Below are 118,755 nucleotides of genomic sequence, written 5' to 3'. Positions count from 1 at the left end.
ATGTTTCACTCTGTATCCATGGAAATCCTCCTATTTTCTGGTTTGCTTGTAAACACTGCAGTGATCGCTTGATTACCCGATTTCCTGCTCAGCCGATTGCTTACCTGATTGTCTGCCTAGCTGGTCACCTGACTGTGGTCCTCATTTATGCCAGGTTTACGTGACTGATCACCTGGCTGCTAAACCAGCTGTTCACTTGGTGGTTTACCTATTTGCCTCGCTGTTTTATTTGGTTTAACCTCGTCGAGATGGGTCTCTCGGTTGCAGCAGAAATGCACCTAGATTGTAAACAAACTGCTTTAGTCAAACTGACGCTCCTGCATGCTTCAGCTAAAAGGCAGCGTTAAAGGGGAGGCTGTCGTCTTTGGAATCAGCGGCGCCGTGACTCGGTGATGCGCCGTGTTCTGGCTCTGTGAAGAATCGCAACATCGTTCCAGCGTTATTGTGGGGGTTCATGCTCTGGGTTGAAAAACGATGGATGTTTCGGCTTGCGGGGGTATAAGTGTGCTGACCCACATAACCAGTCCAGCCACCCGTGCTGTGAGGTTTGCACGTTCACAGAAGGGATTAACTGGGACCTTGTGCACATTACTGGATGTCCCGCTTTCTACTCTGCCCGTCTCCTTTCTCAGCATCGGCATACGCTTCCTCCAGGAACTCCAACTTCCTCCCGGAATTCCAACTTCCTCCGAGTGCTGCATCTCCGAGTCGGTCGTTTGTGAGTGTCATGTGTTGGGTTTCTGTGCCCTCTTGTGGCTTTTGGGGGTTTGGGGGAGGAGGGGGTAGAGGCAGCTGTCATGTAAGACACCAAGGTTTGACAGCATATCAGACTCAAGTCATATCCCATAAGTAGAATCTCGCCACACTGTCCATCTCTGAGCATGAGTACAGATATGGATGGACAGGTCCCTTGGGAGTTGATATCTCTTCCCCATGTTCCCGGGATTTTACCACCTGAGTATCTGTGATAATTATGTCGAAAAAATATGTTTTTAGATATTATTATAACTGCCGCAAACTTCTGTCAGACTGAGAGCACAGTGGCTGGAACAGAGTAAGGTTATGCTCTCGTCTGAAGATCCCAAAATGCAGGTGGGGGTGCCCTTGAAATGGAGGACAGCGTGAACCGTTTCCACTCCATTTGCAGTAGAGCTAATCAGCGGCCAGCGAGCCATGCAGAGGAGGATAACACCGACGGCTGCAGTAACGAAGCTCGGCGTGTCTGCATGCAAACTGCACTTGCCCTCTCAGACCAGCAGTGGGACACAAAAGTGGAGGTATTATTAGCCACAGAAGAAGCAGCCGTTTAAGCGATGAGCAATGTGGGCTCAGGGAGAGGAAACACAATAGCAGGAGTGGCGAGGTAGTACATCAAAAGGCTAATGGCTTTGCCCTCTGTGATTGGCTGAAAATGGACCAATAAATGGACTTCACAATATTCACATATCCCTCGCTGTGCGATACCCAAGGTCAAATGGATGTGTCTCCAACTGAAGGTGCAATGAGGACAAGTTGAAACGTGACTATTTGTGCCGTCAAACAGAAGCAGACCCATTTCCTGGCAAGTTCTGCCTTTATTGGGTAGCGTGCCAACTGCAGTGACTATGCCAATCAGCTAGTTACGAGCTAACTGTTAAATGGTGGAATGGGGGGAGGAGGGTGGTTAATTACAGCCGTGTAATAGTTACACAAAATGAACAGTTAGAGAGCAGCCTGTCACATCTTCACCTCAACATCACTATTGTAAAACTCAGCTATACGTTAATAACTAGCTATTATCTGAAGCGGTAGCTGGGAAAACGTAGACAAAAGCTCCCCCAGTAGGACAAGAGAGGTACTGCAGGGTCTCCTGATGGGAACAGGCCTGGCGTTTGTGCTTTCTTGTCAGGTGGAGGAAGGTGGGGGGCGCTTGCGGATGGAGCCGGGAGAGTGCGGAGGGCAGTGCGTCCATGCCACATCCTCGGCACAGCCACAGGCATCCACACGGGAGTGACGCTTCTCGCGCTCAGGCTTTGCGGACGAAGGTGTGAGGTCGCCCCCGCATTCCAGCTGGAAGCCACTTCTGACGGGCAGACTGACCCTGCTGCCCAGGAATCTCCCGATCTCATCGAGATGCGAAGCGGATACCGAGCCCTGACCTCCCCGTCCCGTTTAGTCTGACACTTTCCCAGAGATCTGAGGGATGTTGTGCGGGCTGGCAGGGCTGCGTGCCATGCGGGGGGCTCAGGGCCGTCCTCGTACAGAACCCCCCCATGCTCTGCTTCTCAGTCCCTGGTGGTCCGGTTCATTCTGCTGTTCTTTCAGAGGGACTCCTGTTACGGTCAGGAAGGTTTCATGCACACTTTTATTTGCCCGCACGGCTACACATCCCAAAATATGTCTGTGTTCTTTTTAATGAAGAAATTTGTTCTGAGAGACACACCTGCGACTGTTGCTCTTGTACACCTGTGTGCACATATTTGTTTCTTCCCCAAAGATATAAATATTGATTTAAAAAGCCAAAAGAACCTCATTTACCATAAAACAGGTGTGCCAAGGTTGAGTCCTTGCTGACCAGGGAGTGTGATTTTTTTTTTCCACATTTTTTTTGTACTGTAACTTAATATTTTGCCTCAATTGAGCTGCTCAATGAATCGCACATATCGGACAGGTAAACTATATTAGTTGAGAACATGCTGAAATGTGTTACTGTAATTGCCAGTACATCTGTCCCTTTTCCCAGTACGGCTTATGCTGGGTGACGGGGAGCTTCTGAGGAGGCAGGAGACAGGGGTGTAACCCGGACAGGATGCCAGTCCACTGCAGATTAATTTTTTCTCCATCCATCCATTTTCCAAACCGCTTATCCTACTGGGTCGCGGGGGGTCCGGAGCCTATCCCGGAAGCAATGGGCACGAAGCAGGGAACAACCCAGGATGGGGGGTCAGCCCATCGCAGGGCACACTCACACACACACACACACACACCTATGGGCAATTTAGTAACTCCAATTAGCCTTAGCCTGTTTTTGGACTGTGGGGGAAAACCGGAGTACCCGGAGGAAACCCCATGATGACATGGGGAGAACATGCAAACTCCACACACATGTGACCCAGGTGGAGACTTGAACCCGGGTCCCAGAGGTGTGAGGCAACAGTGCTAACCACTGCACCACCATGCCGCCCCCCTTAATTTTTCTCATGATCCAAATATATCTTGTGGTAATATATATATACAAATGATGACATGAACAATACAACAGGGCTCTTCAAACCTGGACCTCGATTCCAAATCCAGGCCATGTTTTCTGTTCTCCCATGTAGTTGTTTACTAATTACTGATTCTGATTGGTCAGAGGCTTCACACCCTCTCAGGAAGGCTGGAAGACCAGCAGAGCTCAGACATCGAGGACCGTGATTTGAATAATAGGGGGTCTATAGAAACAGTCAGTGTTCAGTTGTTTTAGTCATACATAGAACTTTTACAAAGGAAATAAAAAAAATGGCAAAGAATGACAAAGCATTTATTATAAGATGTCTGGCAGGGGTTGGGACTCTCCTGCACCTCGTCATCTTCCTGTCCAATGGTGGCAGATGAATGAAGACCCACAGAGGAGATGTTTTTAATAAACCTACACAGCTGCATGGAAAATCACTGAAAGTGAGAGTGTTTTTGGTTAAATGGGACTCGCACAGTTTCTTCAGTAAATGGTTGCGTCCAGAAAAAGGTTCTATTTGGTAGCATCCAGCAGGGAGAAATTCCTGCAGACCTTGTAGTCTGAACGCCTGTTATATATTAAATCCATTCTAGCCCCACTGCAGGCTTCTTTTATTACGAGTTCCGCTGAATTAACAGCCAGTAGTTCGTTACTTTGGACTCGTTCCCACTTCTCTGCGTGTCAGATCCTGTAAGTGGTCTCCAGCGCGACAGAAAGGACGTGTGTTTGCTCGGAAATTCTGTGAGGGCTATATCAGAAAACGCCTGCGTCTGCGATCCCGGCAAGCCGTGCTAATCCCGCTAGCATCATGAAGACGTACAGGCCTATTCTGTGCATTCAGACATGATCCATTTGTGCCGGAACATGTTAGCGCTTTACGACGGCCCACGGAAGGCGGCAGCTAAGAGCCGACATGGTGAATTAAATTGTCAGGCTAGAGGGTCATTACTTAGATCCTATATGACCCGTTTGTCTGAAAGCTAATTTAAGGAGAACATATTTATGGTAGCTGGTAGAGCCGCACACTGTCTCGCCTATCATTACAGAGAAAAGCTCTGCAGAGTAACAAATTAAGAGGCAGTTTTTAATTAGAGGTTGCACTTCAGTCTGTCCCTGTGAAGTGTAGGTAATCACAGGATGTCATTGAGCTCATCCAGCCTGCCTTGAGTGACAGAACAGAGAGGCATCCCGGATCATAAAGCAACGCACGGTAAAAATAAAAAGAAATCACAGCATGCTATTTCGGAGGGCAGCAGGTGGTTGTTCCAAGTCCCAAGAGGAGGCAGCTGTTGGACCCTTGAACCGGAACTGAACTGGTTGTGAGTCACTCTGGCTAAATATGTCAGCTTGGCGATGAAACGATACCGGCTTGCATTTTCAGCCATTTTTGTGTGTATGGTCCATTTTTTATGATTATATAGAGGGAGGTGTGACAGGGCATTTCTTATATCCTTTGTAAAAACTGGAAGATTGGGAGAGACTAAGAAAACGCTCAGACTTCAAAATCAAAGTCTCATATAGAAATCACTGTGGTATTGATACCTGTGGATATGCGGGTGCTTGTTGGCCCATGGGACTCAGGCTTCAGGCTGTGTTCCATATTCCTGTCCAAGATGAGCTAACACTGGAAGGCTGGGTCGAACCCGTGCTCGGGACAGTACAGCCCCGTTCTCGCCAGCATCACCTCGCAGACGGTTGGCAGTTGGTTGTCACGGTAACGGTTTTCAAATGATAAACGGGAGCATTCGCGTGAGAACATGCCTACTCCTTTATCTGCCGACTATGAGTAATCCGTGTCCATTGTGTATGAATGTAGGCTGAGTCCGGCCTGTTAAAACCTGAGAGGCTCGTTGTCTCATTATTAAAGTCACTCTGGAAGCCGCCTGTCACCTTATCCAGACTTGCTGTGTTCCCAGGATTGTTCACACTATGGATTCTTTGCAGTTTGCTGAGTGTGTGTGTGTGTGTGTGTGTGTGAGGAGGGGGGTGGGGGTCCCAGAGGACGAGCAGCGAGGGCAGGGGAAGTAAATATATTTGCTCTGGCAGCATTTAGTTCCTTAAAGAGTCAGCAGATGAGATGCCCCCAGTTTCTCCATTAGCAGCTGCGTGGCGTGCTACTCCCCAGGAGGGGGCGACGGCACCGGGCGAGAGCTCTGATTAAAACAGAGATCAAGAACACAGGGTCAAGGCTGCATTATTTAGATGGGGGGGGGGGGGGGGGTTAAATTACAGCCTCTTTTTTGGCCTCCGATCTGAAGGGTTGTAAAGGGTTATATTGTATATTATATTATATTTGGAAGATGCAAAAAATTCAAATTATCCAATGTCTGCGTCAATTAATCTGATTGACCACGTTTTCATATATATTCATGTTAAGTCATGTTACTCTTTTTCATATTTATATTGGTTTACAACCTTTTATATTTATAATATGAGTGAAAATTCAGCACTGTTCGATGAATACCTTCAGCGTGACATTTGTACCAGCAGCCAGACATCGTACCTAAACATGGAAATGTTTTCCCGGTCAGGGATCATGTAACAGAACAAGCGTCCTGCTGTCTGGGCTGGATGGTGCACAGGAGCTTGGAAATCTGAACGACTAGAAGGGAACAAAATGCTGCGCAGTGGCTGGTTTACGTACCAATTTAAAACTTAGTGCCCGAGAAACCTTTTTATTTCTTAATTTTGCTAGCAAAGCATCACGCACAGACCATAACGGTGCAGCCCGACTGTTAATAATACATTTAACATTCTGCGCGCTGAGCCCAAGCACGGCCCTCGCTGCTCTGCCTTTCATCTGCAGTGTGCAGTGTGCCGCTGATGCAGAATCACTGGAAGCCCAGCTGGGAAGATTGAAGCCCAAACCTTCAGCATGAAGCTGGTGAAGAATAATGTAACAGTGCGGCACCAGGGTGTGTGGAGATACAAGCCAGCCCCAGACGCCATTTTCATCTGCCTGCAGAGGGCGTCATTTTGGTGCCACAGCGGCATGTCCGTCGACCTGGTGACCTGCTGTGAAGATCTCCGATCTGCCACCACTGGACAAGAAGATGACGAGGTACAGGAGAGTGACACAGCTCCCGGCCGCTGCCATCTGTGACCAAGATTAAAGAAAAGCCCCGCGAATGCAAAATTTAAGGTGGAGCACCTTTAGGCAAAGCAAATTAGTTTTGATATGTTTCACTTTTGAAAAAATCACACATATATCTTCACAAATAATACATATAATGTCATATAATGTCATCACATTAAATCTTCCCGGTGTAAACAGCTGAAGTTTGATTATTGAGGGGAACCATTTTCGCAAACAGGCCAAACTGATATGTATTACATACCAAAACAGATGCCCCCCCCCCCTCATGCCTATTTTTACATTTTGTTTTGCTTTACAACAAAAATGTCTTACAATAGATGGATTTAATCAGGGGTACCACAAAGGGTACGGGGGGGGGGGGGGGGGGGGGTTCTAAAAATGCTGAATTATCATTGGATTAGTCTGGGTTGGGGCTCAAAATGATATGTTTTCATGGGGCCAAAAATCTATAGCAGCACTTCTGGACTTAATATACAATTTACATACATACTGAATTTTATGCTGTTCTTCCTAGTAAATTAGACTATATTAGACTTCATAAAAGGTCTCTATTTTTATGTATGATGAGCGAAAATGTTTCGTGTTTTACTCCCATTACGGTTCTGCACGTACTGCTCGGACTGGGCCTCAATAGCACCAGTAGGTGCTGTGCCCTCATCTATGCGTGACGCCCTCTCATCTTATTCCTCAGTTATTTTGCTATTTGGTCCCTCGTGCTCGTGGCTCCTGGGACGCTCTGAGCTCGCCTGCTTTTCACTCATCTTTTATAATTCCATTACATTGACTTTTCCATCTATAACTGAAATGAAGCTGTATGTCTATATCTATACTATGGTAATTTATGTAGACTTATTGAATAAACACACTGAGGTGCACATTATCTTGACACCTCGTCACTGAGTCGACGGTCAATTTAATTATAGATCGTCATATTTTTAATCGCTTATTTTTACATCAGTAGAGCACAATGCACATACACAGCAGAATTCAAGTTCTGCTCGAAGCGTGAAATGCTTCTTAACGGCTTTAATAAAGTTCTGCCCATCTGTCCTCTGGATGCTGGTGTCAAAACATAAACCCACTCAACACCCTGCATGCAGGGACCTACCAGCATCTCCTGCTGTGATCCCGCGATCTTGTAGAGATGCCTTGTATTATTATTATTAGGGTTCCAAGCACCAAGCAATGCTGGATCCCTTTGTTGATGATGATGATGATGATGATGATGATGATAGCCGTGCTCTCCTTTATTCGGTTTGCATCCTAAGGCTTCCCTCTGAGTAACCACCTCACGTCGACTTTCCTCTCTAACCTTAACCGCAACCCTGACTCCGCAACACTGAAGTGGAGAGAAGGCTTGTCTTTGAGCTGAGCCTTCTGACTCGATCTAGCCGTTCATTTTCCATCCCTCTGCCTTGCCACACCGACACATGCAGCTCTCTTCACCCTCCCATTGGCTGCAGCCCCGGGACTGGCTCTCCGTGACCTTCATAGCTGCACCGCAGCACGGCCTTAAGGGGAGATATTCAGCCTCATGAGCACAACAGGTTGGAAATGATACAGGTAGTGCCAGTAATCACTGTGCCATTTATTAAAGCCTCAAAATCCACTCCTCAGCAAGGGCCAGGCCGGTGGGCCAGAAGCTATTAGTGTTTCTGGACCTGTGGCTGCCTGATAACTTCCAGTAAAGCTGCTGAGAAGAGGATGGCCGTACCCCGACAGCACAACGCATTTCACCGCCTCTGATGAGCTCGGTGCCCCACAGACAGGGCCTGTGATTTATTCTCCGGGAAGCAGGCGGGTGGCCATAAATGAGCTGTTTTAGGGCCCGGAATAGCGGCATAGGTGCACGCACACACACACGCACACACACACGCACACACACACACGCACACACACAGGCACACAGTCATAATGGGCTCCATCACACTCGGCCGCCAAAGAGATTTCTGTTGCCGGCTGTGTCATGTCATCGTGGAGAAGGCTGGACAAGACTGTCACAAGGTGCTCCGTGACTTTCCATCTGACCCCACCAGCACCCACGCTGGCCAGCACCATGAGCGAAAGGCGTTAAGGGCAGAAGGACCCTGTAGGTGACATGTTCAAGTCCCACATGAATTCCCGCCGTAGAGCCCCAAGCAACACACGTAATTTGAACATCTCCTGTAAAATACCCAGCTGTACACAGTCGGCCTTCGTTTATCGCGGTTAATAAGTCCCAGACTCTACCGCGATAGAGTGAAGCCGCGGAAGTGGAAGCCGCGAAGTGGCGTGGGACGATTGTACATCTCTTTTATCATAGAGGGAGACGATGGCATTTCGTCTTACACCCTCCTAACTTGCCAGCATTTCTGCTTTATGAAATAAGTGCGTTTAACATGTCTGAGAGGACAATAATTCCCATTTCAGAATTTATTAGGCAATTTTAAAATTAAATTCTGCTATTAGGGATGCAAATAAAGACCCCGTCTTCCATATGTGGGGTTACTAATCTGTGTAATTGTTGGATATGAGCTTTCAGCTTGTTTAATAAGACCTGAGTGGGTTTGAGAAGGGGCAACGTGTTTAGTCGTGAGGTACGACAGAGTACCATGCTGCTGAATTAGCCTGATAGCGGTGATGACATCAGCAGGATGCTGGCCAGGCCTCAGTTAATACAGGGCTGTTTGGTGACATTCAGCGTTTCCCAGTCACTGCTAACAACTGAATTAGCAGATGTTTTTACAAAATCCGGATGTCGCCTCGGATTTGAGCACACAGCACCTTTTTCCTGACAAATCGATTCCCCGGCCACCGTTTCTGCCCAGCGAGTATGGAATACTTTTATCCGTGATGCATATTTTATGTGTATAATATTGGGCTTTTCTCAAATATTTATCAGGTGAAATAAACTGTTCATGTGTGGTGAAATTTCAGGGACAGTAGCCTAGGTACTACTCACAAATCAGCACCGTTTATGGAAATGAGAGTGAAAAATGCACATAATCAATGTGGCTGTCTAGCCCCTGCTCACATGTTCCATCCATCTATCCATCCATCCACTTTCCACCGCTCATCTGGGTCTGTAGCTATTTTTCTCTTTTCTCTTTCCCTTGAAATACACATCAAATCCGCCCAGCCAGTAACCCTACAGCTGAAAAGTGTTTAGCGATCATGTAGAGCGGCAGATTCTTATCCTTGTAAAGAGGTCAGCTGTTAGCTGGTCTGTGCTGGCGATATGGCCTTTGCTGATGGTTTCGTTTACTTTGTGATGTCATTACAGGTGAGTGAGAACAGCATCACTGTTGTAGAAGTGAAGCCTATAAAGCACTGATATATAAGCCGTTTGTAGGAAGCTGGTCCCGGAAGGCACATTGATCAGGGGGACTCTGCAGGCACCCGGGGGAGGGGGTGTACCACGTCAGCTTATGCGGTCAATTCCCATGGGAGAGGGAATTATTTCTCCATACTGGAGCACTCTTATACTGGAATCCAGCATGTCCAGCACAGACACAATTCAATATATAATTTACATTTGAAACTCAGTATTGACCTAAATGCAGAAAGCCGTATTGTCCAGGCATTTTAAAAAGTGACGGATAATCTGAAATTACAATTAGCGACGGAGGACTCCAGTTAGCGAACGCACTAGGCTGCCATTGGCCAGATTGGCTACGGAAGTGCATTTCACTTTGCAAAATGAACGCAAACACTCCCACATAAAGACCCCGATATGCTGTCCGCACGGAGCCTGAAGAAATGTGCTCTTTTTCTCCAGGCTGTTATCTACTCTGTATGATTGAATTGATTATGAAGCATGTCGTTAAAGAGGATGGATGGATGGATGGATGGATGGAAGACAAGACCACATACTCGGGTCCTTGCTCATATGGAGCTAAAGAACAAGGTGAGTATTGATTGGTCCTTCTAGTTTAAGGCTATTTCTGTTCTTCAAGGCACTGTACTGAGGATTCAGAAACACAATAGTGCTCTATGTGAAACTTGACTGATTATATACCTGCATTTTGTCACCTTTGTCAAGTGCCCCGATAAAAACCTCTTTAAGGGAGACCCTGTGCTGGGTGTAGGACATCATGCAGTGAGTTGGTGGCACAACAAAGGAATGAAGTACCGGCGTCCACTAAGACCAGGTGAAAATGGGCACAGTGCTAGCAGAGCCTTCTTCATAATCAGCTCCCCATGACAGCATCAGAGGGTTACAATGAATCTGCACGTGGTTTTGCTCTTTTTTCTTCCTTGATTCGGTCAAACCAAACGAACAAGCCGTACATTGATGTCCCCATTTTGAATTATTCTGCTACGGTTTAAAGGATATCTTGGTACGGAATGAGTCACGGATCATTCTGAAAATGATGGAACGAGAAGAGAGTCTCGTGGCTGTCCGATCAATACCAGCTTTAAAAAAAAAATCCCTTTTTTATGTGGATAAACAAAACCCGAGCGTCAATACTGCGAATCTGGATATGCCTTTATTTCAGATTGATCTCCAATAACCCAGCATCTGTGCATATGTGTGTTGATGTTTTACTCAGGAAACACAGGTAATTTTATAAGTGTATGTCGGGACTGCTTTAAATGCACATACCAACAAAGCTGTGAGGAAGATTATGGGCCATATGATTTATAGGCTATACGACTGTAACCTGAAACAGGGAGCGACACTGACGGAATGAAATCCCTGAAATAACCCAGCAGATTTCCTACAAATTTCCAGCAGTCTGGCTGGACTCTGAACACCCATAGCAAGCATCCAGCTGGTCTTTGGGGGAACGTTTTAACCTTGGTGCTTGGCACGCCTCCAGAATGCTATTGTAAAAGCTGTCACACATTCCCCCGCACCCCACCCCCGGCACAGTGATCTAATCAAAGTGAAAAATTAAGAAATTCTAACCTTGTTCCTGTTCATGCTGAGCATCAGCTGGGGCTCATGTTGACATTATTACAGCTTTTCAGCCAATCATGGGGGTCAGAGGCAGCATACAGATTCATAAGTAATGATCCCATATTGCTGTCATTAATTTACTTCAAGAGGGCTTGTGCAATGCACACTCTGAGGGGTTGGGGTTAGAGTTTTGCTAGGTTAGGCAAAGGGATGTCGAGGAGAAGGCAATCTGGATGTCATACCCTTATAAGGATATGACATCTAACAAAGAACTGCTTGATGTTTACAGATGTACAGGAGGTCAAAGCTCGTATGAATGGTGGCTTTCAAGCTCCTCAATCTCAGACATTTACCACCATGACTAAGTGCTTCAGTTTAAGGCCACAGCCGCCTCTGTATTGATCGAATATTGTTTTATGTGTTTTCTATTCTAAAAATGTGTTGGTGAAACAGAGCGTTTCTGTTGTATATAGGGGCAGGCGTGCGCATTCTTATTTGGCTGTGAACGGAGCCACACAGGTGCCTGCCATATTTTCCACTCTGCTTGTATCTTCTCTTTCCGTGCCGGTCGTCATTGATGCTGTGAATCAATCTGTGAGTGAGAGCACTGTTGCCCTGTATCTTCCTCGGGATAATGGGGCACCTTCAATACCGATGGGTAACACAGCCGACCGGTACAGCCCGTCCGGCACAGAAAGAAGTTTGTGTATCACCCTGCCCATCCAAATTCAGGCACCAACAGAGCCAGAGAGGAGTCTGATCAATTACTTGTAGAATGGAAAATGAAAAGCACTTCAATTGCAACACACCTGCAGCATTGGGTGTTCAAATCACGCCGCTGTGGGTGTGTGGTTTGCATGTTCTCCTCATATCTTGTCCAGCTATTCTGGTTTCCACCAGCAGTCCAGTCTAATTGGCATCTTTACACCACTTGTAGTATGTAAGTGCAAGCATTTATATGTCTTGTGATGAGCTGGCATCCAATCATGGGTGTCCCCCGCCTTCTGCCCTATGCTGTCTCTGATAGGCTTAGGCCCTCTGCAATTCTGTGCATTATAAGCAGCTAAAAGAGGGATGGATGGATGGATGGAAGACATCCATTGCTAATTTTGTCATTATTTATCTCTTGATAAATTCACCTTCTTTCGGCCATTTGTATAACTTCTGTTTAAGTGAAATAATGGCAAACGTTATCCAGTGCAGCCTATAGCCCGATCGACTCCGCAGTAGAGGGGCATGGTGGTTTAACAGGCCGAGGAACTGAAGGAAGGTGAGAACTGCATGGGTACGGAGCCTCCCCTGTCACTGGAGGGAAGGCAAATTAAAAAGACAAAACAAATTAAGAAACCTCAGAGGAGACGTCGTAGAGTACATTCATTATTCTCCATATAAAATTCAGACACTTTTCATGAGAAATCCATGGCACTCTGAAAAATAATGAACTGAAACATTAGACTAAAATATAAAGAATAGACAAAATGTATCCAAAACTACACAGACTCTAGAGAAAGATTAATGGCAGATAAATCACCTGCGAACACTTTTCAGCAACATAAATTATTGCAATTATAAGAAAAGTGGTAATACACCACAGTACCATTACTGCTGGAATCTGGTTCTTTTGAAATTAACTTTGGGTGTTATTTTATTTGTGATGAATTTGCCTCCCGTTCACTGTGATTTTCCATTTGCAAGGTCATGTTTACATTTTGGGCAACCCGAGGAGCCTTCCGGCACATTTTGACACAGGCTACACATAAAATGATTTAATTATTTACGACTTACAATGAACACAGCATGTTGTATTTGCTAATACAGCCAGACGGCTGTCAACAGATCCATTCTGCACCTTAGTTACCACAAAAGTAGTAGGGCGACTTCATTCCGGCATAGACCTGTTGAAGGTGACTGATATCTGACCATTCTTAAAGGTCTCTCCAAAAACTCAGATGCTCTTCAGATGCTGTCATTATCTTCAGGAAGGTCTGCGCGCCACTCATGTCCGACAACAGCTTTGTGTCATTCGTGGGATGAGAAAACAAACCTTCCTGGGCAGAGATTCTGTTATTTGTGAGGCATTTGAGAGCAGGATGGATTTGTCGGTCGCTCCCGGCACCCAGAGACAGCTTCAATTCCATTAGATCAGTGTTTCCCAGTCCGGTCCACTGGGACCCCACAGTCAGTCCACTATTTTGATCCCTCCCAGCTCCCTGCCAGACAGTCCACACTTTTGTTCCCTTCAACAGGAGCAAAAACGTGGACTATCTGTGGGTCCCCGAGGACTGGATTGAGAAACACGGTGTCAGAGGACAGTCTCAGTCCTCCCTGCCGGTCCATAATCAGAGACTCATTGCATATCCACTTCGTGTTTAAACCTGGGGATTCAACTGCTCACGCTTATTATTATCTTAATGTTACATGAGCTGAAACTTCTCTCCAGTGTGACTTGTGCTTTGTCTCCATCTGTCTTTTAACTCTTTATCTGGTGCAGCGTTACGGGCAGCAGAGGGTTGAGGATGGGGCCGTCCTGGGTGGGACAGCGGTCTGTCTCAGGACACTCATGCACGCAACGGACTATTTAGAATCATCAGCTCACCTGGCTGCATGTCTCTGGGCTGTAGGAGGAAGTGGAAGGTACTTGTAGCGCCACAGAGTTTGGGGGCCGTCAGGTCCGCATCACGTGAGGTTTCAGTGATAAGCACTGTGCAAACCCTACAATGTATTTAAGCACGTTTATAGAGCGGGATGTTTTAGGGCTTTAGAAAGGCCAAGGTAACTCAGACCTGTTCCCTAAAGCACAGATGCTTCTAGAGCGGCTCACTTTCTCTGTTCCTCATGCTCTTTGTGTGCGTCACCTGTAGCTGGATAGCTGTGGCTGTTTGAGCACACTGCGAGCTCCCTCGGGGGACCAGGGAAGCCACCAGCACCGGACTGGCAGGGGAGCCTGGACAGTGAGGCTGGCTCCTGGCCCTCGGGTAAGTGGCACGGGCTCCCACTGTGTGGGGACTTCTGGGGCTAAATGTCACACTGGACCCCACTTCTGGCCAAGCGATAGCTACAGGACTGTGGGACGGCATGACTTTTGGGCCATCACGTTAAGTGGGGAGCATTTCACACGCTGGCAAGTCAAGGAGGGCCGCAGAATCTGCCACGGAACAGCGCCCCCTAATCCTACTTCATGCTGCTGACAGTCAGACCACGGTTTCTGCTGGAAAAGGGGCTCGGTGAGATGATTTCTGTCTGGCCACATGCCAAAGTCTCCATGCAGAAGATAAAACAATGTCACAAGTTCACTGTGACTGACGTGGTCACATGGGGTAAACTGGGTGCGGTGTCTCATACTTCACATCGCCCCCCCCAACAAATCAGTTCAATCCCAATCACACCAGCTGACAGTTTTCTACGGAATCCATATTGTCATACAATTCTTGAAACCCTGGCCTGAATTGCTTGGAGCATCTTTGGGGAAACTTCGCATAACAGCTTCATATCACGCTGTGCTTCCAGGGAACCCGAGAGACCAAACAATCAAAAGGCTTCCTTTGGGCTTGTTTTGAGTGTAAAAAATCTACATAGTCTAATATCACTTCCATATTTTATATTTATGCATGCCCAATTTGTCATATGCTGCATAAATAACATTCAAATATATATTTTGATTTAAATACTGCATAAATGTATGAGCTGTTAGCCTTTGAAAAATTATATTTAGCAAAGATAAGCATGTTTAGAACATTAAAAGGATTTATCTGCATCGTCATTACCATTAATTACTTAAATAATCAACATTATATCTACATGATTCATCAAGGACATTTTAACATATTTCAGACTTTTGTTCATGAAGAAGAAATGTTGGGATTGGATAATCTTTTTCGTCTCCATGGCAATTGATCACTAACCCTGAGCTCTCAGATTCTTCAATTACTGCAGCCCAGCTGGTCCTAATGGGACAAATTCCCTCTCTTGGGTTTTAATGTGGGTCATCCATACTGGGTTGGGTTGCGTTGGGGTGTTTGTGTAGAGTCTGCTGTGGCTGCATTTGTGTTGGCGGCCGCGACTGAATTCGTGGCTGCATTTCCGGCTTTGACTGCGTCTGCGTCTGCGTCGTGTGGCTATTCGGGGCTCCGTCACAGTGATTTTGGTCACGGCTCAGCTCGTCCCCTCTATCGGCCTCATGTGCTTGTTTTGTACGTTCGGTTTTTTAGTGATAAGCTCCTTTATTGTCTAAAGCTGGGCTTTGGCTCAACACTCTAAGCTGTGTGCTTCAGCTCTTTATTGAGTCAGCTGCCAGGGGCTCGCCAGGACTATCAGTCCTGGGGGGCTGTCCTGTGAGCGAGCAAGCAAGGCACAGGCTAAGGGTTTCTGCCGCTGAGATTTGCACATCCTGCCCACTTAGCCTTCCGTCTGCACTCTTCCGGATCCTGGCCATCGCAGTATTTCCGCCACCGCCGGTCTCTCAGTGCCGCAGACACCCTGCTCCGACCCCCGCCCTAACAGACGGAGGAGTGTGTCACTTTCCCTCCCTCCCCCTGGCTGCTTTCTGAGTCAGAGTCACCGTGCCGTAGTCCGTGAGTCAGAGCTAAGCACGTGGAAGTCGCAGAGTAAATGGTGTTTCCGTTTTTTGCCTGGAAGCTCGTCAAGGCCATTGAGGAAGCAGATGTCACATCCTGAATGAAAATGAGGTTCTCCAAATTGGAACGTTAATTACTCTAAGGGGAAATGAGCCCTACTTGTTACCTACAGTATCAGATGTAACATTTTACATGAAGAGATCTTCGACAATGAAGGGGAAGAGGTGTCTTTCCTGGAAGTTAATATCCTGATTAGATGTGAATCAGCTGTGGCACTTTTTAGCTGTGGTAGTTTTAACGCAGAGGACTCTGCAAGGGTGTCGGGAAAATAGCTTCACTGGTTACAAAAAAGTCACCTGGCCAGATTCCTACCTGGTCTTCTTCATCTGGCGGGTAATTTAACAAACTCCCCTCTGGCCACAGAGACAGTGCATGCGGCAGATAAGCAGGTGATGGGAGATGCGATCTGTGTTGAGGTGCACGTCCCGCTCCTTCTTGGAGTGATGTGTTATCCCCGAACCAAAACGCTGCACAGGTCTGAGTCCCAAGGCTCCGAGAGTCATCTGTCTGCGTGCCGGAGTGTCCTGGGGGAGAAACCACATTAGGAGGCAGAGCTTCAGGGAGACGGGCTCAACACAGCTTGAGTAGACCTCGGGACGACCTCGGGACGACCTCGGGACCTCTGTTCTGGCTCAGATGACCGACCCCAATGTTCGATGACAAGCTGCATGCATAGGCTGAGGCGTAATTCTTCAGCTTCCTGCCGAGATGGTTAACAGAGCAACTGAGAGCAGAGGAGTCCAGTTGGGGTCCTGGCTTTCTTCATGACGCACGAAAGGATGAGGATGCAAAATCAAAATAAGCTCCGATTTAATGCTCCACTGATCTCAAGAAATTATTCAGTTTGCCCTCTTCTTACAATAAACATGTATTTTTCTGATGCTGATGATTATCAAAGAATTTTGGTATGTAATATCCAGGGCAGGGGGGGCTTGGTGGTGCAGTGGTTAGCACTGGGGGCGGCATGGTGGTGCAGTGGTTAGCACTGGGGGCGGCATGGTGGTGCAGTGGTTAGCACTGTTGCCTCACACCTCTGAGACCCGGATTCGGGTCTCCGCCTGGGTCACATGTGTGTGGAGTTTGCATGTTCTCCCCATGTCGTCGTGGGGTTTCCACCGGGTACTCCGGTTTCCCCCCCCCACAGTCCAAAAACATGCTGAGGCTAGTTGGAGTTACTAAATTGCCCATAGGTATGCATGTGTGAGTGAATGGTGTGTGAGTGTGCCCTGCGATGTGCTGGCCCCCCATCCTGGGTTGTTCCCTGCCTCGTGCCCATTGCTTCCGGGATAGGCTCCAGACCCCCCGCAACCCAGTAGGATAAGCGGTTTGGAAAATGGATGGATATCCAGGGCATCCTCTAAGCTGACCTCGACCCTGCTTTGGATAAATGCTTATGGAATATGGTTGGACAGGCTAATCTCTCCAGGCTTTGGTTATTAACTGCCAGCTGACCTGCATAATTACAAACCAAAATTCCCAGAATCATTTGCTCAAGACTGCGATTTGCGTGATTAAGATTCATTCACGTTTTCCGTGTTAACAGCAGGATCCTGAGTTACCCATTTATCTCTGGTTTAACCCCAGAACCTGAAAGACACTGTGTCCCTGTCTGGGGGTCTTAAAAGCAATGGGCTGTGAGGGAAATACCTCTTTGTGACATATTCATCAGTGCCATTTAGTATGTTTATTTACAGGTCATTTGGGGCCGGATCTGTAGAAGGAAGGAAGGAATGGGATGAAAAAGAGGAGTCCAGAGGTTGCGGTGTGATGTGCCACGTACATCACGGCCTAGCCATCATTATTAATAGCTAACATTGTTTCTTCATGAATGTCTTTCTTTAGCCATTTGAGTCTGTTATTAAGAGGTCTGGGGGCTCGCCAGTGCAGAAATTGCATAGAACGTGATTCAGTGTGAGCCAGCTGATAAAATTGGATGGATTTTTCCATCCGTCCATCCATCCATCCATCCATCCATCCATCCATCCATCTGCAAGCTGCTTTTCCTGGTCATCCATGTTCATGGGGGGTATGGGCTGGAGGCCATGAGAACCATGGAGACCATGAGAACTTCACACACACAGAGCAGAGGTTCAAACCCTTAATTACTGAGGGGTGGGACAGCAAGCGTGACTCGCTAGGTCACCATGTCACGCTGTTGGCCGGCTAACCAATCACCCATCCTTAATCACCCTTAATCACCCATCTTTTCAGGGGGATACATGAATTCATTAGGCATGTATCAGAAATTTTTAACAAGAGTAAATATCAGGCGAGGTATTACCAGTCCGGAACAGGAAATTTGTAGATTCATATTTATTTAAGATTCCCCAGATGTGATTTTCCTGCCCTGCGTCATGATTGATTACATTGGCATTAATATTCAGTTATTGCCCTAGTTTCAGGGTTTATTACTATGATATCCTCTTTACATTGAAAGATAAAATACTTGGGAAATGTATTACCATGTAATTGTGAGTAATTTGTTTTATGACTGGCCACGCACTTTACAAGTCCTTGTAAAGAGGATTCATTAAAGGCCAGGTATCCATCCTTTCTTCACTAAGTATAACAGGGTAACAATGATGTGTAACATGTAGATATATGGTACCTGTGCAAAAGTATTAGACAAAAATTTTAAAGCTATTTATTCAGGTAGTAAGTGTATATTTTCATTAAAAGCACACAAAATTTAACGCTACAATTCATGCAAATGATAATTAATCTGATTTCTCCTGTTCTCCAAAACATTATTGACTGTGACCATCTTTCTGACTGGCTAGAAAAGTGTAGCTTTAGATCCCAAACCTCTTCTCACTGGTACAGCAGCCATTCCATGTTTACATTTCACTACCAGCTGACTTAATTAATTAACTGAAATATTAAAATCATTTCATGGGGTATTGATTAGCCACATATGGTATGCTAGTGGTCAAGTCAAGAAATAAATGGGTATATTGGATGGTTATTACAAAATTCTGAGAGGCTATCAGAGATTTTGAAATGACTAAGCTGACACCCTTCAGTAGGCGACAGTTTTACACCAACATGAAGATCATTTAAACATCATTTTCTTTGACTGCCTAAGACTTTTAAACAGTACGGCAAGTCAGTGACAGATTGAGCATAAATATGCATCATATTTTGGTGGTTTTCTGCTCAATGTACGTACACTTATCTCAGCCCAAGTGATCACATTTGGTTCATGTGTTTGTTTTGCTACCCTGCATATTAATTATGCACATATTAATTAATCGTATATTCATTCTTTTATGGTAGTTAGTTGCGCATAAGTCACATACAGGCTAAACATTTTAATCAAACTTTATTCATTGTACCGCAAGTTTCTGAGAAAGTGCTTTGCTGAAATTTGATGGTTTAAAAGCCCCAAATGCCAATATCTGGAAAATTGAAAAATGAGTCCCTGAACCCTTGAAATTAGCTGATCCTGGTATGGCGTATATAGAATTTACGAATGAGAGATTTAGCTGTACAAAGTTTATATACTGTAAAAGGTCCCGATGATGAGGAACACCACTTGGGACCAGGCATCATTTAAGGGGGGTTCTGACCATTCATCATGAAGAAGAGTCCAGCTAATCTGCTGTCTGCAAATCATCCTGTGGACACAAACTTCACTTACTAATCTCATGTAGTCATGTACAGGTCCCTCCAGTTCTGACACTGTCCATCAAAATGATTAAATGAAGCACTACCTCACCCTACAGGCCAATTTTAGCATGATAACTATTGGCTACGTTTAACCAAACATCCATCCATCCGTTATCTGTACCCATTTGTGCTAAGGAGGAACGTGAAGGTGCAGAGTCTATGGCCACATGGCAGGGAATAACCACGGACAAGGTGTCAGCCTATCACAGGGAACATCTCACCATTCATACCTATGGACAATTTGGCAACTTCAGTTCATCTCAGCATGTTTTTTGGACTGTGGGGGGGGGAAACCCCAGGACAACAGCAACATGAAAACTCCACATACCGACTCGGGGCAAAGACTCCAACACTGGGTCCCAGAATCGTTAGGCAACAGTGCTAACCACTGTGCCACCACTTGAGCTGAGCAATGGAAAGAAAATAATTTCAAAATGCATGTTTAACCTTCTCAAACAAGTACTGCCTGATTAAAAATATAGATTGGTAAGGTTTTTTTTTGCATGGGGTATATGGTTATTGCTTGTATTGTACGAAAATGTTATTAAACAATTATACATCAACCTGCAATTATGCTGAAAGGTTTAATCCATTTGTTTCACACCATTATGGGACCAGTCAACCACAGGAAGGAAATCTGATCCACTTGTGTTTCATCTCCAGCTACAGGAGACCGTGAAGAAGATCAATTCTCAGCAGAATTAGGGCACACCCACTAATTAGGGTTTAATAGGGTCTTAAAACTCTAAAGAGCATGAGGATCGAGGCTCAGTGATGAGTCTCAAAGTTTCCCTCAGGGGTCTGAATCAAGGTCTGAGCCGGTGGCCTCATTCACCCTCTAATTTTATCATCTTTGTCAACTTGATGATTCCTGTTTCCTGATGTCACCTTCAAATACGTTCTTGGTTCGTCTTATATAGATTGTTAAGGTCTTCTCTCAATTGTCTGTAGCTACTGCATGTTCTGAAGCGTTACCTGTGGAACCTGTAATTCCACACGCCTAGAACAGTGTTTCTCAAGGTGATCCTCGGGGACCTCCAGACGGTCCATGCTTTTGCTCCCTCCCAACTCCCTGCCAGACAGTGAAGTGTCTGGAGATCCCCGAGGACCGGTTTGAGAAACATTGAGCTGGAGTAAAAGTTTTGGTGATTCTACGTGTCGCGGAAGGCTGAGTAGATTTCAGCAGGGTCTCCGGCGTTTTGGTCTGACCTCATCAGGCAGTGGCCATGCTGAGAACATAGTTATGGTGTGCCCTCTACTGCTACTGCTCAGCGTCCTCCACCTCTCATTGTGAGCCAGAATGGCTCCTAAACCGTCCTTTCCGTTGGATTTGAAGCTTTAGTAGGCTGCTCTTGAATAACTGAGTCGCGGTGACATCTCCGCGTACAGAAAGTCTACTGGTTGGGCAGGGGGAGTTTCTTGCTAAACTGCAGTTAGTCTTAAGCTGCCCTATGTGCTGAGATACGCAGAGTAGAGTTATGATTAGCGAAGGAGAAGCCAGTAAGACACACAAGCCTACAAGCCAGATGGGGTTAGTGTCATCTGGAGACGGTTCTACTGGGACCTCAAACTCAGAGAAAAGTTTGAAAACTGAGCATCAAGCCTGACTCTGCATGCTCTTTAAACAGAATCCCGCTGAGGGCTAATTAGTGGGTGTGCCCTGGTTTTGGGGGAGCTGGGAGCTTTTCTTCTCATGCTCATCTAGTGGATCTGGTGTCCTCATGGTAGCCAGACAGACCTGCAGCGCACCCATATGTTAACTTGTTTTATAATAGGTTAATCACCTGGTTTATCACCTGGTTGGGGACTGATTCCCGTCTAGGGTCTTTGTGTGGAGTTTAAAAACCATCCAAACGTATTTAAGTGAAATACATTTCTATGTTGCCCTAAATTGTGGCTTGTGGGAGTTTTACTTACACAAAAATGCTGTTAGGGCAGAGCGAAAAATGATATACAATCAGACTGTAGAGATGGCAGGTCCAAGCAACTAGAGGGAGCAGGACAAAGACATCTCATTGGTTGGTCCCACCTCCTCTAGTTGCTTGGACCCAGCTCCTTTACAATCTGATTGGTTATCTCTCTGAACCAATCATTCTTCTTTGTGCCCTGAAAACATTTTTGTGTAAGTAAAACTCCCATGAATGCAGTCAGTCACAGGACAGATGAATGGCGACTGGAGCAGTGATTGTGCTCCGATCTCAAGTAATCTGGCATGTAAAAAAAAAAAAGAAACTCAAGGCACGTTTCAGTGATTCCCTGACATTCAGAGAAAACAGAACCTTGGTATTGCAGCAAACTGGAGCCTGAGCATCCCAGCTCACATTCCGGGGACCAGGTTCTTCTGCAAAGCTAGTTTCTTGGGGTTTTTTTCCCACTCGGCATTCTGCAGTCTTTTATACAGACTAATGGATTTGTGAAATTATCTAAGCTCTGGGTTTAATGAAATTAAACCACAATTTCAAGCAATTTTCTCATCATATGGAGTTTTTACACATTACACGTTTGTGGTAAAGCATCTGCTCTAAGATTTGTTTATTTTTTGCCGATTCACACATTTTATCTAGAACTATGTGTATTAAAAGGACATTAAGCATAAAAGACAGATGTAATTGTCAGTATTTCCGGTTGTAACTGCCAATAATTCTGTATCCTTTGTACATACTGTAGGCTGCTGCACTTTGCTTTCATCTGACAAAACAAACCTCATCAGAAAGTCGAGGCACCTTGGGGAAGGTTTATGTCCCCAGTAAGTGACATCACTAGGAGCCTTGAGGGCGTCCGGAAAGATGCACAATGTCTCTACAGGTGAGGAATCGAGTGGCGTGTGCTGAATGCTGATGAGATTCAAAAGGCTCTTTGAATGATAAAGGTGCAATTGGAACCCAACCACCAAACTGGTGCTAAAACACGCCTCAGGCCCTTAGCATCGTGGTTAGTCTGCGGTGTAGTGTGAACAAAACGTGGGTAAACTGGATGTGCCTGTGAACACATGATAAACTACTAACTTAACATCTTTGCAGGACTGTACTACCACTGAAACCGCATCATCACCATCATCATCCTATTATTATTATTAGTAGTATTGTTGTTATTATTATTATTGTTGTAAAAATAGATAGGTTCAGGCCCAGCAAGCACAAATGAAAGTACATTTGCCCAGAATCAGATAGGCTGCCTATTACTGTTATGGTTATTAGCCAGCTAACTTTATTACAAAGAGCATCAATCTGCAGGCTACTGTACTCAATGATAACTAATGTCGCACTATATGGACAAAAGTATTGGGACACCTGGCTATTACACCTACGGGAATTTTTATGACATCCCACTCTAAATCCATAGGCATCAATACAGAGTTGGTCCCTCCATTTCAGCTATAACAGCTTCTGGGAAGGCTTTCCACAAGATTTTGGAGTGTGTCTGTTGGAATTTTTGTCCACTCATCCAGAAGAGCATTTGTGAGGTCAGGCACTGATGATGGACCTGAAGGCCTGACTCACAATCTCACTTCTAGTTCATCCCAAAAGTGTTCAGCGGGATTAAGGTCAGGGCTCTTTGCAGGCTATTCAAATTCTTCCATATTGAACCCACTCAACCAAGTCCTTATGGACCGTGCTTTGTGCCCTGAGACACAGTCATGCTGACACAGAGCAGGTCTTTTCCCAAACTGTTCAAAAGAAGTTGGAATTATAGAACTGCTAAAAAATGTCTTGGTATGTTGAAACATTAGAAGTTTCCTTCACTGGAACTAAGAGGCCTGCCCACACAACCCCCTGAAAAACAATCCAGTACCATCTTCACTCCTTCACTAAACTTTACACAATGCAGTCAGGCAGATAACGTTCTCCTGGCATCTTCCAAACTCAGACTCGTCCATCAGACTGCGAGACGGAGAAGCGCGATTCGTCACTCCACAGAACGTGTTTCCACTGCTCCAGAGTCCAGTGTCCACTTGCTTTACACCACCCCATCCTTGGCCTTGCATTTGGCGATGTGAGGCTTGCATGCCACTGCTCGGCCCTGGAAGCCCAATCCAACACACAGTTTTCATGTTGGGCTTAATGCCAGAGGAAGTTTGGGACTCAGTTATTGAGTCAACAGACCGTTGGCAACTTTTACACACTATGCACCTCAGCACTCGGCAACCCCGCTCTGTTACTTTACATGTTCTGCCACTTCATGGCCAGGTTTCTGCTGTTACTAAACACCTTGCAGTCATACCACTTACAGTTCATTGTAGAATATCTAGCAGGGAAGAAATTTCACAAACTGACTTATTGTAAAGGTGGCATCCAATGACAGCACCATGCTTGAATTCGATGAGCTCTTCAAAATGACCCATTCTATCACAAACGTTTGTAAACCTGAATTCATGGCTTGGTGCTTGATTTTATACACTTGTGGCAATGGGTCTGAATGAAATACCTAAATTCGGTGATTAAGAGTGGTGTCCCAATACTATAGGCTTACACTATAGTGTAAGCTTATTAACTGACGAATAAAGTACCACTCCTCCGGTTTACCATTCTTTTTTTGGGATGGTTTGCGATTCTCGTGAAGTGCTATCTGGTGCCCGTTGCTCCACACGCACCCTGTCGGGCCTGTGATTGATCTGCTCACTCGTAAGCACCGGCTGCATTATCGAGGAGTGAAGCAGGAGATGGGAGAATTCTTAAAGTACATGATGACAAGTAAATAATCATAAAAAGTACTGAATGGGTAAGACTGCAAGGAGCACTTAGCATGCAGCATGCTGACCTTGGTACTGCCCCTGCTGCTGGAGGAACCTGCAAACCCAATTGGTGCCAAGCTCAAACCAACAGTCCTTGGGCATCAGGACAGCATGCTCTCTATATAAATGTTTTAACATAGATTACCTCTAAGTGAGGTAGCAGCCTATTTTACATGTCTGAAATGTTGATATTTTAAGATATAAGTTATATAAAACTTCTTATACAATGATTTCAAGTTGAACTATTATTTAAAACCCCCATACATTTTTAATTTAGCAATTTTATTGTCCTAAAACATTTAAAGCAAAGGGTCAGTTTAATTGCTTTGGCTCGTGGCTGAGAACTAGCAGACAATCCCCCGCACACCCCCCAGCCCCCGCACGCCTGTCAGACAGAATTCACAACTTCACTTTGCAAGGACAGGCGTTTCACACTCTTTATTTGTTTGTACACTGGCAATCTTCTCCTGATAGGAAGGGTTTAGGAGCATAAAGATAAAATATTCTAAGCGTAATTAAATAACCAAATATTGAGCAGGCAATTAAATATTTAAAAACATTGCTTAGCTTTAACACAAAAAAGAGAAACAATTGGAATTCTTTTCATTATTTAGTGCAGAAAAAGTAAGAAAAATACTTTTCTCATTTAGTGCAGGAAATGACCAGAACAATTAGACTGGCTGTTCGTCAGACGTCCCTAAAGTGGCAGACTGATTTCTTTTCCTAACGAGCTTTTAGTTGATGATGGTACCTCACCTGATGTGACTGGAATTCTGGGGGGGGGGGCAGTTCCTTGTGCCTGGATCGACCCCCCCCTTATATGCAGCAAGCGGAATTTGTGCACATCCTGTTTAAATTTCTCCTTCATCCTTCTTCCTGTAAATGAGGGGCTTTAATTGCCAGGTTGAGCACAGACGTGTTGTGTTATGGATCTGCGTAACAGCTAAGGGACCACGGCTGTCTGCCATCTCTCTACTTGACATGTTGCTCATGTCAAGTTGTCAGGCATTTATTTATTTGCTTATGTATTTATTTTTATATTTAATCAGCATGTCGTCTGCCCCTATAGGACAATGATCACTGAAGCTTTGACGAGTCAGGGGGTCGGTCTGTCAGCTTGTGAATTTCTTTTTTTTTTGTAAACTGAAGCCGTACACAGTGCCCTCCTGATGTGTCTGTTTCTTGAGTTCTTCTTTAATAGTTTTTCACGTACTTGCCATGTCACGGGGATTGTGGCTGGATTAAACTAAATGACATGCAAATGTCTCTTTCCATGCGAGTATTGTGGAGACCGAGATCCTCCAGCGCAGAGGCACCGTGTCTCAGGATGTGCTGCCCAGCTGCCTTCATGGCCTGCTCTCTCTTTCCTGAAGAATATCATCCTATGACTGCCAGTGCTACAAAAAGGCCACAGAGTGCCCTAATGTTGATCCTTTTTAGAAATGGCCGCTGTGCCCGCCTCCCTTTGGCCTTCATCAGTGAACGATCTCTGATGCTTGTGGATGGTAGCTAATCTTGCCAAAAGCAGGTCTCCTGTGCCTCTCAGGAGAAGACGGCCAATCAGCTGTCTGTGTTCGTCCCATAACCGAGCTAAAGAGCCAATCCATGAGGACCATACAGGTCGCATATAACTGAACCAGAATTCCCAGTCTGACCATTCTAGTTACTGGTGAAGAGAACTCAAGTCAATTTTACTGTAAACTACAAAAGCTGATTCTGGTAACTGTCAATTATAATGCACTATAGATACATTAGTGCATTATAATGGTCAGTGTAAGAATCATTAAAGCATTACAGCATCTTCTATTAACAATAATAAGGGATTATAGTGCTGATTATAAGACTCCATAAGCTCCAGTAAAGCTCTCATCTATAATGCACTATAAATACCTTCATAATGCATTATAATCGTCAGTGTAAGAATTATTAAAGCATTACAGCATCTTCTATTGACAATCATAAGGGTATTATAGTGTTGATTATAATACTTCATAAGTTCCAATGAAGCTCTCATTTATAATGCACTTTAGCAACCTTTATAATGCATTATAATGGTCAGTATACACATTAAGGATGTTTTGTACTGCATTACATATGAGAGCTTCATAAGGCAGTTATAATGCATAATAAACATGACTGTAATGTTATATGCCTTTTTCATAAATTTATAGCCATGTTTATAATGCTTTGTGTGCTGTGAATGTGTTCATATTCTTACAGACATGGCATTCACAGTGCCACCCTGATCCTTATATACTGTGCTAATGATATGCTGTTGCATGATATGCATGATATGCATTATCAGTGAGCAACATGGAATATTGTAATGTCAGATGTGCTTCTTAGAGTAACATTTTTGCGATATATGGCAAACACAGTGACATGCAAAGAATATAGCTGATCACTGTGTAACCAAATATGACCATAATATTCAACAGGGTAGAAAGTGACTAAATTTTACTGCCATATTGCATCTATCCATCTACTTTGCTAATGGCTTCAGTTACGGTCACTGTGCTGTACCATAGTGCACTGAATATTAGCCAAATAATTCACAGAAAAGCCTAAATTGGTGCATGCCTGGATCTTAATGATGCTGTGTTATCAGGAAACATTTCAAAGGTATGTTCAGTTTTTTAAGGCAGAAATATCTATCATTATGATCTATCTGATGAGGCAGCCTTCCTGGGGATTAGACACGCTTAAAAAAGACCTATTAAAGTGTAAACGCAGCCACGGGGGCCCATGGATATTGAACTTTTCATCCTTTCTTCCTTGCAACACCATGGGCAGCCTCAATCTGCTATGCTGTCTTGCGTTTACTATTTAATTTACTACAGTTTGAATAAAAAATTAATTAGCTGCTGAGTTTCATGCTTTTAGGAGGTGAACAGCTTCAGTGAGTGTGCAGAGAAAACACAACACGTTTGTGGAGCTCACTGGACTGACATTAGATTGCTATGAGGGTGACAGCACCCCCTGGAGTATCTGCTGAAGGTCTGTTGCTCCCTGAGATGGACCCTCAACTCATTAGTTCAGCTGACTGATCCTCTGTCCTGACAAACTGCTGAAAAGTCTACATTGCTGGCTGGTTTGAAATCTGGCGCCTTACCTTAAATCTCTGTGAGATTTATACACATACACATATGTACAGGGAGAAGTGAGGGACTCTAAAATATACCGGATGTGAAGAAAAAATTGTATAACTTCAATGAAGTACATGTGTGACAAATGGTAGCCTCTGCCTGACAGCGATTTTCTGACTGTATGGGGAATTAGAAGCTCTGTACATCAACAGCAGATGTGTGATCGAGGCCAGATCTAGACATAAGCAGACTAAGGAGTCGCCAAGCATTACATGCCAAAAACGACGGAGGCTGGAACAGGCGTAAGGGCAAACAATTAGGGGTTTAATAGGGCAACTGAACAGGGCTAACAACAGTGGAATGCAGAGGAGCACACAATGGGGTGATGTCAATGACAAGACTGGAGAACACAGGACTGGGAGGCACTCTTATGCATGACTAATGAGGGAGCAAATGAGAGACGGCTGGAGTGAGTCACATGAGGCTGAAAGGAGAGATAAGACAAATGGTTAACAGGTGTGGTTCCTTAGAGAGAGACACCTAGGGCCTGATCAGCACACGGGGGACTAAACGAAATCAAGAAATTATACACACAATATTCACAGCTCTGCGATGGGCTGGCCCCCTATCCAGGGTTGTTCCCTGCCTCGTTCCCATTGCTTCCGGGATAGGCTCCGGACCCCCCGCAACCCAGTAGGATAAGCGGTTTGGAAAATGGATGGATGGACGGATGGATATTTAAAGCTCTAGAGCAGTGGAGATGTGTTCTCTGGAGTGACGAATCGCACTTCCTCTGTCTGCCTATCTGATGGATGAGTCTGCGTTTGGCGGTTGCCAGGACAGTGGTACTTCCCTGACTGCAATGTGCCAGGTGTAAAGTTTGGTGGAGGGGGCATTATGGTGTGGGGTTGTTTTGCAGAGTTTGGGCTTGGCCTCTTAGTTCCAGTGAAAGGAACTCTTAATGCTTCAGCATTTGTAGCCATTTTGGACAATTTCATGCTCCCAACTTTGTGGGAACAGTTTGGGGATGGCCCCTTCCTGTTCCACCATGACTGCGCATCAGAGCACAAAGCAAGGTCCATAAGGACATGGATGAGCTAGTCTGGTGTGGAGGAACTTAACTGGCCTCAACCCAACAGATCACCTTTGGGATGAATTAGAGCGGAGACTGTGAGCCAAGACTTCTCATGCAACATCAGTGCCTGACCTCACAAATGCTCTCCTGAAAGAATGGTAAAATATTCCCATAAACACACCTTGTGCCTTAACAGCTGTTATATCTGCAAAGGGTGAGCCCATTCCATATTAAAGCCTATGTATTAAGAATGGGACGTCATTTAAGTTCATGTGTGTGTAAAGGCAAGTGTCCAGATACTTTTGGCAACATAGTGCATGTGTGTGTGTGAGTATTTTAAAAAAATGTTTCAAAATTGCATTATGCAGTTTCATGTTATTTACCAAAAAAAAAACTGTTTTTCGGTGTCAGGTTCACAAGGAATAATCCCATAATTATATGTGGGTTGAATACCTGGAACCCCAAATTACCTGAATTGTGCAGGAAGTGAAATGTTCACCAGTTGTTTTGATGGGGGGCCTCCCAAGTAAAGCTTTGTCTTGGGCCCCTGCAAAGGTAGATCCGGTTCTACAAGCAATACTCTCTCTATAAGTGTCTCTGTCTTCATGTGCCAGACTGTCACTGATAATACATACATCTCACTGATTGATAAATATCAGTAAAGCAATGAATGTGAATACAATGTACAATGAAAAGCTTTGTTCTGTGGATCAAATGCCATTTTTTTTTTGTAAAAAAATATGTAAAGCACTGTAAGACGTTTGAAATGAAAAAAAAAACACACACACACACAATCGGGATAACGCATCCTTCACGAGGAGGTAGAAGATTGCCTTCTGTAAATCTTTATGAACCCACAGTGTAAATCTGCTTTTTATGACTTTTTATGAGTTGAGATGATCATCCGCTGATCACAGGATTATGTAGGCTTGCATATCCGTTATCAATTAAGAAGAAACTGAAATATGGCGGTATGTTTAATAGGCCTCATGGGGGGGTTTGAGAAGCTCTTTACTCACTGAGGGAATTCACCTGTGAGGTATGGGTCTAATTAAAAGATGGGAAGGGTTTCCTCATCCGTGCTTCTGCTCGGGGAGCAGAACGGGGCCCTTTTATTCCACATAAAAAACAGCCATTACTGATGGTGGGTTTGTTTGGTAACACTTTATTTAAGGCGCTGTTTTCATAAATATATTCGTAACAAATAATGAAACATTCAAAAAGCATTGGCTATCAATATTTATGGAAAAGCATACGACATTATAACCAAGTATATGCCTTATGAAGATGTCATTGATAATGCACAATAGATACCTGTACAATGAATGAATTACTATGTTTAGGGTTGATCAAAAAATTAAGGATTCTTTGGGCTACATAATAAAGATATCTATATTGGTTTATAGATGGGACCTTGATAGAGCATTTAAATTACATAAAAGTCATTGCTGTAATGTGTTATGCCTTTTTATACATATTTACAACTATGTTTGTTATGTTTATGAATGCACTGTCCGAACCCTAATTTAGGGGCTTCAGGTCAAAAAACAGGCTGTTGGGAAGTAAGAAATATGGTACTAAAGCATGTTGAACTATGGATTCCTATCCTACGGGGGAGCAGAACTGTCATAAAAACACATTTTGATGCCTGAAAATGCCATACTTTTTCTAACCCTAACACTAGGCACAGTTTGCTAACCCTAACCCTAATTTGGGGCCTTAGGGTGTTACAACAGGCCACTACAAAGTAGGAAATATGCTACTAATGGATGGTAGTCTGTGGTTTCCAATCCTACGGGGGAGCAGAACTGTCATAAAAACACATTTTGATGCCTGAAAGTGCCATACTTGTTCTAACCCTAACCCTAGGCACAGTTTGCTAAAGCTAACCCTAATCTGGAGCCTTAGTGTGTTGGAACAGGCCGTTACAAATTAGGAAATATACTACTAAAGCATGCTAAACTATGGTTTCCTATCCTACTGAGGAGCAGAACTGTCATAAAACACATGTTGATGCCTGAAAATGCCATACTTTTTCTAACCCTAATCGTAGCCTCAATTTACTAACACTAATTTGTGGCCTTAGGATGAAACAGCTGACTGTTACAAAGTAGGATTTATGCTTCTGAAATAATACATTTTGAATGTGTCTATAAATGACTAAAGACATGGCTTTAAGTAAAGTGTTTCCATTTGTTTAAATGTAAAGTCATGAAGAATAATACAGGAGGTCCTAACTGCTTCATTTCTCATTAATTCATGGTGCTACAGATTTATGGGAAGATCTCAAGCCTGCATTGTAGTCCAGGGACAAGTCCGCTTCTCAGCCCAAACCAGGGTAGGTGCTTCTGTGTTGTATGTTAAATGCGCGTTGGTCCCATGGTGCGGTACTGTAGGGAGATGAGTTCCTTCATTCACATTAATAACGTAGCATCACAGATCACGTCTGCAGACCTCATTTCGCTGCCTAAATCCCCAGGATTATTCTTTTCCCTCTTTATCCATGTGCTGCCACCTATTTACAGGTAGAGTTCTCGTTCTCTTCTTCCCTCTGCCGTCCTGACCGAGTCGTGGACCCAGTTATGTCTCCGCTGTGATCTCTTGGTATTCTGCCATTCTGACCCCTACAGGCAATAAGGAGCAGCACATGACTTTGAGTCTTAATCTCTTCCTTCCTGCCTTCATCTTGCTTTTGATCTTGAACAGTCATTTATCCCAACTGTCATCGCCACATGTAAATAAGAGTGGTCAAAACCTCTCAAGCCTGGGAAACCTGTCACACGGCTTTATACGGAGGCTGTCACCTCGACTGAAAGAACTACAGCCTATTATGTTTCATTTTATTTAACTCAAACTAAAATGCCCAATTGAATCCTTGATAGCGAGTATGTTTGTGATGTGCTATTTTCCTAACTTGCATGTTGCTTTTGACAAGATCATCTGCTAAATAAATGTCAAATATCTTTACTCAGAAAACTCTCTAGCTGTAAGTTTGTCATGAAGACACATTCAAACTCCTGTATTCCCTGTTTTTGTGAATTTATGAATTCTATAAGTGATCATTTCGATGATTTTGGGAGATCATATGAGTTGCATCTGACATTATGTTTCTTGTGTTTCTGTAAGACGAGAATTGTGGCTGGCATTATTTAATTTGTTAAAACCTCATCATTACATATGAAAGCTGGTTAGAGGCTTGGTTATATTTATAGAAATGGAGGAATGATGATGAATTATGGCCTTTGGCTGCCAGCACTGATGCAGCTTATTGCCTAGAGTAACAGCACCACATAATGATCCCACGGGTGGGTGTGGTTTAGAGCTTGTCCTGTAAATGTCTGACACTGATGATGTCATGACACACATTTTGTGCACTGAGTAGCTGCTTTATTTACATTTACTCTTAACTCGTAAAAATTAGGAAATTGAATAAATCAGTTGGTAGGAGCCATTTTAAAAGGAAATAATTAAAAAAGTAATAATGCAAAGTAATCTGCAAGCAATAATAGCACAGGGATACCACAAGGTTACAGGAATATCACAAAGCACTAAAATAGTACACACATGCTATTATAGTAATATGTCACAATATACCACACAAAACTCACAGAACACACAGAAAAATACTACACACTTCCACTAGTAATATGTCCCAATATACCACACAAAACTCACAGAACACACAGAAAAATACTACACACATGCTGTGTAGTAATATGTCCCAATATACCACACAAACCTCACAGTGCACACAGAAAAATACTACACACATGCTGTAGTAATATGTCCCAATATACCACACAAACCTCACAGTGCACACAGAAAAATACTACAGGAATATCTACAGTAACACAAGAAGAAATAAGAACACAAACCTTGTGTGGTATTCTGTCACAGGACTTGGAATGCTATCACATTTTTGTAAGGGAATACATATCTTGACATGGGTGAAACCTATATCCGCAAGTAGATGTTCAAAATGGAAAACATCTTGTTAATTGAGACTGTGAGTTTGTTACGGCTGGTGCTGGAGAGTCCAAACACTCTCCTGTGTCACTTAAATTAGTAGTTTGGAAACATTTTGATTTCTCGCTGAATTATACCAGCACCGCAGAGAGAGTGTTTGATAAGACCAAGAATGTCTCTCGCCTCTTTTTATACCGAACTTGCATATGACGCTACGTCCGACATGCTAACTCATTTGAGACTGGCGTGTGTATAACCAGGGCGAGGCAGAAACAGCCTCTGTGAGTTCATCTCCCTGTGACACATAAGGAAGGAAAAAAAAAAAGATTCATTTGGGTGTCTATCGCTACAGATAAGTGACATACCCAGTTGTAGATTTGAATGGGCTTTTGTTCATTACGATGGTTATGATGCCACATTATAAAATTTTTAAAATTTATTTTACGTATTTATTTTTTGTGTGCGATTGAGCACCTTTTAGACTCATTGACAGAAGCATTACCTTCTGTTTGGTTCATAACTGTTTCTAATTTTGTTTGTAGTTTTAATAATAATAGAATTAAAAACAAATTCTGTTTTCCCTACTGTACCGAAATTGAACTGAACCATGAACCCAAAACCAAAGTGTTTCCCAAGCCATGACTTTTGTGAACCATTGCACCTCTACATTCTTTCTACCACATAAAGTTTTAATTACAGGTGTGGCTTGATATTTTTTAAATAAAGCATTAAATAAAGCATTCTATAAACCCAGTGTTTTGCCCCAGCTAATTGATTAGTTGATAGCCTGATCATGTGATTAATCAATTATAAAACGAATCACTTTCTGCAGCCGCAATGAACACCCTGGCAGATTAAGGGGGCCCAGCACGTGACGAGCATTCACCTACATAAAATAATATGCTAAATTCGGGTCCCAGTGGTGAAGTGCATGATCCTGTAAGATACTCTAGTCCAGAGGTGGAAAGTTCTGGTCCGGAAAATCAAATCCAAACCAAGGTTTTGTTTCAACCATCCAGATGAGTACTCTGTGACTCAATTGATTGGCTGAAACAAGACCTTGGTCTGGATTTTTACTTTCTGAACCTGAACTTTTTACCTCTGCTCTACTCTCTGCCCGATTTTACACATCATTTTATGCACTCAGGCTGTTGTCAAATGCCGGGCCCCCGTAATCTGCCAACATATCTATGACGCTCCTACACACCTGCCCAGTGTACGTAGCTGGGGTAGAAACCGGCATCTTGTATTGCTTCAGAAAGTGGCAACCCCAGTTGGGGGGGGGGGGGGGGGGGTCCAAGGTGACACTTTGCCAGGGGGCCTAGAATTTGTAGCTGTGTGAATGACAGAGTGTCTCTGGAAACACGCTGTGTACATAATGCCGATTAAAACAAGGGCTCGATACAACGACCATCCATCCCATCACATTAACGTCAGTTACAACAGGTGTTGACTATCCCACTTGCAGGGCAAGTGAATGAAGATTCAATAATACAGGCCAGTGCGTAAGAAAAAGGAACTTTGTAAATGGCATGACCCCGCCAGGCATGAAGGGAATCTTCAACGCTGAAGAGAGGCGAGGAGTGACATTAGAAAGCTGAACTTTCTTTCTATGCCTTCCAGACGAGTCTTAATTAGGACTTCATGCCCACTGACAGTTGACGATTGATGGCAGTAACTGACCAACCACGTTCCTCTCATTCAGTGCCTATATTGCTTCTATCGTTTACTGTAATTAACCTTCACGTGAGTCACGTATTGGTTGTGTTCCTCAATTATGGAACTTATATGTAATTTATGCATGGATGAGGCTAGGAGGGAGATACATTTACTTAATTATTGTAAATATAATTATCTAGATATAAGATAGCACAGGTTTATACTTGCAAAGCAGTGAATTAGTGATTAATTCAACTGCAGTTTCCTGTTGCCAAGCTCTCTTAGTATGAGCACAGTCCAAACAATCAGAACTGTACGCCAGTTACAGCAGAGTCCATCACGCTGAAATCACCACGGTCTGGAAGGCCAACCTTTACCCGTGATGACAGGAGGCTGCTTTTGTTGGGAGGTGGATCTGTGAATTCACAGCATATATGCTGTGTACCTGCCCCCTCACCTGCATGTCACACTGATCTGGGTCTGTCAGTGAAGTTTAGCATCGTGGTCAGACAGGAAGCTCTCCTAAGCTTCAACATTGTGCCCGCCCTGTAGAAAACAGCTCACGCATGACCAGCTGGGTGAAAATACATATATAGCGGGGCAGCCATCTTTGAAAGACAGCCGTGCGTGACAGCGCCATTATATTCCGTTAAATACAGCCGAGGAAATGGTTCGTCCCATGGGTGCGAATTGACAGGAGACCTGGGGAATTAACAACATCCCTGAGCAGGATTTGGTCTTGGAACCCCCCCGCCTCATAACGGTATACATCGATCTGTTCATTCTATTTAATGTCTCATAGCTGTGCACTTAACCCTCGCTGTACCAGGTTTTCAGTGTTTAGCTATTTGCCCTGTGTCTGTTTCATGTCGTGACACTTCTGAGAGTCCCTCTGTTCCTCTGAATACATGATTATGGATGAGGTGACAAAAAGCTACCTTGATTTTATGTTGTTAAATTGTTTACAGGTATGGTTTTTAAATCCCTTCTTTGGGAGATGAGAAAACACCAACTCTCCTACCAAAACTATTCATCTCTTTTTCCGTTTCCTTTTAGCCACAGTTCATTTTGAATAAGCCCTCCTTCCTCTACAGCGACGCCCTCAGCTTCACTAGATCCGCATTTACACCTGCGATGCATTTCCTCAGTTCACCTCCAACAAGCTAATCGAACCCATTCGAAATCCCATCAAGTAGCGCAGGGACCTTCTACAGAGCGGCGCTACGAGGAAGATTCGACAAATTGGGCTTCTTGCAAACTGGAAGCCCATTTATGGACTTTGCACTTTTATTTAAAAAATGTTTCAAAATTGCATTATGCAGTTTCATGTTATTTACAATGCCGCCTCCCCCCCCCCCCCCCCCCCCAAAAAAAAAAAAACCTTTTTCTTGGTGTCAGGTTCACAAAAAGTAATCCCATAATTATATGCGGATTGAGGTACCTGGTAGTAAAAAGGAGTCAGATTATGGGGAAAGATGAACATGATGGAAAATTGAGAAATTATTATAAATAAATACTGTACTTCTTTCGGTGAGTCGGGCACCTACTGTCATTTTCAGCTCCTGAAGCATACAGGCCTAATTTAATTTCATGTTTCACTGGCTGTATGGGGTGGCAAATGAAATGGACCCCTTCACCTGTTCTCCGTCTCCCTTTCTGCATTTCGCTCGTTTTCTGGTCCCAGCACCTACGCACCAAGCCCACTTTAGTGATAAAGACGGTATTACGCACCACCGCCAGAGCGAAGAAGGGGAATGAGTTGGGCACCAGAAATGAAATGAGATGGGAAAGGAAGAGTCTGAGGAGAAATCGGGAACTGCAGGCTAGCGTGTGTCACCGAATTCCGTCGGAATCACTGCACGCCGCTCCACACATTTTTCTTGTTGCGCGATGGAGACTGTTATCAGCCAAAGGAGTCCCAGTTGAGGATGAAAGTCAAGAGCCTATTGCAAGTTTTCAGGAAATTAGTTTAATTAGTTGAAAAACACCCTTGTGTCCTACTGGTGATCTGGTACAATAATAAAACGGCCACTTGAGGTTCTGTTTAAAATGTAGAGAGATGTACAGTGTGTAGTGTATGCACCGCCTAAATGAATGTGAAGCCAGAGCTTTGAATCAAGTATAAGATATAGAAGGACATCTTCTTCAGTCTGAGCTGTAAGTCAGACCTCTGCTTTGAGTCGTTTCCTTTTTGAATAGCTACGTCTTAGCTACGTAGCTAGGTGTTTGAGTATCTAGATGGTTGAGTAGCTAGGGTTTTTAGTAGCTAAGTGCTAGAGCTAAGAGCTGGGTGTTATGTGTGCCGTACAAGCATCTCGTACTGGAAGGAAGCGGAGTTTTGACGGAGATTTAAAGCTTGGAAAACTTCACACAGGTAGAACTTGGCACGTTGTTAGCAAAGTAGCCAGTCATTTATTGTTCTGGGACAGACGGGGAATGGGACCCTCCTGACCTTCTCTGACACAGAAGTGAGTCATAGCTGAGTCACTCTGGCCTGTGCATTGTGAGGGATGAGCCGTACTCTGACCCCAGCTGGCCCGCTTAGCAGGTGAACTGTGGAAGAGTAAGGGGATCTGTCTGGGAGCAGCGGGAGAGGGTCTCTAGACAGTGACATTTAGCAGGAGGGGGTGATTTCATGCGTGGACATCCACAGTCTGGGCTTCAATAACTTTCGCGAAATGCCCTGGCAGCGCCCAGCCCCGGACCCTCATCACGGTGTGCCCCTGTTTTTATCACGAGACACGCCGCAGCAGGGAATCCTTCCTTTCCGCCTCCGCCTTTAATTCCAGCTGTCTCTGCGAAACGAGTCCTTGTTTTCTTTTCGTTTTAATTAAAAACAGTGAGAGGAGGGAATGAAACTGTGGCTAAGCGTCAAATCCTATCTAGTTTGCGGTTATTAGTAGGTTTTTTTTTTTCTTTTAAGAAGCCCGCTAGCATTGCTATCTGTGTATGAGTCTGAGGCGACATGCAGCTGTTGCCAAGAATCACTGTAATTAAGGGGCTACTGAATCGCCCATGAAACGTCGCCGCCGCGGGTTTGCCGATGGCTCTGAGCGTGTCGCAGCCCGTGGGCCTCGCTGTCACCCGGCTCCGAACCTGCCAGAATTCAGCCAGGGGCCCAGTCTTTCTCACGGCCCCCACGTCGATGTTAATAAGCGCAATTAACCCCTTTAGATGTGAGTATTTATGTGCTATTTATTTATGTATGATTTCTCATTTCGAGGTCATGGCTAGAGGGACATACTGTACGTGTGGGAAATGGCGCTATTCATTTAAAAGGCTGTGTGGGTTTGAACCAGCTGACCTACTATACAGGAAGGGGCCATGAGACAATCAGGAAGCTGTTTAAGGGTGTTTTCTGTCTGAATTATTACTGCGGGTTGAACATCCTCTGCATAGAAACACCAAGAAGGAGGGAGGCGGTTATGCATGCGTCACCCCTACATTGTACCCGGTAAGATGCTCTGCCTGTTGCGGCAGAAGCGACGGTTTCTGTTGCTTAGCTACCTGCATGCAGCACTTGTCCATCCTCCCTGGGAAATGCGAGTGGTCAGAGGGTCTTTCGGCTATGCCAGGATAAAAGGCTCCACGCGTCCCTAGCTCTGTGTTTTCTCCGTGTTTACTCCTTTATTTGCTACCACTCCCTGCATGTTGGGTTTTACAACACACTGCTGAGAAGCTTATCATACGTGTTAATGCATGCACCTCTCGCCGCGACCTGATGGTGTCCAGTGTGTTTCAGACTCCCTCTAAGGGCACCAATTAAATCACGTAATGGCAAAATGGACCGACTGCAATAGCGCTAGCATTAGCGGTGTTATTACTGATTAGGTGTGATCGCCTCATCTCTGGCTGACAAGCCGTTTTGTGCATTTTAGTGTACGCTGTATGCTGAATTCACTTTTGCAGCATGTATGCGGGGTGCAATCACACCAAAAGCCTGTGGCTTTAAACCGTAATTGAATTATTTATCGATGTCATGTAGTTGTAATTCAGAGCGGCTTCTCCTGCTGTCTACGGCGGTCCAGCAGATTTAGTTGTCGCTGATGTTTGTTGATGCACCTGGCTTTTCTCTACACGCCATCCCATAGTTGGACGCTGCCTTGTGTCAGCTCACTGTGTTTCCTGCACGGTGACGGGAAAGATGCCCATCACACCTCCATGCAGAGGCCCCAGCTGCGTTGTTTCACACAGATGGTTGCTTTTTCCGGAAACTTTTGGTTGAAGCTCCTGCTAATGGGTCCAAGAGCAGAACCCTTGCCGGAATGTGATCCTTCACGGTCCGGAATCTGGGTCCGGTCATCCTTACGATTCTTAGCACATCATCTGCACATCTGCCAAGTGACTGATCATATGTACAGTGCTCAGCATAAATGAGTACACCCCACTACATTTGTCAGAAAACCTTTAGTTTCCTTTCAGAATCAACATTTTCTATGAGATACTATATTACAAAATACTCTCACAAATGTGGGCCATTGATTGCAAACAAGATTTGTTGATTTGCACACACAAAAAAGTGATTTTCCTAACAAATTCACTCAAGCCCATGTTGCAAAAATGAGTACACCCCAATTATAGTCTTAGGAGAAAAGCCACACTTAAGACTACAAAATTCTAATTAACAGGCATTCAACCACAGGTGAGTCTAATGATTCATTTAAGAGGTGTCCAGCAGACAGGTGACTATAAAAGGGCATTACTTAACAAAGAAAAGCCCTTCCCATTTCATGCTGTCAGCAATGGCTCCACATGGAAGAGAAATGTCACAAAATCTGAGAAAGGCAATCATTTCTTTACACAAAAAAGGTGAGGGCTACAAGAAGATCAGCAAAGCTTTACCTATCAGTCAAAATACTGTAGCAAAAGTGATCCAAAAATTCAAGAAAGATGGAAGTGCAACGATCTTACAGCGACGTCCAGGCCGTCCACGGAAGTTAACATCTCGAGAGGAGCGTCTGCTGATGAGAAGGGTTGAAGAAAATCTCCATGCAAGTTCACTGCAGTTAGCTAAAGTAGTAGAAAGCCAAACTGGAGTGACTGTTTCCCATGACACCATACGGCGCACACTGCAGAGGAATGGCATGCATGGGTATCGTCCGCGAAGGAAGCCTCTCCTAAAGCCCATGCACAAAAAAGCACGCCTAGAATTTGCTAGGGCCCATGCGGAAAAAGATGAAGACTACTGGGACTCTATACTCTGGAGTGATGAGACAAAAATCCCTGTTTTTGGAACTACTTGTTTCAAAACTGTATGGCGTCGTAAAGGTGAGGATTTCAAAGAAAAATGCATGGTGCCTACAGTGAAGCATGGTGGTGGCAGTGTCCTTATGTGGGGCTGCATGAGTGCTGCTGGTGTTGGGGAGCTGCATTTCATTGATGGTATCATGAACTCAACAATGTACTGCTCTATACTGAAGGAGAAGATGCTGCCATCTCTCCATGCACTTGGTCGTCGTGCACTTTTCCAACACGACAATGATCCAAAACACACATCTAAAGCTACTGTTGCATTTCTGAAGAACAGGGTGAAGGTGATTGAATGGCCAAGTATGTCTCCTGATCTGAACCCAATCGAACACCTGTGGGGAATTCTGAAGCGACAAGTTGAGCATCACTCTCCATCCAGCATCCAGGCTCTGAAACAGGTTATTCTTGAAGGATGGAAAAAGAGAGATGTTGCAATATGTCGCCAACTTGTTCATTCCATGCCTAGAAGACTTGGTGCTGTCCTTAAAAATCACGGCGGTCATACAAAATACTAGATGTAGTACTTTTTGTTGCGGGGTGTATTCATTTTTGCTTCAACCAATTTGAGTAAAACTGAAGATTTTGTGATCTAAGTTATATTATTAACCTTAATTTCATGTTATGGAGTTAAACAAGTGTTCAATAAAACTCAGCCTTGTGAAAATTTTGGAAGTTATTCTTTTGTTCATTGAGCTACTGATTACATTCGTACTTTTCAAAGGGGGTGTACTCATTTATGCTGAGCACTGTATATGGTCAGGCGAATATGCCCCGGATCTTCAGAGTGTATACACATCAGTTGTAATCATTATGGTTCGGACTCACCTGCCTGAATATCACTGGCACCCAGATTTAAGGAGATGCAGGCAGATCTGGCCCAGAATCAGTTGCTATGAGGTTAACCACCCAGAGCACTTTAATCTTGTGATAATGCATCACAACGGCAATATAACCTTGGATACTGAACCTCCAGAATGTAAAAATCCAGACCAAGATTATATGTAAAATTTGAATATAGTATATATAAAACTGGGGCCCCAGGCGTGATGTGCATGATCCTTTAGCATTCCATCCAGGGATGGAAAGTTCTGGTCCAGAAAATACAAATCCAAACCAAGGTTTTGCAAAGTTCAACCAACCAGTTGAGTACTGGTTGGTCAGCTGGTTGGTCTGGATTTTTACTTTCTGGGCTGGGACTTTTTGTTGTTGATTGGCTGGGGTGGGGGGGGGTGTTTAAGGCTGTAGAAGCAGGGACTGGGTCTGAGTGAATATCAGAACTGTGACGGAATATTATGAAGGAATCACTGACTTCTTTGTTAGCTTGAACGGCATCTGTTCAGTATTGCATGGGTGGTAAACTTGGGGGTCTGCCGTGGCCCCCTCCTACCTTCCTGTGCAGCTGTTTCTCGCTTTACCAAAAAATAAATAAATAAAAGATTCTCTCTTGATAACATTCATGTTTAAAAGATATTAATGGCATGTTTCCTGGTTTGTGCCGTGAAGGGAATTATCCTTAGAAAATTGGTGCTTCAAGCCTTACACGTCAGGGTCTATTCTAAAAGTCATACAACACCTTTTAATATATACAGCGATTATACAGTCACAGGAAGGAGTTTTCTTTTTCTTTTAGCTTCTCCAGATACCAGCCCCCCCCCCCCCCCCCCCCCCCAGCGATGCCCCCTCCGCTCTGTTTTTAAGCTTCCTGTGAGGCCCAGCAAAAGCATCAATATAAAAATGTTCATATAATGGCCTGTGCAAACAGGTCTTATCTTTCGCGTGGAAATTAATGTTGCTTCCTGACTAATCAGATAACGCTGGGCTCCGTATATCATCCGGAAGCTGCTCCTTTTTCCCCTTGTCTGCTCTTATCTGCGATGACTTTGGCCACCTGCTGGAGTAGTGAGGGGGTAGTACATCACTGCCTTTAAAATCCTATTCATAAAATGCATTTTAGATCCTCTCCAGCTTCGCTAACATCCTGTTGCTAATGACTGTGCGGCAGAAAGGGAGATGGGTCACATGGGTCATGTTGCTAAATGTGAGAGCCAATAAGGAAGCGCCCACTGCTCAATAAGTTGACCTGCAGATCTACTGCATAGCAGTTGGATCTGCACGTCAGATGAATCATTATTTGTCTTTAGTTTGCCTACGTCACACAACTAACAGATGTTGTACACTAGAATGATTTGGATTATATACTCACATCAAGAATACAACTGATGGATTCATTGTGCTGCAGGTTTGACGGTTTAAGTGAGGCTTTTCAAATACAGGGGAAGTACAACATGATCGATGGGTTTATAACTGGTCTTGTGATTATTTTTCTTGGGAAGTATTTGAATATCCACGCTACAAAAATTCATCAAGATAACTGAATAAGCCTTAGACCATAAATTTAAATGTATTTTAGATGATGTAAATCTGGGTATGAGTATAGCTGTTAAATGACAAAGGCACAAATAGCTTTGGCCAGTCATCTAAGCTAACCCACCATTAAGTCTTTGATCAGAGGATGGTGCTTTTGAAAATCCTCCAGTAAATAAAATTGTTGAAGCTGTAAATATTACAAAAACTGTCCCCTGGTCTGTGGAACAGTTTATGATATAAACATGGATTGAGATCTTTTGTCCCGGGATGGGAAAATCTAATAAAATTATTTGACTACAATTGTTCCAGTACATAGTGTCCCGCAACATGGTGCCCTGAGCTACATGGGATAGGGTCCAGGTCTCACAACGACCCTGATCGGCATAGGAAGTTTAATGATGGATGGATGGATGGATGGATGGATGAGTGGACAGATGGACCTTCCTTTTTCACAAAGGTGAAAAACTAAATCATCATCATTTGCAGTCTACGGACACAGTGAATCAGTTATGTAGATATTTTCATTTCTGCTCACGAATGGACCATCGCCTAATGAGGCCAGTCATATGCTACACACATCAAAAGAGGTCACACTTGCAAAACTCTGTGTTAAATGTTAATTGTTGGTTCAAGGCCTTTTGAGGCCACGTGCTTGTGCACGAGATGTGAAAAGGTATGTACTAATTTGGCAACATCAGGATCTTGTTACAGATCAGTCAGCTTCTGCCGACAATGGGCAGCTGGGTGATAATGGGGTGAACTGCTTTTGTGGGGAGCAAGGGAATAATTAGGGTTAAACTCGGAAAATTCAATTGAAGTAGAAGCTCCCTGGAATGTTACTGTACTTGCAGCTGCAGTATGTAATTAGACAACCTTTCTGTAAAGGAAATTGGTTCCAAGAGGTCTGAAAATGGTGACTCCTCACTAAGCCACCAAAGGCCAATCCCACGGTGAAATAAAAAGATAGACTGGTCGTTTGGAAGAGAGATGCTTCTCCGGGCTGAGAAAGTCAATCTCGGGGAAGCTAAAACCAAGACATGAAGCTCTTTCTGTGTGCGAGTCGACAGGCTTAGCAGTCTTCCATCAACAGATGCTTAAACATGGAAGAAACAAAAAAAAAATAAGGAAAAAAAAGTAAAATTACAATAAAAATTGCTACTGTATAGTTTTGATGACCCGTGGGTTCGGATCGTTAAGCGAATTTTTAAAGGGAGCTAACCGAGAATATAACATGCAACGCACACCTGTGAATGTATTTCTGTGTCCATGTGGTACATATACTGTTCATATACAGGTAAATGTTAACATGAGGATCTCCCACTGAACCAGTAATCATGAGCTGCATCTGAATTCCGGAGCTGCATCCTTCAAAGGACATGGTCCATGAAGGTGTAGCCTTTGTAGGCTGCGTTCTTCCAAGGTCGAACAGAAAGCGTTGTCAAATGGGGCAGCCTGGCCTATGGAAAATTTCCTATTTACGTCACCAGCTGCTTCCATCCGTACCCTTAAATCATGAGGTGCTACTCGTATTGTCTAGCCAGGGCACACTCACTTTACCTCTGCCCTATGAATCCTGGGATATGTTGGGCTGCAAAGTTTCCATTGGATGGATATTTCGTGACTTGGAAAAAAGAGGATGCATTTCTACTGTAGATCGCATTTGAAAGAGCCTTCGAAATGGGACAGCCCTGTTGCACTGCTGTGATGCATTTGGTCTTCGGATGCAGCCTTAGAAGGGTCCAGCCCCTGAATTCGGACACAGCCATTGGAGGACATGCATAAATCATGTGATTCCTTCATTTTTACCATTTCACATGTCTTGGCATGCAAATACCCCCAGAGGCGCTGCCACATGGTTTAGCTCAATGTTGTTAAAAAATACACAACAAAAAAAGATAAATAAATATTTTATTGGGCAATTCGATCACTGACTTCGTTCAACAGTTTCACACAATGTAGGTAGGTCTTCTAAATTTTTGTGGCTATACCTGTATGTGCAGTTCGCCGGACACATTTCAGAGTAAACAGCCTCTCTGTTGCAGTCAGACAGTCTTTAAATGAAATGAAATTATACCTGTTTCATAGTCTTTCTCCCCTCACCACTTATATATAAGGACAAAAGTGCACATAGGCAGGTAAAAGTGTTACAGCACTCCTCATACAAATATCCCTACATATACCCCATACATTTTATACCTATTTATTTTGAAGGCTTTCTGAGAAGCTCAATAAATTGTTTTACCCTTTTTTAAAAATTATATGTATAACATTTTCGATAAACTGAACCAACTTAAGTGTTAAATGTTTCTTCACTTATGGTTGTTTAACAGTGTAACGGGCGCTTTCCAAGAATCATAAGAAGTATAATAGAAATGTGTTTTAAATAAAAGTGACAGGCCACACCCCAAGTCCCATCTGTGCACAATTCGCAGAGGGAGTGGGAGGTGAACACAGCGATTAGCGATGTTAGCGTGGCCCGCTAACTGAAGAGCTGGCCTGAGATATCCGTGGCTTGCCGTGAACCTCGCTTCTGGCTCAGAGTGTCCAGGGAGGCCCGGTGCATGAAGCAGGGGATGAGGCGTGATTTTCTCTCCGGCCGCTGCAGCTCCTCATCCTCATCGGAGCCCGGCCCGTTGCCGTCCACCTCAGCATCCAGCGTGCCCACCATGTGCTCCTTGCAGCTTGCGTTCAGGTACTCTATCTCCTCCAAGCATGGCGGCTCGTCATCCACAAAGGAGCTGGGAGGAGAGGTTGCACCGCGTCAGGGGCCTCACGCGTATCTGAGGGATCTAGCTGCCCAAGCATGTTTATCGCCCGACAAGCTAGCACAGTGCAGAATGGTCCAGCTCACTCCTCACTTCCTGTGCCCTCCATTACTAACCCACCACACCTCCTGCAAACCTGTCCTCACCTTCCCTCTCTGTGTCACTCGGGGAGGACAGATGATATCATGACTTGGTGTTCTTTCATCAAACTCACATCTTTTGCTTTGTGTTTTTTTTTTTTTTTGGACTTGGATTACAGCAACAGTTAGGGCAGGAACTAGGGTGAGTGTCAGAGCTAGGATTGGGATTAGGGTTGCTGTGAGAGTTAGGGTTGCTGTTGGTGTTAGGGTTGCTGTGAGTGTTGCTATGAGTGTTAGGGTTGTTGTGAGTGTTAGTGTTGCTATTAGTGTAAGGGTTTCTGTGAGTGTTAGTGCGGTTATTAGTGTTACGGTTTCTGTCAGTGTTAGTGTTGCTGTTAGTATTATGGTTGCTGTGAGTGTTAGTGTTGCTATTAGTGTTAGAGTTTTTGTGAGTGTTGTAGGGTTGCTGTTAGTGTTACAGTTGCTGTGAGTGTTAGTGTTGCTGTTAGTATTATGGTTGCTGTGAGTGTTGCTATGAGTGTTAGGGTTGCTGTTAGTGTTAGTGTTGCTGTGAGTGTTAAGATTAGTGCTAGGGATGCAGTACGTAATGTTGCTGGGAATCAACCCACTGGTTATACAGAGGGTCGGATAATGGTAGGATGAAGTGTACATATCTATAGTTCTGGTCACTAGTTTTTTTTCGCTTGAGAAATGATGATCGCACTGAGAAAATCTTTTGTTACCCATCGCAATTGCTAGCAGTAGTCATTGATCGCGTGAAAGCACAAGACCAAGCATAATGATTTATATATGAAATCTGGCAGAAATGAAGAGGCCAGCTTAAAAGGTGTGTCGCACCGAACAGTGTGCCCAAGCCGGGCTTGATTCAGGCCCACTCACAGCACCGACACCTCTGTCAGCTGGGTCTTTGAATCGCTTCCCTGAGGGACACCATCTTCTTGCACAAAGGCATCTTTTAAGTTGTTTGTGTAACTGCATTTGTAATGTCTATAAAACTGGGTGGTAAGAGGGTTCAGTGGAGAAACTTTATTTTAAAATAATACTTTATATAAGTTTTACATTTTACCCAAATCATATAATTAATTTAAAATACGTAAGATATTTCTGCATCATCCAACATGTGTGTCATTAGTCATACTGTATACGTCCTACATTCATGTAAAAACAATATTTTTGCAAACATATAAGTTCTACATTGACGTACAATACATATTAATTGATGTTTTGACAGTATTATTTTTTTATGCATAATTCTTTGAATAAACTAAATTGAATCATGGACAGTGGTTCTACACAAGCTGAATAAATATTTGAAAAGGAAACATCCTTATTCAGTTTGTGCTCTGAGAACATAACATGAATTTTCTCATGTCTAACTAAACCAACTGAATGTACTGAGATCATATGTCTTTCATCAGAATAATTTGAAAGCATTCTCTCTTTTTTTTACTAGGAAACAACAAGTGATTACCATGTGGTTTCCTACTAATATGGTAAAATGTAAAGTTCAAGTAAACGTTTTATATTTTTCCTATAGACTTTTCTACTTGAGGAACGTATTGGGGAGCGATTGGAACATATGAAAAATGCTATGAAATTGCGTTAACCTGTATTTCCCCTTATACACGGGCCCTGAATAATCACAAAAACAAGTTTTGTTTGTAACCTTAACCATAGCTTCAGTCGGCTAACCCTAATTTGGGGACATATGGTTACACAATAGGCTATTGGAAAATATTAAATATGCTATTAAAATGAGTCCAGTTCAGTTGTCCTTCTTTTCATCTGTACGGCGAGTCGCGTGTGAACACAGCCCACGGCTCTTCTTGTATGACTCACAGAGTCATTACGCCACACGGCAGCATGCCCCAGACACGGCCAGACATGCTGACGCGAGATGTCACCCCGGGAAATTATTTCACAGGCTCTCATTTTAGGGCCGGCTACTCGGCCCCCAAGGCGCCTTTCACCACGGTGACCAAAGCCTGACGGGATGGCTATTGACCTGGCCCTGATGAGCCGATTCTGTGCCGGTAGGTGGCTCCGGAGGGGAGCAGTGATGAGTAAGAAAAGGTGGGGGCTGGGCCTGACTTCCTAATAAGGGTGACAGGTGTGTGGTTAGACAGTGTTTCCTTCTGAAGGATCTCTCAGCAGACTGGGTATTGCCATGTTATTCATAGCACTTTTATATGTATGGGGGAGCAACACTCAAGCAGGGAAGTACTAATTGCTCATAGCATTTTTAAGTGCCGACCTAAACGAAAAATAAAGCCTGACACAATCCTGAAGAATCCTTTTCACGTTCTAAGACCCGAAAGTATGGTGCCATTTTCGCATGGAGCGGAAGGTCAGACCATGCTGTCGTAGCAGGGAAAAGGTAGTTTTACTGCACGCTCACGTGTGTCCGGTGTCCTAAGCTTTTATTTTAGTTTAGATGCCTTTAAAATCTCAAGGAGCTAGAAAACTCAGGCCACACATGAGCATGCAGTAAATGGATGGTTTTTTTTCCCCATCCATTATTTCTCAAGCTAGAAGCACTAATTTCATATAATTTCGCTTAACACTCACAAAGCAGCCCTATTACAGGCACAAAGGTATATTACAGAAGTAGAGATGAAATGAGCCAAAATTAAAAATAAGACAGAAGACATAATAAGACAGAAATTCTCAGTGGAGCACACGCCAAACTCTCCCGAGGCACGTCCTGGCTCTGAGTGCAAGAGTTTGAAGGCTGCTGTGAAAAGGAGAGCAGTCCGATCTTCATTTGAATCTGCGGAGAGCAGAGCTCACCTCAAACCACATACTGATTCCTAAGTAAAAAGCATTTTCTCTGTTTTTTTTCCTTTTTTCTACTGGAAAAAGACAGCTGGCGAGAGATTAAAAGCTCTGCCTATTCTGAAGCAATGAAACACTATCCAGTCACACAGGGGCCATATTGATCAACCTGAGACAATGTCTGCCACTGTCCATTATCTGCGTATTGAACGCCACAGCTTAGCACATTACCGCTCCCCAATGACAAATCTTTTATCTCCAATGCAAGTGATCCATAGGATGGCAGAGACACAAAGAGCTGCAGGAGGAGTGAGGATTACCATACGGCATGATGCTTACAGTGCTGTGGGAGAGGGCTCCACCACTGCAAATAAGAACAAGCTTACAGTGTTGTGGGAGAGGGCTCCATCACTGCAAATAAGAACAAGCTTACAGTGCTGTGGGAGAGGGCTCCACCACTGCAAATAAGAACAATCTTACAGTGCTGTGGGAGAGGGCTCCACCACTGCAAATAAGAACAAGCTTACAGTGCTGTGGGAGAGGGCTCCACCACTGCAAATAAGAACAAGCTTACAGTGCTGTGGGAGAGGGCTCCACCACTGCAAATAAGAACAATTATGAATGTAGATAACCAATCACATGGACATGGGGCCTTCCCTGCGTGACCTCTGCTATGTGAAGTGATATGAGTGTTCTTCTCTTCTCACTGAACAAATGAGAGAAATCACAGGTATAACTTTGGAAATCAGGCTCTACCCCTGCAAATTCCTCTTTGGGGAATGAGCTTGTTAGTTGAGGAAGTCGTCATGCTCCCTCTGCCTCCCGCTAAAACCCTCCAGCACATCATCGCCGTGCTGAACGCCGCCCCCATTAAACCTCCTTAGTTCTTGGCTCCCATGTTTCCGCAGAAAGGACGATATTCGAGCTGAAGATGGTTCAGTGTCTGGGGCTTTGAAGCAGAGCAGGCCAGAAGCAGACAGACCTCCGGCTTGGTGAGGCTCTGCTTCCACAGAGGCCGGTCCACTGTACTTGCAGGCCGGCGCCGGTCCGACACACAGACACATCTGAGAGGCTGTCTCCCTCGGCGGACACCAAACAGCGGCACCAGCTTTAAACGAGGCCGTTCGCTGGCTCTGTGGAGCCTCTCACAGCCAAGATGGGACCTTGAGACTCAAGTAAACCTCAGTGTGGTTCCCATAGGAGTGACACATTTGACAGACAGATCCAAAGTATTTGTGTCCAGAACTGAAATACAGGAGAGTCAGCATAAATTTTACATAGCTGTGCAATTAACTGACAGATAAAAGGTGATCTAGGGGTTTCTCTGGCTACTGGATGAGTATTTGGAAGATGGATGGTTCTAGTGTAGCATAGGTGGGTGGATGGATGGATTAAATTTGATTGATACATTATAGATGCCAAGTTTTTATGTTTACACTTTAAAGCTTAATATCGTTATTCATCAAATTATCTGCATGCATATTTTCTTGTACCATGAGGTTACTATAGTAAAATGTGAGTATAATGTCAGCTGTCATGTACAGGAATTTGAACGGCACATAAATGGATATTTAACGTACAGTCGGCTTTGGCAGGAAGGTCCGCGATTTCTCGATGCTGACGGGGGATAATCCTGCTACGGCTACAGAGCTGAGATACTGCAGGATTATCATGTTGGCCCCTGCAGTGCAGCTTATTTGAATAGATAATACTGAGTCTGCTAACAAGAGCATGATATGCAGGGAGCATCAGAGACCTTCGTTAGCACCTCCTGGCCCACAAAGAATTTGTTATAAATTCATACAAGCTCCACAGGCCTGACTGACAATGCATGTCACACATCTAAAAATGTACAAAAACATTTCAGATGATATTATAATTAGGGCAGCAGGGTGGCTCAGTGGGTAACACTGTGGCCTAATGTCTCTGGGGGTGCGGGTTTGATTCCTGCCCTGGATATGTGTGCGTGTGTGCGTGCGTGTGCGTGTGTGTGTGTGTGTGTGTGTGTGTGTGTGTGTGCGTGCGTGTGCGCGCGCACGCATGGGCGGTCATGTGTATAGTACATTGTGGGAATCAAAAAGTCTTCTATTCTTCGGTTATGTATGGTTACGGTTGGGGCTGGGTAGGGGTTACCCATAGTTGGGATTAGGGTTTTTCTCAAAGAAATGAATGGAGAGCCCCCACGAAGATATAGATACCGAGTCTATGGGTCTGTGTCTGTTCATTTCCAAACGTTAGAATTCTGATGCACACCTGCTACACAGTAGCAACTATCACAGTAGCACTTTGAAAAATTCTGTGTCCTATTTATGGAATTCAATTATCTACATTTCATTTACAATTAAGTACCTTTCATACTCACTGTAATTACTGTAACTTGAAACTTTATAAAAATCCAGTCAGAATGTTTCACTATTGTTTTCTGTGTGATGGGACACAGGTACCGGAGCAGGCCACGGTGAGCTCTCTGTTTAGTACGAGTTTTTATCCCTGTGGAACTTTACCAAGACAAGCTGAGTGGTGACAGATGAAATCTGTCTTGAATACACCGTTTAATGTGTTATTTTCCCACTCAGACAAATGCTTTTCTTTTTTGGTTTGTCATTATAATTGATACAAGCTGTTCCTATATCTATCTGGGCGATGCAGTGAAAGATCGATTCTTCTCTGGGGTAAGGAAAGTGTGGAATTAGTAAGATCTGTGACCAGCAGCCTAAAAGCTGAAAGGTAGTGATCAAAAATGTCCCAAAAAATGTAATTGCTGTGCAAGTGGACCTGCTGGTCTCTAGAACATTTCAAAAGTGATTATTTAACAGCCAGTAGAAAGACAAGAGATTAGACCTAGCAAACACAAAGGTGAACACACTTGTTTATGGTGATGCAGGCTTCCTGCCTGTGTGTGTAGTGATCATCCATGTCCGGTGTTTGCAAGAGGCTACATGCTGGCAGGAACACACCAGCACCTCAACGTGATCAGAAGCTCAAAGTTAAAGGAATATTTTGGATGGGATGGGATTTACCTGCTGACAGAGGCTAACAGCCCTCACGAGTACAGGCTAACAGCAAGCAGGTACAGGCTTACAGTGGGTAAGTAGAGGCTCACAGGACTCAAGATACAGGATGACAGCTGGGGCAGGTATACACTCATAGCCCTCACAGGTACTGACTCACAGCCCTCACAGGTACAGGCTGATAGCAGGCAGTTACAGGCTCACAGCCCTCACAGGTACAGACTGATAGCAGGCAGTTACAGGCTCACAGCCCTCACAGGTACAGGCTGATAGTAGCCAGTTACAGGCTCACAGCTCTCACAGGTACAGGCTGATAACAGGCAGGTACAGGCTCACAGCCCTCACAGATGCAGGCTGGTAACAGGCAGGTACAGGCTCACAGCCCTCACAGGTACAGGCTGATAGCAGGCAGTTACAGGCTCACAGCCCTCACAGGTACAGACTGATAGCAGGCAGTTACAGGCTCACAGCCCTCACAGGTACAGGCTGATAGTAGCCAGTTACAGGCTCACAGCCCTCACAGATGCAGGCTGATAACAGGCAGGTACAGGCTCACAGCCCTCACAGGTACAGGCTGATAGCAGGCAGGTACAGGCTCACAGCCCTCACAGGTACAGGCTGATAGCAGGTAGGCATGGGTTCACAGGCCCCCAACTATTCAGCACTATGGCTGTGTCCAAGTTAAATGGAATTTGAACTTGAAGTTCAGCAAGTCCGCAAGACAGGACTGTGGAGTTAATAATGAATTTAACAGAAGTTCACTCTGAAGCCTGACGTTCACTTAAACCCACTGAAAGTTTGAAAGGTCCTTTTGCATTTTCTTCTGAAACAACACTTAGGTAGTAAGTGATGCTTTACCTCATTTTGCCCAATGAACCATAATGTCCCTGAACAACACACTATCCTCCCCAGATCCGGGTCAGGATTAGCATTTTACGTATAATCCAAGAAACCATCCCAGGAGGACTGTAAACATTATGGCTATTATGGCCACAGATGAGCACCTTCCATGGCCAAGCAGCACACATACATAGGGTGAGCAGATAATCTTTGTCAGGGAGGACGCGTTGAGCTAGGACAGGATTTGTGAGCCATGTATTCAACTAACAGGACCCGGATTTCACTTTAGCACCAATCAGCACACAGCAGTTATGGCAGTGCGCTGATTGGTCTCCTATAACAGAGCTACAATATTTAGCCAAGGGCACGAGCCTTTCATTTGTAAAGTAGTTTGTAAAACTTGAAGCAGCTCAAAGTGTCCTCCCTGGCGTGGATTATCTGGTCACCCTACAGAGACACGCAGCGAATGTTACCCATTCACAGACACAGGTGAGGCTGAGTGGCTTACTTGTGTGACTGGTGGTCCTGGGGGCCGTTGTACAGGTCGTACAACAGCGAGGGCTGGCTGATGAGCTTCCTGCTGTGTAACATCGAGTTCCTCCTCAGAGGCAGCAGGCTTTGGCAGAACTTCAGGCCCATCTCCTCCAGCTCCCCGGTGCCAGTCTGAAGGCCCTGGTGTAGGAAAGAGCAATGCCATTAGCTGCCCTGTGGGGGGGTTAGTGAACTAAATGACGAGAAATATTTAGTTTGCTGATGTGGGCTACTTAGAGAACCAGGTCTCTGCACGCGCAGTCGAGATTAAGTGGCTTGTTTATAGGTGCAATAACATTTCCCCGGAAACTGAAGGCTGATGCAGCTTCTGAGTCAAATAGGCTCCCAAAGGCTCATAGTTAAAGGGGGGCCCATTGTGGAGGCTTTGACAGGAAGAGGGGGCATTTTTCGGCTAAACAGCTGATTTACGCTTTGTCACTTTGTTATGGCTACAGAGCTGAGATACTGAGTCCCCCCCCCCATCCCCCCCCCCAGACATCCCCAGCTCCCTGGGCAGAGGCAGTGCCTGCAGAGAGGCAGGTGGTCTGGGTTGCATTCAAAATGATGCCCCGCTCGCAAGGTATCTCCCACCCCCATCCCAATGGATCCGGCCAATCGGTCGGCGACGCTGGGGTAGAACGTGCAGCCAGAGTACATCGTGTTCAATGGATTTCATTTTGGCCGTCTGGAGAGAAACCGGAGTGGAGTTCAAGAGTGGAATGAACACAGGAACTGCTGCTTATTTCGGGGAGAGCAGGCTGGGTGGGGCATCTCAAGAGTCACACTGGTGGGGGGGAGAGGGGGGCTCATCCACCTAATTAATCAGGAGACAGAATTTATCCCTTTTCATAATATGAACGCAAAGCTGAGCATGGACTACCCCAAGCTTCCTTTCCGCCAGACAGGTCATATGTTGAAACAGACAGATGTCAGAATAGGATAAGCACACTGACACTGAGGTGTGAGAGTGACAGTGGGATGTGTGTGTGAGGCTGGGATCGTCACGCTGTCTTACAGTACAGTACTTTCCTGGGGCAACTGTTGTATGATGCGCAGTGCGCACTAGGTAGCATAACACTGCCGCGGAAATGTTTTTTTTTTTTTACATACATTTATTTAAATTTATGCAAAAGCTTCGGCCATTTGTTTGAGTCACATAAGCTGTAAGTTGGGGGACTGTCTGCATGTGCTGTTTATTTGTCTTACCTGTTTGATTCATGAAAATCACGTTACGAAAATAATACATCTGTCTCTAATGACTAATGCCCGTACGAATCCAGGTATCGCGCAGCACTGCAACCCGGTGCTGGTGCTGGAGCAGGGAAGTCAGCTTTAGAAGCTGTGGGTATGTTATGGAGGGCGGCGAGCCGGGCGGCGGAGGGTCAGGCTGGCCAGGGCAGCGCCGGGAAAGCTGGGAGTAATGATGGGCGCGGTTCAGGCGGGGGCGCTGCTCTCATCTTCTCGCGGGCACGATCATCCCCCCCTGTGGCCACTCACTGCATTCTCCTCGCTCCGTTATTGGCAGGGAAAATAAGGTGCTCAGATGCAATTTTAGGGGTGAGACCGGATTATGAAATGACAGTAGGACACAATGGCTGAAGCCTGGGCGTCCTTAATGAGTGTCAGAGAAAAGCAGGCACCCCGGACATCGGGATAATGAGGGAAAATGGACCATTCAGGACTTACAAAGCGCCTGGGCTTGGACTCACAAGGTTTACTGATAACGCAGTGCTCACGCGCTCTTCCTTAGCTACTCATTAGCTACGAACAACTTCATTCACTGCCCCACTGTTTGAATTAAAGGGACCTTCGATTAGGGAGCATTTAATTAATTGCCTGACAAAGGTTCACGCGGCGAATGGGTCACGTGTCAATCCCAGTGACCCCTGCACACAATACAAGCATGTTTTTCGCTCACTGACGGACAAACGAGGAGAGCAGAGAGCTCTCGACACAGCAGACTGCAGAGCTAATAAAATGGTCACATTCTCCGCTTCCCTGTCCAAAGCCACTCCGCTTCCTGATTACTATAAGGACTGGGCACATACCAGAGGGAATTTAAGTACCTTGTAGAGGCTCAGGCCGGACACTAAGAACACTGTGCTCTGGGTCTCGGTGTCCCGCATCACCCCCGCTGAAAAAGGGGGGTCTACCGGACGCATCTTTAAAAAGAAATAACACGGCACCCCCTGAGGGCTGGCACCACCTCCTGGCACACCAGCTGCCCCCTTCCAGACCCCACCCTGCCACAGTCCATGCTGGCCCTGGCTGGCCGGGGCTTCTCGGGGGGCTGGGAGGAATGCAGCCAAGTCAAATCAGGCTCAGGCGAGAAGCCCGGGCTCGCAGGGAGAGTACAGGGGAGTGTGATTCGGAAGGCTGAGCGATTACGCACAGCTCGCTTTCAAAAGCTCACTTCCTTAAGGTCAGTCGGGATTTACTTTCCTCCTATCTAATCCTTTCGGGGGTGGGGGGGCAGCAAACAATACCACATTTTCTCTGAAATTACGGCTGGGCAATTAATTTTCAAAATAATTTTCAGTTTCCAATGGCTTCCAATGATTAACAAAACAAAAATAATCTAGAAAAAGTGATTATTATGTCACATTTCATTTCGCAATGATGCTCCCGTTTTGTCTTGTGTTATAAATCCAGCCCCCCCCTTTCCAGCCACATCTTATTTGTTTCTCAGTTGAATTATATTTAGAGTTTCAAGAAGAAGAACAGTTCAATAGATGCATCATATTTCTAAAGTCAATGATTAATTGTGTTTAATAATTCTGAACTCAAAATTGGCCAAAATAATCATAATTGTGTGTGCATAATGGAGTAGCCCTCGCTGAAATAAACTGAAACTGAAAATTAAAACAATGAAAGTAAAACACGCTTTGTGTCGAACCTTAATGGAGCCATATTAATTAAACCATTCTACCTCCCCTGGACAGGAGCGTGTGTGTCACCCTGCCCTGCCTGGACTGCTCTTACATTTCCCCTGCCAGTGTCTGCGCCTGGAGTCCTCAAGCCTTAATCTGCACCAAAAAGACACCCCACAGCCCCTAAGAAGGCTGCTCCAGCGGCACTCTGAGCTCCCGCTGTAGACGACTCCCCCTGTGCCTTGTTAACAGGTCTGTACACCTGGTGAGAGTGAGATTTTAAGAGCCTGCTACACAGCTCTTTACCACTGCCACATTTCATAGTAGGCAGGGCACTAGACAATCACTGTTAAAATGTCAAACAGGAAGACATTGCTGCAAGGCTGCCTGGTTTATTATTATAAATAATATGCATCGTTTGAGAGGCGGCATCGTGTGAGAGGCGGCACAGTGGTTGGCACTGCTGCCTCACACTTCTGGGACCAGGGTTGAGGATCTGCCAGAGTTCCAAGCCTGTGGAGTTTTCATGTTCTCTCCGTGTCGTCGTGGGGTTTCTTTTGGGAACACCGGTTTCCCCCCGCAGTCCAAAAACATGCTGAGGTTAATTGGAGTTATCAAATTGCCTGTAGGTGTGCATGTGTGAGTGAATGGTGTGCGAATGTACCCTGCAATGGGTTGCCACTCCATCCTGGGTTGCTCCCTGCCTTGGGCCCATAGGCTCCGAATCCCCCATGACCGATGAATAGGAGGAGTAATTACAGGAAATGGATGGATGTATCGTGTGAGGGTGTAAGTGAACCTGCTGAAGGACAGACAGCCTGTCTACCTGATGCTCTGTATGGCTTGGAATGGACTCTAGGCCTCCTGTGACCGACTAGGACCAGCAGTTGGAAGATGCATGGATGGATGGATGTAACAAAACTGATTAACATGCAACTAAACTCACTCGCTTGTTATATTGTTACATTAATCTTAAGAATCTTAAAAAGCCATGTTTTCACTGAGATGTTACTTGACCTAATGTTGGCCTAAATAAACTTCGTCATGAACACATGCCCATCTACTGACATTGTGGAATGTTCCCTTACTTTATGTGGCTATACTGATGCCCTGGGGATGGGCGGCCTTTGTGACTTGCTGGCCATGCTGCTGAATTAGCATCAGCTGCCTCAAGTAAGCAAACTTAGAGTTTATCTTTTTCAAGTGATGTGCATGCAGGGATCACTGCTGGACCGGCTGATGACAGCCACCAGAGCTGAAATGCTCTGTCAGTAGGCTTCTCCAGTGAGGATATGCCCCGCCCCCAGGCTGTCTAGTTCCCATGTGGCTGCATATGATTGGCTATGTGTGTAACTGATAAAAGTGCCAGCATTCTGACCAACTGTGGGGCAATTATTTTTATACCGCATGTCTTTGCAGAAGTTATTTTCTATTTGCTATCTGCTTTACTTGGAAATTTGAGGCTGAAAATTAATTTTAGACCCAAAGAGATGCTGTTCTGGTGAAACAGAGACTTGAAATTGGCCTGAGTGTAAGATCACGTGGGAGACCGTGTTACACTACGCTGCACTTCCTGGTATAGATTCTGGATCAGCATGACGCCAGATGGATAAGCAGTTACTGCAGATTGATTGATGGATGGATGGATGGATGGATGGATGGATGGATGGATGGATGGATGATGGATGGATGCATGCATGGATGGATGGACAGACATATTGTCTTGGAGTGCTTTTCCCTGTTCCCTCTATTAAGCTGAACTTTGACAGCCACCAGATTTTTCCTAGTAAAATATTTGATACTTTCCGAACATTTTTGTCCTGTTTATTCTCAAGATATATGGACGAACATGTAACTTAAACATGCAGAATGGGAAACCCATTATACCCTTGCTTTTAGTCAGGCTGTCTATTCTAAATAGTTCCATTACAAAGTTCAGTGAATGTATGCATGTAAATATATTCCATATCCCCAAATATGTTCCTGCCTACTAAGCCGAACAAAGGCTTTTCATGCTAACGGGAACTCCTCCTCCGAAGGAACGCCCCCACCCCCCACCATCATAATTCAGTGGCTGTCAAAGGAGTTAATTAAGTGCAATGCCTGTGCTGAATTATACAGCAGATTTCATGTCTGTAGAAGGAAGCTAATCGGCAGGATTAGCCGCGGAGACAGATGGACCTTGTCGCACCTTGTAGATGCCCTGGTCACAGCCATTGTAGGTACTCTCCATGGTGTAACTCCTGAGTACGCCCATCTCTCGCCACACCACCACACGTGCCGTGGACTCCCGTGATCGCTCCACCAGGTAGTTGCAGCTGTTTAAGGAGAAAGCAGGAGCAATACGGTCCAGGGTCTTCGAGATTGTCTGTGGAAGACAGAGAGGGCCTTCATCTCCAAGACGCTTAATAACGGTCATGGTTCATTGTCAGGACCTCTGTCCATTTCAACCTTTTATGACGTGTAACTCACTGGGGCTTTGCAGTTAAGGGCAGTGACCTAGGAAACACATCATTATTATTTCTAAATTAATTCTAGTTAATGTGTGTGACAAATCGTTTAGGTAGCAGAAATGGGAGATGAAGTGCCTCATTGAAATGGTCACTCTTGGAAGAGCAGAGATCTTGTTTTCACATTAAATGTGGAACATCTTGAGAGAGGAGCGAATGGAAAGATTGAGGGGCATACCCGGTACCCGGGGTCCTCCTTCAGGGTGGCAGTGTCAACGGCAGAGCCAGACTGCCACAGGGTTTCCTTCACGCTGCACCCGTAGAGGAAAACGTTCTTCTTCCTCGAGTGGCCGTGGTAATCACAGAAAACCTTTTGGATCAGCACGAGCCCACAGTTAGCTCTCCCTTTTGTGACAGCACAATGCTTCAATTTGTCAGGGAGTGGGGGGGCGACAGAAGATGTAACACGGAGCATGCTCCGTGATCCTCCCGTAATCCGGGAGGGTTCATGCAAAGTGTGGAGAACGCGTCAAATCCCGCCTTATTCCAGGAAGACCGATGGCTTTCTGAAGGCAGACATTTGCTCTGTCATTCCAAAGCCCTTAAAAGCATGTCCCAGGGGCTACATTTTGAGCTTCTCTGACTTACCAGAACCAGCTTCCAGCTCAAATACTTAATCTTACAGTCCGGAAATAAATGATTACTGAAGCCGAGGAGCCTTGGAGGAACCACCTCAAACTGCACAGAGGAATAACTGCTGCCTCTGAATGGCAGATTTACAATTTACTGCAATTAAGTCCATGAATTATTTTCAATGAATTACAATTATTATGCAATTATACTTCTAGTTCAGTGATTACACGAGCCTGTGAGCTTAACGGTGTGGGTCTTTTACCTAATTAACAGCACTAATAAATTATGGTTGAACTATTTAATGTACCTGGGAAATTAATTCAATAAATTATTACAACTTGGAGTAAAAACATGTTCGCTAATCTTGTCTTAAAATTGTCAGGCCGTGGGAAAATAAAAGGAGGACATCAACTAAAGATGTACAGCTCTACTTAATTAATGTAACAACCCAAATTCTGATTAATATGGAAGGGTAAGATGCGTTAAATGCACCCAGGGCATGTGAGCAAGGAGCAGTTGTGCATGCATCTGTTCACGAAAGTTGTTATCTATCCCAAAGTAAAGTACCATCCCGTGCTGCACTCATAAGTCCTGCAGATACCTGAGAAAATCCAGCAACCGATGAGGATTTTTGTTTCATTACCCCACGATATTCTTTCATTGCTCACAGCTGAAGTGTTTAATGGGCTTCCGTGTCCACAATCGGGGCAGAATTATTTCTCTGTACGAAGGGTTTTTCTTCCCCAGGTGTCTCACACTGAACACTGAACCATAGTTAACCCTGAACACTGAAGAGTTACACTGAACCATAGTTAACCCTCATAAAGTTTGGGGAACATGAGACACTCTGTGCCTTTAAGCTGCTCTAAATACATGCATATATGTTTACATCCATTTTATGAGCTGAGCCTCCAGTTTGATAAACTAATAGGATCACTGGATGTCTAATACATAAATGAAAAAGCACATTACAAATGCCTGGCATTGCTGCCAATATTTACTTCTACATGTTTGGACAACAATGATTAATCTTATGTCATGGTTCTTTGTGTGGCAAATGTAAAACCCACGTAATGAATTCTCCAGAGGAGTGTAAGCAGATGAAAACACAATTTTTGGTTTTTGTTTTGAATTGCCAAAGTCATTAGGAAATCTGCCACTGTGACCCCATTGACCCGGCCTATGCCTGAAAGCAGTAAAAACCGGACAGCTCGTCCAGAGCCTTCTCCATTTATTCCTGTACGGAGGATGGAATATTGAACAGGGACTGACGCCTTTAAGGAAAGGAGCTGCTGGGCATTGATGGAGCAGAAACAAAGTGTCCTTTTAAAATGGGCTTTTAAATGGGCTCGATGTGGCTTGGGGGGGGGGGGGGGGGGGGGCTCACCAGTGGGGTCCTGCCGATGCTGTTGAGATAGTACAGGAGTCCCTTTGCATGGAAGATGGTGGGACTCAGGCTGGGTTCAGGCTTCATCCACTGCCTGTTGAGGTCCTGGCCATTCAGGGAACAGCGGTGCCTGCCAAGAGGGACCACGGTGTCTCACAGAGCACAGGTGCTGGCCATCACTTCAATTGGGCCCTGGGCATGCAACAATTCTGCTTAGAAGCCAAAACGGGGTATGTCTTTTAATTTAAGCAGAGTATATCAACCAACATTGTAATTTAGGTAAGTGACCTTTAGAAATAAGGTCCAGTCCATGCTAACTTGATCCATATTTCTCCTTAAAATAATAAAAAGCTGCTTTTTTCTTAATTGACTAAACATTTTTATATTACAGGTGGCAATATTTTAGTATGTAATTAGCTGGAAATTGAAAGCCAGCTAGAGGTTTCCTATGAAAGGCGATTGCGGAGGTAGTCAGATTCTGGCCCAAAAATCCTGTTACAGTTAAACACATTTATGAATCGGTTGATTAAATGGCCGATTAACAAAGAAATCCCACCCACCTCCCTTCCACACGGTATCCAACGCAGGCAGTGTTCTGGCCAAATCAAACATTCCCACACAACCCACAGCATTCACACAGAAACTCTTTTGAGACTTTCGTTATTATTACAGAAAGACGCTGGAAGCCAGGAAGTGCTATTAGAGCGTATTACAGGATGGAACATGAGTCAGGGAACGGATAAACGCAGCTTCAGACAAACATCTACGGGGAGAAAAATGTCTTCACACAAAAGACACGCTTACGGCTCAAAGCGAGCCTCCTTCTGATTCACTGCCAGTCTGACGGGTATTTCAGACAGAAGTACAACCTGGCATTGTCCTCCCTAATTTCCCATTGAGGTTCTAAAGGTTTAATTTCAGAAGAATCAGCTGGCTCTCACAGTCATTCCCATGTCACTTCAGCACCGGAATATTCCCCAAAGCCCCCCCCCCCCCCCCCCCCCCCCCCCGTTTATTCTCTCGCTTTATCTTCTTTTTAAGCCAGTTGAATGGCAGTGATGTGCTTTTCCCCACTTAAGCAAAGCAGGTGGCAGAGTGTAGAGTGGCGTTCTTGCTGACTCGCCAGCGTCAGGTCCTGCGTTTGCTTATCTGCGGCGCAGCCAAGTCACTGTTTTGGTTTCGGTTTCTGTTTTGGTGATGGAGCCTCAACGTAAAGTGAAGTTTGGACCGGCTACCATGGAAACTGCCCGGCAGCCCTAAACGACATGAAGTATCCCTGCCAGCAGCAATGGCTCTCTGTGGACTTCTCACTGATTCAGGCCAGGCCAAGACGACCGAATGCATTCCCTGCAGTATCCAGTATCCAGTGTATCCAGTGCAGGGTCACAATGAGCGGCTGGCCTATCCCACAGCAGCTCCTTCCTGGATAGAATGCCAACCCAGGACACAAGTACACATTTTTCATCAAAAGCAACGTATGCAGGGTCAGCCAATCCCTGGAGCAGTGAGCGTTAAGGGCCTCGCACAAGGGCCCAACGCTGAAGTAACTCAGCTAACCGTGGGACCTAAACTGGCAATCTTACAATTACACGCACAGCATCCTAACCTGCTCAGCCATACACCACCCTCATTTAGACACATCACTCCACCTAAAGTGCATGCGTTTGGATAGCGGGTGGAGGAAAGCCGCACAAACCGAACAGAAAGACAGAGAGAGAGCCAAGGCAAGAGCAGAACCCACAAGCCCAGAGGAGTGAGATCACAGCCATATATATAAATATAACTTTAATAGAGACTCAGACTTCAGAATCTGTTTTTCCCTGCTTCTCTCTCTTATGTAATTTTGATGTATTGCTTATACTTCTGTGTTAAATATTTAACGTTTGAAAAGCTTTGCTGAAAATGACAGCAGCCCCTGGAAAGACATTTTATTTTGAGAGTGTTGTTCAGCACGGTAATAATTTATGGATGCGTCTGATACGTCTTTTTATAGCCAGGCCCGTCTCTCTGTCTCTCACCGTCTGACCCATTAAGGATGTCCTGCGTTACCGTAGAGCAGGTACGTCACACCAAGAGCAGACAATGGATTCACAAGTCCTACCAACACAGATTGCAAAATGAATGATGAACTGCAGACAGGCAGTTAAAAGTTCATTAGTTTTTCTTTCTGGAGTTTTCATAATCATAATTTAAAATATTCCCAAACCAATAAACTTAATGTCTGCCATTTCCAATAAAAAAATTCAATATCTGACAAGTTTTTAGATCTTTATGTGAAAGATGCACGCGGCTAATTCATCAATTTCCCTGCAAGGCTTTCAGCAGGGACCCGGGGGCATGACAAAAAGTTCCAGATCTGCAGGATACACAAAGCAGCCTCAGCATTGAATGTGGGAGGTGATTTCCGATGTTATGATGCTGGCTAGACTCAGCCTGGCTCCTGCAGGACAGTGTCAGGCAGAGGGACAAAGTCTCTAACCGGCCACACCTGCTGATGAAGTGCGATGGAACGGGCAGCCGTGGGAATAAATAGAAAAATCATTTACAATAACAGCAGGCAGTCGTCTGGAGGAGAACATGTCCTGCGATTGACTTGTCAATTGGAGAAGCGATTTCCTGTTTTGGGAAATTATGTAATCTAAAGCCCAAGAACCTGATTTTGCTAAATGTATTCAGTCAGTGCTGTGAGTTGAAACGACTTCGGCATTCAGGCCCCGGCGACACCAGACCACAGTGACACTGCGTCAGAAGCAGCAATGGTGACACCAGACCACAGTGACACTGGATCAGAAGCTGCAATGGTGACACCAGACCACAGTGACACTGGATCAGAAGCTGCAATGGTGACACCAGACCACAGTGACACTGCATCAGAAGCAGCAATGGTGACACCAGACCACAGTGACACTGGATCAGAAGCTGCAATGGTGACACCAGACCACAGTGACACTGGATCAGAAGCTGCAATGGTGACACCAGACCACAGTGACACTGCATCAGAAGCAGCAATGGTGACGCCAGACCATAGTGACACTGGATAAGAAGCAGCAATGGTGACACCAGACCACAGTGACACTGCGTTAGAAGCAGCAATGGTGACACCAGACCACAGTGACACTGCGTCAGAAGCAGCAATGGTGACACCAGACCACAGTGACACTGCATCAGAAGCAGCAATGGTGACACCAGACCACAGTGACACTGGATCAGAAGCTGCAATGGTGACACCAGACCACAGTGACACTGGATCAGAAGCTGCAATGGTGACACCAGACCACAGTGACACTGCATCAGAAGCAGCAATGGTGACACCAGACCACAGTGACACTGGATCAGAAGCTGCAATGGTGACACCAGACCACAGTGACACTGGATCAGAAGCTGCAATGGTGACACCAGACCACAGTGACACTGCATCAGAAGCAGCAATGGTGACGCCAGACCATAGTGACACTGGATAAGAAGCAGCAATGGTGACACCAGACCACAGTGACACTGCGTTAGAAGCAGCAATGGTGACACCAGACCACAGTGACACTGCGTCAGAAGCAGCAATGGTGACACCAGACCACAGTGACACTGCGTCAGAAGCAGCAATGGTGACGCCAGACCATAGTGACACTGGATCAGAAGCTGCAATGGTGACACCAGACCACAGTGACACTGCATCAGAAGCAGCAATGGTGACACCAGACCACAGTGACACTGGATCAGAAGCAGCAATGGTGACACCAGACCACAGTGACACCACGGTTTCCCTCTGCATTTTCATGAAGTCTTGCCGTACCTCAAATCCCAAATGAAAGTTTTCTGCTTTAATAAAAAGTGCAAAACATTTTTAAATCTAATTATTTTGATTCTGCTTCAGACGTTTGCCAATAAGACTTCAGTATACTGTAAATGAATATTCCTCACTGATGGTAACTGCCTGCCTCCTTGCTGCACAGGAAGGATCCGGCCCAGTTCTGTGAGCTGTCTTTCACCTGTTTAACACCAATCCTGAGAGCTCCACTGAGGCCTGGCCCAGAGCGACACACTTCTCTCCACTCTGGGTGCCAGCTCTACATCTGTGGGCCTGTGGCATCTTATCTTCAGCTCTTCCTGTCAATCTGACCATCCCAGAATGTCACAGCCGTGTTTTTATCCAGTCTGGGGGCACAATGCACAAAATGTGTGTAATTACAGACAGCGGACGCACAGCAGGCCCTCTGAGCGTGCACGTAATTACAGATGGGGCTTCGCTCCCACTGACAGACACGGTAAGCACAGAAGAATGGCTTTCTTTGAAAATATACTCAACGATATTGAACAGGTCTACATGAAAAATGTACAGTATATATCTGCTGTAGGATCATTTTGAATTCACTGCAGCCGTCGCATTTTATTTAAATTACTTCACAGGTTTCTGTGCTGTGCTTATGATGCGTCCTTTGTTTTGCTGTGTTTTGCAGAAACATGACTTTAACCAGCAGCTAATGTCCCCTCACCCAAAACTAACGTGATATCCAAGTGAACACAATATGGAACAAAAAGCACGGCAATCTACGCTGGCAGTTTACCGGCCAAAAGAGTCCCACGTTTATGCCTTTGATTACAATTGTGCCATAAAATCAAAGGTGATCCCGGTGGAATAGCTTTTAGCAAATGGCCGCACTGGGATGACGGGTCACTGCACATAATCAGCGATCAGATGCCGGGAGAGCTTACAGCCCCTGATGTCCCTCTAATAAACCTCATCGCCACACGGAATGAAAATACGGAAACTCACCAAAATGGAACAATTCAAAGCGCCGTTTAACTGTTAACAAATTAGAAAGTTTTGCTGTATGACTTCTAAATAATAATAATAAAAAAAACACAAAATAAACCACATCTGAATAACAGGAATACATCTCATGTCAGCTAATAAAAGTACCTAGTATTCTAGGTGATGCCATATGAGCATTACACAGTATATATGAACTGACTCATGTTTTACAACTGTTGTTTTTTGCATTATGCTTAAAATCTTCATAGAAAACATCATTGCTATGCAATGGGCTTTAGAGTTCTGCTGTCCCTAAGATTTTCTGTAAAGATTTCCTTTGAGATGAGCGTGAGATTTTGTGCTTGTTTAAGCACTTCAGGTCCTACCCAGTTCCTCAGACCTAATATTCTGCTGAGTTTCCTTTTCAATGCAAAACCCTGTGACCAATCGACAGGGCTTGTGGCTTTACTCAGAAAGGAAGTCTGTACAGCTCTGCACCTGACACACCTAGATACCACTCCATTCATTCAGTACGTATAGAAAGCAGTACGTATGCACAGCGCACAATGGTGTGATTCATGTACATATTATACGCCAGCTGTTTTATCACTGTAATGTTTAATAGTAGCATTGTAGTACTGTGTGTTTTAGTACAGCCTGTGAGTAATAGGTGTGGAGCTTAGGGTAAAGGCTCCAGGACCCCTGTCTCCATCCCGGTCGGCAAGCTCCGTCCTGCCTGGGCTCAGGAGGACACGGGGAGCTTAAGGTGTGTCCGATGGCCTCTAACGCAGAGCACACTCCACCAGGACTATCGTGAAAAAAAGACCACTTCATGCAACACCATTAGCAGCTCCGCATCTCAACTGCTCCTGATTCATTGGTGTAATGGATCTTATAAACATAAAAATTATGAGCAACAAACACAGTAAAACAAGAACATGCTAGATATATACATATTGAGATGACATAAAATATGTGTGCACACATATATATCGGATGTATATATACTGCATGTGTGAATACATACACACACACACGCATAGATATATATCTGCCTGAAATCCCTTTGCCACAGTCCATATGAAAAATGCATAACGTGTTTCACAATTCCTACGACCATGAGGCATTGCCATATGCATGGCTGCTTTAAGAGCTGTGCACCCATACTAGAAGGTAGTGGAATTTAAATTAGAATAACCTGGGATGCGCTGCTACGGCGACTCGGGCTACATCGCTGCCTCACAAGGTTGTGGGTTTGAATCACGCTCGCTGTTGTTGGGGCGAAGAGGTGCTCCCATTGACAGACTGGATATCCACAGTATACAGGACTAGCCCTGCCTAACACCATCCTGAAATATGGGCTGTACAATACTGTAAAATACTGTACAATCAGAGACTATAGCGTAATGGATCGGAAAGCATGCCTGCCCTCATTGCTACAACTGAGCGATCTCGCCAATATCACCATGCAGCATTACATAATTCAGTGCCAGTACAGCCCATATATTTGTTTGGCCAAAGAAAGACTCGAAACACAACTCAGTTAATGTATGTCCCAGGTTCAGAGAACTGATATTAAATGTAGCGAGATTCAGCATTCAGGGCCACTGTCGTATATTGATGAACTGAATGTAAGTAAGGCCCTCCCCTCTGGCATCTTCCAGGAGTGCTGTTAGGTAATTATGCTATGTCAAAGGAACTCAGAGGTGCTTTATTTCAAACCTGCTAACATGCGTTGTTTTTCATAACAATATTTAGTGAGAAATAGTCACACTGCGTTCTCAGAAACAACATTATTCATCATTTGCACCCGGAATCTGAAAGCGCCAGTATTGATTCCTGACTCGCCTTCCGGTTTTTAAAGTTGCATGAAAAAGCCTGTTCATCCAAAGGCAATCAACAGAAGCACTAAAGCAGAACCAAAAGGAGCATTTTTTGTTTCGTTTTTTAAAATATCACACCTGCTCAGCAGAATAAAATGCGCATTTGGATATTGCTCAGACTGGCCGGAGCTGTGAGAATGGAGGGACGCATGGAAGATAAAAAAGTCATTTAAACCCTGTCCAGATGTCAGGCGTTACACAGTAAAAAGCAAAAGTACGCTTTGTGACCAAATGCTTCCACCATCGCTGTTTGCATTTTAATTGAATATGCGACACCTATCTAACCAAGCCAGTTTACCCAAACATGCAGACACAGATGAACTGATTTGTGTCGAAATGTTGTTTATTCCCATTCCATTAAATACCTTAAAGTGTTTACTGTTGCAAAACTCCAACTGTGTAATTCTGGCACAGTCCCCTTTGCTTTGCCACATATCTTTTCCCATATATATTTTCAATTTTTAAAAGCCTCTGACTGATAGAGCCGTAAGCCAGCATCGACTGAGCTTGCAGTAGATCCTCCCGGAACAACTGTAATCTCAAACCACCAGCTTCCAGCACAGACGTCTGCTGACAATTTATTTCTGATTTTGAAATAAGAAATGTTGCTCTTCCTGACTACAAACGTGTTGGTTTGAATATGCAATTTCCTGCAAGTCAGAAAGAAGTTATGGCTTATTACATCAAACTGATATTTATGCAGCATGCATGTTTCGCTTGGAGGGAATATAGACCCAGAAAGACAACTGAAGGCTGCCTCAACCTGAGGGGGCAATTCTCAACAAGTCTGCTACCCCTTGAAGAATATCTTGCATGGAATTCAAAGGCTTTGCCAATGTTGGGTGCCCTAGGCAGGTTTACAGGGCAGGATAGCTGGTGCAGGTGTCAGTAAGCATCAGCGAACCGGTGCTGGATGGGCACACTGGGGCCAACTGCATTGTAACACGGAGTACAGCTAAACCGAAAAACGAACTGTCCTTCATATGAACACAAAAGAAAGTGCACAGTCATCCTGACTGTTTTTGGCTTCTTGTGTAGATGTTATCATCGTACACATCCCTCACTGTTTCACGCCATGGTGAGAATTGCTTGTGTTGCCGCCTTGCGTCAGGGCTGAAGGGAGATGAATCGTTTACTCTTGGGCAACCTTTGACCCCATACAGCAGGGAACCATCCACTCCAAGGCTCTCATGCTCACAAGACACAACACCACCAGTCCTCCCCATTAGTCGTGGTATCCTCCTCTCCTCCTGACCTCTGACACCATCTTCTCTGCTGCTCTCATCCTCACAGCCATTACTTGAGAGACATAATTGCATAATTAGTTGTAATTTTCCATTTCTGGGTCGTTTTGTCTGGCTGTATAAAAACCTGAATGAATTAACATTGCTGACCTATGATGCCTTGGATGTTCAGCCCTGCCGGTGACCTTGGACCATTACTGACCCTCATCCTTTTAACAACATTTCTGGATTGAGTTAGACAGCTCCCTCAAACTTAGAAAATGGAAATGGCCCCTTTGTGTGGCCATGCCATGCTGCCTGCACTCCATTCCCAGATTCCTGACCTCCTACACACATCTTGACAGTCCAAAGGAACTTAATGAAAACTGCTCAACAGGTGCACCGCGGATCAGTTGGGGACAGTACGGTGGCGTCTACCTGCTAATGGTGTGTCTTCCTTGGGCACTGAGACATGCTTGACAGTCATAGGTTTCAAAGGGGTGGCAGAGAAAGGATAACAGACTGCTCTCGTGTGAGACTGCCAGGGATTAATAGATACATTCTTATTGTTCTTACTTTTAAAAATAAATTTAAATTAGTACAAATCCAGAGCTTTTGATGCGTTTCCAATACTGGTGTAAAAATTAAAACAGCACATGAAATGGATTCACATGGACTCCAAACAAGGTTAAGCATTTGAATTAACGTCACTCCAGTAACCGGCAAAGCAGAGAAGCAAAGCTGTATTTCCATATATCCTCTTGTTTCATAAATTCATTGGCAATGTGCACAACGGCCTGTGTCTTTTTTTTTTTACCTCCATGACAGTAGTGCTGCCGGGCCAAACACAGAGACGAACTACGCGCAACAGAACAAGAGCGTGACAGATGCCATGGGAGCAGACTGGCCGATCCATAGAGCTGGCAGACAGAACTCGTTCACAGTGGGATTACCTCCTCTTATCTGCCCAGGCTCACTTATCCCTAATTTATTTCTCTTGTTTGCATGTTCATGAATGATTACATTTGTGTGGTTAGTAGCACTGTGAGACACTAATTAAATCACTATGTATATTGATTCTAATGTCATGGACCATCATTTTGAAACCTACCCACAGTTCTCAGTAGGTGGAGTGCTTTGGCGCGAGGTTTTACACCATCGCCTGCATATTTAGTGAGGCGTGTGCTTATTTCCCTCTATTGTTCATGACGTAGCAGCCAGTATGGCAACAGTAAGACATTCATAAGAACCAGCTAGCTGGACACAGCCAGCGCCTCACGGTTTCTCTTTGACGAAAAACTTTGAAGCATAAATTCAAATTAAGATGTTTCAGCCTAGAGAAAATGGCCTCTGTTCTGGGCGAGCTGGAATCGTTATTGGCCTGCATGAATCTGATAACTCTGACTGAACGCGATTTAATTAAACTGTCTGGCATTCTCGGTTTAGCTTCAGTGACTGTAGCACGCTCCTTCAGAATGATGCATGGTGCTCTTAATGAGACGCGGGCACCATCACCGGCGGCTGTGTTGCCCTTGTGTCTGATGGCTTGGGCGTGGTTCTGTGGCAGAACGCCATGGCCTGTTCCCCTCTGGGAGCCATACGCTGCACAGCGGCAAATCACATGCAGTCAATTATATTTCTCACCTGTATCCCAATTGCTGAGCGACACACCGAGCCCCTCTTCCCAGATCTGTTGTAACCAGACACATTTATGTACCATCTGTGCTTCTGTGTGTAACTTTATTACTCTAGCTTACACAGGGCTTTACAAACTGCATGCCGTTGGTGGGGGAACAAGGAGACATGATAATTTAACATAGGTAGACCCTGCGATCACGTTCACCTTCCAAACCTCACACGTCACAACAGACCACAGATATTTATAACAGAGCTGTACGTCACAGCGGCAACATGATCTGATAGCTGGACCTCTGCAATTTGTGTTTTTTTCCATTCTTTCTTTGTGAATTAAATAGTTTTTTTTATAAATAGTTTTTCTAAGTAAAAATTACACTGGTTATTGCCCCTGTGACTCCTGAATTTGCAAAGTTTAAACCCTTTTACATTGTTCTATTCCCATCTTTCAGTGTGTGTATTTCCCTGAATGAAGGTATCATTCCTATGTTCTATTCTGCTTTCATTGGCAATAAAAGCACACGGCACAATAATTAACATATTACACAAACTAACAAAATGAATCCATCCATCTTCTGAGCACTTATCTTGGAGACGACGTGGACCTGGAGCCCATTCCAGGCAGCAGGGGGCGCAAGCAGGGGATGTTCACTGCAGGGCACATATACCTACACACTATGGATGAATTAGAAACACCAATTAGCCTAACTGCATGCCTTTGGACAGGGGAATCAGATGACCTGCAAGAACCCCAAGTAACACAGGGAGAACAACTTCTGAATGAGGGCAGGATCTTTCGGCGAGAGGCCGGGTTTGATTGGGTGTGTGGGGCAAAAAGATGGTAGTGCAAACTCTAGGCAGTCTTCAGGTTCCCTGGTACAAATGGAATCAGCATCCCCCAGAGACAAACAAATTTCTTATCCCCTGACCACTGAAAGTTATGCGGCAATGGGACAGAGCTAGTTTGCAAATCCTGTCATAGCTCATATCGTCCCCCTTGACATGGATTAGCTGGTCACCCTACTGCTACCCCTGATTTCTGAAGAAAAAAATAAAAAGTCTGAATTAATGACCAACAAAACCAGGCAGGCATGGGAATATGACCTAACCTTGTCAGAAGAAACCGGGAGAACACTCATAAAATATCAATGCCATGATTCACTGCCGTGTTACAGCTCCGGTTAAATGCAGCAAAATAAGAAAGAAGGGCACCGTCCTGTTTGAAACTTGACCACAGCTCAACATCTCCCTCAGCCAGCTAAACCCCAGACTCCCAAAAGATCTGCTTGGAGATTGCTGCCCGCATCCATCCTCAAGTGGGACAGTATAGATCTGAGCTGTGTGCGTGACAGCAGGACTCAGTACCACACTTCCGAAAAACCTAATGTTGCCCAATGGGTCGACTGGCACTGACTGCTGGGAAATGTTAAAGGGGTGAATTTTAATATACATGAGGTCCTGGACCTAGCAGAGATGACTTGATATGCAGCACATATTAAACACCTGTAAACAGAAACTGAACCACCAGCATACTTATGAGCATCTGCTTCCCCAGCGGTTCATCTGCAGAGGGACATGGTACGTATCAGCGGGGACAAAGCGACCCCACAGCTCACCTCCTGCCATCTGACAGCTGGTGAGGTCAGGCTGCTCCAAAACCTCAAATCTTTGCCTACATGCAGTAAAAGCAGGAGAGTCAGGAAACCATGTGACAAAACTACAATGTCGAGTTTGGCCAGTGCGGGTGGCATAGCCCCATCCTGCATGTGTGGTTCTTTATCTATAACTAATAAAAAGTGCAAAGCCTACACTTTTCCACACATTTTGAACCCTCTGGTTTTCATCGTGGCAGGCTGCTTCTGTCTGGTTGAGCAGTGTGTCTAATTACCAAAGCTAGAAATGGATGGGTCCAATAAAGGGAGCTGTAACGAATTCTCACAAGGCCTTGCTCCTTAATTAAACAACAGTTCAATAGACAATATCTGCCATATGCTAACAACACAACGCATCTCTTATTTTTTTTATCTCGTTTTAATGTAAAAGCCACAGCACATTAAACTGTGCAGTCATGCCATTTCCATTAGAATGAGTGTTACCACGTAGCCTCTGCGATCTTCTAATGTGCTATGATTGCTAATCGTACAGCGGATGTCTATTCGCTCCGAGATAAAACTGCTCAAAGTGAATGTGCCCTTTTAACGTGTAAAATCATTCCTATGGTTTAAGGTACGAAACATTTACTTATAAAGTCTAGAACTGAAAAACCAGCCATATTCTTAAGTGTGCCATCAAATCCTGGTTCCGTCCCATGGAAGGGTGACATCGTGGATGTGACCTGACATCATGACTTTATCCTGCCACCCTACACAGACAGGGGTGGAGAACAGACTCATTTATGGACTTTGGCTTGACCTGATCACAGACTGCACCTAGCCTTTAGCAAGCAAGCCTACTCTTTTATTTTTCCTGTAAAGTAAGTATCCCCAGGGGGGTTGGGCAGCCTGCTGACCTCGGACCCCTAGAGGCTTTTTTTTCTCCCTAGTTGGGGGTTCCTCTCCTCCATTATCATCTGACTTTCTTTCATTTCTCCGTCTTTCCTATTCCCTGTTCCATCTTAATGATGTAATATATCACAGCACACCCATGTAAAGCGCCTTGGGGCTTCTCTGTTGTGTAAGGCGCTATATAAAAATACATTGAATTTAACTGAAATCCGATAGAACTTTCTGTGTGTATGGTACAGGTAACGCTGGTGGATACAGGCCATCTTGAAAACAGGACGGCTCTCTGAGTCAAAGCGGAACCTTCCCTCAGAGAAACCAGGGGCCCAGCGGGTCATTCTTTGTCAGGAAGCAGTACTGGCAGGACAAAGCTATGCGGAAGAAGAGCCAAATTCCCTTCCCAAGAGGATGCTAATTCGGACTTAAATGGGACATGGGAGGAGCGAGGCGTGCAGGACACTGCTGATCTAACACCGCGCCTTCAGCAAAGCATAATGACAGCTCGGGAAAAGCTGCATCTTAATGGCCAAAATGCTGCAGGCCATGAAACAGACGTCACAGATCAGCTGCGGCCCACTGCTTGGCCAGGTAGGTAGCGTTCAACCTAAGAGGGACCCCAGTATCTGAGCAATTAAACCGACCAAAACTGATGCATTTTGCTTGTCAGTCGTCAAATGCGCATCACCTTTATTTCATTCCGGGAAACAATGTAGTGTATGTAAAATAATAAGAGCAGGGAGATGAGAGACCAGGGTAGAGCAGGCAGGTGACTGACGGTTACAGCATGAACTTTGGGTGTCAGGAGTTCATGCCCCCCGCGGGTGAGCAGACAACACGAGAGTGGACAGAGGAACGCAAAGAAGAGCATTGTGGACTCACGATCCGTTGATGACTCCGTCGGGATTAAGCATGGGGATGATCTTGAAGATGTAGACCTCGCGCAGAGCCTGGGCTGCAGGTTCGTCACTGCACAGGAACTCCAGGGAGCCCTTCATCACCCAGCTGGCGTTACTCTCCCCGGGGTGCACACGCGCCGTCAGCACCACGTACGGCCGGCTACCTGGAAGGGCACCTCACTTAGGACACAGATCTCCCGCCTTCTTCTATGCCTCTCAGCCTTTAATAGATCAGGAGAAGCATAGCTGTTGTACTTTCAAACTTTCAAGATGGACAATTTGCTGCACAGATTCAATTAGTGAATCATTTCAAATGAACGCATCTTTTAGGGAGTTAAATAATAACGCTGATCGATATGGTGATTAACCTAGTGGCAATGCCATGTTTGTGTTAATGCAAAGCATTAATAATTGAAACAAAACAAAATGGAGCCAGCAACTTCAATGGGGTGTTTGAAGGAGTCTTCCACTCATATGAAGGACCATATTCCACTCTGTCATGCTTAGAAAATCAGTTACTCCCTGTTCTGTAGACCAGTGTCTAGGTTCTTTGCATCACTAGAACAGAATATGGGCCTTTACACAACAAGCTACAGTTGTGGTGTCCAACAGCTGAGAACTTCCTGTCTGAATCCATCCATCCATCCATTTTCCAAACCGCTTATCCTACTGGGTTTGCGGGGGGTCCGGAGCCTATCCTGGAAGCAATGGGCACGAGGCAGGGAACAACCCAGGATGGGGGGGTCAGCCCATCGCAGGGCACACTCACACACCATTCACTCACAAATGCACACCAACATGCAATTTAGCGACTCCAATCAGCCTCAGCATGTTTTTGGACTGTGGGGGGGAAACCGGAGTACCCGGAGGAAACCCCACGACGACATGGGGAGAACATGCAAACTCCACACACATGTGACCCAGACTCGAACCCGGGTCCCAGAGGTGTGAGGCAACAGTGCTAACCACTGCACCACCATGCCGCCCCCCCCTGTGTGAATCATACATCTAAATCAAGGAAAGGTGGTTTCCAGACATGGGACTGGAGGGACAAGACAAAATTCGAGTTTCCTACAGATGTTCACAAAAGTCAACGATGCCCAGCTGGCTCTGACGGGTCCAGCCAGAGACCATGACATTAGAAAACCCAGCTAGGCTAGTGAGAATGCAGCTAGAAGAGAACAAAGAACGATGGAGACTTCCAGAAGATTCTTCTTTAAGGGATGTAGTTTCTTAAAGGGTTACTTAGTATTTCAGCTGTGCACTTGAGGGACCTATGCCCTACCTATCATAGCTCCTCCCCCACAAGTCCTTAACGATCCATGTGTAGACAGACTGCTTGCCACCGCATGTCTGATTTAGCTTGCAGTCTACACTAATGCGCCATTCGGCGGAAAAGCTTTTTCAGTGCAAAATCTATCTGTGATCCATCACGCACCAAAAGTAGCTGGGGCGCCACTAGAGATTTTGGTCGCCAAGAAAGCATATGATATTAGGTCCCCCACCCAGACCAATCCAATTATGTTCCAAATTCCTTAGACCCCCTGTCACTCAGGAGCCCTTGGAATCACCCTAATGTCCCTCCCTTTATGGCGCCCCTGGGTGTAAGCCGATGTTCCATCATCCTCAAAGGGCATGAAAGCTCCTCAATGTGCTTCCATCCCACTTACATCATGCCGCACGGTGTTTCTAACCTGGGTGCCATTTTGCCTCAGACCATGTGCCCATTTATTCAGGAAACAAACCCAAAGCAACACACATTAAGAAGGTTTAAGTGTGTAACAACAAGTCAACAAGAATTAAATGCCGGCTTTGAGGAGGAGCCTCCTTGCACATTGTACACATGGGCAATGGCATTTATTTGTCCTTAAATGATATAATACAGAGAGAAATGCGAACTGCCGAAAAGATTCTCAGAGTGACTGGAAAAAAATGTATATAGTTCAGAGTTTGACTTAAGGGACATTTCGTGATAAAGAGGATCAAACTTTTAGACATGTACCCATTTCTATTGCAGGTACTGTAGAATTTTTTACAACAAAAAGCTGATGTTTAGAGAAGATAGCAAGATGGATTTTATATCAGAAGCACATTAAGAATTTAATTTAATCTGGCAATTGTGCTCCTTGCTTCCTTTCAGGACAGTATGAGGGGTAGAAATTCGCAGGGCGTTTGCATTGATCCCTCAGTAATGGGTTTTCGCTGACCTTTTAGAGGTGCACTCTTCCTCCCTGTTTGTTCAGGTTCTGTGCGTAATGCCGTCCTGGGGGTGGCAGAGGCCGCGAGGAAGTGAAGAAGCTAACTAAAGCAACGCGAGATTCCACATTCATCACACAATTTTCCTGTAAAACAATATCAGATACAGCCCAAGTTTTCTATTGCGTTACATCAGGGACACGTCGAAACGTTTATCTGGCTGCACTTGACAGCTTCAGAGTGGAACGTAATAAACTTATCATAGAATTGACACGTGAGGCACATGCAGTCCAAAGCTCGTCCTCCCCAGAGAATCTGATTAAGGACACACACACGCAGCCCTTTGTCCGCGTCTGAATAATGGAGCCTCAAAAATATATGAAATATTAAGTGAAAAAAAATTCAGCGAAGGCCTTCCCGTACTGAAATTAACTGAAGAAAAAAAGAAGATTAAGAACACACAGGCGTTTCTGAAGAAAGTGTCCTGAGTATGAAATGAGAGTGATAAATATCACATCAGCCCGGAGCACAGGATCTCATTTTCCTTCAGGAGTGGCTGACGTGAGCTTGGAAACTTGATCATTTATATTCCAGCCCAAGAGTAAGAAGAGAGTGTTTTCTCTATGTTTTGTCCATTAAACCATAAATTCACAGGCTCAACAAATCATTCTAACAGAACAAACAACAAATTAAGAGGAGTAAAACAAGGTCTTCTTTTGTTTGAAACAGACCCATTGGCAAGAGTTACAGACCACTGATAATTATGTTCAGCTACGTCAATGGACTCATGCAGTTATATGTACAGCACGGGGAGGGACAATGTGACAATTATGCATGTGCCAGTTTAGACTGAAAGACTGCAGAGTTACTGCTTTCCCATCTGAACACAGGTGTTATTTAGAAGCCAATCGTGTCAAGAGCGGTTCCACTCTGACCTCCTACAGACAGTCCTGTTTGGCCCCTCCAGCGATGAAACCCATGCACACAGTGATGTCAGTCACAAGATACTGAGGGACCTGGGAAGATCTGCATCCTACTTGGCTACAGACAAATTCACACTATACAGTCAAACCCAGACAAAGATAGAGAGTAGATGTCTGGCACACTTTTTATCTAATCAAATAAAAAAGGTTTTCTTGCCCCCCCCCCCCCCCCCCCCATCTGATCCCGAGGGAGCATAACCACTAATAAAACAGAATGCTTCAGTAAAACCCACCCGTATAAGGAGGCTCTGTGTACAGGTCACAGGCAAGGAAACCTTCACATGCTGTTTGCTGCGAGGCATTAAGGAAGCAAAGTGGCGTGTCTTAATCGTGACCCGCCTTACAAGGCAGCCCGTGATCCGAGATCTAAGCGGTGCCCTCTGGCTTTGAGAAGAGGACTGAGCATGAGAGCCGTACAGCGACCCAGCAACATACCATGAAAGCGCTCCGGGAAAGCGATAGTAATCAGCAGCATCCGAGACCCCATAGGCAGCCATAGGCATGAAATAGGCGCATATGCCTGGCTTGTGCGATCATATCTCACATGTAGCCTCATGGGCCGGGTCACATGACTTCGGAGTCATACTTCTAATATATTCACAAGAAACTTTGCATTATATCAAATACAGTTTATATTTTTTTTTTACCTAACCTACGTCACTTATTTTCCTAGTTTGGATTTAGTTCATTAGCTCTCGAATTCTCCAAAAACACTGAAATACTTCTGAAAAACAGATGTAATATAATCATGTTGCAGTTTCAAGGTCATGGCTAATTAAAAGCTTACGCTGCTGATAAAATGCCGAGGTCTTTAATAAATAATAAACTCTAGCATTATCGGCTGCTGCTCATTCGGTTCTCTAGTGATTTCTGGTAGCCTGTGACGGAAAGACAGCTGTCCCCCACAGTTTCATCCCACTAGGTCTGCCTGAACAGTAGGTCTAATTCTGGAGGTGAAGACCAGCAGCAGGGAGACGGGATTGCCGCTCCCAGATGCTCAATGGAAACATGGCTGTCACGTCGGATCACCCCTTATCCACAAATGCACTCACTGCTGAGATCAGAGCATGGCAGCTCGGCCTGGGATTCCGGGCACACAAACTTAATCCATAACGAGGAGCCCAGGCTTCCACCTCTCCACAAACTACACAGGTGTAAACAAATACATAAAATCAATGATTTCTGTCTAAATCTTTGGGGGCGTAGCCCATTATGCAAAAGACTCCGGAACAATAGATCCTAATATAGAATCGACCTCGTTAAGAAGTAACCCCTGGCAATGGAAAAATCAACTCATTCTCCTCTATGCCCACCATCTACATGCAAATACTGCTTAATTGCTACAGAGAGGGTGATGTCCATTTTGAGTCGTGGAATGAATATGCCCTGTGAAGCTTATGAAAATGTGGTTTTAATTTCCAGTTTAATTATTAGAGATGTCACACTGCAATTATGTTGCCTCATCTAATTATTAAACCTAATTCTATTTAGTATGACAGTTTAGCTAAAAGCATTCAGCTTCAAAATGGATTCCCCCCCCCCCCCCCCCCCCCAAAGCTTGTAATATTCACTGTAAGAACATCGATGACTCAGAGGGTAATGAAGAAGGCGACCAAGAACTTCTGCTGGTACAGTGCTCTATACATCACGTCGTCTGGAAATCTACAGTATACGGAAATCACCCAACTACCAATTTATGTGCCAGTACACAGAGCTAGTAACTACCAGCATTAGCTCTATGGACTTATGTGAAGCACGGTTTACAGCCCATTACAACTTAACAGGACGAAATGATGCCACACATGAGAGTGCCAGGTTGGGGACAATTGGATGCGATGCCAACTACAGCATGACCCCAGTCCCGGGGTTTGAGGGCCCAGCACCGTCTGGCTTGGGAAGCCCACCTTAACCAAGCCGAGAAAATTTCAGACCGCGCTACGGAACAGGACCAGAACTCCACGATATCACCATGTTAGCCACATAAGCCGAGCCATGATGGTTTAATCAAGGGTAGATCGGAGATCGGCAGACCATGAAGGACCAGAACCGCGCTGTGAGCATGGGAATCCCTCCAAAGACGCCCGATAAAGGCTGAGGCCCCAAGTTTGCTGCAGCCGCAGGATCGTCTTCCCAGCACGGCTCAGAGTATCTGGGTTATAATGCCACGCGGCCTATGGCATTATGACCGGCTGCACTAGGACATTAACCATGCGTACGAATGAGAGAACAAGTTCACAAGTTCACGGCCATCACACCTCTCACGAAGTATCCGGAAAGTGCAGTGAGTTACTGAGCTTTCTCTTCGCTGTGCCCCACCTGCTCTACCTCACAAGGGTATCTCTGTATCTCCAACCAAAGCACCACCATAAATCAAGGAGTGCAGGTGGTCAGCAGAGGCCGCACCAACATCCACTAAAATTTAGATATGAAATGCTCTTCAGATGTGGATTAATGTTCCTAAATTGCCAATCATGTTAGTGCATGCGCTGTGATGGAATGGCATCTCATGAAGCATGACCTCTCTGCTTCCTGGGAAGGGCACCAGGCTCAATATGTACTGAATATCTGGTTCTGGGAAAACCAAGGGATAACTCAGCTTCCTTTGCCATTTTTATATTGTGTTCAGCAAACTTCCGAAATTCTTAGCTAGTATCTCGCTTCCTACGTTGAATAAAGAATGGCTCTACAACTCCGACAACCATTTCTACACATTATCGGCAAAAAGAAAATGTTCTGTTTTAATATTAATAAATATTAAACATTGTCGCTTGAAATGCCTTGGCTAGCATCTTTATAGAATGATATGACTTTTATTTACAATATTTCACAGTCATTACTGTGTGTCATGACCAAGCTCCAGCACATATTCTGGTACCCCACATGAGCAGAAAGTTATATTTTGATATTTAAATATTTCACAGCTTCGGCCGCGTGTCAAGAACAGCCTCCGCCGCAATTTGTGGAGCCCTGTGTGGGGAGAAAGATGCATTTTAATATTTCATGCCCACTATTCTGTGCTGTGACCAATTTTTAAAAATCATTTTCAGCCGCATCCTGACAAGTCCTGGCACAGCAGAATTGGCACAGGGCTTTTCTTAGTGCCAATGTTACGTTGTGTTATGTCGTATTATGTTATGTTTGTACACTGGTGTACAGGAGATGGGGTGAGGCGTCGCTGAGTGACGAGCACATTCGTTCGCGTTGTTTGTGCCTTACCGGGTTTCTTTTGACCAGTTATAACTTTTCCTGTGACTGGATTGCATGCCTTTGGCTAAGCTGAAATGACTGTTTTCATTTTTCCCTGCTGCTCTTTTAACCACGTCCCCTTCCATCCCTAAATAAAGTCCCCAATCCCTACTCCCAGCCCCGTGTCACATGCTTATTTCTGCTGTCCTGCCTGGAGCGAGACTAACAACCTGCTTCTGTGTCCTTTGTGCTCCCCCCAACTAATAAAACATTCATGCATTAAACACCCTAAGGACCATTCTGGGTCCTGCATCCCTGCACTACTCCATATCGCTCGCTGCCTCACTGTTTGTGATGTCTGAAAGCCCCCTCCGATAGCGCACGCTCCCTCTACATATCGGCCTTTATAATCGTTCATCCGATGTCACGCAAAACACATCCTGCTGTCCAAACATCGTCTGGGAGGTAAACACGGGAGCGCTCTGTTCCCGACGTCGCTGTCAGATTTAGTTGATTTGTGTTGGCTCAGTCTAGAGTGAGAAGAAAGTCAACATCAGGTGACCTCAAAGCAGGGATCCTGCAGCAAACATGTGAGGAGTGCCAAGCGTGCCATGGCGTGACAGGTGAGGCAGCCTGGCATCGCGGCATTCTGGACCTCTATGGATCCCAGCGTCTGGCAGGCACACTTATACCTACAATAAGCAGCAATCGTATCACACACAAGCGTCTGTCATTCTACTTCACAATGCTTTTCTATGATGGTTGTACTGAAGAGAATATGAAGTCATACCGTGCATCTGATTCACCTACAGCATATGGTAAGTACAGAGTTCTTACACACCACGAAGCCACCTTGTTCCCTACAGGAATCTAAACAGTGTGTTAACACAGCAGTCTGGTATGATAATACATTCCTTCGCTGTTCTGAGCGCCATATGCTCCGGATCTCCTGGGGGAGCCTGGCACATCTGTCTCACCTTCATATTAATCAGGGGGAGGAGCAGGACTGAGAAGGGCTTCCTGGCACCAGGGCCTGACGATGTCCCCATACACACACAAGAAGGGCCAGGACACACCATCCCTCAGCTGTCATCCCCGTACCACACATCCATCGCCGTCAGCCGTGAGCAATAGCAGGCCAACCATGCCCGCTCTCCATAGCATGGAACACGGAGAACTCGTGCAGCTTGGTGACCTCCCGCGTTCGACATCAAAGGTTTCGCGGAGATATAGCGGATTGCATTCAAAAATATGCAGAAGGGCGCTTCTGGGGACGAGCATGTCAGGCAGCGAGCCAGCTGGGGGCAGCAGCCACCGCATGCCCGCCTCCATCTCTCGCCTGCTTCGCAGTAAACTCGTCTTCTAGTTACTTCCCAGATGCCTTTGCCCAAGGCGGCTGCCAGGCGCTGAATGTACCCAGACATTCTGAAGCTGCTCAGTTTAACATACCTGCCAGTGGAGGAAGTAAAACGCCTTTCCAGATTTTTGCGTTGTACTGTACATATTGTTATGTGGATGCTCTCCCACCTCCAGCACCATCCTCATCGATCTCTCAAGGCTCCTCCCAGGAGATCTTGCGGGTCCATTTATGTTTTGTTTACCAGGTGTTGTTTAAGCACCTTGCTCAGCAAAGCCTCTCCCGGGGCTTCCTCCATCAAGGAGGCTGTGCTACTTTGCTACCTTCAGCAGAAGCAGAGGACAGGAGCGCGCTGGCCTACTTACGGAGCTGCTGCAGGTCATTCCAGCGGCGGGACGGGGGGCAGGCCGTGATGGTAACCAGGGGACAGGGGTTTCCTGCCAGTGTGTTGCACAGATTCTGTTGCTGGAAGAAGACCTTGCGGGGATCCAGGGACTGCTGGAGCATCTGAAGATGTGTCTGAAAGAGCAAGACCCACATGGCTCCCACATCACCTGTAACCTCTAGGAGGACCTCTGCCTAGTCATTAGCAATATAGCTAATGCTCCTTTTCTACACTGTGATATTTACATTGAAAGATACCATCATCTTTTTGGCTTGCTAATCCTCATAGACTCAGTAAAATGAACAGCCAAAAAGCAGTATGACTGAGGCGAGAATGCCCTTTGGTCTTTTTGGTGAACAGCAAAGAGTCATATCAAAGTCAAGTGAAAGTCAACTTTATTGTCATTGTGCACGTGCGAACGAAGTAGGCACTCCTCATCCATGCATCACATGTAATAAAAATATGCAGATTAATATTTACAAATAGTACAACAGTTGTTTTCTGGGTGCAAGGGTCATATACTGTGTATGTTTGTATATACACTAGTTGGACAAAAGTATTGGGACAGCAGGCCATTATACCAGCAGGTACTTTTATGACATCCCACTCTAAATCCATAGGCATCAATAAAGAGTTGGTCCCCCATTTACAGCTACAACAGCTGCCGCTCTTCTATCCACAAGATCTTGAAGGATGTTGGATTTCTTTGCCCATTTATCCAGAAGAGCACTTGTGAGCTCAGGCACTGCTGTTGAATGTGAAGGCCTGGCTTGTAGTCTCCGTTGTAGTTCATCCCAAAGGCATTGATGAAGTTGAGGTCAGGGCTCTGTGGGCCAGTCAATTCCTTCTGCACCAAAGTCACCAAACCATGTCTTTATGGACCTTGCTCTGTGCACTGGGGTGCAATCATGTTGGAACGGCAAACTGTTCCTCCAGAGGTGTACGCATAAAATTATCCAAATGTCTAGATATGCTGAAGCATTAAGAGTTCTCTTCACTGGAACTATGGGGTTTACTCCAACCCCTGAAAAACAATCCCATACCATTATTCTCCTCCACAAAATATTACAGTTGGCACAATGCAAGCAGGTAATGTTCTCCTGGAATCCACCAAGGCGTGTCCATCGCATTGCCAGACAGAGAAGAGTGATTCATTGCTCTACAGAACGTGTTTCCGCTGCTCCAGAGTTCAATGGGAGCATGCTTTATGTCACTCCAACTGACGCTTGGCATCGCACTTGGTGATGTGAGGCTTGCATGCAGCTGCTTTGCCAAGGAAGCCCATTCCATGAAGCTCCCGGCGCACAGTTTTTGTGTTGGTGTTAATGCCAGAGGAAGTTTGGAACTCAGTCAACAGAACATTGGCGGCTTTTGCGCACTACGTGCCTCGCCACTTGCAGACCCCGCTCTCTTACTTCAGGTGGCTACCACTTCAGGGCTCAATTTTGGTTGTTCCCAAACACTCCCACTTTGCAATAATGCCATTTACAGGTGACCATGGAATATCAAACAGGCAATACATTTTACAAACTGACTTATTGCAAAGGTGGCATCCTATGACAGAACCAGGGCTCACTCTGCTCTTCAGAAGGATCCATTCTTTCACAAATGTTTGTAAATCTGGCTTCATGGCTGGGTGCTTGATTTTATATACCTATGACAATGGGTCTGAATGAAACACCCAAATGTAATAATTTTGAGGTGTGTCCCAATACTTTTTTCCATATATATATATATATATATATACATACATACATACACACACACACGCACATATATATACACATATAAACATTTTTTTATATTTAATATATAAATATAGGTAGTTAATACACATAACATACATAGTATACATACAAACAGAAGTAGTATTATAAATATACACGTTTTCCTCACAAATATTCCTGCTATCAGGAACAAAAATATCAAATGATCACATTCAGAAAGATTCACCGTTCGATTTTTCACACCCACGCAAAACAAGCAGGGCTCTGCCTGCACACGGCCCCCAGAATCCTCGGCGCGCTAAAAACAAAGCAGGAGAACACAAGAGAACATAACAAGCAAGAGGTCACCTGAAGTGCGGAGTAGGTGTAGGGATAATGATAAGCCAGGTAGCAGACATCTTCACCGTGCTGGAAGGTCACGGTGAAGGTCAAGGTGTAGTATCTGTTGCACTTCTCGGGTCTAACTGGGCAGAAATGGTTCCTGAAAGCAGGAAGACGGGCAAGGTCGCGAGGTCAGTTCGCAGCGCCACCTACTGGCAGGCTGCCAGGACATGCAGGCGCCGCCTTCTCACCTGTAGTAGCAGATGTTGCTCCCGACACGCGCCCAGTGTGGCCGCCCCTCCAGCGCCTCGCGCACAGAAAAGAGAACAGGCTGCATGCCTGAGAGCAAAAAGCATCTGTTACCAACCCCTCGTCACACTGCCCCCCGCCCCCCATCCCCCAGATTGGTTATTGACACAAATCTGCATTTCATTTCATTTTATATCCAAACTGGGTATTTCTGTCTCATGTATTTTTGCCCTACTGTGTACCCGGTTTCACTGATGGTGTCAGTGTGGGTCTTTAAGTAATACCCTCGCACCGGGATGCGCACTGAGTCCAGGTCCGCGGGCTTCGCTGCTCCGCCGGCACGCCTCAGTCCCTAACTGCCTCCCTCACTCCAGATATTACTGGGACGCGGCCTGAAGTTCACCAGGTGCTCCAGGTGGAAATCAGCTGCTGGCGCAAAGGTTTGCCACAAACCTGCAGACACGGCTCTCTGTGAAAGAGGACTCAGCAGCCCCGGTATAGAGCACTTCCCTTTAGCATTACTGTACTCCCTGACCATGTAATGTGCCTTTCCTGGTGACCCGTGTCCATCTCCACCCGCAGCTGTTTGCTCTCCTATGGGGCAGAGACTCCATGCTCATGGGTTTATGGGTTGGCTCACCGTAGTTGAACTGGCTGTTGGCTTTCTCACAGTTGATGATGTTGAAGCGATATGGAACGTCAGCCTCCATGCCGCTGACCTCAAAGTAGAACCACTGGTGGTGCTGAGAGCAATTGGCATCTGCATTCAGAATGAGGTCATACTCGTGGCTGCATGGGGAAGGGTGGGGGGATTGTAAAGCACAATGCATTATCCCTGACGCGTGCCTCTGCATCTATTTCGATCTTTACCATTATGTACCACGGCGAGGAGTCACTTTGCCAGGGGAACATGCGTGTGATTCTGCTGAGTTGGGGATTTTCACTAATGCCACCTTCCATGATCTTATAAATGAGCTTGGTGAGCTAATTCTATAAAAGAGGAGGCTGCTGTCAGGTGTAGCAATGAGTGATTTGAGGGCCGCTCTTGTATAAAACAGAACACTGGCGACTGCGATCGTGTGATAAGTACTTAGCGGTTCCGTGGGCGTGAACAGCACGGCATTACCTGCGGACCTGAATGGCCTTGCGTAGATTCCCACTCTCAAACTTGGAGAAGAAGCAAAGCGAATCAGATCGTTCCAAACAGGACCAGGTGCTGGATGACACAGGGGGGAGGAAGCACTTTGGGAGGGTGGCCATTTCGAGGAGACGAGACACACGCACCACGCAGATTCAAAAATCCATTGGCATTATTCCATTTACACTCCCCATTTTAGTGCTCCTGGGTGAACACACACTGTCCCCCACATTTCCTCCGGGTACTCTGGCATACTGCCATAAACATGAGGTCAATTGGTATCTCAAAATCTCCCTTACAGCGTGAGCGAGTATGTGAGACTGTGCACCCTGACATGGGCATCTTGTCTAGGCAGTCCCCTGCCTTTTGCGTTGTATTTATTGCGAAAGGCTTTAGGCTTACAATGACCCTGCCGTGAATAAAGTGTTCTGAAAAATTAATGCATTTTAGAACTACCTCCAGGTGAGGGTCTGTAACCTCTAAACAAAAAAAAAAGAAAATCAACCCCAGTTCAATGTGTGTAACGTGATGCTAATGAGTCCAATTGATGGATCCACTGAGATCAGAACCCCTGATCATCAAATCTCAGCAACCCAGGGGGCTCTGCTCTCTATTATGTGTGTAGCTGATTCTGTTAACCACAACATAAAGACTCATATCAAAGGGTGTTTTAAAGGATGAATTACACAGCCATGCCACTCATTCTCCCGGGAAACAAATGCTGCAATAGAAACACCTACAAACAGCCACGTGGAACAAACACAAAGTGAAGGAACATACTATTCATTACGAGTGGGGCACAAAGAAGGATGATGGAGCGTATTATAAAGCTGGAAAAGGCTGATTTGTCTCTTCTGAGCTTAGAGTAATCCTCTCATTTCATAATCCGAACATTGCCGCAGCTCAACATTTGTGCTTATACATGTGAAAAACGCACACTGTGCTCAGCTACACTGGATATCATCGCGTCAAAACCAATGTTCTTCCACTAGTATCGGGATAGAAACCCTATTTAGGCACATCCCGATCCCCTGTGTTGATATGCAAACGTTGACATCACCTGAAACCAAACGAAAAGCCCTAACTCGGCGCACCCCCCACGTCGGAGACGCATGGAGGAGCCTTAAGCTACGTGGCAGAATGCTATTTCTGACGCCCTGTGCTTCCCCAGCTCTGTGGGAGAAAAGATGACAGCCACGGGCACTGAGATTTCAAAGCGACACTGGAGGACTCCTGCACACGGAAAACATGCACGGCCCCCCTGCGGATCAATGCTCGCAACTTATTTTTGGAAGACATAAATACAACTAAGAAATGCTTCAGAGCAAAATTTGAGATTTTGACCAAGCATAACCAGGTCAGCGTAAATGTCCTTCAGTTAAGGTTATTAGAGCAGGACTAGTACGCCGATTAGCAGCATTACGTTCCTCACTGAAAGCTGGAAGTTTATCTCAGGACATCGTGCATTAGCCAAACATCATACAATCATTTTTAAACAGAAGTAGTACTTTACCTGGGGTCCTCTAAGTCAAACACAACTTTGTTAATAAGATCCTCTGGGTGGAGGTAACGTCGGATGTCTTCAAGAACTTTCTCTCTGGGGAAGAGAACAAGCTATAAAACTCACCTCACATACAAAACAACAAGAGACTGCTGGGGATCAACCCATTATTACATATTACAGCCCTGAATTGTTCTTTGGTCTTAATACAGCCAAATAGAATTGACTTGCATTATGCCCCAATGGGCCAGTCTTTTAAGATGTTTGTTTTTTTAAATAACAGGTTCTTACAGACAAATCCCAGAGTTGAACTGAACCACAAGACACCCTGACAAAGACCAGGAATTTGCTGGAGAAATATAAAATCATAAGTGTCAACAGCATCCATATTTCTTTCTGCCCCTCTCTGAGCAGTTTGTAACTGTTCCCTCACTTTATGATTTGTTTCATTTGCCAAAGTTCAGTGCCCCCCGCAGGACTGATGGAGAGGAACGCGAAGAGCACTGAGTCAGAGTCCCGTCCCAAATGTCAGAACACGAACGGCAAGAAAAAATTATGGTCCCTCTTCAGTGAGACCAGTGAAAATGGAAAAATTAGGCAGCTGAGCGAGCATTTGATTGAGGTGGTGTCCGTTTTGTGTTACACTGTATGTGCAACACATTTCAACATAGGAAATAAAAAATATATCCTCAATGTCCTTAAGTGGCGAACACAGAAGAATCATCTACCGTATTAAAATCTGTTTGCCCTAAACAATTAGATAGTTTACTAGTTTCAGAAACCACTTCAGTGCGATAATGTGATTAAGTGACAAATGTTTAAAATGTTCCAAAAGCTCCCCCTTACTCTGCAATTTTGGCTATACTAGTGTTAGATACACGATATTGATGACTTCGAAAAACATGCTGGTGCTACAGTACGTGTTCCCAGTCTAAGTTCCGTTTAAGCACGCAGTTCTGCACACAAGCTCTGCTTAAGCACACAACTCTAACCCTAATACCTGAAAATATCCTCCAAGGCACTACAAACCCAACAAAAGCAGACAGGATGCTAAAGACAGAAGCAGAGAAGGGTCACAGACATCAGGCCTGCGTCTGAAGTCACTTCAAGTCTCAGACTCAGCATGGTGGGACAGATCAGGCAACAGCCATCTTTATTACATTCTTGCGTCCAGTCGTCTTGGTGGTCGTGCATTCCCTTTTCATACTGGGCATCCACATGGACAAACATCACAATTAACTACAAGTTAATGAGACTTTATTATTAATTTCCCGATAAGAAGAACGGCCCGATAAGAAGAGGACGAGGGAAGGCAGAAGACAGCGCAGTGCAGTGGATGTCTCGCATTCCTGACGGGCCTCCTAATCGGCCTGGGAAGTGGGCCTGTGTAAACAGCCTGATAAAAAAGGTTGGGGGGGGGCAGGAGGGGTTCATGATAACCGCAGCACAAAACGGAGACCTGCGGTCACACTGGGCAAGGATGAATTATACAGGGCTTCGACTCCATTGATTTCCCCGCTTCCCCTTTCCCCAGGCTCAGACGTCAGTAAGAACATTCCACCCCACAGTCAAACTGGAAAGTCCCCTAAAAAAATTCAATTTAACACATTCCCAAGAGACTTGGTACCACCTCCAGCCGCTGCTGCTGTCTTTGAAGCCAGGCCTCCTTTTAACTCCTTTTAACCTTGGTAAAATAATTATAATTATTTAGTCAAAGTAGCACAGTCTGATCGCCATTAAGAGAACATACAAGCATCATTATTCTAATGAAGACCATTCAGTTAATGTCACAGGAAACCATTTCAATAAATATAAGCCTGCGGGGACATTTTCTGAGAGTGGTGAATAAAGACAGGCAATCTCTGACCCATTTAAACACAGCTAAACCACACCTCTGTCCAGGGCACAACCAGGAAGCTGCCTCTGTTTGCTCTCAAGTGCTTTACATGAAAGGCTCATTCGCAAGCTTCAGAAGGCACTGCCTGACTGTCACATGCCAGTTCGGCTTCTGTCAGCCATCCTTTTGTGCATTTTCTGAATACTGTGACCCAGGCAGCTTCAGCCATCCCAGCCTGGATCTTCTCCAGCACTACTCAGCCAATTGCCTAATTGTTCAGAAACATCACTGCTCCCCTACAGACTCACAAGCTGACCATCTCGCTGTCAGCACGACAGGCTGGTAAAGCTCTCTGTCCAAATAACCCAACATCAAAACATTCACGGGAACTGACCCTTAATCTGAATCACAGTTTTTTGAGACTGCTGGTTGTGGCTCCATTGTCAAAACTGACTAAAATTATGCCAAATACATGCTATTTACACACATAGAACATGACTGCATAGAAGGAACCGTAGTAAATACATAAATAGCTAGTGGAGCCGAACTTTAAAGGGTCCTTGATCACTTCTTAGTTCGTGTCTATGCCCAGCAGATATGAGTGTGGGGACAGTTTGACAGACAAATCAACAGTAATTAGGACTTAAGCAGAGAAAGGTTCCCTGGCAAACAGAAAGCCATGATATTCTCAGCATTCCATATTTATAGACCTCAAGAGGCATACAGGACAGGAACAGGCTGGCTTGCGGACCATCTAGATAAGGCACCGGAAATCCAGCATGACCATGAAGCTCATGTCCAGTGACACTGTCAGGGACATATCTGCAGGTAACTGCCAGGTCACTGATTACATAACAATGTAACCGTTTTCCCGTGTTTCGCAGGAGTGCAGATATCATACGAATCCATAAATCAATTAAAGAGCTATTATTTGGAAACCACAAAAGACCAGCAGTTAAATATCTAGTAGCTCATTATATACCCATAGAAGATGTAATAAATGGGCCCAGAAGACAAGTTGTTCAAAGTGGAAGTCCATCGTTCAGATCATAGCTTTGAGATTCAGGACCGGTTCTGACTTTGAGGCGTATCCCTCTGTCTTACTGCCAAGCGCTCAGAAGAATGATGCGTTTGAAAGAAGAAATGCCACTGGATTTTTAAATAGTTCTAAGGCTGCCATGGAGAAGAGGAGAGCACACAGCGGAAGGGAGGGGATACCTCTGCACGTTCGGTTTGCGCTCAGCCATTCGCTCCCGGCGGCTGGGCGCCCGGTGGCCCCAGAAGTCGGGGAAGGCCAGAACGGAGAAGCCAGGAGCAGACTTCGTGCAGGAGGCCGCGGCTGTGTACACGCGAGGGTCGTGGTTGGGGATAGAGACCCCGTGCTTTTCCAGCAATCTGTCCACCATCCCACACACGTCCTTCTTGGCCCCGGAGCTGCTCAGATAGGAGCTCTGGAGCCCCCCGCCTCTCAGATGCTCAGGAAGCACTCCTTTCTCCTGCACCTCACCGGGTTGATCCTGGGACTTCAAGTTCCCCTGGTCTTGGCCGTCACCGGTGGGTCTCCCACGGCAACGGGGGCCCCGGTCCCCCAGGCCGAGGTACCTGTTCAGCAGAGCCTCTTCATCTGAGCTCTCCTCCTCAGTGCCTGAATCCAGATCCTGAAAAGCAGGCATTTCAACCGTCAGTGAAGTTCCAGCCAGTTTCACCTTCCCTTCCTGCTGTGCCTGTGTGATGCAGCGTGAGCATATGTACAGCATCGACAGAGGATATCACGACTGAGCATCTCCGGTCTAATTAAACCCTGGAGAGTGAGATTTTCACAGGGCCATATGACACTACGCATTCACACATACGCATCTCAGTCGCCTGAAGGAAAATCCTCTGCATGTTTTTAGCATTTTTTCCCCTCTATATACAACAATACGTGAACCTATATACATCTTCGTCCAGACAACAAGTGTTTTCAAACACAGGAATCCAGTTTAGCGTTCAGAGAACAGTTTCAAGATGCTCTCACCCAAAAGCATGTGGTTTTCTTTCATGGTGACATCAAAAGGTGAGCATGCCTTTGATATTTAAAGCAGATAAGGTCGCCCAATTACCGTACAAGCCCCAGAGAACATTAACGAAATCGCAAGGACTAAGTATTGCAAGCTGAAAGAGGGGAAAAAAGTATTTAAAAGTATAAATTTAGGTCTATTTCATAACTGGTACTACTTTCGAAGTCAAACACAGAGTCAAGGATGACACTTCAGGTAATCATCATGATCTGCTCAGAAGAAAAAGTTTCTTGCTGTCCATGGCTTACGGTGAAGACAGAGGAACCCTTCCCATTTCAGGCATTGCCTCCTATTACAGCTGATTCTCCTGTTAGCAGCTGAATGCCAGAAAGTTTACCTGATGAAATCACTCTTTTTTTTGCGCACACTTTTCAATGACCTCTTCTGATGGTCAACAGTTAAATCACTTAGTAAGAAAACCAGATTTTAAAAAATTAAATGTCATAAAACAGTTAAATATATCATTTTCTGCAGGAAATCTGGGGTTAATGCCAGAGGAAGTTTGGAACTATGACGTCATTCTGTCAACAGAGCGTCGGTAACTTTCCGCACTACAGCATGCACCTCAGCATTCGGCAACCCTGCTCCATTACATTATGTGGTCTATTCTATTTTGCAACAATACCACTTAATGCTGACCATGGAATATCTAGCAGGGAAGAAATTTCACAAACTAACTTATTGCAAAGGTGGCATCTTAATAACGGCACCATGCTTGAATTCGCTGAACTCTTCGAAACGACCCATTCTTTCACAAACTTCTGTAAACCTGACTTCGTGTGTGGGTGCTTCATGTTATACACCTTTGGCCAAGGGTCTGAATGAAACACCCGAATTCAGTGATTAAGAGGTGTGTCCCAATACTTTTGTCCATAGAGTGTATTACATATACTATATACATGGATAATAAATCTATGTTTACAGGTAATTTTTTTTTTATAATATTGGCCAAAAAGGGATATGCTTCCCATTACTAAATATGACCTTAAGGGGGATGAATGTACAAAGAAATCCGGACTCCAATAATCGATACATTTAACATTGGCAAGGCTCATACTGACATGAACTGTGGTTTATTAACGGAATAAGCAATAACTTTGTTTAATATGGATAAAAATGGAGAGAGGAACTTTATGTAGTGTGTTAACTGCGTAAATATAATAAAATGGTAACTGTTTAATATACTTGAGATGGAAAATTATAGCTAAGGGATGAGCACATCAAAATGAACAAGCACCGCGTAACTCTCAACAATCTCAACCGATAACATGCAGAATAACAGCGATGCGACACAGAGATTGGGTGGTTGTCCTAGCAAAAGAACTAAGATTAATTACATTGCAAGTAGATCAAAATTAATATAACAAAACTAAAATATATGGCTCTCATAGACTCCAACAGCCCATTTTAACACTTAGGTTATTGCAACAAATGATTGCATTCAAACCTATTTCCAAGATCAGTTGATGTTATGTGGAATACATGTATATCAGCAAATGCTGTAAGAATCCTTAAAATTTGACCTTCTGGGGAGAAGTCAATATTTATTTTGTGGTGTCCGGAATCTTAATAATTCAATGTACGTGCTTGTCTTTTTGCATTTAGAATTATTACATAGGAGAAAACGTGCATAAATTAACTGAAAAGCAACATTTTTCAGTGTCACTGCTTATTGTTATGAGAGATATTACAGGAATGGAATTGCTGGTGGCAGGCTACACAGGGAGAACTGGAAGCATGATGAAATTTCAGCTGATTTATACTCATCGGCACACGAAAGGCCAGCGCAGCCGACTGACCCCTAGAGGTGTGGACGGGGACACACTAAGGATTAGTGTAAGCACATTAGTCATACCAAAGACATGGACACATACTGCTGGGAACAATTCGTCTTAGTGATCTTCCCTGCATACATCTGGGAGGAAAGTTTTTCAAGTCAAAACAGGTCATTCTAAGGGTCCTGGGAGCCTTTTCCATCCCACCTCAGCAGGCTGTTGGCTGTCACTCCCCCCTCCCCATGCCCCGCACCAATATTCCTGCAGCATTCACACTCAGCGAGCACTATGGCTGAACCCTTGCTCTTAAAGATGTCTTCCCCTGGCATTTCAGATACTGACACAGAGCTCCAGCAGCAGGACTGTGCCGGTGTCCCGATGCAGAAGTAGCTGCAAGGTGAGTTTACACCTTTATGGGAAACCAACCGCCTGTACTAACCCAGGGTGGGTATCGCCGTGAATTCCATCTGAACCCAAAGTGCCGGCTGGCATAGAGGCACTTGAGCAAAAGCGAAAAAACACCTAACAACAAAAGGTTCTTAGAAAAAAACCACAGTACACAATTTAAGCATTCAGGAGTAAATTTCTCAAGCTGTTCATTTTGTTGACAGAAATGTAACGTTGGACCAGCCGTTTCCAACAAATTGGCATGTCGTCATAGTGGGCATGCTTGACCCCTTTTAGAATCTAACCCAGCAAAGTGTTTCTCTGGTTCTCCATGTCCTCAGGGTTCTGGTGCAGGTCCTGGTACCAGTCTTCCACAAAGGTGTATCATTTGTTTTCCGGTATTTGTTTCCTTGCTTTCCATTTAGAATCTGTGCTACGTACGAACATCTTAATTTGCCTGAGTTTATAAAAATGAGTTTTACCTGGAAGTCATGGTGCAGCTCTGGGCACAGACGGACATACTGGCCCAGCTGCTCCATTCCTCTGTCAGGCTCGGGTTTCACACACAGCTTGTTGAGGTCTGTCTCCAGGTCCTCATCCTGCATACAAACAAAAGTGCTACCGTATGTTCCAGCAGACTCAATAGAAACAAGGTTCTCTGTGATTCCTGCTGTATTATTGCCTGTGGATCGGTTTGCCTCATCTTCACAGCTAATCACATAGTCTCAACGGACAGTTATGAATGACCTTAAGCAAGATTAAACACGTTTATATTCCCGCACACACACACAGGCATCATACAGAAAACAAGTTTAATAAGACGGCTCCACAATTTCTGTCTGGCAGAAATGTAGTGCGGTGGCAGTGATGTATAGGTACATCACAGGCCACTTACTGGAGTAATGTAGGTTCTCTGAGGGTACTGGCCCAAGGTAACGGGCCAAACAAATGCGGCTGGCAAACCACCTGTGCCTCTCTGTGATTGCTATACCCTCATCGAGTGAACAAACTGAAGACTTACAAGTTCCTTGCAGGTGGGTTCATCACTCTTGGGGTCGTCATCACTGTCGTCTTCTGAGCTGCAGTCTGGTGGGGAGAGAGGCGATATATAATGCCTTTCACCTGCCGTTCAGATCATTCCCCAAGATTGTTTTAGGTCCGTTTATGTTAAATCAACGTTCTGAGTCACTTCAGCTTAACAGAGCAAGAAACACTATGTGTGTGTGTGTGTGTGTGTGTGTGTTTGTGTGTGTGCGCATTTTGTTAGTTTCCACACAATGTTATCTAAAGGTAGGACAAATCCAGACAAAGAAATCACTAGGTACTTTTATAACACAAAACAAGCAACGCTTCATAGTCTATAGTCACTGAATTGTGTGACTTTGCAAACTTCTAAGGATATATTGAGCCAAAAAAAAGGTCAAATTGGCAGTCCATTTGTAAATGAAAATACAGTTTAATCAGCAATTTAAACCTTGGCTATACATCAGTGGGCACTAAATAGACAAGGAATTCTTCTGAGCACTGTGCCAGTGCATTCGCAGGGCTTGGAAAAGGGTCAAGAGTTTTGCCAAATGGATCGTTTAAAAAAAAAGAAAGCTTCTGCCTGCTACTTGATGACTCCACTCATGCTGTCTGCAATCATACCTGTTTCAAGAGCACATTGATGAAGCCAATGGCAAAGCAGAGTGGGTTAGACAAAGTTTATAAAAGGAAGTCCAGGGCACCCTGGCTGATTACAGCGCAAGTCAGGGTGGTATTGAACAGCTCAGCCCATGACCGGCTCCTGGCAACCCTGAACGCGATGGGAGCTCAGGTTTAAGGACAAATACTGCGTGCTAATCAGCAAACAGGTCATTCCTAGTCAAGGTGTTAAGTATCCTGCTGACAGTGCCAATTTTTTAATGTTGAATGACCTTAAACAATTGCCTCTCATGCAAGCTTCTATCCGTGGAGAGAGTTGCCTTTTTAACTCAGGAATTGCAGCACATGAAAGCATAAACAAAAGAATTCGTAGGTTCATCTATGAAGATATTCTTTTTCACCCTTGCATTTGATTGCAAAGTTCACCCTTCCATCCATTCATATCCCATAAGTACTCATGGAGGACAGGGTCACAGTGAGCCTGGAGCCTATGCCAGGAAGCACAGGGCAAGAAGTGGGGGACACCCTTGACAGGATGCCAGTCCATCACAGGGCAAACAATCAGGCATTTAGGGCAATTGTGGAGAAACCAATTTATCTAACCATGTGGTATTTCCTGGACTTAATAGAATCTGAGGACATCTGTGGAACATAGGGATGTGAACCAAACCCCCAGACATGAGGCCACGGCACCAACCACTACATCACCATTACGCCCTGCCATTTCAGAATCTGGTCCGATAACAGCTTTACAGAACGGAACACGAACAGCACCTCTATTCCCATTTTGCTATACCGTAACCACATGGACATGTGCCTGTTCCTCGCCCACACAGGGGTTTAACCCAACACGACGGCGGTTTCTGCACGTCCTCCCCACCGGAGCTCCAACCGTGCACAGAGGGCTTCACCTCATGCCATAGATAAATGAGGAGGACACCTGATGGTGGGCCCCACGCTTGCCATGTTATCGGACTGGGTTGCCTGGGTAACAGGGATCGACGTCTCAGACTGAATTACCAGGAAGGCATTACGACAGAATGCATCGTCCCCAAATGTTTTGTACGATTCATGCTTGACTCGACTTATATCAGATTAAAAAAAAAACAAAAACGAAAAGCTTGGTTTTCTACTCAATCAATAATTCGATCTTATTTTACGTCCAACCCACAAGCAACTGATCACTGACGCTGTTGCTCTTCCTTTGTGTCTCCTTGCAGGAGTGGGTAGCAGAGTCTTTACAGAGCTGGTAGTGACCTCTGTCGCATTTCCCTGATGGTATTTGCCAGACCAAAGGCAGCAAAGGCATCTACCCAAATAAAAACTAAACACTGCCCATTATTTTAGATGAAAGTCTTTGCAAAATAACAAAAACAAACAAAAAAACTGTTAAGTAGTCCTCATGTATTCAGAGATCATTTGAAGAAAACAGTCAAATGGTTAGAAGTTTCTGATTGTTTACCTGTGACCACAGTGTGTAGCTGTCAATAAAGGTGCACAACCTAAGATGGATTAAGATGCTCAAACAACAGCAAACTTACGTATAACAAAACAACCGAAAACAGACATAATAAATGTAAAATGCCAGGATGATAAAATCTTTTTTCTCCAACGGTGGTCTTTACCCTGGGGATCTGCCGGCATGTCCGAAATAGGCCACCCAGGAAGGGGGTAGCTGTAGACACTGTGCCCGGAGCTGAGGGGCACGGGGCACTTGGGCTGGCATTTCCTCATCAGCTGGACAGTGGGCTCCACCAGAGAAGCCAGACTCTGATTGGTCAAGCAAGACTAACATGCACACAGGAGAGAATTCAGCAAAACATGACTTACAGACCTTAGATGCTCGATTTAAATAAAAGGCAATGAATACATATCACTAAACTCCAATAGTACTCAAAGGACTCGTAGTATTTGCATGCAAATGATTTATTAAGAACCTATGCAATAAAACAATAATGACTGATAAAAGGCTCATTTTTAAAAGTAAATGAGCAGGACCCCAGAATGTCTCTGCGGCAGAAAGTGGCAACAGCCCTGGGCTACACGATTCTCACCTGTGTGGTGTAGTAAAGCAGTTCCATTCCCCTGTCGGCCACCAGGGCGGCTCTGCCCGCCCTATTGCCTGTTACGTGGTGTAGGCAGTGGAGCAGGGCCCTGCGGATGGGTACGGCAGCGTTTTCCGTGTCCTTCTGGTGCCAGTCCTCATAGAGCTTCAGCAGGCCGGAGACGTAGCCCCTGGAGGCAGCCAGCCGGCGGTTGAGGCCTGAGGACAAATCATCCATTGGAGCACACCGACGGGCAACCTGGACAAAGGCAGCAGGCTATCGGAGGGCATGCCAGCATGCACAGTCACGCACTTACAAGCGGACGCAGGCACACACGGGAATGTGCTGTGAGCTATTTAGCCTGCAATTCACCTGAGCAGCATGAGTCCAGCATGTGGAAGGAAAGGCATGAAAAATGGGATGGAACGGGCAGGGGGAAAAAAATCGTCTTACGCTGTTATCGATAAAGTTACGAAAACTGAGAGAGAAAAGGCGAGCAAGATTATTAATGAAGGCAGTTAAAAGCCAGTTATTAATCCTCGCCTCAGATACTATGACCACTGTGTAATGCAAGAAAACAATACTAAGACTGCAAATGAACATGAAAGGAGATGGAGTTCAAATGTCCAAAGTTAATATCTCTAAGTGAGTATTCGTATTATTGGTACTTGAGGTAATAAAACAAGTTTTTTTTAAACACTGCTCTGCATGCATCGTTAGTCATAAGCTGATTCAGGAAGTCTGCCGTTTTACATCTAGCCCTTCAATCTTTTATTATTGTGTTTCTGCAAACTGTTTGGAGAAATGTGGCTATAATTAACTGAACATAAATTTGCCAGCATCTTTCTCCAGCCTCTAATTGATAACTTGGCGCTGCATCGAGAGCCGATCCTTAATTTACGGTGTCACTGTCACAATTCCATTTTACGTGGGAGACAGTGCCATACGGACAGCGAGGGGTTTCTACGAGGGACACCTCCCGAGGGGCTGTGGGCATTTGGAAACCAGAGACAAAACCCACCTCTGTAAAACCATAAACGTTCATCCAGTGGAAAACCGAGGAACGCTTCCTGACCACCACCATCACTCACTAATTAGCTAGGCTGCGACCCCCTCCGAAGGTCGACCCAACACCCAGCAAGGCATTCTAAGAACCACAGCCAGGGTGGGGGGACTGTGAAAAATCACTCATTCAGTGATGTGAGGCTGCACAGGTTAGATCAGACTGCGATTCCCAGCTTTACCTCCAAGGAATGGGGAAGATAAGAAGCAAGAGTAACCAAATACACAAACTGGACTCTGGGTTGCAGGGTGCAGCAGCTCAGCTCAGGGCCCTCTGACCCCCCAGGGCTGCTTGCCCAGCTGCACAGGGCACAGACTCAAACCTGCAATGCAAATATCAAATAAAATGAATGAAATGGGTGTCACTGGTTGTACTTGGTGGGTTTCACTGGCCACCATCTGCTATAATCTGCTGCAGATAAAAATGGACTGCTTGATACAAAATTATTCAAAAGGCACAGAAGCCTAAATGACTATGTAAATAAGTATGTGAGACACCAATCCAACGCATCATACCACATCTTCTGCTTTGGTACCTGAATGTAATTGCAATTGAAATTGAAGTCTTGTCTTGCACAGCATGTTGGGACGACATTAAATGTTCGAAGACTTTTTGTTTCTGACCTTCAAATGCATGACGGCTGAAAAATAAAACTGAGTGCACTGCTCAATGCACACATCTGCCAAGGAAAATTGGCCGTGCCAGGGCCTACTGAGTGGGGGGGGGTTGGGGGGGGGGGGGTGTGGCAGGCTGTCGGTGGCCAGACGCATGTCTTTGAGAAGGCAGCTTAAGGAACAGCGACATCATAACACTCACCAGCTAAAGGAGTCAGAGACCGCAGTGCACCAGTAGGTGCGGGATGTGTACTCAACCAGGACTAGAGGAGTCACACTGCCACCTACAGGTGTGCATTTGAAAATCATTCTCTGCAGGCTACAATGTACCAGAACAACAATCTATCCGTTCATTTGGGGAAAAGGAAAAAAAAAAACTATCAATACTACTACACATCACGTATGAAACAGAGTAGCCTGCACTTATTAAAAATGACTTAACCATGATGTTTATGAATGTTGGCTCGTAGCCCTTAACTAGCGTACAGCACTCTACCGTCTTTCAGGATCACACACACAAACAGGACGAAGGCCAAGGCACGGCAGGGCAGGCAGCACAGGTCCGAGAGGCTTCACTATCGTGCAGTGCAGGGCCATGTCACAGGAATTACGGCGTCCCCAGAGTGGGACAGGAACTTACCTGCCTGCAACAGTGCTGCGAATGTGTCTGTGGCAGCTCTGAAAAAAGGGAACAAAAAAAAATCTTCTCAGGCCTCAGAACAAACTTCAAAGCTGAGAGATATGGAGCAATAACACCTTTAATAAAGACAAACGGCCCAGGAGGAGAGGCGTTCCTCAGAAGACATATTTGGGATTAATATTTAAAGTAATAATTTCGCTACACATAAAACCCTAGGAAAGTCAGCACAAGCATTTTAATGTGCGTGCACGCTGAGTTCAGATTGCAACAACACTACCATCATTTAATTTGTCATTAACTAAATTACAAAATAATAAATGGATTGGCACTTAACAACCACAACTTTCTATCAGTTCTTGTAAGGATGAAACATAGTACTGCCCGAAACTGCAGCGTGTAGTAAAGGGTGGCGTTTGGCTGATTTTGCAGATGCCAGTGGAAGGTTTGTTAGATGAGCAGAAAACGAGTGAGCTCTCTGCCTATCTATAAAATTCCACATTACCATCAACATCTCAGACTCGGTTCCAGTCATGCAAATCCATTCATCACACAGAATCAGTGTACTTCCTCATGCAAAAAAGTAGCTCTCTCGGAAAACCAGGGACCTTTGCCACTTTTTTATAAACAATAAAAATGAATCACGGAACAGTTTACCACCTGCTAACTGAGGACAATGGCAGGAACCCGAAAATCTACACGCGCCTTGATTGCCAAATTAGGGAGGTTTTTGCGTTTTTTTTTTTTTTTTTTAAATCTATAATAACCAAACCACAGTTGCTTTGTTTGCCTCGGAGAAAAACAGAGCCCCTTCTTCCATAAGTAAAGAAAATAAAAGTGTAACAGAACTGCAAACGGCATATTAAAAAAGTGAAATATCACAGTATTTTATTGATCAGCGGTGCAGAGAGCTTTCTCAGCATTGCAAACCTTTAGATTATTCATGTACAGTGCTTAATTCAATTCAACCCAAAACCTCTCATTTATTATCTGATCCAAACATCCTAATGCATACCCACACTAAACGTTTATGCAAATTTCCATTAAACATTATTTAGTGGTGCTGATTGATACCTCCTAATTGCATTACTTCACAGGCTTACGCATTTCATTACATACGTGGCTCAGGGCTACCTCGGAAAATGCAATAGGCGCATCTTCCAGGAAAAGGATCCGCATACATATGGCTCATATCAAGTTTAAATGTCTAAAATCAGCCCACAGCTTTCATCACTAACCACGCTGCTTTGTCAGGCCAATGGCTGGGGATAGGAAGCCAAAACAGAAAATTCTATGACGGTTGCGAAGCTTGCAGCTTTCTATGTTGACATAGAATAGGCCCAGATAACTTCTCTTGCACATTTTAAAGCTGCTCCATTGGTTTTTAAATGCCTTTTATTGTGAAACGCTGGTGCAAACCAGAAGGAAGTCAGCTCTGGGGAGCTGGGGCTAATTAAGTATCCTGCCTTGCACGTATGTGCTTGTGATATCAGTGAGGAGAGCAGTAATCCATCAACGATCCTGCCCTTTTTTTTGTCGATTCCTAACAGCTTTTATAAATGTGTACTTAATGTCTCATACTACTGGTCCTCTGTCAGTTCAGCATATGTTGGTGGAGGTACAAATTAGGCTTTAGGCACATAGCAGGCATGGAGCAGGTCATTCATTAATAAATTACACGTAGCTGGGCTTTGGGTCTGCCTGGGTTATTAATTAACTACAGAATTACATGCTACTCTGCCCACATTTCTGAGACCATTAGGTGGTAAACAGACAACTGAACAGTGTGGCAGCTGGAGTACATGGCTTGGCACATCTGGGCTCAGCTGCACCTTGCTTTCAGGTTGTGTGTTTTTGTAATTATTACACTATGAGGACCAGATTTCCCCACAATGTAATAAACCTGTAATTTTTTACCTTGTGGGAGCCATTTTTTCTAGGGATGCAGCGATCCACATTTTTTCAGCTCCAATCTCATACACAACTGCCGATGCTGATACAGTTTCTGATACAATAGCTCTTTTACTTTAATATTTTAATATAATAAATATATAGTTTAGGATAAGCGGTTTGGAAAATGGATGGATGGAAATATATAATTTATAAGATACATTTTAATATTTTTCAAGTAGTTCATACACATAAAAAAATCTTTAACTCGGCTAGTAGAAACATACATATCGTACTGTTCCACCTTGTTTGTATATCTTGTTTTAAGAGTTTTTGAGACGTTTGCAGTTCACTTTCAGTATCTTCCAGGAGAGTATGCGCATGACGTCACAGCAGGCGGAAGTCACTGCACTCACATCCACCGAGTGGCAAAAAACTGAGAGGCATCGTTAGCGTTGTGCCACAAAAACACGTCTAGCATGGGAAAGAGCCGTAGTGCAATCAAAAAGACAGGGAATCAGAGCTCTTTTTAGAGACTGCCAAAAGCTAAATAAGTGAGTATTGCACGTGGATTGGTCATGTATGGCCGATACCCGATCTGTCAAATAGGTCTGGATCGGCAACGATATTCAGATTTGTGCAGCTGTAATTTTTTCAGTTCCCGCAAGGATAACCTTTTATAAAAACCAGTGAATGCAACCAAAAGGCTAAAAAAAATCCAGAAGTCTTCTGTTTTGTTTGGTTAATTATGGTTAAGGTTAGGACTGGGTAGGGGTTAAGGTTGTCATTGTTAGGGTTATGCCCATAGAGATGAATGGAGAGGTACCATAAAGATATGAATACATGGATTATGTGTGTGTATGTGTGTGTGTGTGTGTGTGTGTGTGTGTGTGTGTGTGTGGTCCAGGTATACCTTACCTTGTAGGGACCATTGTCCCCACAAAGTAATGAATACATGTTTTTTATTTTTACCTTTTGGGGACCAGAACTCAATTTCAAAAAACTAAACTAAAAACTGAAAATGCAAAAACGTTTGTATTTTGTTTGGCTACTTATGGGTATGGTTAGGGCTTGGTAGGGGTTAAGCTTGTTATAGTTACCATTGGCATTTTTCCCACAGAAATGAATGAGCAGTCCCCACACAGATGTGTTTCCTGGCCTATGTGTGTTTGTGTGTTATATATATGTATGACATTTTTTTAATTATACATTTTTTTTATTATGTTTTGATGATATTTATGCTCCCCATAGTCTCAGTTTGCAGTTTACTGGTTGTGTGATTAGTGAGTGACAGGGGTTATGGCGTTTACAGTGGGCTGATGGTCTAGGTATGTTGCATCATGCCACGTTAAAAATTACTGTGTGCCCTGTCCATTAGAATTGTTGTCACATGATCCTACTTCTATATTAAGATTTACTGCCAAACACAAAGCATTGCATGGGTTAGAGCACATGGAGAGAATGTGTGTGTTATAGAGTCATTCACAAAGTTTGCACAAACCTAGTGACTCAGTCCTCCAAAAGGAGAAGGTCCTGCTGTAGGAGTTAGTAACAGCCTATATGGGATTAAACAATCATTAAAGGGTATCATATTAAAATATAAAGAGGCAAAAAAAAAGACCTGGGAATATATATGACAGTGAGTATAGAGGCGCAAGTAAGGCTAACTGGGAAGCAAACAGGGTTATTATTGTTAAACAAAAACTAAAACTGAGAAAATATTTTCCTAAATTGAAATACGATACAAAAATAGAACAAAAAAACGAAAACTATAAATGTACTAAATTGAAATAAGATATAAACAAACAACAAATACTTTCCAATACTGTTTTTAACACTATTTGGCTAAATCAGCATTTCCCAATCCGGTCCTCAGTGACCCAGAACTGGTCCATGTTTTTGCTCCCTCCGAGCTCTCTGTCAGACAATTCACATTGTTACTCGCTAGAATGGAGCAAAAATGTGGACTGTCTGTGGGTACCCGAGGACCGGATTGGGAAACACTAGGCTAAAGTAATGATTGGTTTATCTTTAATTACCATTAATAATACCTAAAAGGGGGCGGCATGGTGGTGCAGTGGTTAGCACTGTTGCCTCACACCTCTGGGACCCGGGTTCGAGTCTCCGCCTGGGTTATATGTGTGTGGAGTTTGCATGTTCTCCCCATGTCGTCGTGGGGTTTTCACCGGGTACTCCGGTTTCCCCCCACAGTCCAAAAACATGCTGAGTTGGAACATTGGAGTTGCTAAATTGCCCGTAGGTGTGCATGCGAGAGTGAATGGTGTGTGAATGTGCCCTGCGATGGGATGGCCCCCAATCCTGGGTTGTTCCCTGCCTCGTGCCCATTGGTTCCGGGATAGGCTCCGGACCCCCCGCGACCCAGTAGGATAAGTGGTTTGGAAAATGGATGGATGGATGGAATACCTAAAAGATGCTTTGCGCATTTTGACGACATTGCTGTGTTTTCAGCTCCACGAAATTTCCAAGAAATAAAAATAACAAAAAAAAAAAATTAAACTGAAACAAATATTTCAAATGAAACTTGAAAATAAATTTTTTTTTTAATTATTTAAAAAATCTAAATTATAGTTTAGATTATACACTGGTAGATTATAGTATACACTGGTAGCAAACTAGCTAGACAGAACAGTAGCCTGGAGACGGCTGGATTTATGACTCGTGTAATGAAGAACAGCAGGAAACAGGAGGGGGGCACAACAAGCTGGCATGTTAGGAACCCTAACACAGCAGGACAGGGAACGAGGACACGGGGTCACGTGCAACTGCTTATCGGGACCCTCAGGAGTAATGGCCACTTAGAGCAGGAACTGAGGAGCACTGATGCAGACTGATGATCGGAGACAAGCACTCCAGCCTATGAGAATGTGAGATCCCTAATATGAATACATTTTTATAAAATAAAAAGTACTCTTATTAGTTGTCCTGTGTAATGTGACAACTCCCCTATATATGGGGTGGATATTACTTGATGTACATCATGTTAAAAACAGGAGAACTCCCATGCAAGTGCAAGTCAAGTACTCCCACTCCTGTATGAGAAGAGTATTTCTGTTCTATCTAAGAGGAGAACTACCACATTAAGTCCATGGAGAAAAACAAAATCAAGCACATCTGGGATATTAGGGAAAAGGGTTACTGCTGCTATCAATAGGAGACTGAACAAACACAGCCCCCCAGAGCCCCCAAGGAGGTTGTTAGTCTCTGTTTAATAAAAAGCATGGCAGCTTCCACGTTATGCCAAGGATTTCCGGAATGCAGCAGCTGATAGGAGCCTGTGCAGCCCGCCCGCGCTGATTACCGGGGAGGCCTGACATGCGACGCAGTACTCACTTCACTGTGCGAGTGTGTTTTGTTGTGTGTGGCGATATTAATTTAAAAACGATGTCCAGCCCCCTGTTCTTGCCAAGTAAGGTTGCCGTGGAAACTAAAAGGAGAAAAATGCACGTTATTCGGCACGTTTATAGCCATCAGACATGATGATGATGATGATGGTGATGGTGATGATGATGCCTAAATATGAAGGCCGGTGCATGTGCACGCAGGGCATTTGCATTCCAGCACAGCGTACTCTGTGCGCTTTCGGTGGCCTGTATTTTTTCACAGGGCAGGGCAGCGCCGACAGAGTCCTCACCAGAGCAGCAGAAGACCTGTAGCACCCATAGGCAGGCTGCCGCTCTCCTTGCGTGCTTCACGTTCTGTCGGAGCAGGTCCAGCATTGGGAGCACGGCCTCCATCTTCTCTGCCTTCAGACCGATCTTCCTGTCTGCAGCGCACAGCCCATGTCAGACCTCAAAAGGCTCAACTCTTCGAACTCCAGACTACCGCTAGGTGGTAATTATCCTGCCGCGCTTTTCTTGATATCACAGAGGGATGCTATTCCGTATTAAAATAAACCAACACAGTAAGATAAGCAGTCAACACAGCCGTCTCTCCCTACATAGGTGACAGTGGTTGCAACTTATTGGTGTTATACACCTCTGCTACTACACAGAAGTTCCCCGGGGCCCACGCTGGCCTGGAAACCCTCTAAAAACAGGTGGAGATTCTATACCATGTGGGCAGAACAAGGGTTTTAAATAGCCGGGACAGCTCAGCAGTGAGAGCCAGAAGTCACAGCACACACTGCAAACCCTGGGGGGTGACTTTCTGAAGTGGTTAACAGCAAAGCCCCAAAATACAGGTCTGGCCCAGGACTATCCATGAACAAGGCCAATGATTAAACAGAGAAAGAAATTCTACTTAAACCATAACATGTAAAAGTTAGGCAGATAGCACTTCTCTTTCCAGTTATATGTCAGGCTTCTGAATGATTGACAGCACCTGGTCTGGGGAGTTTGGCACTGGCCCAAAGCGAAGAGGTAGAAATATAAGCCGTTCCTTGTAGCAAACATCTAAGACAGAGAGTGACAGATGACACCTGGTGACTCACGCACATTCTGAAAGCCACTAACCAATTTGATCGTTCCTTGGATGAAAAGCTGCTGCTGACAGTCCTAAATGTGCAGCTGAAGGTCCAAATCTCCCAGACATATTTGAACTGTGTTGACCACTTCGCCAGTGACCACCGACCCGAATCCAATCACAGTGATGTTAACATGACGGATCGATGTCGGGAGTCCCGTCCAGCTGTCTTTCTGAAAGTGGCTTTCTGATTGCACTTCAACTGGACTAACTTTCAAACTGCAAGAAATCCCGAAACGATTTACAAGAGCACTAGGTAATCAACACATACTGCAAAAGCAAAAAAAGGGAATTTAAGAAAAAATATATACTACAAGCATGTTCCTTTTTATTAGTTTCTACTGTCTGTCGTGGTTGTGTTGACTTCACATGTGACCTTGAGGAAATGGATCTTAGAGGAAATGGGAGATGTGTACACAAGCTCAACCAGTGCAAACCCAAAAACTCCCTGGCAGACTGTCACTCCATACGAGAGGGCTGCCACTTGTGCCGGTATATCTGATGAATCCTCCCCATCTCCATCTGTCACTCACCTCTGTGCCCGACTTTGGCCAGGAGATGGAGCAGGGGCAGGAGGACACTGTCATTGGGATAGGAGGACCTGGCGATGCTCAACAGGGCCATAAGGAGAGCCTCACTGCCGCCTTTGGATATCATGTAGTGGATCCTTCTGTCTGTGCCTAGGAGCAGTGCGATGGAGTGTGAGAGGAAGACTGCGGAGGACACCGAACACCTTCTTCAAACACAGGTTACGGCTGGTCAGGTGGGAAACAAGGCGTCAAACCCAGTGTGGGTGAGATTATTCAGACCCGTCCATCAACAGCAGGCTTAACCATACTGCCCATTAGTGACTTTATTGATCGCTGTTGGGTTAGACCTCTTAGCGACCGACAGCCGTGACGCGGCGGGCGACTAGCCAACGCCAACGGGTTGGATTCCACTGAACTTTGGCGCCTCCGTAGTGACAGATCCTCAAGCCTGTGCCTACAAACGCCTGAGCACCTTGCTACGGTTTAAAACGGGTTTGCTGGGCGGATTTGGAAGGCTGCTGCTGTTTGTGCAGTCCTAGCTTTTAAGACATAGTTTCATTTGCAATTTGTGCTCGAGTTAATAACGCATTTTGTTCAGAAATAGTTTCCTTTAATTTTCTTTAAAGGGCCATACTGCATTTCGGATTATTTGATTGAACCCTACCGTCCCGAACCATAGCTCTACCCCCCAGCAGACCTCTGCACTGCAGCCTGTCACACTAATCAAACCCACCGTGGGACTGCAGCCTCACTTCTTCCATCAGTAGTTACAGGGAACATGATTTATAAAAGATACTGCATATGGAAAACAAATTATAAAAGGGAATTTTATGCATATTTCACATATACATACATATAATATTTGACAACAACAAAATACACAAGCAATATATATGCAGTCCAGATACAGAGGCATGATATTCATCATGTTATATTAGAGTTACCTACCGGATGACAGAAGCTCATCCAGCACATTGAGAATATTCAGCAAGCTTTCAGTGCTTTCAGAATCCTGTATTAAAAAATAAAGCATATTTTACCCCTGAAAGACCATGTGATCACTCTTTATGTCACTTCTCCCTGTTTTCTCTTAGAGCTCTAAGGGCTGAATATGCAGTGCTGAATCACAGCCAGCGAAAATTAAATTAAAGTCAAACGGGCCACGGCAAACCACTTTTGTCAGACCTAGAATCCTAAATCTCGCAGCCTCTAAAGAAGCACCTTGGGCACAGGCCATAGACTCTGCACCATTAATTAGGCAACGGGATTATGAATGAAAGTTTTGCATGGGAATCTTTTTCACGACTCCGTACCGAACTCGTGCCAGGTGAGACCAGGCGTGCCAAGCAGCATCGGAGCACCTGAAAGAGACGCGGAGAAAGAGCACGAGGCTCGGAACCTGAAGGCAGCTTCAACGTGACAGGCCATCAGTTTGGGCGCAATATGCATGGAATCATGGGTACAGCTGGCACGGCGTGCACACACCTTCGCAGGCGGGGAGACGACAAAGGGGCGCCTGATGGCAATGGCAAACACACATTGTCAACGTTCACGCGAAGCAGATCTGCATTTACTGCCGTATGACGTGCGGCGTATGACACCGTGACAACAGAAAGCACAAAGGCAGGGAAGGGTTCTCCTCTGCCGACTCGCAGTTGTGACACAAACGATCAACACGGCACAGACCAGGGCTGCTGCCGCATTCCCAACTACTGCGAGTGATGCGAACACAGACACAAACAAGATAGCTGGCGTGTCGTGCTCATTACCCAGGCATCAAGCTGGAAAATTTGTGCCACAATTCCTGTTCTGTTAATAGCTTAAACCAGTCACTCCAAGCCAAGCCAAACTCACAACTAATTACGCTAAAGAGGACTGCAGTTCGGATCCTGACCTGGATTTCACATACATAAGACAGTATGTGAGCAGAGTGTTTCTTTAAACTGAGAGAGGACTAGATGCTAGATGAAAGCAAAAGGGAATCTTGTATGTTCATCTTAGTGTGCTAATATTGGTTCACATTTTTGCAGCTTGACATAGGGTTAAACTGGCTCCTCAATATGGAAGCGTGATAAGGACAGTACACATTACTGGCATGGAGTGTTGACAACTTATTATATATTAATAGAAAACCAGAAAAATTAACCTCTCTGTTAAGACGTTTAATGATCCATTTCAGCGTGTAATATGGGGAGGGAAGGATAGGTTTATTGGGATTTCATTTTCGGGAATAATGAGGTCCTGGCAGGGCCGGGGGTGAATACCAACTCTAACATGAAAAATCAAGAAGCTGTTTTGAAAGACAAAGAAAAATGCTAACTCAGGCAGGAATGCCCCTCCCTCCTCAGAAGTACACCCCCGCACTCATTCTTTTTCCATAATGATAAGGAGAAAGTTAAAAAACAATAACCAGAGGTATGGTTCACCTGGGCGAAGAACAATCGACAAAATTAAACTGTTTTTTCCCCAAGGCTCAGCATTTTAATGCTTTTTAAAAGCATTTTAATGCTTTCCTAAATACACAAGAGGTACGTTCCTTAAAGTAGACAAAGACAACTGTATAAAACACAACTGAATCCACCTATATGCACAATATTACCAAATATATCTCCTGAGAAATAAGATGAACAACCTTAGGCTGCACGATCCTCCTCTGTCCTCTGGCTTCATCTAGCCGATATACTGAATTATTCTTTTATTCCCATAGGCTCCTACCAGGACTGACACCACTAAAAACACTTTCTCCTGATTTTCAACCCCACAAATTGTCTTCTGATCTTTATCCTGTTATGTAAGCAGGTTAAAGATGAATTTTGAAAGACAAGTTTTATCTGAAGAAATATAGGCGGAAATGGCAGGCAGGGGAATGCCAATGAAAATGTTAGTGTTGTACCTTAAAAAGTGCTTTTAAATGTTACTGACTGTATTACACAGCATATGTATGTTACATAGTGTGCGTGTGCTTATAAATGACTACGGTATACCAAATATAATACTGACACTATTTTGTATTTGAAAGTCATCACATTTTGGTAAGATCACCCACATTGTTATATGAAAGCAGAAAACAAAATATGCAAGTAGACTGAACTCCAACCAGACAGTGAAAAACTAGCACTTTTATTAGAAGTTCCTTCTTTGAAATTTGAAAGGGACAGCTGCTCACTGCACAAAACCACAGGCACGGGGGCAGAACTGTAAGCACAGTAAGCTCTACCAGGGCAGCATAAAGGAGGAATTTAATCAATATCGTAAAATCGATAACTTTCATCAACATTTCCATGACTCAAAGGCACCAGGAAGCGTTGTAGAAATACACGGCTAGCGGATTGTTAGCATGCTAATGAATCTAATAAATTGACTTTAGCACCTTCACTTCATCGCTAAGTGTTCCGGGCTCAAATATTTCATACTTCTTAATTATAAAACTTGTTTAATTTTGTTTAGTCTAATGAATAGTGAAATTGAAAAGGTCAACGGCATGCCATAATCACGGACACCCACTGAATGGTGCCCGGGGGGGTCTCACCCAATCGTGGCTTATCTAAAAGAGGCAGGAGATGAGGCAATCAAGCCTGCCAGATTCATCAAGCTGGATTTATTGAAATGAGGGGAAATTCCAGAAGAAGCCAGTGGACCTTATATTTCCTAATGTGTTCTTCGGACAGTTGAACAGCTGGACTGCATTGCTCACCAGTGGGTCTACCAATCCAAGTCTCAAGAAATACACTTCTGAACCTGCTGATGGAACGGTACACAATACATACCAGCTCAGGTGTCCAGCAAAACCATTTGAAACAAAACGAAAAGTGTACTGGGGTTCTTCTGGAAATGGGAATGGGGTTTCCCCAAAGAGAATGCACACATGGAACACGGGAGAATATAAAACACTGTATTACACACCCGCTTTGCACACGAAGGCCTACCTACCTTCAAGGAGGACAGAAGGACCTCAAGGCCACCAGTGCCTGGCGTCGCCATGCCGTTGGACTTCACTCTCTCTGAAACCAGCAGAAAAGCCGGCTGCTATCCCAGCCTCAGACAGCACTGTCCCAAGAGCCGGATGGCTTCACCACAACCGGCTAATTTAAAAAGGGAGCACCGGGGGGGTGGGAGGTGGGGAGGCCAGGGCTGGGGCGGTGGGGGGGGGGCTTGTTGCTTGCAGACTGAAACTCGAGCTCCAGAGATAATCCCCCCACATACACCCTAAACCGTCTGTGGCAGGACATTGAGTGAGCGGTGTTTCCTATAAAAAGGGCCTAGCGGGGTTGGAGGAGTTACTTAAAAGTGAAAGAACAGTGGACGTTGGGGCAATCTCCAGTTACTTAACCCTAATAGACACAGGACCAGAGGTGGAAAGTTCAGGTTCACAATGTATAAATCTAGACCAAGATTTTGTTTCAACCAAGCAGCTGTGTATAAAGAGTCACAGTCACAGAGACTCAACTGGTTGGCTGAAACAAAATCTTACTCCGGATTTGTACGTTCTGCATAGGACAGGAAGGAAAGCAGGTCAGTACATTCAAAACATATTTGAAATTTATGCAAGGAGTTTCATAAGATTTAACACCAAATAAAAATATGATTGCATTGCAGCTTCACAAGAGGACATGTTCCTATGTGGACCAGTAGCAGAACAAATCTCAGGAAGAGATTATGGGTTACAGCTTTTCTGCCAAAGTGATTTTATAAAAGATAAATGCTGTGTGTCTTCGGGGTGCTGAGGACAGGTACCAAATCCACAGTCTATAGACCGAGGGGGAGAGCGGAGAGGAGGAATTGAGAGGCAGCCAGAGGTCGGTACCCTATAGCTCTCCGCGAAGCGCTGCTAAAACTGCCTTGTGGAAAATGGAATGGTGACGTTTTGAGTATCCTGAACACCTCACGGGGAACAACGCCAGGGGGACATTTAAAAGAGTTAAATGTTAAGTAAACAGGTGTAAAATGTCAGGAGAAGGTGGTGTTTCCTTACCGTCAGAAGCGGGCTGTTAGCGCGTGACGCGCTTGCAGCCGGAGCGTGCACGAGCCTGAGCAGGAGCGTAAACACGTTGCCGAGCAACGGGGGCGGGGTCGCGCGCTTCGAGGGCGGTGAGGGTGCAGCTCTTCGCTCCAGAAGCGGAGATATACCGGGCCGGGCCAGCTGGACTGCAGTCAGGATCCATCGCGCTGAAGCCCAGCACTTTGATTTATGAGTCTTTGGTGCAGTATGGATTTACGGATTTGGGGCGTTTCCCGTCAAAACCGAATTAAAGCTAAACGTGAAGTTTGAGTGAGAAAGAGCTCAGCTATTTTTATCCCCGAGATCAGAGAAAGGGTAGCATTAAATAACGGCTGGTGACAGCAGGGCATTTCAGCAAGAGCTCTGGTCATAAAATAACGGAACACAACGTCCGTAGCGTTATAGCGAGCGAGTGAGCGAGCGAGTGAGCGAGTGACTGGGCACGCGCGTGTGTGTGCGCGAGTGTGCGTGAGTGTGCGTTTGTGAGTGACAGACTGTGTGTGTGTGTGTGTGTGTGTGTGTGTGTGTGTGTGTGTGAGAGAGAGAGAGAGAGAGAGAGAGAGATGTAGAATTATTCAGCTTCAATATGCTGGTAGGAGCGAAGATAACATGATGTTAGCGTTCTAAGGACAACAGAATGTTTAGAGGTGTGCAGCTACTCATACGATGAAAGACAAGTCAATCCATGAGTCTGTCCTTTAACTTATCCAGTGCATGGTTACAGTGTGCCAGGAAAATATTCAAGAAGCAAAGGGAATGAGGCAGGGGACACCCTGTACAGGAAGCCAGTCTCTCATGGAGTACAGATAATTAAAGCATGTTTAGCAAGATAAATGCTGATGATATAATTGGTTTGCACCACATGTGATGTCTGACTGATGACTTCTGCGCATTTCAAGGTATCGCACCTCTGTTAACATACCACCCTACACTACAAGGGCCGACCTGAAATGCACCAGGATTACTGAACATCACATTACAGCTCGCAGAGCTAAAGAAAACTGAGAGGCCGAGATAGAAATTTCCCTCAAAAGAGGTTTTAGAATTACCCCAAAGAGCGGCCTCCTCTGGACCATGCTGGGAAAACCCCTGAGTAATACATGGAGAAAATGAAAAATTGAAATGTGATCTCAGGTCCTCTATCCCATTTCTCAAACAAAAAAGAGGTCACCTCAACAAAAGACTAACCGCGCTCACTCACATATCTCTTTTGTTTTTGTGATAAATCATGCGTGAAAATCCTACAGAAGGTGAATTTATGTTAAAAAAAGAAGGTCCATACAAGTTCCTTCTCATCATCTCTATTGACGATCTTATCTGTATGAAATATTCATCTTTTTTTCTCATCTTCTTTGCCCCTGTGGCACTGCTACCCCGCATTCAAGAAGCCCTTCATTCAATTAATTACATTACAAATACATTGCGAAACTTGAATTTCTAACCACGTTTTAATTTGCATGAAATAGTATGTGTTTCATTCAAGTCAAGTGTCAAAATGTAAATGTAATGTACAGTAAGTGATGTCTGATTATTGCCTGAAAAAATATTGAAATCTGCATATTCCTCTCCAGGGATGAAACAGGGCCCTGAAACGGCAAACTGGAATCCACGTTAAGGTATTTTAAAGTTGCAACTGACAATTGCAAGTGTACCCCCCTCCACCCCCCCATATCCAACATAAATGTGTTCAGTACTTACTCAGCCACTAGAGGGCGGTACACTTACTTGTGAAACGGAAAAAAAGTAGTCAGACTTTCACTTCATAAGCATTTTTGCTGTTTGTTATTCAGCTAATGTTTCGGACTCTTATTTCCCCGTTTAATCCTGTAAGTTTACAACATTTATGTTGGTATAATATGCCTTGTCAACACGAATAGAATTTTCTTGGACACTGGACACTGGACACTGGAGTACTACAACGTCTCACAGTATCAGGTTCCAGTCTCTGTTTCCATTCTCTTCTGTTCAGTTTTATTACAAAAATTAATTTGGGGAGCTGGGCTATATAAGGGGCTTCAGAAATTCTGTTTTTTCCCCCCATACCCTGTCCTCCACAGCATTAATGAGAAACATTTGTAAAGTAATAGAATTAGAGAAAGGGAATTGTATATTTATACACACTGATTAATGGCTGTGAGCAGATGGGGGCGGGACCATCGTCTGCCATGGGATGGAGAAACAGGTGACCAGGATTGTAGGTGATAATTCAGTAGACCTGCACTCACTCTTTCCTATGTGTATGCTCACTCTCCCACCGCTCCCACTCTCTCTCTTTCTCTCTCTCTCTCTCTCTCTATACACACATACACACACATTTTATTTATTAATTTAACTGCATCAGCAAAGTTCCAGACTCCCTTCGCTTTGTTTGGCCCCGTAACGCTACCTTTGATTTCTCTCCAGCCCTTTTTTGCTGAGCTGGCACTTTCATGTTTGCGGTTCTGCGGTTCTGCTGACTTGATTCTGTCCATACCTGGGTCCTGTCACCTTTAATAGACCTGTAGCCCACAGCTCACGCCCATGTGTCATGTATCTCTATTCCACATCCCATCCCAGGATTGCCTTCCAGGGGCCTCTGCGCACGGATTAGCCAAAGCGAGGCTGAGCATCCAAAACAGAGGTTCGCTTAAAATAGAGGGCCGAAGCCGGCCGCTTTCACTTTGCACCGGGACGCAGATAAACAGTACGAGGTGCAACCAGAGATACATCTGCAAATGAGGTCCGTAATGTCTCTGCGATAGGCTGCCCTTACACTGCATGGCTTCTGCAAATCGGAATTCTGGTTAAGCACACTTTAGAAAGTGAGCGATGTTCCCAATGTAATGCAGGAAAGCCTTATTGAAAGATTAGCTATCGAAAAAGGCTTAGTCTAGAGGAGGAGACATCCGTAAGGACCTTATAGAGGAAGTTTTCTATATTTACTCTCCAGATGAAATGGTGAAGTAATGGTATGCTGCAGTTCAGTAACCTTTTTATGATATGAGAGCAGGTCATTACAAATATTGCTACATAACACAAATGTACCACATACTTCAATCTCACTTTACACGCATTTCCTGTTCACATAAAATGTACACAAATATGTTGTTTTTTTCTGTATTCCTGAACATAAGAATCAGATCCAATACCCAGTGTGAGGACCGGGCTGTAAGCCCGCTGGCCCTGCCATAATTCACCGCGAACCACGAATGTGGACAGGTGGACCGAGTCTGGCCACCGACGCGGAAAAGAAGGAGGACTTGTGGGGCAGGGGCTCCTCGGTAAGCCTCCATGTTTCACCCGAGGAGCCGCTGTTGACACGGAGCAGGCCGTGAGCCCGCTGGCGGACAGAGGAAACCGGGCGAAGGAATGCAAAGACCGCCATCTGCTCATACCGCGTATAACTTTATTACAGTGTGGTCCTTAGGAAAGGGGCTAGCCATGTTGACGTGGGAGAAAACACGACTCGGCAGGGCAGAGCATAGATTTATGAAAGGTGAGCGTTCTCCCACAAACGCTTGCTTAGCGAATGACCAAGGGACTTCCACAGCAAGCCCCCCCCAGTAATTTACTGACAAACGTAACTCATTAAACCCTAAGGGCTGCAAGACGGTGACACTGGAGAAGACTAGAGTGGATGCCTGGGATGTTCCTCTTTTAATGAAAGCCATTAACCTGTACCTCAGTCTGCTACAGAGGCCGCTACGGCGCATGGAGGCCTCATGACATGGAGTTTCACATGTCATATGATTTACATTTCCAAACGCCGCCAGCATATAAATATGTCATTCTCTCTAGAGATATCCTCACAGAAAGCCACAGAGTCTAGGAACGTTAATACTTATCAGAAAACCTTAAATGGCATGCAGTTTTTACAAGAACCATTAAGCTGAATGCTAAAGCAAAGTGGAATGACAACCACCAATATTTCATACATGTGAGGAAGCAGAGCTAAATGCTAAGTTAAATACTTTATTTAGGTGACTGTAACCATCATAGAACAGCTGACGTTTCGGGGATTAGGATCTGTTTGGGGACTGTCTGCCTGATTAGGGTGCAGATAATGATTCAAGGGTAAGTACAGGTTAGGGGTGTTGGCCTACTTGTGTGCGTCAGGACTTGCATTTGTTTAACACCTTTCACTGTGTGTTTTGGGTCACTATGGAAATATCTTGGAGTAGGGTTCGGCCAATTATATTTCAGCTTGAAGGTATCAGGTTGAGCTGGGTTGGTGCAGTAGTATTATGGGCTGACATGTCAACAGAAAAAGAAGCTCGTATGTCATGTAATAACTTATAATTGATGATCTTCCATAAAATAATATAGTCTGGAGAACTCTTTCCCTGGTTTAAGGCCATGGAAGAGTCCCTTCAAATCCAAGGTAATTGATAGAATGTTGATAGAAGTGGAGCCATGCAGTACTTTGAGAGGACTGAGGTTCCAGCACTCATTCTCTGCCACTACCTTCCTCAGATACCCCACACACCTCTGAAGATCTGAACTAGTCCCTCTACACAATCCCCAAAGTGCTGCGTAGGAGGATCCATACTGAATATGTGATACAGAAATCCACTGTATAATTGCAGTGAAAGGAAGGCTGATTTGGACTGTATTATAACCTCAAACATAAAGCTAAATTTATAACTTAAAATGACATATATCTACTCAGTTGGCACCTTATTATGTATTATTATTATTATTATTGCACCATTCTCTGTAGCTTTTGTTGTGCACGAAAACATAAGAAGGTGGCTGTTTCTGAGATGCTGAAAGCACCTTGTATAACAATAATATTAACATGTTCAAAACTACTTAGATCTAATGTTGAGTGGGACAGGAAGTGAACCTCTTGACACTGTATTTATAACTGCAGCCACACGATGTCTGTTTGCTCGCCAATCAGGGGGCCCTAATAAGCTGACCACTGGGTGTATTTCGTCAGATTTCATCAAGATTTAATCAATTCTGATTTTTAGTCCATCAAGTTCACCTAGAAAAATCTGAAAAAATCTGAAGGAGTGAAGAAAATATCACCTCTAGTTAAATGCAGACATGTGATTCTAGCAAAACAGCACCCAAATAACGTGGGTGAACATTCGGGAGTTGACCTTTAACCTCCTGCTAAATACCAATACTGTCTCCGCACAACAAGCCAAACAAACTAATAAACAAACAAACATAGCAAACGAAATGTCCTCCTGTCACCGTGGTAACCTGAAACGAGAGCACAGAAGATAACCTTCTGGTAGAGGTCCAGACGAGGTGGCCTGCTTCAGCAGTTCAGGGTTTGGTCCTGTCTGTCCCTGAAGGACATACATACAGCGCCGTAGGTCCTGCAGTGGAGTAAATAATTTACTATTAATAAGAAACAATTTGACCCTGGAGCCAGATTACTCAGCTCAAGGCTCTGGCTCTGCCAGCTTCGAGGTTACGCCTTTCAGCTTTAGAAGTTAAGCTCATCCAATCCCTCTGGTGAGGTTGGCAGAACATTCAAATATTTATACGTCCTACGGGAGTCCTGCGGGGCTAAAATTAACAGTCAGCGTTTCAGCTGAAGCTCTCTGGCGGATATAAACAGTGGTGTAGTCTTTTGCACCAGCATAGCTGAGTGACACGTGTGTCTGAGACGCTGGGCTGAGGAGGGGACACTTTGTTTTGGTTCCATTGCTCATCCGATCGTGGTATATGTAAGGGGATTCTTCCCAGATGGTTAAAACCCATGACTATACAACCTCACAGAGGGCCATGGGTTTGAGGACATGCAGTCTACCTACTCAGCCGATTGGCATCTCCCAGAGCTCACACCCTCGTCGGCAAGGTCACTCCACCTGTCACAGCCATGATAATTCCACCTCCCACCCCCCGCCACTACAAATCCACCCAGACAGAGGGCTGCCTCCTGTATTAGGCCACCTGTCTCTGCGCAGACTGCCCTCTGCTGGGGGGTCAGGGATCTCTTCAGCACCCCTCTGAATTTAAATTCCCACACAGCACCCTCGTGCACTGCTTTCCGGGCAAACACTGCCGTTTAGTTCCATCCGAAGAGCACAGCTGGGCGAAAATCTAAGAGTTTGTGTGGAAATCCCAGATAGTTACCACAGGTGCCCTTTTCTAGTTCCTGGCACAGAAAATGGGGTTTTAGGAGACAGGTACTGTCGACAGGGTGAGATCAAACAACCCTCTGGGTTCCCAGCTCAAAATTATGAAGTGACACAGAATCAAACCTTTAGCAGACTCATGGCTTCAGATTCATGGTTCTGGGTGGGCAGGCTAGATGATTTAAGTGGTGCATTCAAAATGGCGTCCGAGCAGGCAGCAAAAACACCAATTAAGAGGTGAAAAGGTGCCATTCAGGGAGGGAATGAGGTCAGAGACTTCTCACAGGGAGGAGGACTGCAGCGTAATATGAGTATCGAGAAAGAGAGTCAAAACTCAGAGAAGTTCAGGTCAGCAGATGCAGGATTAAGCAGGGTTTTAATTAGGCCCTGTGTACGCAGCAACTTTTGGCGTACTGAGAAGGCACGCGGACGCGAAAGCTAAGCATGATCGTGCGTCGATTTGCATGACACCCCATCCCGCTTACCAGGCCTGATGAGCACTTCCCAGTTCTTCAAGGTGCTCCCCCAGGTAAAGTGGGTGTACTTGCTGTAGCTGAACATGGCCGCTGTCCCACCCCACCGTGTCAGCACACAATAATGCCCCACCATTTCTAACGACCACTTCTGCAAATGTGGCCCACCTTGCTGTTTATAAACGGCCTTTTTCCCCCAACCCAATAGGGGGCCGGGTGCCAGACAGTGACAGCGCTAAGTGACCCTGTTGTCCTTGGCGGCGCAAATCACCTTGGCAGCCCTCATGGCCCTGGCACCTAGTGGGGGGGCTGTTGGCGGCGCCAGAGGCCCAGAGCATGGGTCCCTCAGGCTGGACAGGGCGTCCCTCACAAACGGGATGTATTTCCCCTTCGATGCTCTCAAACAGCCATTAATAAACTTCGACTGACACTCTTAATAATCCAACCTCAGTCTGAATAATGTAAAACCTCCTCTTTTCAGCCTCAAACAAATCAGTCACCAGGATGTGTGCACACTCACTATAGAATCACACGCTCCCATATATGATTATGGAGTGCGAGGCCTTTTCCCAAGTTTCACCATGGCAACCGCGACTACATCCACCCCACATTCCACTATCACAGAGCCTAGCACAGCTAGAGAGCTCGACTGGCTAATCCTTAAACCAGGTCCTCATGTATCCCATTTGGGCTGTCGAGGTTCCTCAAGGCCCTGTCCTGGGTAAGTGGGAGATGGATGGATCGCGGCTGTGATTAAATCGAGATCGATCAGTTATGCAGAAGCTCAGTATTGATACTCAAAGGGTCCAGCTTGCTCTGACCTACTGTCTCACAGCTGCTGACGAACACCTGGAGACGTGTGACTGCTCTGTCACCCCATGCGCTAGGATCCTTTGGTCATCAGCGCACCACCAACAGCGTCCCCTCAGGGATGTGTGACAGAATCAACTGAGGTGAGGAGATAACAGTTCCACACAGAAGGCGGAGCCCTCTGCACCAGAATCGTCCCCACAGCGTTTTTTAATGATCTAGATTATTAATGTTCATTTTGTTCAATTATTCATTTAAACATTATGAGGTCAGGGGAATGTTTAGAATGAATGTTCTCTCACGGCCACCGACACAGAGGAACACAGATGGAGCTCTCATCCCACAAACATCAGGCTCCTGCGCATCTCCGTACATGAAAGAGTATCGGCGAAGGAGCAGATGCTGGTTCTCCTTCAGCAGGATGGGTAACGAGGTCACCTATCCAGCGGGGCTCCAGCTAAGAGCAGAGTACGGATTGATCTGTAAAGCTGACTGGCCACAGACCAGAACACTCAACACCTTCATCGGCGTTTTTGGAACTAATATAGCCTCCTCCATTGTTTTCTGTTAGGAAAACAAGAAAAGATTGGCACATTTTAAATATTAAAATTGAAGTCATTTCCATGCGTGAGCTAGTGAGCACACAAAGGAGTCATTCCTCACTGCGATGTGACGTTCTTTAATGTCCATGTGTGAGCTTTTCATTAAACGTATCGCCGTAAAAACAATGAGGTTAACCCCATATATTTTTAGAGGAAGTTGTCTGCAAAGGGGGAGCCGCCCGTAGTGGCGCTCAGGTAGCTGAGGGTTAAGGGCCCACAGACGTGCTGAGGTTGGGTTTGAACCGGCGACCTTCTCTTCTATAAGTGAAAATTAAAAAAAAACTGACCAAACTCCTTGACAGGTATCCCAGTGTGATCAGTGCTCATAACCCACAGGTAAGTGGCTTCCAACAGTAATAGTAACTGCTGGTTGTTTACAACAAAGGTTAGACACGATGCTAAGGTATGCACTTCACCTCCAGTGGACAATTAGCCCTGATAAGACCATTTTACCATCACCCAGAACTGGGGGTCATGGTCACATGACCAGGATTATCCAATTGCTGGGCCTCTTGAGTATTTTAGTGAATTTGAATCTTTTCTCCTCTTTTTCATCTGTGTAAATAAACATTAAACGCTTGTTTAAATGATCATTTGCACATAACTGCTCAGACCCTGCTACTCCTCCCACCCTGAACTGAAGGGTGAGATCCTCCGCCCCAACCCCTACCCCTACCCCCACCCCCCAAGCTGGTTTGGATGGGAAATTGCTTTGCCTTGTATTTTCCACTTGGTAACGCAAGCGATCGGCAGGGCACAGGAGTCGGCGTGCCACAGATGGCTGAAATAGCGCTTTTCCAGGGCTGATAAGGGGGCCTGAAATCCAATCGCTCTCTGGCTGTGGATCCTTCTCCCCCCACACCCCCCCCGACACGCTGCCCTGGCCCTGTGCTCATGCATCTGATGCACAGAGACATCCTGCTGTTATGTAACTCCCTGTCCCCATGGCTGGAGCACGGAGAGACCCCGGGTGACAACGAGGCCAGGGGAGATTCGAAAGGGGACTGTGAAGCGGACTGGCCTGCCTCCGCCCAGAGGAACACGGGGAACTTCAGCCCTGGACGTTCCACAATCAGCACTCCTTTATCTCATATTATTAGAAAGTGAAGATGGAATAAACATCCCAGTAAATGTGACAAGACTAGGGTGTAGAGTGAAGATCTACAGCTGGAAACTCTATAATATAGCAATATTGACTAGCTGGCGTAGGGTGGAATTGGGTAAAGATGAACAGGGGTGTATGCAAAGCTGATGAGTTTCCCCTTTTTCGTGTCACTGTCAGTCCGGGAAGAAGCGAATGGAGCAGCTACAGTGCTCTAGATTAAAGATTAAATTAACTTCAACCTACATGAAAGGGCTCATTTTTATCTTTCAATAACTTGGCATTTAATAAAAAAAAAGTGTCTATTTATTTACAGACTTTTATTCAAATCAATATTCCAACTCGCCAAATCTTCTTAAATGCATTTTTAGCAAAGAATTGTCGATCCTGTTATAAAGCACAACCCCTGTGCTGTTTTAATGCATTTATATTTCTGTCAGGATAATGCACCATCACATACTGGAGAGATTTGTGCTGTACTAAACACCATCAATGCAGATCGATGCCATCATATTCACACCCGACACATCACTGCCACGTTGTGGTGTAGAATGTCCCACCCATGGCGACACATGCTGTAGGCTGCTTTTCTTGCAGATTGAATTTCACTTGCTTTGTGAGGCTTCAGTCGAACCCAAAATCCCACAGTCCCACTTGCCACATTACAAGACGCCGTCTTACTTCCCGACTGGAGAAACACACGTTTTGGCTCCATGTTATGCAGTTTCCATGCAGATAGACACCTTTAGAGGGGCAACCCTGAGGAAGGCCTGGAAATGCTAACAAAAATAAAATAAAATGGCACAGCCAAAGGGGACAGACTA

The 118,755-nt window shown here is 44.9% G+C and overlaps 1 protein-coding gene across 6 annotated transcripts; it reads right to left on the bottom strand.

Annotated features, from left to right (window-relative positions):
* Window positions 1-43,503: 43,503 nt before the first annotated feature.
* LOC125751819 (cytosolic carboxypeptidase 4-like) lies at window positions 43,504-109,247 on the bottom strand. Of its 6 annotated transcripts, XM_049031149.1 has the most exons (25): window positions 108,841-109,247; window positions 107,799-107,869; window positions 105,182-105,229; window positions 104,817-104,880; window positions 103,872-104,018; window positions 102,509-102,640; window positions 102,208-102,301; window positions 96,970-97,007; window positions 94,662-94,870; window positions 94,233-94,395; window positions 91,985-92,049; window positions 91,446-91,562; window positions 87,960-88,399; window positions 84,917-85,000; window positions 83,392-83,481; window positions 82,906-83,054; window positions 82,268-82,355; window positions 82,044-82,176; window positions 79,949-80,102; window positions 71,845-72,025; window positions 58,977-59,106; window positions 57,195-57,326; window positions 56,698-56,874; window positions 51,614-51,777; window positions 43,504-44,351 (listed from the first exon to the last, which is right to left on the bottom strand). In XM_049031149.1, exons 2-25 carry the CDS (start codon window positions 107,847-107,849, stop codon window positions 44,093-44,095), a joined length of 3,309 nt encoding a protein of 1,102 aa, XP_048887106.1. In that variant the 5' UTR covers window positions 107,850-107,869; window positions 108,841-109,247; the 3' UTR covers window positions 43,504-44,092. The 6 variants fall into 6 exon arrangements, with proteins under 6 accessions (XP_048887106.1, XP_048887108.1, XP_048887105.1 ...); XM_049031151.1 differs by lacking the exon at window positions 105,182-105,229 and having other exon boundaries at window positions 108,841-109,246; XM_049031148.1 differs by lacking the exon at window positions 108,841-109,247 and having other exon boundaries at window positions 107,799-107,956.
* Between the last annotated feature and the right edge of the window lie 9,508 nt (window positions 109,248-118,755).

Source organism: Brienomyrus brachyistius, chromosome 11, assembly GCF_023856365.1.
Source record: "Brienomyrus brachyistius isolate T26 chromosome 11, BBRACH_0.4, whole genome shotgun sequence".
Lineage (NCBI taxonomy): Eukaryota > Metazoa > Chordata > Actinopteri > Osteoglossiformes > Mormyridae > Brienomyrus > Brienomyrus brachyistius.
Note: the sequence above shows the minus strand (reverse complement) of the source record. Positions and strands in the feature narration are given on the sequence as shown.

Excerpts from the sequence above, each read along its gene's own strand:
- LOC125751819 (XM_049031149.1), bottom strand. The coding sequence starts at position 107,849 with ATGGCGACGCCAGGCACTGGTGGCCTTGAGGTCCTTCTGTCCTCCTTG. Across the intron at positions 88,400-91,445 it reads AGCTGCACCATGACTTCCAG|GATCTGGATTCAGGCACTGA; the intron begins GTAAAACTCATT and ends CCTGCTTTTCAG. Across the intron at positions 51,778-56,697 it reads GTGACCAGGGCATCTACAAG|GGCCTTCAGACTGGCACCGG; the intron begins GTGCGACAAGGT and ends TTCCTACACCAG.